This window comes from Prionailurus viverrinus, chromosome C2, assembly GCF_022837055.1.
Source record: "Prionailurus viverrinus isolate Anna chromosome C2, UM_Priviv_1.0, whole genome shotgun sequence".
NCBI classification, from domain to species: Eukaryota; Metazoa; Chordata; class Mammalia; order Carnivora; family Felidae; genus Prionailurus; species Prionailurus viverrinus.
In genome coordinates, this window is record NC_062569.1 from 142,496,964 (window position 1) to 142,641,142 (window position 144,179).

The window sequence follows — 144,179 nt, forward strand, 5'->3', positions numbered from 1 at the left end:
GGTGGATAACATATTTAAGTTGAAGCAGCTGTTTTATCAATCTGTTCCATCAAGGAAGTCTGTCTTTGCCTTTTCTTGCCTACATGTCTAGTCCTTAAGCTTTCTTTCCTTATGTTCTGACAAAACGACTCAATAAACCCAGCCCAGTGCAGGCTGTGAGGCACTGTAATTTGGGGGGTGCAGATATAATGGCGTTTATTGCTCTTGGACAGGCCTTGCCGCAATAGTGATGTCACTAATGGCCATGTTTCAGGTCTTCGATTTATTATGGAAAGGCTAGACGGGAGCTCAAGGGGGGCCTCTTTTGCCTCAATGTGAATGTGCGCTTCTAACAAACTCTACCGACTCATGAAATTATGAAGGACGGAAACACAATCCAATTTATCCAAGGTTGATTTGATGTCAGACGAGGTTAATTTTCAGAGTGTTTATTTCTTCACCCTATTTTCTTAAGCACTTGCTATATAGCGCAACTACCTCCTAGGAACGGAATGTTCTCCGCAGCTGAAGAACCAACCTAGCTAAACAAATACCCAAGTCATCAATTACCATTTTTAAATGTTTCAGAAAGTGTTCTTTGAGGTAATCCTTCCTCAAATCCTGTTTGAAACTGGATTTATATCCTGGGGACATGGGCAAACATCTTGAGGATTTAAATGGATGAAAGAAAAATGGAATGTTGTCACGCATAAAGTTGTTATCTTTAAAGGAATCCCGAAGAAAAATACCTCCTCAAAATGCTGGTACATCCAGTTGGAGGATTTTTTTTTTTAATTTTTTTTTCAACGTTTGTTTATTTATTTTTGGGACGGAGAGAGACAGAGCATGAATGGGGGAGGGGCAGAGAGAGAGGGAGACACAGAATCGGAAACAGGCCCCAGGCTCTGAGCCATCAGCCCAGAGCCTGACACTGGGCTCGAACTCACGGACTGCGAGATCCTGACCTGGCTGAAGTCGGACGCTTAACCGACTGCTCCACCCAGGCGCCCCCAGTTGGAGGACTTTTAAACCAAGTGATTCCTAAGCACGGCAGGAAAAATGGCGAGGATTTGTGAATAGTACGGTTAAATGAGAAAAGGGGCTGTAACAGCCCAGTGAATAGAGAAATGTGCTGTTTGTCCTGATCTCTTCTATTCCATCTTTGCATTTCTCTTTACCCTAAATTTGCCTAACCTCTTTCATCATAAGGACTGTTTAACACTAATTTCGAATCCTGTTAAGCAACTCGACAGTCATTCGGTGTTTTTAAAATCAGGAATGAATATAATCATGAATTAAACGTAAATTCCAGTTTGCATATAACATTAGCAATAATAATCATAATACAAATATTCACATCCTTTCAAATTGGCATTGACAGAGAAAGGAGCTTACCCAACATTGAACTTGAATTCTCAGAGAGTATAACACAGGGGATGTTTTAGACACATGCATCCTTTAGCTGACCTTAAATCTTGGGAGGAAACCTTAAGATTCCCTCTTTGTTTCTTGCTTTCTTAATTTCTCCGTTCCTTATTTTGTCCTTCCTTCCTTCGTTATTATGGAAGGATGGTAAAATTTTGATTCTGAACTGATTATTAGATAATTTTACAAGATTGTTGTTGATTTGTTTGGTAGGGGGGTAACGCACTGTGGTCATGTGGAAGAATGCCATTCTTAGGAGATGCATGTTGAAAGTCTTAGAGATCTAGTGTAATGAGGTTTCCGATATATTTTGAAACAATTTTGACAACGTACGCTCATCTACCCATATAGAGAAGCTTTGTCCAATTTTAACGCATTTCAAATCTAGGTGAGGGGCATAGGGGTGTTCTAAGTTTCTGTTCTTCAGAATATTTACTTTTTCTTTTTTATTATTATAAGAGTTGGGTGAAAAAAACAGATAGTCAATATTTTGTCAGCGTGGCAAGGCTATAGTACCCAGTTACTTAATGAAACACTAATCTAGGGGTTGCTTTGAAGATATTTTGTGAGTGTGATTAATGTCTGTAATTAATTTACTTTGATAAATCTGTTAATATATAACATCTATTACTTCTGGTCTTCTGGTTGAACCTTGACTAATATAGACCCTTTCCTCCAGTAGCTTAGGATATAATTGTGCAGATATGAAAGTCTAAAAATACTAGAATACAGAAGGTAAGTGCTATATTAGAACTTACCGGGGGTTTCTATGACAAGCCACATGAGGGACACTTAGCTCAGACGGGAGAGTAATTTCAGAAAAGGCTGTGTAACTAACTTTCTTGGAGGAAATGCATATTTCCAGATCTGAAAACCACGCCATAAGTGTAAAAAAGTAAAGGTAGCGATTTTCCACTATATTTAAAACTAGTTTCATTAACGTAAGAAAGTCAGTTGTAGGCATGAGATACAAAGATTGGAAACATTATTTGAAGAGGGTTGTATGACTTCACTGAATACCATTTTTCAGTGGAATTTTCTAACAGTCAATTAAAAGGTGTGAGTTATGGGTAGGAAGTTGTCTCAGCATTTTTGGAGGGACTATATACCTTCTGATTTACAAGGTCCTGTGAATAGATTTACTATTCAATTAAAGGTGAATGCAGGGATACTTAAAGTTTGCATTTCCTATGTAGGCGGCAGGATCCCTCAAATAAGGGTTTTGTTTTGTTTTTCCATATTTTTAGTACAAATTAAATTTTCTTAGCATGACAGATTATCTCTTAAATCCAGTGTACTCATTTACTCTTAAATTGTACAGATTGTAGATTTACAAGTGGAGGTTAGATTGCCTAAAATCAAAAGATGAATCATTGGCAAACATTAATTTATATTCCCAGATTTCTCACTTTATTCCAAAATAGCCAACATAGGGGCCCATGGGTGTCTCTGTCGGTTAAGCGACTGGCTATTTGTTTTGGGTCAGGCCATGAGCTCACGGTTCATGAGTTCGAGCGCCATGTTGAGCTCTGAACTGACAGTGTGGAGCCTGCTTGGGATTCTGTCTCTCTCTCCCTCAAGATAAAACATAAAATAAACCTTAAAAACACACATACAAAGAAATGGCTAAAACAAAAACAAAAACAAAAACAGAGTAGCCAAACTAGCAGGACTGGAATGGCAGCATGGAGGTGCTGAGGGTACTGGGCAGTCAAATGAAGGCAAAGAGGCAAAAACTTCTGGCCTTTACTCTAAAGAGTAGCTTTATCAGCTTCTTTCGTGTTCTAAATAAAATTAACGTTGGCGTGATTAAGTTTTGTCGGTCTGAGTCATTTTCTCTTATTGTCATTTCCTTCTGTGTCCATGTAAGTTTCAACACATGGCTTTCTACTTCTTGTTTTCAAACAACTTTTACTGTGAATATAAATTTTTTCCCCCAAAAATGTTTTTTCTTGTGATGAAAACTTGTACGGTCCATTTAATCAAAATTTTAATCACAGCGTGGTTAGTTTGCATCGAGGATACAAACATGAGCTGGGTTGATGAAGGAAGCCTAAACATTAGATGTTTTTTAGCTTAGGAACAAAATGAAAATCGAGAGAACAATTTATTGGCAAAAATTTTGTTTTGTCTAACCTATATGCAAAATAACCCACAACTGCGTTTTTATTCACCCGTTGTTTTCAGTCACTGGAAGCTTTCATGGGAACCTAAAGTTAAAAAAAAATTGCTAACATATATATTTGGAAAGATCAACCAAATAAGCAAGGGGTTAGGAATACCTTCTATAAGCAGAACCATGTCTAAAGGGGAGGCAATGCAGAAAAGTATTAAAAGAGAAGGACAACCAAAGATGGACAGATTTTGCAATCCGAGTTCAATTCCCTAGAGCAAGACACATTGCAAATTGATTTTGGAAATCTGCTCAAGCTTAGAGGCTGGCTAAATCCACCCTACGTTTATAATTTCAGATGCTTACAAAAGGCATTTTCAAGGCAACCCATAGAAACCGTAAGAGAAATACATACAAATATCACCAAATTTGTGGGTAATTGATTTACTAATCTGTGTTTTTGACAATGACAACAAATTTTTTGCAGGGGAGGGGGGCTGAGAAAAAACTTGAAACACCTTTCTCGTAACGATTGTGATGCATGAACTATTTTGGATTGTTTTGGACTGCCACAACAATAACTCATATTTTCGGTTTGAGGAAAACCCTTTTCCTTGTTTCCTGCTTAGTTTTCAAAATGAAAGCTAAACCATGATGCTTTTTTTCAACAGGTTATGAAAATCCAACGCATATTTAGCTTTTGAAAGCACCACAGAGAACAAACGATTCTACGTGCTCTGTGCCGTGTCATCTTCTTCCAAGGTTGGTCGTAGAGGCACATTCAAGGAGCTGCAGACCATCACTTTATCTATAAACACTTGTCCCGTGGGTGTGAGGCAGAAGGAATAATTGTTGAAGTCGGGAATAGCCTGTGTCCCCACCCTTGTGATTAACTCAGACAAGAAAGGATGTGGCAACAGCAGATCCTGGAAAACTCAAGCTTGAGATAGAAGCCGTGTTCTTGTTTTTCTCAACAGATTATGCTAGAACAGTGCCAAATGATCCTGCAGTTTGGTAAGGAAGACCAGGAAGGCAGAGTGGGAAAGAACAGCAAGCAGGAGAAAACTCTTCATTTCTCACTGTTTTTTGCAATTTAGAATATTGTTACAGTGTGAAAAATGATTTTCTGTTAAGGTGCTTGCTTGACTATTCTTGTCTGCTCTTTGCCATTCTTATTTTTTTGAGAACAATATTTAAAGTTTATTACGTATTTGTAAATAAATAAGTTTAAGTAATAATGTAATGAATAATTAAAAATATGAGACAGTAGAAGTTACAAATATCTAAAGAAACTGAAATTCAAAAGCAATTTCTCCAGAACAGTGAGAATGTTGAGACTGAGATTGAGATTGAGCATGAGAATCTAGGAGAGACTTCTTCATGATTAAGTGACATTTATGTAGTGTGCCATAGTAATAAAAAATAAACTTTTGCCATTTTCATTACTAGTATTATTCTTTTGATAGAAAATAACTACTTTTCCGTGCTCCATATTTCTTTCATTGAAATACAGGAACGGAAATGTATACATATATATGTACGTAAACAAATATCTGTTTTCATCTATTATTACTTCTATAAATATATAACTGTTACCACCGAAACGGTGAACTCAAATGTGGAAATAAATCCTTAAAGTCATAACAACTTAAAAATATAACGCTTTATATTTTACAAGATATTTCTCTATACAGTAATTCAAAATCTGACATCAATTGTGTAAGATTTAATAGATGAGAAACTGACGCTTAGAGATGTCAAGTAACTTGACCAAGGTGAATATAGCTAATAAGGCAAATGCATCCTAAACCATGTTGTATTCTTTTGAGTCCATTGCTCTTGGCGTTATATCATGATTCCTTCCGGTCATTCAATCCAGCCTACTAAACTGACAGGTTAACACTGAGCCTTTGCTCAGTATTTCCAGTAACAGAATGATCACTGACTCAAATCTACTACCCATTTTCATTTGGAAGAGCTTCATTATGGGTAATTTCTTTCTTCCATTGACATTCTGGTTTTAGTTCTGTCTTCTGGAGTTGCTCAAAATAAGTCTCAACCATTTTGCCACATGCTACTTGTTCAGTTATTTTGCAATGGTTGATAAAAGTCAAGGTAGGGGCAACGATGTGTTATACTATGAAATTGACCAAGGAAACGGATACACTGAGGGAGAGTGGAGCAAAGTGACCTTTTAGAGCACCTTGGACATGGTTTGAAATTGCAGGTCAAAGAGGACAAAAGAAAGTATGGGGATAGGAATATAGAATTCATACCCAGAGGTGTAATCAGTAATTTCTTCACCTTACAGAACCCTCAATATCAGCCAAGTGAAGTGTTAGGAACTGGGAGGAGGAAGAAAGAAATAAAAATAAATAGCATGTGATCTGAATCCAAAGGGAGTAAGGTGTGGAACATGAGGTTTGGTGAGATTAAATAGTTACCCAGGCAGTAAGGTTTAGACCCAGAATTAAAGAGTATGTCTCAGTTTCAAAGCCCATACCTTTTCCACTGTACAATGAGAAATTAAGCTGAGAGTTGCAAGCAGAGAGAGCCATTCAACAATGTCAAATATCATCAACCAGTAGTTAGACAACATGGATTTTGGGAGCCATATTGGGTAAATTTTTGAAAGGTTATAATTAGAAATATTACGTACAAATTGAAATGATATATACTGGATATTGTGATTTTTCAACACATCTGGAAATGAAAAAAAAAAAAGAATTGGGGTAGCATTGTACAGGAAATGTTATCAAGGAGAGCCACCTATCTGTCTCTGTCTATTTATGTGTTTGCTTATTAAATGTCTTTATGGACTCTGCATCCTTAGGGCAGGGTTCCTCAACATCAGCACTGTTGACTTCTTGGACCTGACACTTGTGTGTTGTAGGGCGTCCCAACCCCTCCACACCAGTTGCCAATAGCACACCTCTCTAGCCATGGCAATCAAAAATGTCTCTATACTTTGGTAAATATCTCCTGTGGAGGGGGGCACAATTGTTTCCCCTGCCCCTAATTGAAAAGCACTGATTTAAAGAAAGAAAGTAATGGCAATGAGAGTGAGGGGAAAAAATAAACCCTCAAAAATTATATATCTTACAAAGAAAGTTGATGTCAGAAAGCAATAAAGAGAAGAATGACAAGAAAAATAAAGGATGGGTGAAGATATGAGCTTGGTGAGGGAATATTCATAACTGAAGGCCTCTACTTTTTTCCCCAGTTAAGTAAAAGTAGAACAGCTATTCAAATGAGAGGGTGGTTTGATGTTAGTAGGCTTTTCAATGTTTGACAAAGAATATGATTAAGGTTTTGCACAAACAACTTGCCAAGAAATATTGAGGGAGCAGCTGAGGTTGAATAATAGCCTGAAATGATGCCAATCAGCAAGCTGATGAAATATTCCCAAGCAGTGTTCAGCCTCAAGGGAATTGATAAATAGGAAACAAATGGTGAAAATGATCGGGGTCTGAGAGCTTAACAGGGCAGGTGTGGCTCTGGATAAGATGGACAGAAATTAGATCCGTGGGTAGAATATATGTAAAATGATTGATGATTAGGTCCAGGTTCAGGTACCAACAAAATCAGTGGGAATGGGAAAACCGGGGAAAAAAAAGAAATGGAATATTAATAGATTGGAGGTTTTGATGAACTCCAAAAATACTCTTTATTGTAATGAGGTAGGTCAAGTGACACTCTAAAAAATGTAGTTATTCAAAGGATTGGGCATATGTAGATCCATGGGACAAAGAGACCCTGCTAATAGAAAAATAAAAATAAGCTTTGTACATTACATATACACTGCCTTCAATGTTGAGGTACCCCTGTGCTAGTCATATGTGTGTATTGTATATTTATACTCTACCTATCTATTTATCATCTATCTGTCATCTATATATTTTTTAAAATTTTTTAACGTTTATTTTTGAGAGAGAGAGAGAGAGCATGAACAGGGGAGGGTCAGAGAGAGAGGGAGACACAGAATCTGAAGCAGGCTCCAGGTTCTGAGTCATCAGCACAGAGTCCGACATGGGGCTCGAACTCACGGACTGTGAGATCATGACCTGAGCCGAAGTCGGACACTTAACTGACTGAGCCATCCAGGAGACCGTCTATCTTTCTATTTAGTTAGCATTTGGGAGGCTTTTTTTTTTAAATCATTGATTTTTTTTTTTAATATCCTGATGGAGATTACATAAGTAATATGTATTAGAACTCCTTAGATGTAATAGCTTGTTTATTTTTGTCTCCCACTATCCTTTTAAACCTAACAGAAGGGGAAAATTATCCTCTACCACTGGATGAAAGCTTGATGAAGAGCCCATGAATTTCCAGACACTTTCGGATAATACAGCATAAAATCCTTTGGTCACTTTAAGTTGTAAAGTTAGTCTCATGTATTCAGTAAATTAAGGTGTCAAATCACATATATTAACTGCCTTTTTTTTAAAAGTAGGATCCATGCCCAACATGAGGCTCGAACTCCCGACCCTGAAATCAAAAGTTGGATGCTCTACTGACTGAGCCAGGCAGGTGCCCCTATTAATTGGTATTTTCACCTTTATTCAAGACAATTTGCCTTCCCATTCCTCTGCCAGCTAGGGCCAGTCCCGGGGTGGGGGGGACGGAGGGCAGTGGGGAGGGCTTCTGGCTATCAGAAAAATGAATCGTGGCTGTCTTCTCTCTCTTCATCAGTCAAATTGAACCCCACTGCTAGATGCTATTTCTAATCTCAGGTTGGTATGAAGGGAAGGAGGAGGAAGAAGGAAGCGAAGAAAGTTCTTCCTTGACTGGTATTATTACATGCAGGCTTCATGCAGCCTATGCCCAGCAAATATTTAAAGCTGTGGTCTGTCTTGCAGGGTCTTTCTGGGTTCCTCGAAGGCAACTTGTTGGTTTCCTTGGAATGTAGTTTCCATGATGTAAGTGATACCTTTCTGTTGCCTGGCTACTATAATTCTCTCTAGCTTTTGCCTTCAGGAGCCACTTACCATTGTCTTCTTCTGGCCATACAAGACTGTCTTCTTGGGTAGATGTCGTTTTGAATGACCCCATACTAATTTTCCTTCTGCATGTATCACACTCCGTCCCTGGGATTCATGAACTCTGACCTGCCCATTCCCCTTGGAAGTATAGTTGCTTTCCAGCTGCTGCTCTCCACTCAGCTGCCAAGAAGGCTTTGTCTTCTGTAGGCATGTTTCATCCTAAAGTGGGGTCTCCCACTGGAGGGAATGCATGTGAAGCTTTCTGAGTGTGCCTATTGGAGCCCCTGTTGCTGGGCTCCAGACAATGCCTCAATCATGGCCCCTCCACCCACTGCCTCTGTAGGAAGGTGTAGTGAGAGCCCCAGCACAGCAATCTTCTCACAGAATCTCCACTCTCTCAACCCTTACACTCTTCTGATCCTTTATTATTTTTAATCAGAGTAAGAGGTTTCAGGGTAAGAGGGCTAAGTACTGTATAATTAGTTTTCAGATATTTTCATTGAAAACTCAGTTATAGCGTAGGAAATCAGAACTGACATGCTTCTCGGCCTTCTTCCATAAATGGTACTTCAGCTGAAACTTCCATTTAACATATTGGTTTATATGTAAAAAAGAAAATGAATAGGGAGGGTTTGTTTACATCTCTCACTTGGTTAGTTTACAGGCAGGGGCATAGGCATTACTAAGAGGTGATGCAATTATAATGCAAAGAGAGAGAACATAAAAATTCAATATAGCAGTGATATCAATTTACTCCTATAATCTAGTGAAAAGTAAGGGACAGAGGTGGCTGGGTGGCCACCTGGGTTACTTTCCAGGGTGGCTCAGTTAAGCATCCATCTTCAGCTCAGGTCATGATCTCACAGGCTGTGAGTTGGAGCCCCGCGTCAGGCTCTGTGCTGACAGCTCAGAGCCTGGAGCCTGCTTCGGATTCTGTGTCTCCCTCTCTCTCTGCCCCTTCCCTGCTCATGCTCTGTCTCTCTCTGTCTCAAAAATAAATAAAAACATTAAAACTTTTTTAAAAAAAGAAAAAAAAGAAAAGTAAAGGACAAAAAGGGGTTGGTACAACATTCAGAATCTGGAAGACTTCAGTAAAGCTATATACTCCGTTGGGTTATATGAAATGCATAGCCTCACTTTGAGAGACAATAAATGTGCAGTAGGATCCATTGGAGAACAATCCTGCACAAGCGTACAAAGGGTTTATTGCATGCAGTGTGTTATTTAATACTTACATCAATATCATGATACTTGGGAGATAAGGAATGTGAAACACAGAGAAATATTCAAACTTTCTGATTTCCAATCACTCCTTTCCCCTATGATGGTCTCTTAAAGGAGGTATTACTAGTTCCTTCCTGGCATCAGCTCAAGTATAACTGACCTCTGAACTGGTACTATTTCAATCTCAAGTTTAATGTAAATTCATAGGAGTAAATGTTTGTAGGACTCGAGAGCTGACTTTTGGAAGGTTTGTCAATTCTAAACTCAAAGGGGTGTGTGTGTGTGTGTGTGTGTGTGTGTGTGTTGATAGAGATAGTGAGTAAGGAGATCCTCATGGCAGGAAAAATACACAGGGATTTGACTATACAATTGGTTTTTAGTTTTATTGCATTCGTGTGCATTTACCTTTCTCCTCTTTTATAAAGCAAGGCATCATCACCATTAATAAATAGTCTTTTCCTTTGTAGTGTTTCTTATTGTAAATAAACGTGGTGTGAAAACACACTTCCTTTAGGTCAAGAAGACTTTCAGAGCTGTACAAGACTAACAGAATTACTGGATATATTTAAATTTTTTTTTAACATTTATTTATTTTTGAGACAGAGAGAGACAGAGCATGAACGGGGGAGGGGCAGAGAGAGAGGGAGACACAGAATCGGAAGCAGGCTCCAGGCTCTGAGCCATCAGCCCAGAGCCCGACGCAGGGCTCGAACTCACGGACCGTGAGATCGTGACCTGAGCTGAAGTCGGACGCTCAACTGACTGAGCCACCCAGGTGCCCCTGGATATATTTAAAGAATATGAACATTCTTTAAATGTTCTCTACCAACATTGATGACATTTCAAACCTGCTGAGTGGAGTGCCATTCACCTCCTGAATTCTTAGGGCACCACCAGCTCTATTGGCTTCGATAGCTCAATCTCCTCATTATAATTGAAATGTGAAGGTACACTTAGTCCAAAACCCCTGAGGCACCGCTCTCTGAAATCTAGGCCTAATTTGTGTCCTTTTCTGCAAACATGTTTTTCTTCTGACTTGTGTCTTAATTAAGATAAGTGATGTTTTTCCTTTTTTTTTCTCCACTGGAGAATGAAAAAAAAAATTTGAGAAAAGCAACTGACCGTGAGAATTGTTTTATGAACATGTGCTAACTTTCCACAGCCTTCAAGAGATGTGGGAAATACGGAGTTTCGCATCTACATAGCTCTATGAATAATATAACAGAAAAAGGCATAGTTTATTCAACCTTCTATGAGACATCGTATTTTTATAGATTGTGTCCTGATGGAGAAACATCACGTAAAAGTTGCTTTAAGTCTGAAACTAACATTTTCACCTAGCTATAGTTAGGAAGGCTTGGATCTTGCTTTTTTATTATTGCATCTTTTTTTGATGATTTCTAAAATCTGTGTGAGTCACAAAATATAAATTAATGGCAAATTATGTGCTTGAATCTTTGGGGCATATTGATGTCAATATATTATAGTGCCATCAGAGCTCACTGTAGACCTCTGAGTTCAAACCAATTTTCTGTCTCTTCGTAACTATGAGGTACTTTTTCTGAACTTAAGAAAAATGGGGTAAATTCAACTGGTTCCAAATGAAGAATTAAACTTGGAAGCTAGTACTGTTGGGCACATTCAGTAACCATTCGTCCTCTACCTTGTTTGGCTAAAATTCCCTTTAATAAGATGACTCTGTAATCAAACAATTGTGTAGTCGAATTCACCAGTTATACATGTGACTATGAAAACACTCATGACCCAGAATGAGTCAATCTAATGTTTTATTTAAAAATTCACATGTGCCCACGAGTGCCCACCGCATTTACTTTTTGCTGTTCTAAAATGTAATAAGCTGATGTATCAGACACCAAAGCTGATGACACAAAATAAACATGATTTCCAGTTATTATCCCCGAAGGCGTGTCTGGATTCAGCAGGATGTGCAAATGTTTGCCTAAAAGGTGAGAGGTAGGTCTTAAAACAATAAAAAGTGGAGGAGGAAAAGCTAAATCCCTGACCCAGCTCTTGGGAAGAGGATGGAAGGTCTGAGCACAAGATGGGAAGGTCCAGGTGTGTTCAGTATTTTCTGTGTGAGAACATGTGTCTCAGCAGATTCTCTTCCTCATTCCCGCAGTATTCTGGATAATAATACTTTTTCTAAGTTTGCACAAGTCGAAATTGAGCAGCTCAGGCGTGTGAACTAAGCTTGTTATGATCACTGACATTTATTTTCCCACCCATCTATTCATTAGTATCGAAGGCGAAAGTTCAGGCTTGACTGCACACAGCCAACGTGCCATCTAGCAAAGGGAAAGGAGAGGAAGGAAGGGGAAGGAAAACCTTCTGAAAATGGAGCTCCACCGTTGGGGGGAGTGGAGGGTCCAACTGAAGCAGAGGAAGTCTAGCTCTGCCCCAGGATGTGATCACAACTGGAAACACAAACTTGCTTGTCCGCCTTAACTTGCCTGCTCCATTTGGTTTCTCACCCGTCCTAAGAGCAGGATGAAGTCGCAGGTGGTGGGGAGGGTCTTTCTCATACGCCATCTTCCTTAATGGAGGACTAGGGCCTAGACTAGTTCCATTGGAAATGATCAGTCTCCCCCCCACCCCCCGCCATGGAACTTCAGGGACAGGCTGGGGACAAGGCTTGCCCTACATAAACTTGTTGTGTAGACTATGTTGCTTTCCCTTACACGTTTCTTGTGTATACATCGGTAACAGTGCCAACACCTTGCTGGGAGCACTCACCCGGTCTCTGCTGTGGCTCTTTCCTCCGGCAGAAGCCCCCTGCCTCAAATTCAATGTCATGTCTTGCCCCCATCCACTCCACCACCAATAACAGTGCTTTCTCTGAGCCGGCGAATCTCTCTTGGATATTTGTAAAACAATCAAGTGCAATTGTGTTAATGAAGGCTTTACATTATTCATAACCTAACCTCAAAATTCAGGACGCTAGTTGTAGAAATATACCTTATACTTGAGAGAGGTATCCTTTCTTCTTTCCCACCAGCCTGCCAAGGGATATTACCTCTCTGGGCTTACTATACCCACCCTCTACCCAGTCCCTAGAAACCCAATGAAAGAACTCCTGATGAATGGGAATGGGAATGTCCAGCCCTTGCCAGTTTATAAGAAAAATGAAGTGATATTTTGATTCATACCCCCAAGTGCAACAACTTGGATCCTCCTTATATTTCTTTCAATTTTAATTTTTTTTAACATTTATTTATTATTGAGACAGCGAGAGACAGAGCATGAGCATGAGAGGGGCAGAGAGAGGGGGAGACAAAGAATCTGAAGCAGGCTCTAGGCCCTGAGCTGTCAGCACACAGCCCGATACGGGGCTCGAACTCACAAACCGCGAGATGCTGAAGCCTGAGCCGAAGTCGGACACTTAACCGACTGAGCCACCCAGGTGCCCCGAACCTCCTCATATTTCTTCAGCAGGAGTTCACTTCCCCACATGGTTCTTTATCTACATATTGGCCTGAACACACTTGTTGTTTGCTGAGGATTCCATATTTCTTCAATTCATACCTGCTTCTACTCGATTGGAGAACAAGGAAGAATGTCTCAGGCAAATCCTCCAGTGGATGAGAAAATGATAGGCATCAAAACTTTGGCTGGAACAAAGTTTGCGATGACCTCTCCCCTTAGGGCCAGGAGAGGAAGGAGGCCGGATTCCCAACTCCTCTCAGGGACTTTAGCCAGCAACTGTCTGATTACAGTACACAGCACGCTTTTGACTCCGCTAGGGAGCTCTCTCTGAGTAGTATCACCACCGGTCCCTATTGCTCAGGGAAGCCCTCGCTTGTGCCTCTTGTGCACGAATACCCTCCAAAGTGTCTCTGTATAGACAAGACATTATAGCTGGGGGTTTAGAATCTCTTTGAAAATCCACACAGAAGAAAGAGACCTACCACCCTGCATTATGTTCTCATTCACGGTCCACATGCCTTTTTCCTCTGCTTCACCTGTTCGCTCCAAACACATCAATGACTCTCTGTATTCCAAACACTGCGTTAACATCTCTGGTTCACTAACAATTCCTCTTGTATCCATTGCATGTAGGCCTTTACAAAAAATTCCCCCCCCCCAAATCATTACTATCGTTTTCAAAACGCCCATGGTTAAGACACACTGGTTCTGAAACATGCAACATTGTTAACCCCAAATGAATTACATGTGTGGGTTCCGGTCTGTGTCCAGAACCAGGGTTCCCCTCAAAAGATTGGGTCCAGAAGACTCTCCGTTCCAGTTGTGTCGGTAACATAGCTTCAGTAAGGCTACTTCTTTTCTTAAAACGAGTTTTGATACATTGGAACCTCCATACATATAAAAATATCTGCGTTTTACTGTTCTCTTCTCTCTCAGGGGGCTCTTTCCCCTTTCTATGTATTCATACGTGTCAATAGATGCATGGGATGGGGTGGATGATTGCTGCTGAGCTTGACTTACAAGCAATAGTTTCAGCGTTCGGTATATGGTGCTATGCTGAGAGGAGTAATGCCACGATGCTCTTTCCCAACACACGGTGGTTTTATTTTTTAATTTTTTTAAAATGTTTACTTCTTTCTGAGACAGAGAGAGACAGAGCATGAGTAGGGGAGGGGCAGAGAGCGAGGGAGACACAGAATTGGAAGCGGGCTCCAGGCTCCGAGCTGTCAGCACAGAGCCCGACGTGGGGCTCGAACTCACGAACCGTGAGATCATGACCTGAGCCGGCGTCGGTCGCTCAACAGACTGAGGCACCCAGGCGCCCCGTTGCATAAAAGTAGAGAAACAGGTGTACTTACGAGAAAGATGAGAACAAAGACTACAGCAGGAAATGGGATGAATCCCTTAAAAGCTTCATTGAAAGAAAAAACAACCCTGTAATTTAAAAAGATGTCAGAAGAGAAGGCAGCCATGCCAGGGTCCAAAGTGTCTATGCCCTTTAGGCTCCGTCCCCTTCTCTTTTATCCCTTATCAGCAACCCCTTAACATTCAGTCCCGGCCTGCTGTAACCTGTCCTCCCTGACTCATTTTGAGCTCTTCCTTCCTCCTTCAGACTTTTCCCTCCATTTTTAGAAAACCACAGTAGGCAGCGAAAGGTCTCAAAACTGCATTCACACTCCTATTAGTGTCTCAAAACCCGGATCATTCTCCTACCAGCTGTAGTCCAATATATTGCCCCCAAGCTACGCTGCTATCCCAATATACCAGATATGGCTCATATATAAATACTGGGCACCCTTTTTAATATTTACAAGGATTTTTTAAAATTTAATTTAATTTTTTAAAATATAATTTATTGTCAAGTTAGCTAACATACAGTGTATACAGCGCTCTTGGCTTCGGGGGTAGATTCCTGTGATTCATGGCTTACGTGCAACACCAGTGCTCATCCCAACAAGCGCCCTCCCTCCTCGCTGCCCATCACCCATTTCTCCTCACCCCCTGGGTCTCCCCGCCATCAACCCTCAGTTTGGTCTCCATATTTACAAGTCTCTTATGGTTTGCCTCCCTCTCTGTTTGAAACTATTATTTTTTTTCCCCTTTCCCTTCCCCCAGGGTCTTCTGTTATGTTTCTCAAATTCCACATGAGTGAAATCCTATTATCTTTCTCTGACTGATGTATGTCACTTAGCGTAATACCCTCCAGTTCCATCCACGGTGTTCTAAATGGCAGGATCTCATTCTTTCTCATTGCCAAGTAGTATTCCACGGTATATATAAACCACATCCTTTATAATTGAAGTTAATCTTTATCTGGTGATACAGTTGACGTGTGACACTTGATGTTTTGTTTGTTTTTTGTTTGTTTGTTTTTAACTGGGAGTGCTTTCTGCTTGGCTAGTGGAAGAAGAAAGAGTAGGTTGCCTTGGTGTGCCAGGGTTCCAAAGTCCCTCCAGAAGAACATCTTATTATCTCTCACAACTTCCCCTAGAAACACTCTCATATTTTCAGTTCCTATATTCTTTGTGTTCTCTTGTGTAAGGATTTTCTTCACCTAAAAGAATATTCAGGATATTCTTTGATAGAAATCCATCACTCCGTTTGTAACCTCTGTACACGCAAAATCATTCAAAAAAGTTCCTTTTGATAAGTTGCAAAAATGAATACAATCTTTCATTCCTCTTCATTTCTATTCTGTGCACAGTTTGACTTTGAAGTTCTTAACCATCAAGAATCGGGGTCTACTTGCCCCGTTTTGGCCTTGTGACTTGCTTGGTCCAATAGAATAAAACATAAAGGGGTTGAGTCTAGCTTCCAAATCTCGGCCTCTTGAGGCCTTACATAATCCCACTCGCTCTCCTGAGACCTTTCTGTCTTCCCCCGTGTAAACAGACCTGGGGTCCATTGAAGGACAGGATTGCAATGAGCCCGTAATCAAACCAGCCTCCTATTTACCCAGTAGTGCTCCAGCCACATCACAGGAGTGAGCCCAACTGAGATTAGAACCACCTCCCTGAGCCCAGTCCCTATTGCTGACCCGTAGAATCATTAACTAAAAAATGGTGCTGTTTCAAGCCACTAAAATTTTTATGGGTTTGTCATGCTGCCCACTGTTAGTTGTTTTAAGCCACTATGTTTTGCGATAGACTGGCACGCAGTATAAACATAGCTCTTACACCTCTCGTAACCCACAAAATAAGTTCCAAATGTTGTAGCATTATAGTCCAGATCTTTTACAGTGATCTCTAGGCCTCAATCCTGCTACTTATCCCCTTGCGATCTATTTTCAATCCATATGCTGCGCATGTTTTGTTAATCAAGTCATGTCTTCTGTGGCTCTTTTGTATATGCTGTGCCCTCCGCCTGTAATGCTCTCACCTCTCTGTTCCCCTTGCGAACGCCTACTTTTTTGACAGACCTCGTTCTCATTATTAGAACTGGGCTTATGGCTTCTCTTACGGCTTCCATAAAGATTTTTCCACCTTCTCCAAAAGAATGACATCTTCAACTCTTTTTCCATTTTGGGTATATCTCTAATCTGTGACCCTTATCACGTGACACCATGTTGTTTACAGCGCTCACACCTAGCATGGTGGTGGACACAGCTGCAGTAGATTCAATCATTATTTACCAAAATTTGCTCCCTACCTCTAATTACGCCCCCACAGGAGGGATACAGTTCCTCACTACAGGCAGTACCAGTGAGTCAATTCTGCCCTAGGTCTTAAAAAGCATCATACTCCTTCACGATTTTGGGAGCTTCCAACAACACCTGTTAGGTTCATTAAAAAGAAAGCCAAACCAAAACAACAACAACAACAACAACAACAACAAAAATGTCCCTCTAGTCTCAAAGCAAAGAAGGCAAAGAGTGGGCGAGCTTGTCAAACTTGCTTGCTAACATGTGGGCAAGAAATGACTACAAGTCTTTTTGTTTCACGGCGTTGTAGTAAGAGCTGAGATAATAGCTGAATTAATATTTGATGTGCAAACAGTGTTAAGAGTTTATGTAGAATTTTAAGATCCTAATAAAAAGGGATTGAAGCAAAACCTAGGGAATTTTGATTGAAAATGTCTGAGTTTCCTTGAAAGACTATTCAACAGTTCATTTGTTATCCATTCTTATAGACTGATAAAAAATGCGTTTACGTTTAATCAGAGGTTTTTGTCTTTGAGCATATCTAGCTTAACTGAAAGTTACTTGTTAATAAATCAATTTATTTTCATGGTTTACATGGATACTAAGTACTCTGAAATGTTAAACTTATACTGCTAGGTACACACAGCCCACGATGATATGAGAAATAAAATACTCTTAAAAAGGAATAGTATTGTTTCTTCCATTACCCCAATTTCTAAAGTAGCATATGCTCAAGTTAAAAACACTTAAGAAATGCGGGACTGTATAAACTAAGGTAAAATCTCATGATCTCGTTCTCTAGGGCGAAGTACTATTCACACGTCGATGTCTAATCTTTCAGGTTTATTCTTTCTGTGCACGTAACCATCTTTCTCTTAATATCATATTAGGGATAGATATGCTGGATGACTTTGCTATCCATTCTAGGAATGGCAAGTATCTCGTTATTGTGGAAATGAAGTTCAAGTATGGAGTGATTGTATTAGATTTCTAACAGAAAAATTGCACATCATGCTTTGTTTTTAATGCTGACTAAGGTCTATGAGGGAAGATGTTTTACATTTTATCCACTGAAACGATCCGCAACGCACAGAGTTCTGTGATGCTGGGTTATGACTTATGAATTAAAACATGTGAGTGTAAACAGTTGACTTGCTTCAGATGCACAAGTGAGATTTCCCGTTAGTCCTTTCATTTTATGAGCTGTGGCGTAACATCCTCACCCCGCTCTAAACATCTGAGCTTCCAAAGCACGTGGAATTGGCACATTACGCGAAAATCCTGCCATCCTCCGGCATTTTTGTTAAACCTCTCTTGATGAAAACATTTTTCTTGGAGAAACAAGACAGGTATTTTTTTTTTCCCTGATGAATTGCAGTAACACGAAACAAAAGTTAAATAGCCTTTTTATGTGTTCCCAAGTTATACTGCTCCAAATCAAATGTAAATTTTTCACGTATGCCTAAGTTCATATGACAGCAGAAATTCAGTACTTTAAAAAAATATATTTTTTGAGCCCTCCAAGGGAAATGAGAGCCTGAACTTGTTTCCGCCCTTTGGTCAATTATCTGGTCTGTGACAGAGGGTTTCTGCTTTGCAGAACCACCACATGTCCTTTGCTCTGCAAGACTAGGTATGACTTACTTTCTGCTTCTAAATTTATTCCGTCAAAGTTTATTATGATCTACATGAACCAGGAAGAAAAGACCGACTCCGCCCATTCAGGCAATTCATTCAGTTCAGCAGGAGGGACTAACAAGGCGAGATAAAGATACAGATATGTGTAAATGTATAAATCATAGGTACTAATATATGGAAGTTAATAGATTTTAAGTACAAGTTGATATTTTACTTACGGAATAAAAGGAAAGAGAACATAAGATGGTATCTGAAAGGTAAGAAAAAATGGATTTTGCTCAGAGAAATGTAATCTTTATTTTGTCATTGCTCTAAATGTGCCAGTTAATTCTCAGGAAGAAAGAACAAAGAAAAGTAATTACAGCTTCATTTATCTATTTATTGAATGACAAAAATCTGGATAAGAAGTCTAGTAAACAGTAACTTGAAAAAGGAATACAATAAAAATGGTTTATTTTTATTTTTTATTTTTGTACGTTTATTTGAGAGAGAGAGAGAGAGCAGGGGAGGGGCAGAGAGAGAGGGAGACAACAGGATCAGAAGCAGGCTCCAGGCTCTGAGCTGTCAGCCCAGAGCCCGATGTGGGGCTCGAACTCACAAACTGCGAGATCATGACCTGAGCCGAAGTCGGACACTCAACTGACTGAGCCACCCCGGCACCCCAATAAAAATGGTTTAAATGTATTAAATGATTACTATGAGCTAGAATGTAGTGTCATTAATCTATTTAATTTCAAAAGTCTATTAGGCAAACTATCTGGTGGGACATAGAGGTCAAGGGTTTTGCATAGAATCACATAACTGGCAAGAGGCAGAGTTGGGATACAAATCCAGGCTGGCTGGCTTCTTAAAACCATCTCTCAAAACTTCACTTTACTATCTACTTACCCATTCTAGAAGGGAACTAGGATCTCATATGAGCATCTAGGATATTTTGGTGGTCCTGATCCAGAAAAAAAAATGCAATTTTTAGAGCTTCAGTTCCATTGAGTGGGTTCACACACCTACTCTATTTTCTTCCTATTCAGAGAAAAAATGCCATACATGAAAGGTGTTAGCTGAAAGATGAACAAACAAGCACAGGAATTTGTAGACAGCCTATAATTTAGAGATTGAATTCTAGGCTTCCCTTGTGTCCAGGAAGATGATTTTGTTTTTAACTTGAAAAACGCCCATCCTCACCATTGCGGCCACAAAGTAAGCTTATAATTATATATTCTTTCAATTTCAGAAGCTGACGAAGGAACTTGCCAGTGGAATATGAAAATGAAAGCTTCTCGTATGTTCAAAAAAGCAAATCTAATTGACGTGAGAGAAGTTAGTATTTTATCTTCAAATTGTACATGGGAGACAAGCACCAAAGCATAGCAGAGAAATTGGGATTAGCAAAAAGAGAATACGAAATTGGAATTTGGGAGATTTAAAAAAAATATTATGGGATCATCCTTCCTAATATATAATAGTTGTGGAGGCGAACTCATCTTTTAAGGTCCCATTCATCTTAAAGCAATATTGTACCTGTCACCTTCTCTCTTGTCTATTGTCTTTTCTCTGCCCCCTTTTTTGGCATCTATCCTTTTATGTACTCCGACACCATCATATGGTACTCTTTGTCTCCTTCACTATATGTTGAGTTCTTCAACAGTAGGCAATCAGTCATGTTTATCATGGTGCTCTTAATACAGTGCCTGACACTGAAGTCACCTGTAAAAAGATGGTTTCATTGTAACTGTGAATGATAGGTTGATCTATCATACGTTTTCCAGTTATGAAACAATAGAATTTTGGCTGAACACTACACTTAAAAGCTTGCATAATTCATCGGTATGAAAATATTCAGTTTCTGTTATTTGAACAAGACATCTCTGCCTTCGGAGATAGAGGGATGATGCATGCCTCTGAGTTGTTCATGACCTACAAGGAAGCAAAAGAGCAGACTGCCAAGCAGCTGTGAAGCCAGGCAGGGTGGAAAGGCTTGAAGACAATCTAAACGATGTACTTTGGGACAATCATTACTTCAGTTCCATTCAGGAAGAACTGGGGTGAGATATTACAGGAAACCAAAGCACTCTTATGAGGCAATTGTGTTAATCCTGAATTAAGAGCTTGAGTACCTAAACAAGTGTAACTAAGGAAACATGAAAGACCAAATCCCATAAGTAGAGAATATCAAAGGATTAAAGAAAAAAATCTAGAAGATCCTGCCCACAGATGATTTTTGAAGAATGGAATCCTCAGACTTGAGTATGTTGGGAAGGTTGTTTTAAGCTCTTGGAGGACACTAAATAAAGATGTGGGTTTCACAACCAAAGGAGATCTTTACCGAACAGGTAAGAGGTCCCTACAAATGACACTGTTGTTATTGACAGATTTTAACAATGACAGGGTGTCTGTTTTCCCTCTGATCCATCCTGAATGTTACTGTACAATTTCTGTTTCTAAAGCTAAAGTAAAGTACAAGGAGACCAGAGGTAATGGTTCCTGGAAAAAGCTAAAAGGACCTGAACTCTAGTATTGGCAGTAGAAATTACAAAGAAAGAAGGATAACTGATAATATTGGGGGGAATACAAAGTACATCTTATAAAGGTCATATAAAAACTTGGCCTACAGGAAGCTATAATAGAGAGCGTAAAGAGAACATATGTAGTACATAAAAAGGTATGATAATCAGAAAACAGAGAGGTAAAAATAGGCAGATCATCAAGGAAAAGCTGTACCAGGCAATGAAAATTAAGCTGAGTCTTGCATGAACCACAAAAAGTAGGTCAAGAGAATATGTAGAAAAATTGTCAAATAGAAAATCAAAGCATGAGCTAGTGGTCTAGAATTAATAGTCAACCACCATGGGTTTTTTAGGTGGCTCAGGATGGCCCATACTCATTGAAACGAAATCTTTATACAGAGTAGTTTAAAGAAAAAAAAGAGTTGGGATAGATAAAATTTTCAGACATTAGTGACATAAAAAACTATCAATAGGGGCGCCTGGGTGGCGCAGTCGGTTGAGCGTCCGACTTCAGCCAGGTCACGATCTCGCGGTCCGTGAGTTCGAGCCCCGCGTCGGGCTCTGGGCTGACGGCTCAGAGCCTGGAGCCTGTTTCAGATTCTGTGTCTCCCTCTCTCTCTGCCCCTCCCCCATTCATGCTCTGTCTCTCTCTGTCCCAAAAATAAATAAATGTTGAAAAAAAAAATTTTAAAAAACTATCAATAAACTTTAATGTGATATAGATGGCATTAAGGTATCTTCGTAGGCTCTGGAATAAATGAGCAAAATAAAAGGACATTCAAAACCATTGTCATAGCAATGTATCCTTTAGAATTAGCGTTGGGTGTAACAGAAGACCAAAGTTCCACTAAAAGGCAATTAACGGCAATTGAATTGATTGAATGGTAAAGCACTGAATGTTTGAAAGTAAAGAATGACCAAAGCAAAGAAGATGGACAAATTTAAGAAAAACAAGGACTCGTGTCTCTTGATAGAGAAATGAGAGGGGTGAAGTGAAGAGGGCCAGGTCGGGGAGGGAAGGTGAAGAAAGCAAACAGCACAAAGTGGGGGAGAATCTAGGTCACTAGCATGCTCAGCTGGTGATGATGACAGGATATTCCATTCGAGTAAAGATCATGGAAGCAAATGGAAATATAACACTGAAGCTTTCGCAAGTGATTGGGCTAGAGAGTTACATCTGAATATCATTAATGTAAGGCAGTCAAGCGAGTGGGTGATTTTCTTAACAAAAACTAGTGAACAAAGACTAAAAGACCAAGAACTGATAATGGGGAAGCCATTGATACTAGAGGCCAGGAAGGAGAACAGCTAACAAAGAAATCTAGGATGATGATAAGGCTGCTGCTAATATAACTGTAATGCAAGTCCATTATTGAGCTATTATTCTGAGTTGTGATTGAGAGTTTTATATTTAATGCTCATAACATCATCCTATAGACAAAGACATAAATTTGATGGAATGCAGTAAAGTGTAAAAGTGGTTGTCTCAGGGATTGAGAGAGGACAGACTTTCATGAAGGTCATGATCAAAGGTCATGGTCAAATCTACTAAGACAAGATATGCATTAAGAAAATTCCTAAAGTCTGGCTAATCTGGGGACAGTAAGCTGGAAAGCCTGCTAAGGAAGAGCCATGACTTCAGGAAAGGCAGCTTGAAAGCCTCTCCGCTGCTCAATTAGGGTGAGAGCCAAAAAAGCCCAAAGAACTCATGTGGAAAATGATGACTTTCTACTGAAATGGACATGGTATTACTATGCCTGTTTAAGAGATTACAGATGATTTATGGATACAATTACACATGTAATTCTATTCATACATGTTCTATGGTGCTTTTCATAGAATCAATAAATTGATTATATGGATTTTTCCATAAAATAAATAATACTAAGAACAATAATCATCTATCATGCATTTAGACTTACAATGACCAAAGGATTATGTTAGCCCTGGTACTTATAACCACTCTTTAAGATAGCTCTTATTATATGATTTTATAGTTAAAAAATTGAGATCTGGACTGTTTAAGTAATTGGCCCAGTTCACCCGGCTCTAAGTGCCAGAAACAGGCTTGCAGAGCAGAACTGCGTGGTCCCCTAGGATTCTTCTTTCTCACTGTTCCACACTGCCTTCTGCAGGAGTTTTTTTAATCTACCTCGCTGCTCCTAACATAGAGATTAAAAATGTATGGTTTATACTAACAAAGGCATTGTGTATAACTCCCTTCTAATTTTTTTTTTTTTGATTAACCTGAAATGTTGAGGAACTAATCGCAAATATTCGGCAGATTGATGCTCTTAATCCCTAAAAGGCTGACCAAGGTAAAAAATTGGCAAAGATAAACATGATTAATACCATTCTCTTTATGATGCCCACGGTCCCAAAGAAAATAAGGAATGTCGCCAATGGGAGTTGTGTTCCAGAATAACAGGGAGGCATCAGTTTAAGATGTGAAGAATCAGGGGCTCACCATGACAGTAAACTTTCTGCTGACAGATAGATTGTTTTTGTGTTTTTATAATACCCACAAAATTTCCATCTGAGGTCATTTTTAATTTATACCACACATTATCTCTCTTCATCCACCTTTGTCTCAAGGTATGCTATGCTGAGGTTTTGTTTTTATTGTCCCACCCACATGTGGTTGGCCTACACAAACATGCACACACCCTGCCTGGGTCATTGCCAACACAAATACCAATGGTATTCACACTATGGGAAGAAGAGTAGCCTGGTTGAAAGTTGACGGGGAGGTTAACGTCCAAAGCCACGCTTATATTGTACACAAAAATGCTAGAAAAATGGCAATGTCGTAGGAACAGAGTATTCAGAAGCTTAGAGGCAAACGTACCTCTTGTAGTTTGTCACCTCTGAAAAATAACTATTGCCCCTAAACATCTGCATAAGAAGCAAAGGTATTTATTATTATTATAATTACCCATCATTTGAGGAAGGTCAAGAATTCTCACAGGCCCTTATGAGCTTCTCCAGTGGTGTATTCTTTTACTTGAAAATACCACCAGTCAATTCTATTCTTTTCATAAAAGAATTTACACACATAGTTACCCCCTGTCCCCCCCAACACACACCTATGCACATATACCAAACACACATGATGCAAAGACAGAAGTTATCTGAGTGAAGAGTAGTCAGAATTAGCAATGCCACAAGGATTTGTTTACAGATTTTACTTAAAAAAATAAACACAGGGCAGTTAAGTATATAACATTTAACCGGGGAGAAACCAGACAGGAAGAAGTGTGAGTTTCACACTGGGGGGACACTTCGGTGAATATACACACTTAAGCCAATGCAAAACCACAGAGAAACCTACACGGAGATCCGTGAAGAATGAGGGCAGAGCTGAGAGGTGGGCAATTAATTCATGTGTGCTGACGGGCGGGAGGGATCTTATAAAGGGTAAACAATCATAGGGCAAAGTGACGTAGTAATTCACAAGCAAGTTTGGAGGTGCTAAGTGAATTAAAATGCCTTCCTTCCATGTTTGCTGGGCTGGCTGTGTTATCAGGCATGTTTTAGTCCAGTGACACCTCTCCACCCTCAAGTTACCCTTACATGACATTTTCGTACATGCACGTTCACTTCTGAATTCCTTGTCCCCAACCACAAGAACTGCATTTTGAGTGTATGTGGATTTTGAGTCATTCCGGTTGAGGATAATTAGAAAAAGATGGACGGACGTAGGAAATGGGGAGGGGAAGGGGAGTCAAAACAACAGGAGAAAAGGTTTTGCCAAAGCAGCCACGGAGAGAGAAAGGGCGCCCTTGTGCTCAGAATCCTTTCCCAGGTAGGCAGCTAAGACATCTGCAAAAGGGAGGGACAGGGCCAGGTCCCACACGGGTATCTTAGAATGAAAGTTAAGACCATGGATCCCTGAAATTAGCCAAGAAAGCGTTGACAAATACCTACTTCCCTGTGACCGACCAAAGGGGTTAAATATGGCAACAGGAAACTGTTTTCCTGCCTTCAGTTTCCAAATGACCTTATGTCCCTTATGGAACCAAAAGCCTAAGTCATAACCAGAAAGACACTAAATACTGACATGAAAGATCAACCTCTAAAGAGAAAGAAGGGCTTCTTAGCATACATTCGTGCACACTCTCTACAACAGATCAGCTTTCACAAGCATCTCATTTTAACTACAGAAGGAAAGAAAGGTGAACTTAAGTCAATGGTAGGATATTAATTATTGCCCATGTAAGAGGCGTAAAATAATGTTTATATGCTTTGCATTTAGTATGTAGTGTGTGGGACACCTGTGTGGCTCAGTCAGTTAAGCGTAGGACTCTTGATTTTGGCTCAGGTCATGATCTCATGGCTGTGAGATCAAGCCCTGCATCGGGCTCGGTGCTGATTGCATGGAACCTGCTTTGGATTCTCTCTCTCGCTGTCTCTGCCCCTCTCTGCTAGCATGCGTTTGCACACTTTCTCTCTATCTCTTTCTCAGAATAAATAAATCAACTTTAAAAAAGAAAAATTGAATTCAATTTTCTTAAACAGCTTTATAAACCAAAGAAATAGTTTTGTGTACAACAGAGAGCTCTCTGTTTTCCAGCTTCAACCTCTCAAGATCTTAAATCCCTTAGCAGCAAAGTGTCCTGCCACAGGGGCCTTTGGGATCCTTGCGAATGGGGAAAACCACATTAAAATAAACAGACAAACAAACCAATCCTTGAATTTAAGGAAATGTGTATTTTCCTGTACTTTGGGGCTTTCAATATTCAATTTCTGATGTTTTTTCCCTCTACGTATTTGTGCTGATTTTTTGTTGTATTTGATGTGTCGATAGTTTGAGAGAAACCTCAACAATGATAGCCACTTCTGTGTGGTTTTATCAAAATGAGTACTGAGGACCAGAGTATTATACTTGTAGGTTAAAAACAAAAACAAACACACATGAATACACCACACACACACACACACACACACACACACGCACGCACATATAGATATGCAAATAAACACAAACATACAACTAAACATAAACATACAGGGGCAAATGGCTGGTTCAGTCAGTGGAGCATGTGACTCTTGATCTCAGGGTTGTGAGTTTGAGCCCCACGTTGGGTGTGGAGATTCCTTAAAAAATAGAATCTTAAGGGGTGTCTGCGTGGCTCAGTTGGTTAAGCGTCAGACATCAGCTCAGGTCATGACCTTGCTGTTCATGGATTCCAGCCCCGTGTCAGGCTCTGTGCTGACAGCTCAGAGCCTGGAACCTGTTTCAGATTCTGTGTCTCCCTCTGTCTCTTCCCCTCCCCCAGTGACGCTTTGTCTTTCTCTCTCTCTCTCTCTTTCTCAAAAATAAACCTTTAAAAAATTAAAAAAATAGAATATGAAAAAAACATAAACATACAAACATGCATGCACATTCAGATACATATAAACACAAGCACACATAAATACGCAAACATGCATACACATAAATATGCAAATACATATACATACACGGAAATACATGTAAGTCTTCTGTCAGACCTTAAAGTCTCATACATTCCTGTGAGAGAATGTCTTCAGTTCTCCAGTAGGATGGACCAGAGTTTGTTCTCACATGACTTAGAGTCAGCCTAGACCTCGTTTCACGTTTTTGGCCCAGGTAATGTGTGCCAAACTCGTGGTACCTCTTTTGACTTTACCTGAAAAAAAAAAAAAGCTCTGCTTCTGGAACTTTCTCTTTTAAACTAGAATTCACGAAAAATGAATGGTCCCATGTCTTCCTGATTATTAGAGCTCAACTGGACAGACTTCTTCATCTTTAGCTCTTACTCCCCTGTCCGCTTTGATTGGCATGCATCTTTTTTATGTAGAAGTCTCTTTCAAAAGACTGAATGTCTTTTCTGTTTGTTAACAGTGGTGGCCTAAATATAGATATATTAATTTTCGCTATGTTATTCTATTAGGTATGAAAATTATATAGTCTTAGCAAATCTCTAAGACATTTAATATAAGGAAAATGGGTTCAAGTTTAGGCTCAGAGCTTCAGTGATTTTTACTGAGCAAAGAAACTAATTTCAGCAGCCATCAGGCCTTAGAGCCCATTGATGTTAGAAAACTCTGTGAAAAGATTATTTTTAAGGAAGACCTGGGGGACTTTGTTCTATACCATATAGGCAGGAATCATCCTATCGGTAAAAATGTGATGGATATTTTTAAGGTATTTTAGAATTGTTTCTGTGGTATGCAGAATTCTAAGATGGTCCCTACGCAAGTACAATATACATATTGTATCTCCTCCATTTCATTGTGACCTATGAGTAGAATGGATATCATCACCATGATTAAGTTATGTTATATGACTAAAACAGAGGGGTTTTGCATATGTAACTAAAGACCCTCTCTCTTGAGGGTCTTAAAGAAAATGAGTGGTAAAACCTCAGGGAAATAAACTTTGCCAACACTTCATGAGTTTGGAAAGATATCCCAGACTTCAGATGAGACCCTAGGCCCAGGTGACACCTTGACCTTAGTCTCATGGGACCCTGAGCAGAGGACCCAGTTAAGCCCTCTGCTCCCAGGAAGGCCAGAAAGGTCCTTCCCAGAAATTATGAAAGAAATCCATGTGTTGTCTAATCTGCGAAGCTTATGGTAGTTTGTTACACAGCAACTGGAAACTAACATAGTTCTGCTACTGAGTTCGCAAATATAGCCAAAGCATAACCTTTTGACAATAAAATAATACACACAAAAATCATTCTAAAATTAACCTTTTGTACTTTTTGTTTTCATAATAGCTCATATGGGTCTAGCTCTTGCCATAGATAACATAGGGACTGCCAAAATATAGACTTTTATGGTGTGATAGATCCATTGTGACAGTTTTCCTACTTTTCCGTTCTCTTGGTATACATGTCCTTGGCAACGTTGTTTCTTCTCCCACAGGTAAAGACTATTGACTGTTCTGGCCTCGTGACTCGCTCGGGCCCACAGCAAAGTCACCTTAGAAGAGGTTGGGAGCACTGGTATGCCCGTTCCGAGCCTAGGCCTCAGGAAGACTTGCGTGTCTCCGACTGGTCACTTGAAACCCTTGCTAAGACGTGAGAAAAAGAAAAAGGCAGGCTCGCCAGAGGATGAAATGTGGACGGAGCTTACTGGCCCCTACTATCCTACATAGCCACTTGGCAGCCAACTCACTACCTGACCACAGATACTTGAGGAACCTCACGTGAAGGCTGCTGAGCTCGGCTAACACCAGTAGAATGGTTTAGCGAACCCATACGTAAGTGTGAAACAATACACTGAGGTTGGTTTCAGCCACTAAGCGTGGGCCAGTTTGCTACTCAACAATATGCCGATGGTAGGTGACCTATGCATGCAATAATGTTTATGGTAAAAGCAACTTAGCATAATCGAGAGAGATTTAATTTTGAATCTTTTCCTTTTCCTTGCCTGTATGCATGCGCAAACGAGGAAACAACACCTAGAGAATGCTTCCTGGTATATTACACTCACTGTGTAATCATATGAGCTCTGGTCTGTCACACTCTGTTATATGTTGAAAATATTAACCTTTATTTTCATTGTTTAATGTTTATTTCTTTTAAGAGAGAGAGACAGAGATAGAGAGCGCTGGTGGGGGGAGGGGCAGAGAGAGAGGGAGACGCAGCATCCGAGGCCGACTCCGGGCTCTGAGCTGTCAGCACGGAGCCCGACGCAGGGCTCGAACTCACGGACCGTGAGATCATGACCTGAGCTGAAGTGGGAGGCCCAACCCACTGAGCCACCCAGGTGCCCACCCCCCAAAGGTGAATCTTAATGTAAGTCTTACACACCTATTATTTTCTAGGTGTTCTAGGTAATTTAGATGCAAAATCTAAAACCTCTGTCCTACTAACTAGCAGTTACAGACAGTAGTGGGGATTCTCAAGGTTTCATAGGTTTACCAACAATCTGGTGCTTGAATGTGCTGCCTTAATGCTGTTCTCCGCCGCCGCTCAAGGGGCTCAGCCAGCACGTGGAGACTTCCAATAAGAAAACTCATTCTGTTTTAAGATCGCTTATTTATCTTTGGATTGTTCTGAGTGTTAAAACTGTTTCTCATTATTTTGGCTCAAACATCGACCTTGTAACTTGGACCCACTGATTCTAATTTTATGTCCTGGGGAGTTTCTGCCCCCGGGGGGGGGGGGATGGTGGGGGGTGGTGATCATACAGAACAGATGGAATTCCTTTGGCATCAGGTTTTTATACCTTGTCATCACGACCCTAGCAAACTAATAATATCGCACCTAACCCTCGTATGCTACTAATTTTGACCGAACTTTCTAAGGCAACAATTATTATTTTGTTACCTAGAGCCATGACTCCTATAGGTACTTGATTACAGGTGTGTCCAAATGATATTTTGAGTAAACACTTGTCACTACATGCCATGCACTCAAGTCCCCCTTTCATCATTGGAAACAAAGTCATTAATGTTTCAAAATCTAACCAGATTGGAGAACCAAACCCAGGAAAGTTCAGAGCCAATTAAGAATATTCATTCTAGGGGCGCCTGGGTGGCGCAGTCGGTTAAGCGTCCGACTTCAGCCAGGTCACGATCTCGCGGTCCGTGAGTTCGAGCCCCTAGTCAGGCTCTGGGCTGATGGCTCGGAGCCTGGAGCCTGTTTCCGATTCTGTGTCTCCCTCTCTCTCTGCCCCTCCCCCGTTCATGCTCTGTCTCTCTCTGTCCCAAAATAAATAAAAAAACGTTGAAAAAAAATTTAAAGAATATTCATTCTAGGGGCTCCTGGGTGGCTCAGTCAGTTAAGCGTCTGACTTCGGCTCAGGTCAGGATCTCACAGTCCGTGAGTTCGAGCCCGGAGTCGGGCTCTGTGCTGACAGCTCAGAGCCTGGGGCCTGCTTCGGATTCTGTGTCACCCTCTCTCTCTGCCCCTCCCCCACTCACACTCGCTCTTAAAAATAAACAAACATTTAAAAATCACACACACACACACACACACACAAAGGAAATTCATTCTAAAGATTCTATTCTTCTGGCAACACTGATTGTATATTCTGTTCCAGTGGGGGTTGGGGGGGGAGAGAGAGAGAGAGAATGAGGGAGGATGGGAGGGTTTTGGTGGTATAGGAAAGATGGTAAAATCTTAAAAGTTGGGAAATCTGGGGCAGAAGATAAAGGAGATTTTTTGTATTGCTTTTACAGTGATCCTACTTAGTTCTCAATTTCCCAAAAGAACATTAGAAAGTGGAAGTAACACGTACGAAGTAGATGTCTACCCACAAGTATAAAATCTATTACTTCTCACTGCAGTGCGGTCTGAATAGATTATTTGAAAGGAAGGAATGTGGAAATGAGGGGAAAGAACATCAGTAAGCACATATCCTTTGTCATTTTGCATCAGGTGGCTTCTTTTCCAAAATGTCACTGGGCTTGCTACTGTAAGAGAAGAGTGTTAAATGTATTTGGTTTCCATCAGCTCGGTTAACTTAGACATTTGCCTTATTTAGTTACTACAGTGTTTTGCTATTTTTCTTCTAAATGGAAAAATCCCCACTTCATGTAGCCATGCTTTCTAGACTTCAGGATGCATTGTGGTTACTTCTGCTAAGCAGATGTTTTCTTGTTTGCATGTAAAGTGAGTCTGTTAGAATTTTATAGTCTAGCATTTCATGTTCTCCAAATAGACTTGTTTCAGTGATTTGACTAAAACTTGTGAATTTGCCAGAAGAAATATTTTCCTGAGTGCCAAAAGTTTCAATCTCTCTGTGACTGACCCTTCCTGTCACTCCTGAAGTTCATGCACGAATGTCAGGGTCCCCGCACGGTTTGCAGTCTTGCTCCCCTTTCTCAGATGGTTCCTAATTAAAGATTTGGTCCAGGGTTGAATGTGTTTATTTCTATCATTTTTTCCATTTCCCCAGGAGACGATTATTCTCTTACAAAAAGCTTATTAGAGAAGACAATGGGAATTCAGAACAATTTTATTTTTTGCTTATCTTCCAAGGACCATGAGATCAAGATCCAGATGTTCTGACTTAGCCAAGGACAGGGTTATTCCCTGCAAAGGAAAACTGAGGTTCTGCCTTTAACAGAGAAAGGGGGGGGGGGTGGAGAAGTGCATGCCTGAGAGATCGAGGTAGATAAACATGCGTAGCCATTTCTAATATCTTTATTGAGAAGGGAAACATGAACAACTATTAGAAGCCTGAGACTCTCTTGACTGTAACCACTGCAGATGCAGCTGAAAAATAAAAGATTACATCACAAATTGAGATAAATGTTAACAGACTAATTTAGAGAGTAGGTTATCATATTTTATGCATTAAGGAGGGCTCAAATCAGAATAGTAGCAGGGAAAGGTTGTGGATACCATTCCCCTTCCAATTAGTCATCCTGACTTCCCTTCTTTTTTTTCATTTCTGTGTTCCTGAGGCTCCTTCTTCCCATTTCTGACTTTTTCCCCTGCCTTTCCACCAGATGAGAAAATAGCATTATTTGTTCGTTCTCTAATTCTTCTTTTTGTTTCTCCACATTTCTAACTCCGTGTTGCTTAAGGTGAGAAAATATTACAGGAAGAAAAGTAAAACTCAGTGTCTGTTTAAAAATTTTGAACAATTGATGTAACTATTTTTAAAACATTTACCATACTCTCTACTTAAGTCTCTTAATGTCCCCTTCTTTGCTCATTCAGCCATCCCTATGCATACGTTCACTTTGAGACTCCAATGCCTTGTCAGGAAGTTAACCCTGCCCAACACATTATCCAAAGCACATTTTAATTTCAATCAAACCCTTTGACAGAAAAATACTTCACTGACTTTCACAACCTAAATACAAAAATGGTTTGGTTTCAATGGCTTGTAGGGAAAACAATTTTCCATATGCTTATGCAACAGTCCATTATTTTTTTAAACACCATCTATGATATGACTTTATGCTTAAATATGGGAAGTTTCCATCTTTAAATGAGACTGAAAAGAACAGAACAACCACTTTTTATCAGTGCAATGGGCAGCTTGCGTGGAGACTTGCCAGGAACCAGTAGAAGGCTGAGTGGTGTATCTCTAATTAATGTGGGTGAATATTATGTTCTCTTGTCCATGTCCAAAGAATGGCCTATTGATATCAACCCTTTTTTCAGCTGAGGGGTCATTACACAGGAAGATGTCAAAGCTATAAACCATGAGGCCAGGAAACTAAAGCTCAGTTGACTTTTCCAGTTGTAGGAAAATCTCCTTCGAAAAATGCTAACCTCTATCCTAGCCCTTGTGTCCACGTTAGACCGAGTAGGCCCGGGGAGATATATGTATGTCTGTACTTATACCTAGATAGATCTATAGATTTATCTCTGTATCTATTTATATAGATATATCTCACAAGGTATTCTATAATACTGGTGGTATTATATTTTATATAAAATATATATAATACTGGTGATATTATATTTGGTATATATTCTATATATAACGCCAGGAATATTATTAACCAGCCCTAGGGTTGGGGTGCTTAAAGGTAGGCTTTCAAAAAGTTTGTGTGTTAGCCTACAATGAAACTTAAACTTCTTCCCTAACAAAGTCATACTGTTTCAGAGTTCAAAAAGACTTTCAATGAGAATCTAATCTACTTGTCATCAACTGTGGCAATAATCTCCTTTATGATGTTTTTAACAGCTGCTCATCCCATCTCTACTTGTTATAGTTTTTGGAGTCAAATAGTTTGGGATTACAGGTTGGCTGTACGTCTCTCCAGCTCTGGGGTCTGGAACATCACCCTGAGTCTGTTTTTCTCATCTAAATGAGGGTAATATTAGCCACTTCATGGGTGTGTGGGGATAGGAGGAGGCAATATATACAACATTCTGATTCTAGAGACCAGCACAATAGTTGTTTAATAAATACACCTTTCTTTGTCCATTCCTTCCTGTTTTGGAAAGTCCATTAACTTCCAAATCAGCCTGTTCCAATGTTGAATTGGTATTATTGTTAGAAAGTTCTTACGTTATTATCTGCCTTTCTCTTTTTCTCATCTGTGCGTCTCAGTTGTGATTTTGAGCTTCCCCGAAAGTAGTCTCTGCCTCCTCCTATTAGTTGGTAGAGGTTATTTAAAGATGGCCAAGTAAACTTATTTTTTTTAAGTTTATTTATTTTGAGAGAGAGAGAGGGAAGGAGAGAGAGAGAAAGAGCACATAGGAGGGGCAGAGAAAGAGAGAGGGAGAGAGAGAATCCCAAGCAGGTTCCAAACTGACAGTGTGAAGCCTGATACATGGCCTGGGCCAAAATCAAGAGTGAGACGCTTAACCGACAGAGCCACCCAAGCACCGCATAGACTTGTTATTTTTTAAGCTATGGTTTCTCAGTTGCTTTTACCACTGTTCAGTTGATACATTTTCTGCACATTTTAACTGCCCAGGCTTACCCTATTAGACAGAATTAAATAGGTAAATGACCTAATCCTCTCCACCACCAATATCCAAGCATCCATTTTTATCATTGTGATCTTCTGGATACTGCATTTCTATTCATTTATGATTTATTAGATATTTTGCCTTACATTGAGTTTATAACACCTAAAAAAATAGCAATTTTCATGGAAGAACGTGCTGGCATTGCATTATACAACTTCCAGCACCCAAGTACTGGACCTACATCTAGCTCTAAACAGGTTGGTTGCCCACATAATTGAAATATCCTCTAGGTTAATAGGATGGCCTATTTAAGCCAAATAATTAAATGCATGGTTAGGCATATTTTATCACTGTATACAGTAAAATAAGTTATGTTTTTCTCAGGTATCTTTCTTTAGTCAGTGAGCAACTGCATTCCCTTTTCTTAGTTTGGTGTGAAAGTGCCACGGTTGACAATTAATCCACTAAAAAAATGATTAGAGATGAAGGCAAGGGGTGATTATGTAAACTTACACACATTTGCATTCAATGCTGCTCACTAGCAACTCATCTGACCCCACTTTTCTATTGATATAAACTCTACCTGGGTCTGGAGAAGGTGTCAGTCATGACCTGTTTTTGTCATGACATTAAACATGACATTAAAAGTAGAGTTCACATTTAAATTCAATATGCATGCTAAATTACCGTAAATTGCATGGCAATAGCTTATTTTAAAATTTAAACATTAAGTCTCTGTAGCAGTGCAACTAAGTATAATGTGAAACATATGCAGGTTTCTTGTGTTTTCATTTTAGCCGTTCTTACAGGGGTGAAGTGATAGCTCATTGTAGCTTTGACTTGCATATCCCTGATGATGAGTGACATTGAACATCTTTTCACGTATCTGGTGGCCACCTCTACGTCTTGGGGGAAATGTCTGTTCATGTCTTCTGCCCATATTTTTTTTTAAGTTTATTTATTTATTTTGAGAAAGTGAGAGAAGGAGAGAGAGAGAATCTCAGGCAGGCTCCACACTGTCAGCCTGGAGCCTGATGTGGGGCTGGGATTCAAAAGCATTGAGATCATGACCTGAGCCAAAATAAAAGAGTCAGATGCTTAACTGAGCCACCCAAGTTCCCCATCTGCCCATACTTTAATCGGATTATTATTTGGTTTTTGGCTGTTGAGTTTTATCCATTCTTTATATATTCTAGAAACCAATGCTTTATCAGATATGTCATTTGCAAATATTTTCTCCCATTCAATAGATTGCCTTTTAGTTTTGCTGACTGTTTTCTTTTCTGTGCAGAAGCTTTTGATTTTGATGTCATCCCAATAGTTTATTTTGGCCTTTATTTCTTTTGCCTCAGGAGACCTCCAGAAAAATGTCGCTATGGCCAATGTCACAGAATTATGGCCTGTGTATAATATTTATAGTATTTTTATATTTTCAGGTCTCACATTGAGGTCTTTAATTCATTTGGAGTTTATTATTTTTTTAAATTTTTTTTAACGTTTTATTTATTTTTGAGACAGGGAGAGACAGAGCATGAACAGGGGAGGGTCAGAGAGAGGGAGACACAGAATCTGAAACAGGCTCTAGGCTCTGAGCTGTCAGCACAGAGCCTGATGCGGGGCTCGAACTCACGGACCGTGAGATCATGACCTGAGCCAAAGTCGGCCGCTTAACCGACTGAGCCACCCAGGCGTCCCTGGAGTTTATTTTTATGTGTAGTGTAAGAAAGTGGTCCAGTTTCATTCTGTTGCATATTGCTGTCCAATTTTCCCAACACCATTTGTTCAAGAGACTGTCTTTTTCCTATTGGATATTTTTTCCTCCTTTGTTGATTAATTGACCATATAATTGTGGGTTATTTCAGGGCTTTTTATTCTGTTCCATTGATCTATGTTTTTATTTTTGTGCCAGTGCCATACTGTTTTGTTTTCTACAGCTTTGTAATATACCTTGAAGTCTGGAATTGTGATACCTCCAGTTTTGTTTTTCTTTTTCAAGATTGCTTTGGCTACTTGGGGTCTTTTGTGGTTTGCAACAACATGGATGAAGCTAGAGAGTCTAATGCTAAGTGAAATAAATCAATCAGAGACAGACAATACCATATGATTTCACTCATATGTGGAATTTAAGAAAAAACTAATGAGCAAAGGAAAGAGACAGAGAGAGAGACTAAACATGAAACAGACTCTTAACTATAGAGAACAAACTGATGGCTATGAGAGGGGAGGTGAGTGGGGGGATGGGTAAGCCAGGTGATGGGCATTGAAGAGCACATTTATCACAATGAAAACAAAATATGGAGGAACAACGTGTGTGTATTTTTAAAAATATAATGTTGATAAAATAGCATTGTTAGAAATCCCAATTTATTTAAAAATGGACTTATGCTAAGTATGCTTAATCTATTCTTTACAATTGGTAAGCTCAAGAATAGTACTTCCTAAATTAAGTGAAGATGTTTGAAATGAAGATTGTTAAGTTTGATAAAGGAAACTTTGCTTTAAATTTATTAACAGAAGGATCCTAAATGAATCATGCCCCAGGAAACTGATAGCAAACAAACAAAAAACAAACAATAAAGGATATATTTGTCATCCTAATCCCAAAATAGTTAACATCATTTCTAAAATTTATAAATAACAGAAACTATTGTCAACAATGCTTTATTGCTTTTTTTTTTTTTTTTTTTTTTTTTTTTTTTTTTTTTTTTGCCTCTTCAACTTGACTCTTTGATGTTCCTCACTAGGAATTTTAGTGTCATTCCATTCACTGTTCCAATTTTTTTTTTTTTTCCTGAGAGAGGAAGGATATTTATAAAGTGAGTGTTCATCCGATTTCATTTGCCCTTATGGATGCAGAATTCTGATTTTCCTCCAGCGCTGACCATTCCTGCACGTCCCCCAGCCACAGGTTTTGGATGCAGTCACTCCACAGTGCATCCACTTGACATAATGTGACCCTAACTCTGACATCAGAACTTTGCACCTCCTTGGTAACAGTGGTTGTTGGGAAGGACAAGGTACCCAACACAATGCAATGACACTCACGTGCTAGGCTTTAGAAAACTGTTGGGGAAAGAAAATTATCCATTCTGCTATGGGATCCTAAAAAGATAGGGTGCATTTCTGGATCATGTAGCTTGTCCCTAGGAATAAAAAGCCTACAGGAACACAGAGAAAACAGAAAAAGGTGTCCATTATAGAGCCAACATATAGATTGAAATCGAACCTTGAAAGCCTTCATGTTCTCTTTATCCAGTTATCCTGATAAATTCTGCCTTTTGTTTTTGTTTTCTTTGTTTTTTTAAGGTGATTTGCATTGACTTCTCTATTATTTGTAATAGAAGCAGGCCTAACATACCGTGTTCATTCAATGGGAAAAATCTGGAATCATTTGTCCCAGTGCTACTAGAAAGCATGGCGGTATTGTTTCAAGTCTAATTCATGCCAAAAGGTTCTGGTGCTCTTAGATATGACCCTGGTTCCTCCAGAACAACAGTTCTCTCCACTATGTATTTGTAGTGGAATACATAGGAATAGGTCTGTATTCAAATCCTTTCCCCAACCCTCAACTGGTATTTTCCAAGAACATCTATCCCTCTTTAAAACTGAAACACTGTCATAAATTCTTGAACAGAAATAATGACACACTGTTGCACTAGGGACTTGATAAACTCTATCTCTGGAACTAGAACCTTTCCTATAGAGAAAGAATTTATATTTAGCCTGTAAGCTTTTAACTGATCGATTAAGCTGATGACCTTAATTGTATCTGCCTAATGTCAATGTATTTACTAAAAATGCATGGGAAACCTAATTTATGTCACAACTTCTTAGAATTCACCATGCCTGGGGGTGCCTGGGAGGCTCAGTCAGTCAAGTGTCTAACTTCAGCTCAGGTCATGAGCTCACGGTTCATGAGTTTGAGCCCCATGTCGGGCTCTGGGCTTACAGGTCAGAGCCTGGAGTCTGCTTCAAATTCTGTGTCTCCCTCTCTCTCTGCCCCCCCCCCCCCCCCTCCAATGCTCTCTCTCTCTCTCTCTCAAAACTAAAATAAACGTTTAAAAAAAAATTCACCGTGCCTGGAATACCTTCTTCTGTGTTGTCTGCCTTTAGAGATTTAATCTCCTCTACAAATTCTGTCCATCTCATCTCTTTATAAATCATGATATACGGGGTGCCTGGGGGGCGCAGTCGGTTAAGCGTCCGACTTCAGCCAGGTCACGATCTCGCGGTCCGTGAGTTCGAGCCCCGCATCAGGCTCTGGGCTGATGGCTCAGAGCCTGGAGCCTGTTTCCGATTCTGTGTCTCCCTCTCTCTCTGCCCCTCCCCCGTTCATGCTCTGTCTCTCTCTGTCCCAAAAATAAATAAACGTTGAAAAAAAAATTAAAAAAAAAATAAATCATGATATAAATTGTTGGATTTCAGAATCAAATGGTAAAAAATATTGTAAAACTCATACACCTTGCATAACAAAGGATCAAAAATAAAACAACAAAATAAAGAGAAGCACAAATCATCCCACTATTGATCTATTTACCCTGTCAGTTCATTGAATCGATTCAGTGTAATTGTATCGCACATATTGCTTTGTCACCTGCTTTTTAATACATACTATATCATGAAGATTTCCATGTCTATACAAGTAATTTCTCAGTATCATTCCAACACTTGCATTGCACTCACTTGAAGAATGTACGTTTTTATTTATTTAACCCGTTTCTTATTTAGCATATCTGGTAAAACTAATAAATCTGATACTAATTGCAAGTTACTATTTGTAGCAAACACGACTGGTGCTCCCCACTGATTCCCTGATTCCTCTTATGTCTGCCCAAAGGCTCTTTCCTACGTTTTGCTTCTAATGGTTGATGCTCACAACCGTCCTCAGAAGATAGTTCTTGGTCTGTGGAGCCCTCGATCCACAGGAACAGTGACTTAGAGGTGCCTGGGAATTTACTTCCCTCTCAGATGATCCTTAGGTCATCAAGGGCTAGTCGCTGAGAAGGCAAAAGTCCACTTTCTTGCATCGGACAAACCTGAGGCATATTTCATGCCCCAGAGCACCTCTGCATGATCAGGTGGAGACGGGGGATTTACCTGAAGATACACACTTGCTGGGGCTTCTTCCATCCCCCTGTACTGTTTCCTCTGTTCCCTTCAAGTCTCCCTTGGGATCGCTTTCGAAGTAAATTTCTGGCACATGAATCCTCCTCTTACACACTACCTGTAACAAACCTGATCCAAGATACCAGTATGGATTTTGGGGGAGAATATTTCTTTAGGGAGGTATATGATGATTCTAAACACATCAAAATGATTGTAGGGGAAGTTAAAATATATTGACTTTTTATTATGATGAAGATATAATAAGTTGAGTATCCTGCCAGAAAGTATATCTATTTCGCTTCTCAAAAGGAAAGCACATAAAGCCTGTGAATTTTAGAGTAAAATAAGTTTTAATCAAAATGTTAAGATTGCATTATATCCTGGTAAGATTATTCTGTTTAATATATTATTCATAGGTTGTTGTGACTATTTGATAAATTCTATCTAGCTTTTTGGCTGGTTAGTCCAATTTGTTTCTGGAAAGAATGCAAGGAGTGAGTACATTCCCATGCATGCATGCTTGCGTTCATTCCTCTTTTTGATTATAAGAGAATAGAACATTGAATATGCAATATGCTAGGGTCTGGGCATGAAAGATTATTAAAAAGTGGGACCTGATTTCACAGTCTTTAGAATCTCTTGAAGTCGTGGATATGTAAATAGAAAATGATGGCCATTGTGAAAATACTATCACAATGATATTAGAAAACATTACTTTCTATTGTTTATGGAGATATACACACATATGAATAGAGCAAGGGAGAAAAATATAAAGAACCTCAGTAACTTATCATTTTTAATAATATGAAGAAGAGAGACCAAAGTATTGATATTTTGCTTTCTCTAAACAGTGGATACCCAGGGAATATTTGCGTTGTCTTTGTTCTTTGCAGGTTTTTTTTTTTTTCTTAATATGCTAAGGGATCATCAGTGGTAAAGCAATTTTTCTGGGGTGGAAATGTATTGGTGGTCACATTAGTTGTCAAGAAAGTTTAAAGCAGGGTACATATGTGGACCTTCTGAGGGGACAAATAGCATGAGCAGGGGCACAGATTTTGGGTTTGTTAGTGGCATGGTGGGTATTTGATGTAACTGGAATCAGATGGTTAAAAATAAACTGTTATAATAAAAACAGAGCAAGGTCGTACACAAGAGGTGCAAAAATGTAATGTCTACTCTAACGGAACATTCGTATGTATTGGCCGTGTGACCCAGAGTTGCCTAGATGAGCACTGTGTTATCCAATGAGGATCCACGCTGCAAAGCGTGGAATAGCATGTGTGGCCATCGCATGGCTCATATTTGCATCTATCTATCTCCTGCATCCCAGGAGATGAGGGTGCATGGATGTTTTCTTAAACTTGGGATCTTGTGGGGTGCCCGGGTGGCTCAGTCAGTTGAGCGATCGATTACGGCCCAGGTCATGATCTCACGGTTTGTGAGTTCGAGCCCCACATCGGGCTCTGTGCTGACAGCTCAGAGCCTGGAGCCTGCTTCGGATTCTGTGTCTCCCTCTCTCTCTGACCCTCCCCCGCTCATGTTCTGTCTCTCTCTGTCTCAACAATAAATAAACATTAAAAAAAAATTAAAAAAACAAACAAACAAAGAAAACCTGGGATATTGTGATCTCAAAATGTAGATACCCCTTTTCATGTATTTTGAAATTTTATCACCTAACTACCAAAGTAAATTCCCAACTGGAATTTGAGGAAAGAACTTACTTACCCTTCTCTTCATCCCCAACCTATGTTAGTGGTAAGTGGGTAGAGTTCCCATTACCTCAGTATTTCTGGATAAAATTGGTCATAGTTGAAATTTTCTTTGCCTTAGGCAGGATTTTTTATTAGATTTGTCCTTGAATTATCAATGTACCTGCTTTTAAAAATGCATTATGCCTTATTCAATCTCTACAATCAAATTGTATAATTAAATATTTGTTGTTATGGTTAATATCAAAGAATGGTAATGATACTTTATATTTTCCCATTGAAATTCATTTAAAACAACTTCCAAAGAAAAAGTACTTTATTTTATTTTTTTAATGTTTATTTATTTTTGAGAAAGAGAGAGAGAGAGAGCATGAGTGAGGGAGGGGCAGAGTGAGGGAGACACATAGAATCCGAAGCATCCTCCAGACTCTGAGCTGTCAGCACAGAGCCCGACGTGGGGCTCAAACCCACGAACCGTGAGAACATGACCTGAGCCAAAGTTGGACGCTTAACCGACTGAGCCACCCAGGCATCCCAAGAAAAATACTTTAAAGATTATGTCCTTACTCTGATAAGTCTGTCCATCTGTTCATTTTATTTTATTTTTTTAGTAATAGATTTCAAAACTGGGTCAGGAATCCCATTACTTGTTTTACCAAAGAGAAAATGGATATCTAAATTGGTTAAGTGACTTGCCCAGGGTCAGCAAACATGCTGTAGGTCAGTATTGTTTAAGCTCTTCTAACACAACCCATCCCTCACAAATCATTTATCATACTTTGATCCAAAACATCTTTGGCACTTCTTCAAAGAACAGGCTTTGGAAAATAGTAAAAGTTTGGGATAATGACGTACTCAAAATTTTCTTTTCCAGAAATTTGAATATATGAAAGAAATGCGTTCTGGGGCGCCTGGGTGGCGCAGTCGGTTGAGCATCCGACTTCAGCCAGGTCACGATCTCGCGCCGTCTGTGAGTTCGAGCCCCGCGTCGGGCTCTGGGCTGATGGCTCAGAGCCTGGAGCCTGTTTCCGATTCTGTGTCTCCCTCTCTCTCTGCCCCTCCCACGTTCATGCTCCGTCTCTCTCTGTCCCCAAAAATAAATAAAAACGTTGAAAAAAAAATTAAAAAAAAAAGAAATGCGTTCTAATATTAGAATTTTAATTTTTATTTCAAGAGCTGTAGCTTGGTTGCGTGTTTCTTGGGTGCTAATCTATGGTAATTGTGACAGCTCACATGCCTAAACATGGAACATACTCAGAATTCTCTCAGGGCAGTGGAGAACGGGGTATTTAAGACAGGTGGTAGCATATTTATGCTGTGAAAGACAAAACACACAAAAAAATGAGCAACAGTAACAAGATGAAAGTCAAGTAACAGGAAGGAAAAGCTGTTAAGAAAGGCTTGAACAATGTTGTGGGGGGGGGGCACCTTTCTTTTCTTTTCAATTTAATATTTTTGAAATACAACTGAAAACGTAACTGAAAAGTGCAAAAAAGGTTTATTTCAGGAATTATGTGATAACTTTCAAATCTTTTAGAAATGAAGCAATTGACTGACTCTTGGGCCAGGTATGATAAGGGGGTAAAAAAAAGGAGACAGCTCCTGCCTTTAAGGAGATTAATAACTTTGTGGAGCAGTACAATCGTAAAGCTCACATTTCAGAGCAACTGGAGATTTTGTAATGTGCCCCATTCTTTTCTGTCTCAGGGTAAGAATATTTTGACATAATACTGAAATTCTGACCATATCACGGTCTATACCTCTGGTGTCAAAAAAAAAATTAACTGGCTTTGGAAAGAACTTGGAGTGATTTATAAACAAACCATGTGTAATGACAGGATAAACTATGTAGATGAAGAATTAGATGGGGTGAAAAAAATACAGGGTAAGTTTAGTACACAAGATTGCAGGTCATGAGGACTTGTGCCGTCACACCTTTAAATAAATAAAGTGTAGTATATTCATTTTCCGGTGGCAGTTTCATGATAAAAAACAACTTTTAGGGAAGGTTATTGTAAAGAATATGGATATTAACTTATGAAGTATGAGGTCATCTCTTGCAGATGTAAGTAACCTGGGAACATAATAATCCGTCATTACTATGTTGGAGCTTCTTCTAAAAGGAAATATCTTTTACTTCTCTGAAAAGGGGTGGCTTTTAGGTTCCCCTCACAAATGAGAGTCAGAAGAAAAAAACCTCAAAGAAAAGGCTATAGGTTTGCAACAACTTTATCAAACAAAGACAATCTAACTTGGAAGGTTATTAGGTTGATTTTCCATTTAGCAAAATTTTCTTTACTGATTAAAACAATTCATTTACCATTTTGAAGTGTTAGGTCAGTGCTGTATGAATGGCTCACTCACACCCATGTTTTCACTGCTTGGAGTTGCCCGTGTTTTAATGATTGAATGTTCTTCTCTTGGTCAGAACAGCAGTGGGTCACTGGGTTAACACTTCTCTAAATTTAACAGAACATTCTTAGGTGCTGGCCTTGTAACTCAGAGTCCCCTTGGAAGATGCCTGTTGCACAAGTGGGGTATTTACTACAAAGAATAAAGTGTCCACTTTAGGATCTCAAAGCAATCAAGACCATCAGAGTTGCCAAGGGTCGAACGTTGTTATGGATTCCCAGGTAAACATTCACATCCTTAAAGTCCATTTCTTTTATATCTCCTATTTTTACTTGGAAGTTGAATAATTTTTCCTTGGATTTTAAATAATGCGTGGCATGCCAATTTGAGAACCAATTTGCAAGTTCTTGAGAACAAGATTACCCAAGAAAACACCAACCGTGTTCCTTAGTGGTTTATGACATAACCCATGGAATCATACTCTGGGGGAGGAAGGGGAAAAGGTGAAAACTCGTTTGCTTTGTGGTGGGGACCCACTGTTGGGTCTGGCTGTCCGGCCTTACTATATCTATTCTCTTATACGCTGAGAAAGTTTAGAAATTCAGGAAAACCATTTTTACCTCAGCAGACCCTCTGCCCCTCCTCAAGGAGGAGGACCTTTGCGTTGGAGCAAGATGAGAAGGAGGGAAATAATTTGCTTCGCCCTCCAATTGGAATTGAAGCACAGCCTTTTGAGGGATACGTGATCTCTTTCTCAGCAGTAGCTTGTTAAAGATGTTGAGGCCAATTGACAGGGTCAGCTTTCAGCTTGTCTGGAAATACCAAGCGAGTGTTTTCTGAGTGTCTATGGACACAATGAATCAGTTTTACCTCAAAATGCATTCTGGCATGCATGGGCTGAGTGTATCCATAGGCATACTCGGAGAGTCTGTCTGTCTCCAAGTGGGCATTGTGTTTACATCTTTGGACTATGTCAGAGACACTAAGAGTTAGAAGAGTCCGATGACACCCTTTCCTTCATAGGAGAATAACGTGCTAACACTCTGGGTAACTTTCTGTGGTAATTTTAACTTTGGAATGACTTAGCTTTTTTATATTTATGTATCTTAACTTCTGTCGGGGGTACGGTGCCCTATTCTCATGTTTTGTTTATTGCTTAAACTTTCATTCCTCTCCCAATAATTTAGCCTCTCAAATATTTATCGACGGTTTTCATGGTCTCCTTTCGTGTTTGCATAGCCAAGTCATACATGTAAAATCCCTTTAATCTCTCCTTATAAAATCTGTCCTCCATGGCCTTAATTATTCTTAGTAGTGCTTTTTATGCTTCTCTCGCCTGGTTTGGCAGAGTAATGGCAAGAAAGCTGGATCTGGACCCTCAGTAGCAAAGCGTGTGCTATGCACTTACCCTTGCCAATCGCAGGCCTCCTCCCAGCTAGAAAACGGTCCAGAGCCTGCTCTGTCTTCCCTGCTTTCCACCAGCCTACAAATTCCAGCCGTGGTCAGCTGATGAGCTCTGAGCTACAGGGACAGCTTGGCACATGTTTTGAGTCTGATTCACGTCTCATGTAATGTTGGGACAGTGAACTAACTCCCCCAACTAACAGCCCCACAATACCCCCGGCTAGTATGTCTCCGCCTCACTCGCTCATCTCCACACCGATGTGGCGGCTGGAAACATTTAGTTATCAGAGCCTCTAAATGAAACAATTCAAAGATGTTTTACTTTCCATTGCACATTTCCAGAACTTTGATGTCCCTGATGGAATTCTCCTTGCGTGTGATCTGTTCCTAGATTTACCTAGATTAGAGGAAGATCTCTAATCAGGGCAAGAGAGGTCAAAATGCACGTAGATAATTTCACATCAGGATACTCTGATGCTTTCAGGTGGAATGATGCCGTGTGTCGGGATTTTCAAAGTCACTGTCGAGTTATTTATTTGCATTTTTTTGTTTCTGCTTAGAAAAAAAAAAACTCTTAAAAAGTAAGGGCCGAGAAATTTTATGAATTTCTTCTTTTACTGAAATTCCACCCTTCTAGCCAAAGGATTATTATAACGTGGATGCCACGAGTGAAGAGGAAACGGGAAGCACACAGAACCTTGTGATATCTGACATTTTTTTCATTTTAAGATTTAGGTTTAGAATTTAAGTGTGTCTGTTTGGGGAGAGGGGGGCAAAGGTCAATTACCTACTACAATTCTGCATCATTATCAAGGTGCAATCTCCAGACTAAACCAAGGTGTTGGGCTATCTCGATTCCTTATCTGAGGCCATGGGAAAGAATCCACTTCTAAGTTAATTTAGATTGTGGGCTGAATTTCGGTCTGAGGTTCACCTTTCCTTGTATTCTGTCAGCTGGGGACTGGCCATGTCTCCAAGAGTCCCCTTTCCAGTTCCCGTTTGTGACCCCCTATATCTCAAAACCAGCAAAGACATGTTGAAGTTAAATCCTTTTTCCATTTGGAAGCTCTCTGACTTCCCTTGCTGTCTTCCTCTTTCACCACGTCTCTCTGACACCAGCCAGAGAAAATTCTTTTTTGTTTTTTTTTTTAAGTTTACCTATTTATTTTGAGAGAGAGAGAGAAAGTGAGAGCAGGAGAGGGGCAGAGAGAGACAGGGAGAGAAAGAATCCCGAGCAGGTTCCACACTGCCAGTGCAGAGCCTGATGTGGGGCTCAAACCCACCATCCCAAGGTCATGACCTGAGTCATAATCAAGAACCAGATGCTTAACCCGTTGAGGCACCCAGGCGCCCCTAAAATTCTCTGTTCTTAAGGGCGTGTATGATAAGATTGGGCCTATTAAAATAATCCAGGACAATTTCTGTATTTTAACACCTGTATCCTTAAATTACATCCACAAAACCACTTTATACCATGTACCATAAGCTACTCACAGGTTTTAGAGATTCAGGCATGAATTTGGTGGGGGGAGGGGAGCAATTATTCAACCTAACGCATTACCCGAATCTCTCTTTCTCTATTATCTATCTATCTATCTATCTATCTATCTATCTATCTTTCATCTGTCTGTCTTCTGAGACATGGTGTTGAGAAGCAGAAGGTAAGACATTAGTTCCAAAAAAAAAAAAAAAAAACAAAACAACTGACTTCAAATTTCTTTCCTCTACCAGTTGTTCACTAACGTGACTGGTAATTGGATCGTGAGGATTCTCTTCATCGTTTTCCGGTCTTGCGCATCGCTTGTTGGTGTATTTCCCTAAACAGGTCATTGTGAAATTGATGAGCTAGTCACACACTTGCATTTAGCGCTATGCCTGGTGTGCGGGAGAGGATGGGACATTTGGAATTTCATTTTGTTAGATAGGAACCATCGCACATCCTGTCTCTTATCAAAACCTGCTTCGTGGCAGTTCCCCCAGGTCACCGAAGCCAAGCCAGGGCCTGTCCTGGTGGGAGTGGGGTGAGGGGGTGGAGATAAGAATGCAGGGGAGGCTCAGCAGGGGAAGGAAGCTGGACACTGCCCTCTGGAAGCCCAGCATGTGGGAAACAGCTGGGCGCATTAATTTAAACCTTGTCATCCCTGGCACCGAAAAAGCACACCCAGTTTACACAGAAAGGATTCCCAAATGGAACTTTCACTGAGCTGCGGTGGAAAACATCAGGAAAGTGCTTTGAATTAAAGCATGGCATTGATTATTGACCAGATTACTTCCCCTGCTAAAAGCCGTTCCATTCTCATGTGCTTCCTAAGATATGCTGGGAAGACTGAGGTGCCCCTGGAGAAAAGCAAAAATAGAAAACAAACAAAACACAATAACCAAGAAAAAAAGGGGGGGGGGGGGGAAGGAACTCCATTAATACAGGGGGAATTACTGGTTCTCTTCTAACATTGCTTATAGGTGAAAGAGAAACCTATTTGAGTCATTATAACTCACTCCTATGAATCTAATATGATGTGTGGAAATTGTCTGAAAGCCAGCTGCACACCTTGTTAGACTAGGACTCTCAACGTTTACCCGATTGAATATATCCCAGCCTCTGCCGAGAATGTGGTGTTTACGTTGCCATAAAGGAACTATGTGGACACAGCTTTGGTGAAGCATCTGGTGGACGGCGGGCTCCATATGGTTCTTGAGTTTATCTCCTCTTTCTTCCAACAGCATCAAGAGAGGCTCATTGAATTAGGAAAATTTATCTTTAAAAAGCTTGGCAACAGGAAATGGAGAGATTTTAAGATCCGTAGTGGATCCTAACACGGTTTTTTTTTTCTCACTTAAATATTATGCCAGATTATAGGATATTAAAATATATGACAACAATGCACCAGAAAGTAAATATACTACCTTTATTTCATAGGTCATTGGAAAACTGTGTGTGTTTAGCATGGCCATGTGACATTACATTCAGGTTACCGTTAAAAACATTTTAAAACAAATGTTGGCAAAGATCACTTATTCATTCTAATGAAATGACGCCTGTTGAAACGTGGTAGACTGCACATAAATGTTTATAACCATTTCTTTTTTTTTATGAGTTTTTTTTTCAATATATGAAGTTTATTGTCAAATTGGTTTCCATACAACACCCAGTGCTCATCCCAAAAGGTGCCCTCCTCGATACTCATCACCCACCCTCCCCTCCCTCCCACCCTGTTTATAACCATTTCTATCTATACCTTTATAAAAATGTTAGGACTTTTTGTTTCCACACGTTTCTCATGTAGAAGGTGTATGTCTAATTATTTTTCATTTTGTTTGCTTCTTATAAATATACTGAAGATTAATTTTATCTTAATAAACTATCTGGGACATAGTATATAGTTTTTGCGATGTAATATATTCATTTCTAAATCATTTTTTTTTGGTGATAGTGTTTTAGTAGTGATTTTATCTTTAACCCATGCGTTATCAGAAGACTGTGTTGTTTTCAAAACAAATCGAGTAACTATCTGTTTAACTATCCATCTGTCCACCCATCCATGTATCTATTCATCCATCCATCAATCCTCCATGAGTCCTATTTATCTCGATCATTTTGACTCCCATACTTTGCTGTCACCTTTTAGTTTGACTATATTATACTCAGACAATATCAAATTCAACTATTGATATCAAAGAGGACTGTCGCAATTCTGTCACCATCCTGAATTCATGAGATAGAACTTCTAAAACTTTCACTTCTTAAACTTTACGTTTGTTTGAGATATTTCTAAACTGTGCTGTCCAACTCTTTGTTTTTTTTAATTATTTTTTAATCTTTATTTATTTTTGAGAGCGAAAGACAGCATGGGAGCAGAGGAGGGGCGGAGAGAGAGGGAGACACAGAATCCAAAAGAGGTTCCAGGCTCTGAGCCGTCAGCACAGAGCCTGACGTGGGGCTCGAACTCACAAACCACGAGATCAAGACCTGAGCTGAAGTCGGACACTCAACCGACTGAGCCACCCAGGCGCCCCAACTCTTTGTTTCTTATACTCATTATTTCTTCTATCTGGTTTCTACATATCATAATAGTTTCATGTAAAGCTTTTGGCCTAACTTCTATTTTCTTAGATATATAATGTTTCTCTGCCTCTTACTTTTGCATTTACATTTGCGTTTTAAAACTATGGCTGTCTTCAAATGTCAGTTGCTTTAATATTCTTCTATTCTCTTTCTTAGAGATTTTCTAAGTGCATTTTTTTTAAAGCTTTTTATTTGTTTCTTTTGAGAGAGAAAGTGTGAACAAGGGAGGGGGCAGAGAGAGAGAGGAGAGAGGGAGATTCCTAAGCAGGCTCTGCACTGCCAGCACAGAGCCCAACTCGGGGCTTGAAATCATGTGAGATCATGACCTGAGCCGAAATCAAGAGTTGGATGCTTAACCAACTGAGCCGCCCAGGCCCCCCTTAAGTGGAGTTTTTAAAGCCCAATTTGAGATTTCTTAGAACGGTAGACTCCAACACATTCACATTAAGGCTGAAAATGTTTCCTGAATTATTCTTTTCATATTTTGATGTCCCAGGATATTTTTATGTCTCTTTTGTCCTTTGTCACTGATGTTGAGACTTTTATTTTATTTGTATTATTTCATTTTAGAGTGAGAGAGAGAGCACACATGCGAGCAGGGGAGAGGGGCAAAAGGGCAGAGGTGCAGAATGAGAGAGAGAGAGAGAGAGAGAGAGAGAGAGGAAGAGAATCTCAAGCAGGCTCCATGCTCAGCCCAGCACGGGTCTGGTCAAGACCCTGGGATGGTGACTTGAGTGGAAATCAAGAGTTGGATGCTCAATCAACCAGGTGCCCCAATAAAACTTTTAAGTTCCACCCCTTCCAGCAGTCACTTGGGATGCATATTCACCAATTTTTACATTCTTAAGTCATATTTATTATTTCTCCACCAGTATTATAAGATAAACCATAATTTTCTATCCCTTTGTCTTTCGTCAATCTCAATAATCATTCTCAATAATTGCTAAACTAACTCAGGATTTTATTTGTAGGTGATGATTAAGCTATAACTATTCCTTCCTCCCATTCTCGTGTTTAAGTACTAAGAATGTTCTTACTTGTTTTGTAATTTATAATCACTTTATTATTCATATATATTTACTTATACATACATACAACCAATGACTGCTGCTTCTACACCGCATATTTCTTGATTTTAAAATCTTTAAGGTGCTCTAATGTTCTTTGGTTACCTCTGCAAATAATATGCTCAGCAATTACTTGTTTCTGTTGTATTTATCTGTGAACAATTTGGGGATTGCAGCCGTGGTCTGTTGAAACACTGCAGATGTTCCGACACTGAATGTTAGCTTGTACTTTGGTGGAACAAGAACATTTGTAAAATCTAATTTTCCTTATGAAATAAGCTGTTAAGTAAACTGCCCCAAAACCTGAAAATACCTTCTTAATCCCCGGAGATCAAAAACGTTACTAGGCTACCTAAAAATGCTCGTCTTTTTCCTTCCTTGTTTCTGGCCCCATGAGTTCTTTGGTTCTAAAATCCCAGGTCTGTCTTCATTCCATTCAGGAAATTCTTCATAAGTTGTATATTTGATTATTAATTTTTATTCCTTTGTTTATTTTGCTTTCCCTGAATCTCCAACTATTTCCACATGAAGGCTGTTAGAAATTTCCTGTTCTTATCGTTTACTTATGATATTCGTTTCTTTATCTTTGTATTATGACTTTGTGTTGTGAGGTATACCTGAAATTTAATCTTCCAAATCACTCGCTGGGTTTTCCAAAATGTCCATTCTTTCATTTTATTTCCTCTTTTCATTTATTTATTTGTAACTCAGGGAACTAGCCATAATTGCCTTTGGTCATTACGTATGAAGTTAATATTAATCCCAAACAAAATAAGTATATGTATGTATACATGTACATATACATATTTTTAGAGCTTATTATATTATAATTTATTATATATTATGTTGCAGGTTATTATATTATACAGTATTATATGTATACTTATTACACATAAGGATGTTGTATATAATATAGTCACATTTAAATTTCTTATCACAGAGCCATCTTTATTTATTCTTTTTCCACTCACTATTTTGTACGTCATAATACCTTCATAAGGAAACTGCAGATAATATGTGTGTACACCATAGAATTGAGTTATATGTACCAAATCCCACAAATAAAGGCAGATTCTATTTGCCCTTAAATGTATTATTATTATTTTTTAACGTTTTTTATTTATTTTTGAGACAGAGAGAGACAGAGCACGAACGGGGGAGGGGCAGAGAGAGAGGGAGACACAGAATCGGAAACAGGCTCCAGGCTCTGAGCCATCAGCCCAGAGCCCGACGCGGGGCTCGAACCCACAGACTGCGAGATCGTGACCTGAGCCGAAGTCGGACCCTCAACCGACTGAGCCACCTAGGCGCCCCTTAAATGTATTATTTTAAGAATCATTAGGGAGTTCTGTACAGGATGTTTATACCTTCTACCAATTTGTGTTTCTTTCCATTTATTCATTCGACGAATATCCATTGAGAGCCTACGGTTTGTCAGTGTTGTGGTATCCGTGTTATAATTTTCTTTAAAATATTTCAATATGTGGTGTCTATGTCCCACCATTTAGAATGGCATTAAGTCTACCTCAGAAGGAGTCTTTCACAGAAGACAGTCATCGGAGAATCAAGGTCAGAACGCAGGAACAGAACAGAGGAAGGACCAATATCGCACCTGCTTGCTGATATATGCCTGTGATGTGGCCCAAGCTGCTCACCGCAACCTATAACCTGGTATTGGCATTATGGTGGTAGAGGAAAAAAGCCCCTGTCTCTGATTGCTGGAGTTCCAGATTATTTGCCCAAAGACGGTGAATGGACAACTTGGCTTAGGTTAATTTTGCCATGGTCAGAAAATACAGGTGATAAAACACATTTATTAGTACAATAATAAGATATCTTAATAAAACCTATTAATTTGAGCTGACATTTATGATCTTTAAATCAATTCCTTACTCATCGTCATTCTTCCGAAGAAGGTTTCAATGAACAGACTGTAAACTGAAGAAACCCTTAGAATTAGAAATGGGACCAATATTGGTTAATATGAGGATTTGGATTCGAATACAAACCACGTTCTCAAAGGTAAGGTCAGGTGCGCTCTCCAAGCCTTAGGTTGAATCGCATCATGTGGCCTACCTCCAAAAGGAGATCTTTGATCCTCTCCCAGAACCCTTGGGAGAGGGGGGGAGAAATCCTATTTTTTAAACTTGTTACACATGACCTTTCATTTCCCCTTACTTTCCACATCCATCATTTTTCCAGGCAGATATAACAAATTACTTGCCAAAAATAGTCACCAGTGCTAACCTCATGGCTGTGTATTTAGGGTCCAGATAGGAGTTGAGATTTCCTTTGTCATCAGGATTCTAGCCCCAAAGCACTTTTTTTTAAGGCCTGCCAGTTAGTCGAATTGGAGACTGTTCTCTGGGGAAGCAAGTATGTGGACAAAGTAAACAGTGTCCCTTTCTCAGTGAAAACTGGCCAGGAACACAAAGCAAGGACGGATACACCAGAGCAGACTGACTCAAAGCAGCTTTCCACCAGTAAATCAGCTAGCAGTCACATTACCTGATTTTACTGTTCTTTCCTCTTAAAGAGGAAAAAAAAAATCCATTTAGTTTCGTGCGTGTATCACAAACTTCCTCCATATTCATTCACGTTGCATTGTTTGTGCTAAACAGAGCCTCTTTGCTCTCACGTGGAAGGATTTCAAGGAACTTAATGATTTACAAAAATGTATTGTGCTGACATTACAGTGGCCAAAATTTTACCCAGTTCTCACAGATTCAAGGCCAAGAAAATCTCACTGGTGTGATTAGAAATGAAAGGAAATTCTTAGGATCACTGAACAGTCTTAAGAACTATAGGCTTGCTGAATTGCCATTGCCCCCGCTAGTCATATTTCTATAATTAGGTCAGTATGCACTTCTAAAAAAATGGAGGCAAGTCAAATGAAATAAAATACAGCCTTAAAGAGAATTGGCTTGTATGCAACACCAACTCACATGATTTTAACGCTTGTACTCTAAAATAAATCAGTGCTGGACAAGTTATAGGAAATAATGTCAAGTAACCACTCTAAAGAAGGAAATTTAGAAATACAGTTGTGTGTGCCCCCCTTTGCGGGGTCGCTTGGAGGCCCATCCCGGGGGTCTTGCAGCGAGGTGAAGAACTTGGATTCCCAAGAATCAGATCCACAGAATAGAGAGTGCAGTTTCCATTTGTATCCATTACGACTTTTTTTTTTTTTTTGCAAGCAACAGACACTCCCTATAGCTTGCTTCACCACAAAAGGGAACATGGCATGAAAGACTGGGGTGCCACCCAGGGACCTGGGTGCAGCTGGGGCTCAGGAAGAGACCAGAATCAGCAACCATGGCAGCAGGGAATCCGCAAACTACTCTTTCCATCTCTACCTCTCCTTCATTCTTTTCCTCTGGGGAGCAGCTTTGGTTTCTCTGTCCACGTCTTTGAGAACCAGGCTGCCAACTTTGATTACCTGTACACTTCTGTTCCCACGATCGTTGCCTTTCCTCCTTCTAAATATAAGAGACTTTCCTGTTCCAATCTCTGGCCAACTTCCCCCTCCCCTTGTTCTCTTGTCTCCTTCCCTTTACCTACTCAAGAACTTTACTCTTGCAATGATCTCGTCCCTTCCCCAGCAATGTCAAGTTCTTTCTTACATCAAACGATTTCTTTCTAGCACCGTACAGACAGTTCTCACTTTCACCCATATTAAAAATAAAAACAATCAGGGTGCCTGGGTGGCTCAGTTGGTTAAGTATCTGACTCTTGACTTTGGTTCAGGTCATGATCTCACAGTTCCTGAGTTTGAGACACGTCTTGGGCTCTGCGCAGACAGCTTGGAGCCTGCTTGGGATTCATTCTCTCTCTCTCTCTCTCTCTCTCCCCTCCCCCCATCTCTTTCTCAAAATAAAAAACTTAAAAATAAGAGGTGCCTGGGTGGCTCAGTCGGTTGAGCGTCCAACTTCAGCTCAGGTCACGATCTCGCGGTCCACGAGTTCAAGCCCCGCGTCGGGCTCTGGGCTGACGGCTCAGAGCCTGGAGCCTGCTTCAGATTCTGTGTCTCCCTCTCTTTCTGCCCCTCCCCCGTTCATGCTCTGTCTCTCTCTGTCTCAAAAATAAATAAACGTTAAAAAAAACTTAAAAATAAATAAAAATAAGAAACCAAGAAAAGAAACAAGAACCCTCCTGCCCCTCCCCCCCAAAAAAAAACATACAAGGAACAAAATGGACATTCTCTTGGTCCCTTGATTTCTCTCCAGCTACAACCCCATTTTTCTGCCCATCATTATAGCAAAAATCTCCAAAAGAAATCAGCAATATTTAACTGCCCCCTCTTCCATTTTCTGTGAGGTTCCCGTAAGATTTCATTTCTACTCTGCCGCTGGAAACGTTATTGTCAAAAACTTTAATTCTGTCAAACCCAAAGCTCCTATTCCTCGTTGCGTTCCACTTCTCAAGAGTATTTGTCATCACGCATCACTTCTTGAAAACTTCTTGCCTTTGGCTTTCAAAAAATCTCAGCCTGCTGCTTTTCCATCTACCTCACTTGCTTTTCTTTCCCAAGTTCCTTTGCAAGATTCTTCTCCCTTTTCCGAGCCTTGAAAGATGGAAAGCCATAGAGCACAGAACCAGGCTATTTGTATTTTCTCTTTAAAAGTTCTTCCCCGGGTGCCTGGGTGGCTCAGTCGGTTAGACATCAGACTCTTGATTTTGGCTCAGGTCACAATGAGATCAAGCCCTGCTTCGGGCTCTGCACTGACAGTGAGGAGTCTGCTTAGGATTCTGTCTCTCCTTCTGTCTCTCTTCCTCTCTCTCTCCCTCCCTCTCTGTCCTTCCCCTGTTCATTCTGTCTCTCAAAAATGAATAAATAAACTTAAACAATAAAAGATAAATAAAAGCCCTCCCTAGCTAATTCTATAGTTTCATGGCTTTAAGATTACCAAGTTTCCATCGTCAGTCTAACAACTCCCGAAGTCATATATTCATCTGTATATTTTAGAGGTGCACTTATATGTCTGTCTCATATTTTAAACTTAACATGCTTAAAAGACAACACTTTCTTTCCCTTCCCAAACCTGCTGACTCTCATTCTTTCCCATCTCAGTGAAAACCTACACTATTTACTAGTGTAAGCCACAAAATTATATTCCATCTGTCCCTAACTCCACACATCTGAACCATCAGCATATTCCATTTGAACCGCCTTCGAAATATCTCAGACTTGGGCAAGTCTCACCACTTTCTCTGTTCTCGCCACAGTCAGAGTGAACAGCACGCTAGACCTGGATCCCGCGACGTGTTCCAAAATGCCTTGCACAATTTGATTCCTTCCCCTCTGCCAGCGCAGCAGGTGGAATATTGTTGTGAAAATGTATTTCATATCACATACCTCTAAAGTTCAGAACATTGCAGTGACACCCGATCACGTTTTGCAGAAATCCCACACTCCTTAGCATGGTTTCCAGAACCAGCACGACGGTGCATTTCCCCACTTCTGTGAATCACTTTCTCCCTATCCTCCCTTGATCCAGGACCTCAGCCTTACCAGGTTTCCTGTTTATTTGTTTAACTCTAATGCGCTAACACCTCTGCCTTAGGACCTGTGCAACTGCTCTTCCCTCCACCTGGGACTTTCTTTCCCTGGAAGTCTGCATGATTACGTTCTTTATATTCCCTTTGTCTCAATTTAAATATCATCTACTATGGCAGCTTGTCTGGTCCAGTTTCCCACAGTGCCCTTCTTCCCCCAGGCACCTGCTATCCTGTTTCCTTCTTTTATCGCCTCCGTATTTCTCATCACATTCCATACTGACCTGGTTTGTTTGTTTAACTCCTAATTTCCTGTACCTTTCATAGCTCTGTAAATGCCGAGGTCGGGGATTTTTGTCTGTTGCAAGGGCTTCCCAATTTGATTTACGTAGATGTTCAGAAATACTGGTTTGAAAGATGAATGGGTAAAAGCAGGAAAAAAAAAAAAAAAAGAAAAGTGGAAAGGAGCAAAGGAAAGAAATGTGTTTGAGTATTTTCCATGATGATATACATTCTTTTTTTTACAAAAGAGTATTTGAAATGTGACCTAGCCGAACTCATTTGGAATTTCTAATGTAAATAATTTCATCATCATGCTGGATAGTTGAAAAGTCAAGGTAGAAAATGGCATCTTTGGTTGATGCTAATAAAGTTCTGGAAGCAATTTCTTTATTATAAATTGAAATTACTTTAAAAATAATGTCATATGGAGAAATGGTTTTGGAATAAATACTCATGCAGATATAAAATGGAATATAATAAAAGTAATTTGACTCACGCTACTCATGTTCTCAAATTCATGTTCTTAAATTCTTAAATTTGTAGTGCAAAACTACCAGATGCAGAAAGCTCATTAGCTACAGTATAAAATTGTTTATTGTCTGTCCCAGTACCTCTTCTGTTTTACCTTGAGAACACATACTTTTCAGGGAGAATTAATTCCCCCTTTGCCTTCCACTTGCCTTCTCTCAACTCATAAGTGCTTTTTATAGCTTACTTTTACCTCAAAAACTCAATTTATATCAGTCACTTCTTCCTATAACTTCTACCAGCTGTCACCTGCACCCTCCCTTCCAGCCGGGCTACCTCAGGTTTTCCTTTCCATTGGCTCTCACAGGGTGTTAGAAGAACACTCTCAGCCTGGAGACACCTTCTCCTCTCCTCTTTGCTTTCCCAGCCCTCCTTCTCCGGGGTAGAGATTCTGATGCTGTGTTCAGACCCCGGGACACGTGGTTGGGGTCTAAGCAAGCACCTACCTCTGGAGAGAGCCATCTCCTTTTACCTCACTTCCAAGCTCCATACTACATTCTTGGGAGATTGCAAATGGTAGCATTATGACTCTAAACAGGGAAGGAAAGAGGCACTACTGTGCTCTTGGGCCTAAGTCATATGCTGCAATCTGATTTCTAGAACAGTTTTACATGGCACATTCTTCATGACGCAATTAACATTGTCTCATTTGCTACTATTCTTGCATATGCACCTTCTTAAGTATTCAGGGAGAGAGAGAGATGGGAAACATGATTGTCAGGGTATATTTAGAGTATTTCCTAGGTCTTCTAAGTTAATGCCATTCACTGCATTGTATCAATATGCCTTTGAGTATCACAATTTTTCTTATGTTATTCATAAAAATTTATAATTACAGTATAATTCTAAGGTCTAGCACTGAACCAAGTGCTTAGTGGGTATTCAATAGAAGTTGGTTGAATTAAAGTTTGGTTGAATAAATAAATGACAATATTCTGTGAATGTAGATGCCTTTAAATAGTGACAGGATTTCTAGCCCTTTTTCGGGAGGTGCTGGTGGTATTTGATGATTTTCTTTTTAGTTAGAATCTTCTCAGAATAATTTTTTTTAGACTTTGGGGCAAGAGTATCTTTATTCTAGTCTATCTTCCAAAGGCAACCACGACTTCAAGTAAAGTAACATAGGTCCTATATTTGCCACATTTTAGAATTTCAAACATGAGAAATATTATTTTTAAACAAACGGCTTCAGTGTAAAGCTGAATAAATTTGAAGTACCTGAAATGACCTATAATTCTAATAATGAGCTATGGAACTTACATGTTATTTAATCTTTGTCCATAATCCTCAGTCCAATGCTTAAACTGTGCAGGTGAAATTTTTTTGCAAGTTACATGTCTCTTGGTTGGTTGAGAAATGTTTCTGCTTTTACTAAACTTTAAAACTGAACACAGGATTGTGTTGATGGATTTAGGCTAGGTAAATCTCAGCTCTCTGCTATGTAATTTTGTCATGTGTATAATGGACTAGTGATATCATCTGCTTAATACAGTCATTTGAATAATTCTATTGTATTGTTGATTACAGTTCTAAAGCATAGTTCCTGAACCATCGTAAACATCTCATGTGTGCCGTTGCACAATTATCAAATTGGTAAATGTAGTCACTTGGTAATTAAAAAAAGAAAAAAAAAACAGAAGTAGTAGATCTTTTCAGCTGAAATGGAATACAAATGTAGATCTCAAAATGTTTTATAATAATGATACAGATTCAATAAATCAACTGCCACTGAAATGCCTAGAGAAAAACACGTAGGTCTCACTAGAATCTGAACTCTGGCTCTATCTCCTGAAAGGCAGACAACACAGACCCACGACAGCTCTGAGTCTTTCTCTGTCATTTTCCAGGTGACCATTAGAAATCCACCTTGACGTTTAAAAGAAGAGTTCAACAAAGAAATGTATAATTCACTTAAAATGAATGTGCCTTACAGATAAGACTTAAAATCCTATCTCTGCATCAGATACATCATTTAATAGCTATATAAATGCACCTGGGTTCCCTTTACAGAATACGTCGTATGAAATGAGACTAATGGAGTGATGGTAATTATGGCCCATCCTGTACCACTTCCTCTCAAAGCAGTGGCCTCTGATGAGCTAAGGTCAATAGATGAAATCAAATTGATCACATAAGTATCTTAAGAAAGCTTTTTATATTTCTCTTTACCTAGTCTAAGTCTGACTGTAGTAGCTCTAAATGACATTTCCATAGAGCATATCCACGACTGGAGAGCCTCTGACCCTCTTATGTAAGGTGGCCCTCAGAAGTTACACCTCCTCTCTCATGCTTTGCTGCTATATAACCTTCCTAATACCCACATTGTTTCCAGTTATTTCTCTTCCATGTCTCTTAAAGACATCCTAGACTTAACTTGTCCATAGTCCTATTATCGCCTTTTCTCCAATTTTCTTGGTTGATTTTGGCTGTCCATTGCTCTCCACGAGCACAATTAATAATACTTAGAAGTCTTTTCTTGTTTTAAATCAATCAGGAACCTAATATTGACTGGTTTTTTTTACACCCTAAAAAGCAACTATAACTTTACCTCCAAAATTAGGTACAGAGTCTCGATACAAATGATGTCATTGTTTGGCCTTGTTTTACCAAATTCCTATACACAATTAAGTAATAGTTTCTAATATTTAAAATACATTACAACTTCAACCCCGCTAATCTCAAGAAACAGGCTAATTTTTTCCTTGGCCTCAAAAAGTCTAAGGACTCTAAAGATGTTTATTGATTCCAAATAATCAGTACTAGCTACTGTTGTGTCAGGGACAAGAGGTTTAAATGTGTGCTAAGCCCATTCGAGCCTTGTTCTTATTTAATTTTCATTCTGTGATTGATGCACAGAGTTCCTGCTAAAACTTAGAAATCTAGCAGTTCTGTGCTATATCTCATGCCTCTATCGTGGTGTCCTGGATGTACATCCCTCCTGGATGTATTATTTTCTGTTTGTTTGCTTCCTTGCTTAAACTACATGGTGATGCTCTTGCCATGTATAATCCAACACAGCTCAAGATCAAGCCGACATTCCAAGCAACAGCATGGGCTAAGTAGGAAAAAAGGAAATGGTGGATATGGTACTAAAATTACACACATCAATTCTGCTTATATTCAACTGCCTGTAACTTAGCTGTAAGGGAACTCAGGAAATTTTGGCCTTTACTGTGTGTCATCCAAGGCCAAGTTAAGAGTAGAGTGTATCATCATCAGAGAAATGAGAACATCGATTGGGGGTGACTTTGCCTGCCATCTTCCACCTTTTTTTTTGGCTACCCCATAAGCTCATTATACCCTTCCTTTCAATTACAAAACATGTACTTCATCCTCCCTGGGAGGCCACTCACAAGTTCTATGTAACCACTCAACCAGAGTGAATTCTAGCACTTCACAGAGATGTCAAGTGGAATCAGGATTAGATTGGTTGTTCATGGCCAGTAGCCTGAAACCTAAAATACAAGTTATTTCCAAGTCCCCTCTTTTGACACAAAACCAATAACAAAGAGGAAGTCAGACCTGGATCACCAAAATGAACTTCTTGTTGAGAAAAGGGTAGAGTCCAAACATGGGTGTTTACACTGAGCCACAGTAACCATCCAGTGCAGCTGGGCACAAATCGAGGCCATTTCTGACCTGGCCGCAGACTTGGGCAAGCCGAGGTTATGTTCTGTTATGGATTGAATTGTTTTCCCCCCAGACTATACATATTGAAGTTATAACTCCCAGTTATATGATTCTTTTGAAATAGAATCATTGCAGATGAGGTCATGCTGGGGTAGAGTGGGCCCAGAGTCCAACAGACTGGTGTCCTTGATAAGGAACACCAGAGGAAAAGAAAGAGACGCAGACACATACAAAAGGAGCATGTCCTATGGAGACAGAGGATTGGAGTGATGCGCTTGTGAGCAAAGGAATGGCCAAGATTGCTACCAAGCCACCAGAAGCTAAAAGAGAAGTGAGGAAAAATTCTTTTACGGGTTTCAGAGGGAACACGGCCTTGCCAACACCTTGATTTCAGACTTCGAGACTTCAGAACTGTAGGCAATAAATTTGTTATTTTAAGTTCACCCAGTTTGTCAGACTTTGTGACAGCAGCCCTAGAAAACTAGTACTGGTTATAGAGAGTTTTCTTTGTATTCTTCAATCTCCATGGCTACATATGAAGTGAACGTTGGAAAGTATGCCCCTTGGCCTGATTTTTATAGCACACTTCCTGATACATCAAAGGCAGGGGTTCAAGAGCCACTTGGGAACCTGCATTACCACAGATTGTGGTCACTACAGTAATGGCTTAAATGAAAGGCAAGGGGCATGCAGATGCTGTAGGCCGTTGGCCTTGCTATGCCAGAGAAAACGGTCCTATAAAATTGGTGAACAGTTGATTTAAAAAATCGATGGCACTGTGGTTCCCCGTCCTTGGGAGGCAGTGCAGATGTCCACCAACCAGTAACGTTAGGAGCACTGATAAGTAAATATTGAAAATATCGCTGTGTTTTAGATGCCTTTGGCCATTTTCCACAAAGTCCCACGGACAGATGAACACAAGCTCGAGTACACTATAGACAGAAGTAACAGGAAATACGGTTCGGATACGGAAGATATTCTCTACCTACAACCTGAGGCAAAAATGAACTAAGAGACCAGTGACCTGCAGCCTAGCAAAACTGAAAATCCAACAACTTCTGTATCACAAACTAAAGCAGGTATAATAGAAGTAACAGCTTCAGCGAAAGACAACTCTGGCCCCTAGCTTTCTCAGTGTGCCTCAGCTTTACTTGTTTCAGTGGGCCTACTTCCTTTCCTCTTTCTTGAGATCCCTCTTCTAAAAATGCATGGGATTCCCTGCCATCTGGCTTTACATTCATAATTTGTGCTTGCATTTTTTTCTCATCTCTCCTCGGCCAGCAATTTTCTCTTATCATTCAATTAGCAGACAAACATGCTACAATGTTTTCGATCTTCTTTAAATAGTAAATTTAAATGAAAAAGCTACCTCGTGTCCCATTTGTCTCCCCTACCACCCCACTTCTGTCCCCGTCCTTGATAGTGTAACTTCTCAACAAAAACAACAAAATGCACATTTCCTGTCTTCCCTTTCTCTCCTCTTCTCTTTTGACCTTGTTCCATGTAGGTTTTGGCATCTAGCTTTCTTTAACTATTATGTTCATGGTCATGAGTGAGATCAAAGCTACCAAATTCCATGGTCAATTCTTAATCCTTCTCTTGCTTTTCCAATCAGTAAATTTGGACAGAGTTAAGCACGTTTTGGAAGAAATCACCAAGTTCTCATTCTTTAAGAGTCTTCACATTGATAAATTCCACATGTATTTTTCCACCTGCCTTCTCTCCCATAATCTGTAGATGATTAGGGCCCATGCCCTCGATATAATTCTGTTTGGGTATGTAATAATCATTTTAATCTTTGTCTCAAATAAAATTCTTCATTCTTGGCACACCACCAAAGAGAAAGCTCAGAAGAAAAACAAACAAAATCTTGTTTTTTTCCCAGGGTTTCTGTATTAATCTGGATTCTTTAGAGAAAGATAACAATAAGATAGATAGATGATTGATAGATAGATTAGATAGATAGATAGATAGATAGATAGATAGACAGGTGATAGATAGATGGATAGATCTTATAGGAATTATCTCATATGATTATGCTGGCTAGAGGTTCTAAGGCTTATAGGTGGCAAGCTACAGACCCAAGTCAGCCAATAGTGTAGTTCTAGTCTGAGTTGGAAGGCCTGAGAACCAAGGGATCTGGTGGTGTAAATTGATGATGTAAAGTATTTTTTTTTCAATATATGAAGTTTATTGTCAAATTGGTTTCCATACAACACCCAGTGTTCATCCCAAAAGATGATGTAAAGTCTTAAGATGGTGAGTTAAGACCCAAGATGAGCCAATTTTTCAGTTAGAGTTCCAAAGGCAGAAGAAGACTGACATACCAGCCCAACAGGCAGGAGAAGTTCTCTCTCTTTCTCTTTTCTTAAAAAAAATAAATTAAGTTTATTTATTTATTTTGAGAGAGACAGAGACAGCACGAGTGGAGGAGTGGCAGAGAGAGAGAGAGGAAAGACAGAGAATCCCAAGCAGGCTCCACACCAGCAGCATGGAATCTGAAGCAGGGCTCAAACCCATGAAACCATGAGATTATGACCTGAGCCAAAACCAAAAGTCAGACGCTCTACTGACTGAGCCACCCAGCTACCCCAGAAGTTCTCTCTTATTGAGCCAGTTTGTTCTACTCAGGTCTTTAAGCTGATTGGTTGAGATTTACCCAGATTAGAGGAAAAAAATATTTTTTATGTAGTCTACTAATTCAAATGTTAATGTCATTCAGAAACACCCTCACATACACTCTCAGAATAATTGTTGGTTAAAATGTCTGGGTAACCTATGCCCAGTCAGATTGATGCATAAAGTTAACCATCACAGTTCTATACCACAGCAAAGGGCACTACTGACTTCCAGTTAGTCATGTCAAAACACTTGAAGTTAACCTTGACTTTCTTCTCTTTTTGTACTCCTTGCCTGCACTCCATCAAAAATCCTGTGATCTCAGTCTTCAGAAGAGGTTCAGAATCCAACCACTGCTATCTGTCTCCACTGTTATTATCCCAGTCTGAACTAAGATCCTTTGTCACCTAAGACGCTGATATAGACCTCCAATTGGGATTCTTGTTTCAGCTTCAATTCTTGTCCTTCTAGAACTTATTCTCCACAAAGTAGTGAGTTCTCCTAAAATACAAACCAGGTCATCCCACCTTTAGGGATAGAACCCCTCATTGGCCTCCCATAATATTAGGAAGAAAATCCAAAACACTCATATTCATTTACAAAGTTCTCCAAAGCCTATAACCCCTGGCTCACCCTCTGTTCTCATTTCTACCTACCATGCCCCTGCTCACTATACTCTAGTGGGATTACTGCATGCTTAAGATTCCCTGACACATTCTTATAGCAGCCCCCGCTTTATTCGTTCAGCTTTCTATTCAGATGTCCCTTCCTCATAGAGACCTTTCTGACCATCAACCTAACTTATAGCCCCATCACTCCTTATACCTCTCCTGATTTGTATTTCTTCAGAAATGTTCTTCAGAACATTTAACAATGATTGACTTTTTATCACATAATTAGTAGCTGTGGGCCATTGTTGACTCTATTATTACAATATAAGGACAAAAAATGAATCTGTCACTGTTATCTGTGGTACAGTGGTGTGTTTGCGTGTGTGTGTGTGTGTGTGTGTGTGTGTGTGTGTGTATGTACTAGGTGCTTAGTATACATTTCCCCATGATATGATGTGATGCATTACAAGAGTGGGGAATGGTTGGGATGGGTATAACCAGAGGCAACTATGCACTTTCCCCTAGAAGCAAAAGAAATGGGAAACAAAGCTATTATCACTAAATTTATCAGTGTGTGTGTGTGTGATGACACTGTGGGTTTACTGGTTTTCCCTTCTACCTGGTCTAGGTCAGAACTACTCCACTCATGTTCAGAAGCTTCAATCGCTATATATTACAAAGTAGAGGAAACTCCCTCTGTTCAGTCCCAGATGACTCCTTGAGACTTAGACAACTTCGAAAATTCCTAAACAGAAACATTTAAAGTCTGCCTAAAAAGTATAGGAAACTAATCTATCTGCACCAAGTCCGGTCCTTTAAAACGTCTCGTCACCCATTCTTGGGAACTTAAAAAGATATTTGTCTTGTGGCAAATGGCATTATAATGACCATTTAAGTGATTTTTCCAAAACAGAAAGCTGCGGCACCATAACAGTGTCTCCACCATTGCAAACAATTAGTCAGTGACAGTTCTGTCACAAAAACAATAAGTAGAAACACTGTTTCCACCCCTACCGTTGTAACGCTCCAAGCCTTCTCAGCAATCAATGCCTTCTGTACCTTAATAAATGACCTTTCCCCCAATCTCATTCCATATAATCCCAATTATAGCAACAGCACGGAGGTAATCATCTGAGTCCACTTTCGATCTTTGTGTGACTGCAAACACTTTTAGCAACAGTTATATGCCTCCTTTGTCTCCCACTGTATGCCCGGCACCTGGCACTATGCATACGCACAGGAGGTGCTCACAAATTATAAAAGACTTCTTACCTGTCTCCTACTTCCCAGCTGCAGAAGCCTGAGAGTAAAACCTGAGGGCTAATAACCGTGAGGGTAACATCTAGAACTTTGACGGCAATGCCTTCATTAGTTTAAGCACTGTAACATGCTATTGAGTAGGGATGTGCCAGAGATAAGCAATAGAGAACACATGCATTGAAATTGACCCTAGGAGGCTACCTATCGTGTGCCTTGGGGTAGTGCCTGCCTGCTAATTTCTAAGGCTGACCTTTGTTACTCTAATCCCAAGGGAGATGGCGTTTCAAATTTGAGCAAAAGCTCAAGGATAAACCTTCATAATCCTTTGCCATTGGGAATAATTACACGGATAAGCATGACCCTCCTTTTTTACTACAAACTCTTTTAACAATTGAAAAAAAAAAGAATCACGATTTTCATATAATTTTGATCCTAATAGCTCATTAATGTTGGCAAATTTGACAGTGAGTAAATCTACCTTTGTATCTCCAGGCTCCTGTCACCCTAGGAATTGTCTGTGTCCCCACCCTTCACCCCAGGAGGGAAGGTCAGGGAATAGCAAGGGGTAATAGCTGATTTAGAGGAAACCCTTAGCCACTTCCTATGCTACTATTCAATGAGCAAGGAAAAGCCAGCTTTAACGTCATCATTTGTCCCTTGACCCAGTGACTGTCCATTAAGGGGCGGAAGGGCAAAGCCTATCAGTAGCTTAGCAACCGCTGCATTTTCCTTCCCACTTGAGGTGAGCAGTTTTTCAGAAAGAATTCCGGCCCAATTGACGTCCATCTGGCTGAGTAGTTTCCTTCCTCTACTGAAATAGGAAGATCCTACAATTATCTGCTTACCCCTGGTCTAGATGTCAGGGTTTAGACTCATTAAAAGAAATCTTATCCAGTTGGATGAATTGCAAGAAAAGAACACAATTCCCAAATTAGAGAGCCTATAAAATATTATTTCATTGTTCACTATCTTTTTTTTCCCCATTTCATGGTTCTTACAGCCTGCTTCCCCTTTTTCTACAGGCTGCCTTTGCCTCCAATTTCTAAGAGAGAGGCAGACGGATGAAAAAGAAGCAATAAAAGTACATGACCTGAAATCTCCTCACGTTTTTTGTCCTTCAGAAAAGTGCAAGATATCCTGAGTTGTCTTTATAATACCATGGATGAAGAAAATTTCAAGGCAGCATTTGTAGGTAAATGAACTGTCCCAAATGGACTAGGCATTATCCTAAAAGAAGATGACTGGGCATTATTCTAGAAAATGCTTGAAATAGCATAGGTTTCAAAGCAGTTTCAGAACACGTCAAAGCAAATATATTGAACTAATTTTCACTTTTCAGAAAAAATAACATTTTTGAGAAATACTGAAGTAATGTGATCTTAGAAAATGCTGTATTATACCTGAACTTTTCTTTTTTTCCTCATTGGCAGTAAAATGCTGTTCTCTGAAACAGAGGGAAAATAAGCTTTTTGTTAGGTAACAGACTTCAAAGCAACAGAACTTATTATAAGATTGTGCTGTGATTTTAAGTATATTCTGTTTAGGCAAAAAAAAAATTATGTCTAGTGACTGACAAAAAAAAAAAAAAGGTTTTGTTTTGAGTAGTGATTTGTGTGCATGCAAATGGAGGTAAGTTTCATTAAATCTCCATGCTGTAATGTTGCCAAACTTGTGTGAGATGTCTAACCCGTCAGATCCTGATTCCAGAAAGTAGGTAGTCCCATCTTTACCTACAAATAAGATTTAGAATATATAAACGGTGCTTAACTGTTTGTGAATTGTGGTGAATTGTTCAAATGTAGACCCTCCCATGTAAACTAGTTGAAAAACACTCTATCAAAAACAAAAGTCTTTCATGAGATGTTTTGCCTTTCATTCCTAGAGAAATGGTACCTTAGTCAATGAAAATGTTTCTCCCACAGAAAACATATCAGTGTTTAGCACGTGGTCAGATTGTTTAACCTCATTTCCTGCTTCCCTGTTTTATGCCCAAATCCCAAAGGACAGGGGTGGAAGATGAGGAAAGGTAAGATAGGAGATGAGATAAAAGTTGATCATAATTTTAGGCAAATGGGGTTCCATCCATTGACAAGTTCAAATTGTTTCATGAGTGAAAGAAAAGAGGAGCTTTTGTCCACCAGCTTATATCCCTCTTTGGTCAAGAACAGCTCCAAGATGGTGTGCCTGGGTGGCTCAGTTGTTACGCATCCAACTTCGACTCAGGTCATGATCTCACCGTTCGTGAGTTCGAACCCCATGTCCTGCTCTGTGCTGACAGCTCAGAGCCTGGAGCCTGCTTTGGATTCTTTATCTCCGTCTCTCTTCCGCGCACCCCCCCCCCCCCCATTCTGTCTCTCTCAAAAATAAATAAACACTAAAAAGCCTTAAAAAAAGTAGCTCCAAGAGATGATAACTCTCCCAAATATCTAGGTTTGCTTAAGCACCTGTGCGGGGAAGATTCTCCTCACCCTGTCAGAGAAGTCTGGGAAAGAAACAAAGAGACTCTTAGCATTGCAAATCAAGAGGCCTCTATAGTAAAACACAAGTGTCCTACAAGATCCATCCATTTTCAACTCTGACCCACCTAATAAGCTACGTTGAGTCAAATCCATCCCGGAGGCTTCCAGGAAGAGACCAGTCACAATCTGTTCTAAAGCCTTAACATTGAAGAGTTGGCTGTGTAAATTCTTCTTAGTCCTTAGTTGCTTTGCATTTGCTCAGCTCTGATTGTCACATTCAGCGCTGGGAATAAAAGCACCAAGAAATACCCTGGTGAATGCTTTGGGTTCAAAAGGTAATCTTTCTTCCCTCCTGTGTTGCAACAACTGTATCTCTTTTTGGTATTTGGACTGCATTACCCCCCAGTGGTGTATCAACTCTTCTCTTTGTCTGCTCCTTCCTGGTGCGATGTGGCCGGGTTGTACCCTGTGGGTCAGTGGATCCCCTCTGTGTGGGATGTGGTTTCCTCAACAGGGCATTCAGATCTTTTTTTATGGGTCAGTATAATTAGGCTACAGTCCCCAGTTATTCAATCAAACACTAATCAAGGTGTTTCTGGGAAGGTTTTTTGTAGATATGATTCAAGTCCATAATTAGTTGGCTTTTTTTTTTTTTAAGTTTTTATTTATTTTGAGAGAGAGAAAGAGCATGCAAGCGGGGGAGGGGCATAAAGAGAGGGAGAAAGAGAATCCCAAGCAAGCTCTGTGCTGTCAGGGCCGAGAAGGATGTGGGGCTCCATTTCAGGAACCATGGGCTCATGACCTAAGCCGAGACCTGAACATCAAGAATCAGATGCTTAATGGACTGAGCCACCCAGGCACCCCCATAATTAGTTGGCTTTCAATAAGACAGATTGGTTTAGATAATTTAGGGAGGCCTGACTCAATCACTTGAAAGGCCCTAAGAGCAGAGCTGAGGTTTTCTTGAGACAGAAAACATTCTGCCTGTGGATAGTAGTTTACAGACTTGCGCCCGGGAGTTTCAGCCTGCTTTTCCTGGTGATCAGCCTTACAAATTTCTAACTGTTAGACTTGCCTCGCCAGCCCCCACAATTAGATCAGCCAATTCGTTGCAAAAACTCTCTTTCTCTCTCTCACAGAAACATGTTTTGTTTTTCCTACGGCTTTTGGTTCCCTTGTTTTTCCTACGGCTTTTGGTTCCCTTAAATGTTGCCTGAGCCGAGCTGTGTCTCTTCCTGTCTCTGAATTGCCTATTGCCTGCTACATTGTCTTAAAGAATCAGCCGGGGCAACTCTGTAATTTGTCGACATTGGTATTTGCAGCTCTTTCCCATGCTCTATAAATATCGTCAGCGTTTATTATTCCCGTCTAGCCCACACATTTTGACCTATATTATAGCCAATTTTTCACAATTCCTGCTGAGATACCAGCTGGACATGTGACGGACCGAATGTTAACCAAAGGAACTTCAAGTGTATGCAACACTAAAAAATGTTAGTGTAGTCTAAAAAACTTCCACTAAAAAATTCACTAAACAAGATTTCTAAGGAATAAAACGAAAATGATAGGATGATAGGTGGTAGGTTTGGCATTTTTATTTCATTTCATTTCATTCAATAAGGAATTAATTAAATATCCCTTTGGAACCAAAACCACTTTAGTGAGTAATGGCACTTCAAACTAAAATTGGGCATTTTAAAATTGAGACATCCCATGGGTTAAATATTTCCTACTGAAATATGATCAGCTACTGGGAAAGCCTATTTCTCTCCTAAGACCCGTCATTAAATGATAGGTCTCAAGCTAATGGTGTTGATGTAAACGAAGAATATTTGTATAAATCCAATAGGCCTTTAGCGTCACTGAACGACAGAAGATGGAGTCCTTCAAATGTTACTAATTGATTTAACATGGTCAAGCTCTTTAGAAGTTGAAATCAATACGAAGGAATATCTTTTCGTAAATCCTAATGTTTTTTTTTATCTATTTATATAGACAAAATATTACATATTATAAGTAAATAAATTCATAATTTTTAAATATATACATTTATACATTGTCAAAAACCAAACTCTGTGCTTTGGAGTCAAAATATCAAGCGAAGCCAGGAGTTTGGGATAAGAAGGAACAATAGCTTTACTGCTTTGCCGGGCAAAGGACGCACCCGCAGGTTATGACCTTCAAAATACTGCAAGGCTTCCTGGAGGAAGGGGCTGGGGCGTTTTATAGGGAAATGCAGGATCTAGCTGGTTTCCACAGGAATTATGTATGTGCTGCCAGGCTCATTAGTCCTTTTCAGGGTGGTACCGGTTCCTGAAACAAAAGGCAAAGAAGGGTGGAGGAGAGGTTTGCAGAAGAGAAGAAAACGTTTCTTTTAAAATCCAGTTTTGCTGACGCATTAGTGCAGCCATTTTGATTTTTGTTCAACTTCATGCCGTCCTATATAATCACCCATGAAACTGAATCATATCTCAAAGAACTGAGATAATAGCTGTATTTGTAACAAACAGTTCTTCATCTATTAATGGCTTAATCAAGCAGAAGTTGATGTTTTGTTTTGTTTTGTTTTTTATTTTTTTTAAAATGTTTATTTATTTCTGAGACAGAGAGACAGAGCTTGAGCAGGGGAGGGGCAGAGAGAGAGGAGACACAGAATCCGAAACAGGTTCCAGGCTCTGAGCTGTCAGCACAGAGCTCGACGAGGGGCTGGAACCCACGAACTATGAGATCATGACCTGAGCCAAAGTTGGAAGCTTAACCGACTGAGCCACCCAGGCCCCGGGGAAGTTGATGTTTCACTCGTGCCACGTTTACTGGGAGGGTTAGAGGTCACTCAGGCTACATAATACATAAGGTCCTGCGAGATGGAGTCTCCACCATCTTGAACACGTGGCGTCACTGTAACTTCTATCGTGTATCTCATCATCTTATAACTATACCATCTTCAGTATACAGCCTTGCTCTAACCTCAGTGGAGTAAGAAAGAAAACAGAGAATCATGTATAAATTTTCATCGCAATGTGGTACACGTCACTCTTACTCACATTTCACTGGCCAGCAACAGTCCCATAACTCCGTTCAAGGGGACTATAAAATGACAGTGGGCAATTGGAGTGTTCGTTGACAACCACGTTCTCTGTTACCGTCGACTCTTCTTTTTTAAGAGTCTATTAAAAAAAAAAAAAAAAGACTGGGGCGCCTGGGTGGCTGAGTCGGTCGGGCGGCTGACTACAGCTCAGGTTATGATCTCACGGTCTGTGAGTTCGAGCCCCGCATCGGGCTCTGTGCTGGCAGAGCCTGGAGCCCGCTTCGGATTCTGTGTCTCCCTCTCTCTCTGCCCCTTCCCTGCTTGCTCTCTGTCTCTCTCTCTCTCTCTCAATAAATAAATAAATAAATAAATAAACATTTAAAAAAGGATTTGTAAAAAAATTTAAAACAATAAAATAAAAAATTAAGAAAAGACTTTTTTTTTTAACAGTAATTTTATGTTAACAGCAAAATTGAGAAGAAGCTGTAGAGGTGTCCCATGTACTCCCTGCCACCACACATGCACAAACTCCCCCGCCATCAGCCTCTCCCTCCAGAATGGTACATTTGTCAAACTCGAGCATCCTACACTGACACATCACAACCTTTCAAAGCCCACAGTTTACATTAGGGTTTGCTCTCGGTGTTGTAAATTTTATGGGTTTTGCAAATACATAAGGACATGGATCCATTACTATATATCAAAATAAAACCTATTTACCATCCTAAAACTCCTCTGCACTCTGCTTATTCATCCCCCTAGCTGATAATTTTACTGTCTCCACAGTTTTGCCTCTTGCAGGAAGTCCTATAGTTGTCATCTTATAGGATGCAGCCTTCTCAGAGTGGCTTATTTCAACTAGTAATATGCATTTAAGTTTCTTCCATGTCTTTTCATGGCTTCATAGTTCGTGTGTGTGTGTGTATGTGTGTGTGCGTGTGTGTCTGAATAATTCATTTTCTGGATATATACGGTTTATCCATTCACCTGCTGAAGGACATGTTGGTTGTTGCTGAGTTTGGGAAATTTTGAATAAAGTTTCTATAAACATCCATACGTGCAGGCTCGTATGGACATATGTGTTCAACTTCTTTGGGTAAACATCAAGCAGGTGCAATTGGATCATGTGGTGAGAATATTTTTAGTTTTACACAAAACTGCCAGTCTCCGGAGTGGCTATTCCATTTTGCATTCCCACCTGCCATGAACAAAAGTTCCTTTTGCTCTACATTCTCTCCAGCGTTTGGTGTCATGTCAGTGATCAGGATTTTGGCTCTTCTAACGGACGTATAGTAGGACCTTACTGTTGCTTTAATTTACAATTCCCCGATGACATACGATGTGGAGCCTCTTTTCATATGCTTACTTGCTTACATATCTTCTTTGGTGAGATGTCTATTAAAGTCTTTGTCCCATTTTTAAATCTAGAGCCTACTCTTACAGTTTTTAGTGTTCTTTTGTTCTGTATTCCCACATGCAGAGCTTAAGTAACTATTCCCAAGGAAGTACCCCCTAGGTCTTATCAGTCATTCTCTCCTGCTTGAAAGTACAGATTCCCCGTTGATACACAGTAGATTAATAAGTGAATGGAAACTCATGGTCAAACAATCCAGATAATTACAGTATTTTAGTGTCTCTACGGATAAAAAACATAACAGCAGTAAGAATTTAAGATGTATTATGAGTAACTGAAGATATTTATAGATTTACAGCAAATTAGCAGTCAAATAAACTTCAAGTCTAAAAATTATGTCAATTAAAAGATTTTCAGGATTGGGGTGCCTGGGTGGCGCAGTCGGTTAAGTGTCTGACTTCAGCCAGGTCACGATCTCGCGGTCCGTGAGTTCGAGCCCCGCGTCAGGCTCTGGGCTGATGGCTTGGAGCCTGGAGCCTGTTTCCGATTCTGTGTCTCCCTCTCTCTGCCCCTCCCCTGTTCATGCTCTGTCTCTCTCTGTCCCAAAATAAATAAAAAACGTTGAAAAAAAAATAAAAAAAATTTTTCAGGATAATTCTTTAGAAAGTTATGATTAATGCATATGTAACTTCAGTAATACCAGGAGTTAAGAATAAAATATTAACAGAGTAAGTAAGAGTGAGTTGGTATAAATAAAAAGTCTTTCCAAGTTCCCTAACACTGAAGATATGATGATTAGAATACGAGATAACACTTCAATTAATTTAAGTTATTTTTCTTTCTTCCTCCATATTCTGACATTCATGAAATGTAAAGTTGCTAGTATAATAGGTTACTTTATGGTACTTTAAGTTTTTTGTTGCTGTTTGTTTTGGTATCTCAACAATCGAAATGGAATAAATGACTAAATTAACTATTGTTTCCATAGACTCGCACGCCATGAGCTGTTCAACAGTCATTTTTGCCTTTGGGATTTCTTTAAAATTGAAGGTGAGAAAGAATAGCAGGATAACCATTGAGTAATATTCTAAGTTAGCAAAATAAATAGCACTGATTCATCTTTTGACTCTAATAAGCCCTATCTGAAAACAGTGCCATAGAATGGAAAATGTACATGAAAACTGCTTTAATTCATTTTTTCTTTCTTTCTTTACTTTTTCTTTTTTCTTTTCTTTCTTTTTTTTTTTTTTTTTAGAATGAGAGGGGTTAATGAATCCATCAATAAACACAAATCATCAATTCACTCAAAATACTGAATATAATGCCAATGCAAGGTGCATTAATATTTTCAAGGTATTCAATATCAGTGTGTGAGAACAAAATGTAAGGAAAATATTATCTTATGCATTTTCAGTTAAAAGTAGACACTTGTGTTAAAAACAAAACTCAACTGAGCAAATATGAAGATCTAATTGGCTTTGTTAAACAATTTATGCATCAGGCAGTATCTCATCTTAAAAGCAGAGGAGAGCTCCAGAGGTTAAAAAATAGAAGGTTTTGTAGGTTATATAGGAAGGAGGGTGGAGTAAGAGAGTTAGGAGCAAAAGAAAGAATTGCTTAAGGCGTGATCATCTTCCCTTACTGGGAAGGGCAGGGGGTCTCATTATGAAGATTACCTCATCTTCCTTTGGGGAATGGAGAAGGCCCTTGGGACAGATTACCTCACTAATGCTGATAAGAAACTTCCTGACTGACTGGTTAAGACTACCTTTCTGGGGCAAGTTGAAACCGCCATTAAATTAGGTATTAAGCCTGGGTTTGGTGACTTCCCTTCAATGATGCCATTTTGGCTTGGGCCTGTGGTTTCTTTCTAACACTTGTTAACTATTGTCACACACACACACACACACACACACAAATATGACAGATGCAAACAAATGTACTATATGGAGGTACTTTAGATATATCAATTAGAATTAGAGACTGAATTCATTAAAGACTGAATTTGAATATACTTTCTCCATCTGGAAGTTATGTTGAAATTCCCTAGTATGCTTCTCAACTCTATATTATGTTTCATAAAAAGTAAATTTATTGAATATATTCTGTGTTCATACTGTAGGCATCACTGATCAGTTTGATTCTTTGTTAGGGAAGTTTAGAAAAAGCCATATGCATACCAGTTAACTTCTGCTTGTTTAACTTCTGTCCAGTTAGCTTCTGTCAGTTCATGGGACTGCCCTTTGTACTGACACATGGCAAATGAATGCCAGTGGTTCCAAAGGTGTGTGAATAAAATTAATACTCCAAGGCTGAATTAAGCTTCAGGGAAAACCCTGTAAGGAGTAAATTCTACCACCTGGTTTTGCCCCCTATAGGCATGAAAAATGGAAATGTAGATATTTGGTAAGACTTGTTTAGTTCCTTCATGCCCTCATACAATTTCTTTGCATAGGGGCATGTATTTCTTAACTTTGGAAATCAAAGGAGAGCTTTTTTTTTTTTTTTTTTTAGAGGGAGAGAGAGAGAGATTGAGAATGAGAACATGAATGGGGGTGGAGGTGGGGGGAGGGGCAGAGAGAGAGTGGGACAGAGGATCAGAAGTTAGCACTGAGCTCACAATAGCAAGCCCTATGTGGGGCTTGAACTCAGGAAAAACAAGATCGTGACTTGAGGCGAAGTCAGATGCTCAACCAACAGAGCCACCCAGGTGCCCATCAAAGGGGAGTTTATGACCGTGACTAAGCACATCTGAGAAAGATTGACCCCCTATTCTATTAAAAAAACAAGCAAATAACGAAACCAACTCAAGATAGGTAGATCAACACATATATAAAGGCTAAAGAATTTTTTCATGTAGCTATTGTTTCTTACTGTAATGCCATAGGGTTTGGTAAAGGGAACAGTTTACACGTTTGGTCAAGATTCTCTTCTGTGGATTTCGGTTTGTTCTTGTCCCAGGAAATCTGGTCTGTGGGTCTGTGGTCTGTGCCAGGTTGAGCACATTTCTTCCTTCCTTCCTTCCTTCCTTCCTTCCTTCCTTCCTTCTTTCCTTCCTTCCCTCCTTCCTTCCTTCCTTCCTCTTTCTTTCTTTCTTTCTTTCTTTCTTTCTTTCTTTCTTTCTTCTTTCTCAGAGTCTCATCACTAAGATACAATCGCTGCATGTGTTTGTTCAGAGCTTGGACCAGAAGTATTCGTCCATCATTAACCTGATAGCCACCAGCTTCAGCCAGATTTGCTCTGTCTCAGGACTGCAGGCACTTTTTGGGTTTTCCCTCTACACTGAATGGTGCTTTATGCTAACTTTTAGTTTTGCCTTCCTTTTTTTCGGAGGACATCTTATCAGTAAGGTCACTGCTGCCTACCCCCTGTAAAGCAAATCCCCTTCTATTATTAAGTGGGTCCTTTCTAAGGTTCCTTCCTGTCACATCACAATGAATATTTGTTTCATTTGTGTGATGTGCCTCTGTGTTTCTGTCTATTTTATCCATCAGAATTTAGGTACCACAAGGGCAGGGATTTTTTCTGTCATACTATTACCCCAACACCTAACGCTATCTGACACACAATGTGGGCTCAAGAAATCATCTACTGATTAATTGATTATATCATTGTTGATGTTGTAATTTTATGCAGAAGTGCTCAGTGAGCTGGCCAACTGAGTGAGTTGGCCTTGTTTGTAAGCCATTCTTGATTTTCTGTGGGACTTTAGTAAATCACAATGAATTTTTCAAGGGAGCAGGGGTTTTCTACCATCATATCACTATTGGCCTTTTGTAAAGGCAATTGTAACCTGCCAGGGAACAACACCAAAATGCAATTCTCTGAAGGAGTCAAGGTGTACTGCAAACCACTCCCAGCACTCACAGAGGCCAGGCCAGGAAAGGGAATCTGGGAAGGGCAGTAATAATGCCAACCATCATCCATTTGGTTGAATTAATAATAGAATTCAAGAAGCAACATCCTTTAACAAATACTCATTAATTGCATATCTTCAGGGTACTTCTGAGACTGAGAACTTATGAAATGTTTAATGAAAGCAGACTGACAGCAATAGAATAAAGAGAAATTAGGTTCTGACCTTTAGTCATAAAAGTAGGTTGGGTTGGTGAAATTATTATCAAGGAAAATGGAACCAATTTGGAGAGAGAAATGATGCCTGTTTATTAGTCAATAGATATAACTCAGAATGATTGAAAGTGTACTCAGGAGTGCTCAGATATTCTTAAGAAGTGATTTGTGTGTTAAAAATTCATGATATGAAACTTGGAACACTCAAATTTGGCTAACGGCAAGGGATGCACTTCTTTGATGAAGTAATTCAGATCTGGATATTTTCACCATGGAAAAAAAAAAGTGAGCCCTCCAATTTTTCACCATGAGGGAGCCAGTGCTTTGGACATGATGTTCTCTTCTCTTGAAGGAACATATTTTAAATAGTGGAAAATAAACTGCCCCTCCAGATTTGTTTTTCAAATGTTTCAATACTTTATTTCAATTCTGTATGACATATCTATGGTTAAAAGAATATTGACTGGGGTAAATGATGCAACTTTGTTGGTTGAGGGCTGGCAAGGTGAAAGGTTTGTTTTTCATCTCTTTGGAAACAAAAGATGAGCTGTTGAAATTAAAAATGTTATAATGTGTGCTGAATATAAGGAAAATAATTTTCCCTTGGCACACGCATTTCGCTTTGGGGAGACAAATTTTTACCAAGCATGTCTACTGTTTTAATTAAAATCATCTGGCCACCCTCAGTTATAGCTGCCCCAAGAAGAAAAAAAGATGAAACCATCATTCTTGCAAATACCTTCTATGATTTCAGAAGACTAGGATCCTACATCTTCAAAAGTAGGAAGGAAAAGGAAATGTCAAGTAACATAGTTCTACGAATCTCCTATAATAGTACTTTTCAGGGGGTTGAACTTTCTTCTACAGCAGCAGGCTTTTACACCTTTTTTGCCAAAGGCCCCCTTACCCTCTTGATAATTTTAAAACACAAAAATAGTCAAATAATACATGCCATTATCAGCTATAAGTGATTTCATCACCACATGCCATATAACCTCTGGAAAACACTATCCACTTGTAAAAGGATAAGAGTGATGAAAAGACAAATCGTCTTAATATTAATTTCATTATTATTATTATTTTGTATCTTAGCGTTATTAAAAACCCTCAGTTTTGTCCTCCTAGATCTACTGAAAGAGCCACAGGGGTTCCAGGACCATACTCTGAGAACAGTAGATTGACAAAGAAAGTCTAAAGGATTGACGGAAGATAGAAATTAAGAGTTGCAGATAACATTACTCTCTTCTTTATTTCAACTTAGCATAATTAAACTGTCATTTTTATAGAACAGAGGAAGAAGCATTACTTGGCAAATAATATAATACAGTATTATATATATATCAGTATATGTGTTCATCTTCTCCCAATATTAGTACATATTTTCTCAGTAGATTACTTTTTATCCTTTGTTGTTAATAGCAAAAGGAAATATTTAATTGAATGAAAGCCCACTTACTTAAAGATAATTATCCCAACTGTTGGGAGATTAGTTCATAATTCTTAATCAGAAATATCAATTCTAAGCAATCTCATTTAAACCCACACTATTTGAAGCTCTAAATTGAGACATACACTCTATTTTCAAAGGCTTTCAGATCTTTTTGAGAAAATAGGCAAATAACATAAATAACTATGACACAAGCTTGTACTATGAAGACAACCTTCTGGAAGGAATAAGCTTTTAAATGTGAACTACGTTAATATAAAATAAGATGGTTGCAATTCAGTAGTTCTTACAATTAATTTGCATTCTAATTAATGTTCTTGATGACTCAGACTTTCTACAACCAAATAGACTCATTCTTTTACAAGAGAGATTGGAAATAGACAAGAAATTTCCTATTGAAGTGTGTTGTCTATGAATGTGTAGATTGTTCAGATAATTATAAGAAAAGGTGGAGACATTTTGAGGTGTCCTTTACTGAGGTACAAGAGACTGATTTAATTTACAGCCAGAACTGAAAGTCTGCATTGAGCTGTTACTCATTCTTCATCAGCATATTACTCAGAAATTCGGGTGACACAAAATAAAGTTCAAAGCATATTTCTCTAAGCCACACCAACAAATAATGCAACAAATAATTTCTAAAGAAATGTATCATGAGAAGGAACTCTCTGGCATTTCTTTTTTTTTTTAATTTTCTTTTCTTTTTTTAGCATTTATTTATCTTTGAGACAGAGAGAGACAGAGCATGAACAGGGGAGGGTCAGAGAGAGAGAGAGAGACACAGAATCTGAAGCAGGCTCCACGCTCCAAGCTGTCAGCACAGAGCCGGACCCGAGGTTTGAACCCATGGACTGACCGTGAGATCATGACCTGAGCCCAAGTCCGAAACTCAACGGACTGAGCCACCCAGGCACCCTGGAAGTCTCTGGCATTTCTAACGGAAGTGTGAAACTATGGTATTCCTGAAAGGTTTATGCACAGACTATTACAGATTGAATTTCAGTCACAAACAGGTCAGAAGATGAGAACATGGAAGTTAGACAAGTACCTACTATTAAGATTTGTTTTTGTTTTTCTTAATAAAATTAACATACATTTAGGAACATACCTTAAGTAGTTTATATTCTTTAATATCTTTCCCGAGCAGATCAATTCAAGTTTAAAATGGGTAAATTCAAGATAAAATGGAACACACTTGAATCTTTAATAAAACACGGCATGGTATATTCTAAAAAGAAATTGAACACATGCTATTTTCTTATACATACTGAATGAACATCAGTTAAGATCTCGACTGTAATCACATTGTACTCTGAATTTACAAATGCCTTCATTATACATTTGCATTGAGACTCATAACTGTACTGACGTGTAACTACTATTTTAATTTTAATATTATGAGTTTTAATTTTGAGGAGATTCAGTTTCACCAAAATTGAGTGCTTTACCATAAGCTACACAGCAGCGTGACCCAGAGCTTCTGACTTCGTTCTCAGTGTAATTTTTTCCATAAGACTGTAGCTTTGTGGAAACAGGGTGACCAATATGTGGGTGACCAATATGGCAGCCCTTCTGACTCTCTCATCCCCTTGGTAAATAAAGGAGTAAATTATTTAATTTCATCAGCAGCCTTATCAAAACCAAAGCAGTCAAAGAAGAAAAGAAAAATAATCTCACCATCTCTCCCCTGGAAATCTCTTGTTTACTTGTTAACTTACTAATAACTAAAATCCTTTTTTTTTCTTTTTTTCTTTTCTTTTCTTTTCTTTTCTCTTCTTTTTTTTTTTTTTTTCTTTTTTCGTTTTTCTTTTTCTTTTTTTTTTTTTGGCAGCCAAGAGTTTTACTCCATAACTACACATCAGAAGTGTCCATTGAAAATGTCATAGAGACACATGTTCCACAGTTAGGATGCATTCACATTACAATGAAATAAACCAACAAAAGATAAATCAACCAGAATAAATTCCTGATAATAGGACAATAGCACCACTACCATTTGAGCCAGGAGACCACACCCTTCCAGTATGCCAAGAGTTCCTGGCTGAATTAAGAGTATCTCATCCCAGGTGAGAACCTGCTTGGGCTAGCCTGAGATTTTTATCATCCAAGAAAATTTCATTCTGGAAGTAAGACGGGCTAAATAACTCAGAGATACCCATAATAAATTATCTTAGAGTGCAGATAACCTTTCAAGGCATCACTTAGTCCTCCGAGAGACTGCTGTTAATTAGTTTAAACCATATGAAATTTCCATTATTTTTATTTTTATTTTTTTAATGTTTATTTACTTTTGAGAGAGAGAGAGAGAGAGAGAGAGAGAGAGACTGAGCACGAGTTGAAGAGGGGTAGAGAGAGAGAGGGAGACACAGAATCCGAAGCAGGCTCTAGGCTCTGAGCTGTCAGCACAGAGCCCGACATGGGGCTTGAACTCACAAACGGTGAGATCATGACCCGAGCCAAAGTCGGATGCTTAACCGACTGAGCCACCCAGGCGCTCCAACCCATTATTTTTAGGTTAACACCCATTTGACAATTTCATATGATTCAACTTAATGCCTTCCTTGTATGAGAAACAATAACATTTCAATTGAGAATACAAGTTTTGGGATCCAAAGACTTTGTCATTTAAAAGGAAGCACTTGCCCATGTTAAGTAGGGCAAGTTAATGAACGCTAAACTGGACATGATTGTGATAGAGATAGACCTCAAAAAATTGTCTTCAGGATTGACTGAAACTATGAATATTTTTATTTTTAGCACAGTACTAGACAGCAGAGTATTATTCAGTAAATAATAGATACTGTAGGATTAATATTGTTTCTAAGTTCCTACATTTTAACTTGCACCCTCTCTAGCTTTCTCATCCAGAAAGACTTGGTAGGTACAGCTGATAAACTAGGACTGCACCTCCATATTTAAAAATTTTTTTTTTCAACGTTTACTTATTTTTGGGACAGAGAGAGACAGAGCGTGAACGGGGGAGGGGCAGAGAGAGAGGGAGACACAGAATCGGAAACAGGCTCCAGGCTCCGAGCCATCAGCCCAGAGCCTGACGCGGGGCTCGAACTCACGGACCGCGAGATCGTGACCTGGCTGAAGTCGGACGCCTAACCGACTGCGCCACCCAGGCGCCCCTGCACCGCCATATTTTAGCTTATTCTTGATGGTAGCCATATAGCGCCTTCCATACGTGGCATTAGGAGGGTAACTACCTGAATGAGCCTGTTCAGTGCTAACACCAGAATCTGGCCATTTTTCTGTACCTGTTAATGCCAACAAATATCTGTCCAATATGTGACTTAGGGAATAGAACACCTTTAGCACATGGATATACACACTATTTTCTGAATCACTCATAAATAATTTGACTTTTAATTCAAATTATCAAATTACAATAAAGTCAGATGTCAGATACAGCACGTGTGACTTCTAAAAAACCTCACTCTACTATTTTCTCTTGGCTCTGGGCAATCAAGATTTTGTATTTGTTCCTGCACTAGCCTCAGACATTCTTCTGAAACTATTCCTTCAAATTTATAAGGATGCTATTGCTTTTTTCGGCCACTGGCCTCTTCACATTTTTGCTTTGACTGCTAGGCCACACAGACTGTAAATTCCTTGAGGACGGACTCTGTACTCTACTTTTGCATATGATCAGCACATAGCCTTGCATACTATAAGCCCCCTAATAATGTAGGTTGAATAGAATTGATTTTACTCTCCAAATTATGAGCAGATAATTACAAAAGTGAGCTTGCAAAATATGTGCTTGGTACTTGGAACACAGGGAGAGTTTCCATTTGTTCATTTTAATAGTGAATCACACATTGGGATGTTTTTAAGGCTTGCAGATCAACGATAACTATTGACCTACACTATAGCTTAAAATAATACTACCAGGAAAAAAAAAATCTACCTGCCAGTCTCAGTGCCCTCCCAATTATCTTGAGTATCGGATGCCACAACTTTTTGTATCTAATTCATGATCCTCTTGCTAGGTGGGGATACCAACGGTTACCTGGGTTGCTGAAAACAAATGCTGCAATTGCCAAGGAGCCTTGGTTGACCAGGGGGAGAGTTTTTCAAGGGGAAAATCCCTGAGGTTCTGATGTCAATGTTTTTATTTATAGGAAACAGTCTGGTGGCCCAATCTGGGCTGTACAAAATGGGAGCCAACAGCCACATATGTCTATTTACATTAAAGCTCCAAGTGAGTAAAGTTAGATAAGATGAAAAATTCAATTCCTCGGTCACACAAAACATATTTCTAGTCCTGATAGCCATGTGAGGCTAGGGCCTAGCAAATTGGACAGCATAGTAATCGAGCGCTTTCTCATCTCATAAAGTTCTCTTGGGCATCATTAATCCACACAATTAATGGCAGGAGACCACTTGGTGTGCAGGGAGTAATTTATAACTCACATTATCAGGGAGAGTTAGTACATGATCTCAGAAATGCCTTGGCAATTCTCAGCTGTTGGATGCATTAACTCACCTCTCCCACCTGCTTTTCTCTATTTGATACATACATTTTGTGTTACATTAACAAGCAAACATAGACCTCTATGTCCAAAGATGAACGATCATTATCCTTTTCATGTATTTTTTTTCTTTGCCTTCTCGAACACTCTTATGATCAGATTATAGAATTTCCATGACATACGAAAGCATTTTATGTGTTTAGCCATCAATCAACCCCAAAATACATAAAAGAGAATTACAAGACAAAATCCAGAACTTTAGGTGACGTTTTTACTCGAAAGGCTGTCCAATCTTGGGAATATTGCATAACTTATTACTATCTTGGCCTTCTAAGATGCGAGTATAAATTTTGACTTTTAAGCACATTGTTTTTCTGCTGTTATCAGCAGGGCTGCTGGGAGGAAAAATAACTCAACACCTTTAGATTCTGAAATGTGAAAAATACAAAGTTCGCCTCCAAAGAGGAAGATGCAATAATGATTTTACTTTTTTAAGAAAATTATTTCCCAAAATTCAAGTCCTCTTTATTGACACATTGGAAAATCAAGACAATAAAAAGCCCCCCCCACCCCCCCCACCCCCACCCTCCCACCGTCTTACTTGGCTCATATTTTCATCTATATATAGAATCTCTCATGGAAGAGGAAATTGTGTCCTATGAGTGACCTCAGGGTTTTGGTAAATTGCTTTCCTTCTCTGTGAACTCTAAAGCATGCATATAAATAGGAATGTGCATGAGCTTGCAAAGATATTGCTGGCACTCTGCATTTTTCCTATAAAGTTATATATGCCTGAGGCTAACGTCTAGCTATATTTCATCCTAAGGTTAGTAAAATTTCATAAAATATTTAGACTATCATAATAGGACTTTTAAATAGTTAATTTTTCAGGGGCTCTTTGACCATTTCAACATTTTTACCTGAAACTGGAACAACAATCTGGCATTTGGTCTGGAAAATGAATCCTGTCCTCTGTACAAACTTCTCCTTTGAATGGCTTCCCCAGTCTTACTCTTAATTGATACGAGTGCTTCTCTCTGATCTAACCTTGGGAAACATCCATTCTCAGAGTCTAAACTCTCAACGTTTATGCTTTATTCATCAGTTATCTTAGAAAACAATATTAGGGGGCGCCTGGGTGGCGCAGTCGGTTAAGCGTCCCACTTCAGCCAGGTCACGATCTCGCGGTCCGTGAGTTCGAGTCCTGCGTCGGGCTCTGGGCTGATGGCTCAGAGCCTGGAGCCTGTTTCCGATTCTGTGTCTCCCTCTCTCTCTGCCCCTCCCCCGTTCATGCTCTGTCTCTCTCTGTCCCAAAAATAAATGAACGTTGAAAAAAAAAAAAAAGAAAGAAAACAATATTAGTACAGCAATACCCAACTCAACTGACAATGTAGTCATCAGAAAAACATTAAAACGACAATAACAATAACAGCAACTAAGTCAAAGACTAAGTATCTAGTGTTTACATATATCCTGAAATATTCAACGAAAGTGACATATAATCTTGACTGTATATTACTTATTCTCAAAGTTCACTTAAGTATAGAATTTCTTCCATCACACCAACTAAACAAGAATGTTAGTACTTACTGTTACTAAAATGCTAACTACTTAAAATGTTAGTACTTATTGTTAACAAAATTTCCTCGAGCTTTTCTTACCTAGATATTTGGAGGGGAAAATAAACAATTTCTTTGACTACAAAATATTCTCCAGGCTTTTAGTAGCATTAGAGCAAATACATATTAAGATACTTAATTTCTAAGAGATGCTACAAATTCCTTCGTTTCATACGGATCCCACAGAAATCTCTACCTTACAAAACGGGTAAATAGACCCCCAACATCTAAATGAATTGAGTCATTGCAGAAGCTCCATCACACACATCCTTCTTTCCTTTCTCCCTTTCTCCCTTCCTTCTTCCCTCCCTCTCTTCCTTTTTTCCTTTCTTCCATCCTCCCATGATTCTATGACCAGAATTTAGGACCTATTTTATTTTATGACATTAAAGAATTGACTCTACAACTACAGCTACATCCATTTATTGGCTTTAAATCACTTTTCTGGAAATAGAGATAGAATTTCTTTTCAATGTGATTTTTCATATATATATACATACACACACACACATATATATATACATATATATATATATATTTCTTTTGCCTCTTTTTTCTGTTTCTCTCTCTCTCTCTCTCGTTTTGTTTTGTTTTTTGACTAAAGGTCACTCCCACTCCAGATAATTAATTTAGGAAATCAACACCAATCTGACATCGTATCATGTGCCACCAGAGGCCATGAGTTCCTCATGCTTGAATATTATATTTGAACAAATATTAATTTGGACTAACTCTGAACCTTAGAAGCTTCAGTCCTCATATCACATAGGATTTCAAGTAAATGGTTTTTATATATTTTTTAAATCCTAATTGTCCATTGTTTTATAACACCAGCGAGAGCGTCATACTCTCCCCCAATACCTAGATGGAAATTTACATAATAACTCTTAGTGTAGAACAGCATTTATTTCGTAGGGTTATTTTCAGAGATACATGAAATAATCTATATAAAGCATTTAGCACATTGTCTGATATGTAGTGTAAATATTAGCTAATACTATAATTTTTATTAATTACTCATATTATTTTTTTTTAATTTTTTTTTCAACATTTATTTATTTTTGGGACAGAGAGAGACAGAGCATGAACGGGGGAGGGGCAGAGAGAGAGGGAGACACAGAATCGGAAACAGGCTCCAGGCTCTGAGCCATCAGCCCACAGCCTGACGCGGGGCTCGAACTCACGGACCGCGAGATCGTGACCTGGCTGAAGTCGGACGCTTAACCGACTGCGCCACCCAGGCGCCCCTCATATTATTTTATATAAGCTAAACTCTAAGGGGTAGAGCTCTGTGATACTTTCTAATTTATTCACGTGCCTGAATACATGTGATCATAATTTCTGGCTATAGTGTGTTTATTTCTAGCTGAGGTTGAATGAGAGATTGACAGAAGCACAGTAATCTCATGGTATTGAGAAAATCATCCTAATTTTAATGTTAGATAATGAGTGAATCAGCTAGTTAATGGCATGATCAAACAGACCTGGAAATACCAGTCACTCCCAACACAGCATACAAATTGATCTGTTTATGGCTGGAAATAATGCACACATTGTTCTTGAAACCACTCTATCACCACAAAATATTGCTATAGACTAGACAGTTTAATCCTTCTGGACTTGTGTGCTTTGGCTTATAGTGTGGGGAAAATAGTATATAATTTAATAAGTAGAAATGTTAAATCAAAGGAAGAAACTAAGAAACACTTCACATGGTGTTATCTGATGAATATTAAGTACTGACATGGTCTTTATTATTTTTAAAATAAAGATAGGTTTAATTTGTACACTGTACTTACAGATTTTAAAATATGTAGACCATTGATACTTCTTTTAGGAACCTACTAGTTGAGATTATATTATAACTTTGTGTTCATGTGAATAATACTAAATATTATGTGAATGTGACTTAAAAATAAAAACCATCACACAGGAAGCAATTAGGAAGCATGGGGCCCCTGCGTAGCTCAGTCCATTAAGCATCTGATTTCAGCTCATGTCATGATCTCACGGTCCGTGAGTTCGAGCCCCCCATCCGGCTTTGTGCTGACAGCTCGGAGCCTGGAGCCAGCTTCGGATTCTGTGTCTCCCTCTCTCTGCCCTTCCCCCGCTCACACTCTGTCTCTGTGTCTCTCAAAAATAAACATTAAAAATATTTTTTTAAATTAGGAAGTGTGTCTCAGAGCTCTGTCCTCTTAGAGATTAGCTTACACAAAACAACATAAGAGTAATTCATAAAAAGTACAGTAACAGCAAGAATGGGATCTTGCCATTTACAATAACCTGGATGGACCCAGAGGGTATTATGCTAAGGAAATAAATCAGACGAAGATAAAAACCACATAGTTTCTCATATATGTGAAACAAAAACCAAAAAACAAAAACAGACACACACAAAAAACAAGGGAATAAGCAAACAAGCAAAGTGCAGAAACAGAGCTACAAATACAGAATCCAAACTGATGGGTGTCAAAGGAGAAAGGGAGTGGGGAGATGGACAAAATAGGTAAAAGGGAGTGAGAAACACAGGATTCCAGTTATGGAATAACTAAATCATGGGGATAAAGGTACAGCATAGGAAATAGAGTCAATAGCATTGTAATTGAACATTGTATGGTGATAGATAGTACCTACACTTGTAGTGAGCGTAACATAACATACAGACTGTCGAATCCCTATGCTGTAAACCTGAGACTAATGTAACATTGTATCAACTATACTTCAATACAAATATAGTAGTAGCCAGTCTTTATTAAGCACTTACCATGTGTCAAGCAACGTTCCAAGTGCTTTGCACAAACCGTGTTTTGTATCTCTGAAAAATACCCTGTACGGTAAATTTACCTGTCAATTACATTAACAGTAACATGTAAATGACTATCTAGTTACTGGGAAGATAATTCTCTTCACTGATAGTCATACAACTAGAGAAAATTAAGATGTAAACAAAATAGAATCCATAATCCAAAATAGAAGCCATAATCATGGCTTCTGGGTATGCCTCACCCCATTTCTGGACACTTTCTGAACACTGTGGCAAAACTCTATTTTAAGGTTTATTTATTTATTTTTAGAGAGAGAGAGAGAGAGAGAGAGAGACCACGTGGGAGAGGGTCAGAGAGAGTGGGAGAGAGAGAGAGAGAATCCCAAACAGGCCTTGAGCTTGCAGCATGGAGTTTGGCTGGGGGCTCAGTCTCTTGAACCATGAGATCATGACCTGAGCCAAAATCAAGTGTCTGATGCTTAACTACCTGAGCCACCCAAGTGCCCTCCACTTGGAGATTTCTGATGATGTTACAAACTAATTTATGAAGTTACTGATTATTTGTTGAAAGAATTATTTTAAAGTGATGTGTTTCTCCAATCAGAAAATCTTTTCTGTCCCATATATCAATCACATAAACAAGTGACCTGGATTCTACTTCCTCAAATTCTCTTGAATTGATTCCCTACTTTATTTCCCAACTGTGACAAGGTCAGCTTTCATGATATCTGACTGATAATCTAGAAACACTTGATAATCAGTCCGTCTGCAACTTCCTTTTCAACCTAATTCATCCAGAACACTCCTTGCTACAAGAATCATATTACTTAAATGCACGTTTGATGATTTATCATTCCGCTTGTTACGAGCTGCCATGAGTGATGAGTGCCTCGCCAATTGCCCTCAGTCCGGCCTTCCTGGTAGAGTCTAATTCATCTCTGAGGTGTTAAAATGTATACCTTAATCACTAACCCATGCATCCTGCTCCCTACTCTTTAGGCACATTGCGGACTTTGTAGTTTTGCTGAATTTTTACGTGATCACACATGCTAGCATTTTCCTCTCCCTCGTCTTCATTTACTGCACCTCTTCCAAGTCTCATCTCAAACACCATTTCATCCATAAAGCCCTTCTGATCCTCCCGCTCAACATAGTCTCTTGAAACAGACGCTAAATCCCAGTACTCTGTCGAAACATGTCTTAGGGCCCTTCTATTACACAAATGTGTATTATGGTCACGGTTATATATTCTTCCTACCTCATCATGAGTCCATTGAATATAGATACCGTGTCCTGTTTTTCACAGTAACTACTCAATATTTAGCCACGTTCTTTGAAAATCATTTTACCTCCATAAATATTTGTTCAGCTGATAATTTCATAAGTCCTTAAAGGAAGCATATGTGTTAAGTTTTTGAAAAGTTTTTTTTTAAGAAGATACACTTAACTTTTTTCTCTATGATAAATACATACTAAGATAGTTTTAAACATTTTTGGGGGGATAGCATTGAGGAATTAACAGAAAATCCCCATAAGGACAAGCTGATTTTATGGCATAATTGGTTCTGAGACACCTTGTTTTTTATGTTGCATTAACATGTTGAAATATTCAAACCCTCATTTACCCTATTCGCTCCTACAAAGATCCACAACAGAAATAAAATTCTCATTTAAAAAAAAAACTTAAAACTAATGGCTTGGTTGGTACTGCCTTGCTTGAAGTGACAGCCGAGTTTTTCTTGATGTTTATTCATGCAAAATGATGTTTGCCAGCCACAAAACCACACCCTTAAACACATAATAGATACAGCTAACACGGGGGACTGGCTGAAGAAACTTGGGACCTACACACAGAAAATTACTGTGTTAGAGTGAGGTCAGCTGACCAGAGATCTGGTCTGCAATAGATAGCTATTGCTTATTCACTCATTGTCTCCTCACCTGGCCTTCCATCCAAGGATCTGTTTGTCTTTCCAGGGATGAGAACACAACAGAGAAATTGTAGTTTTATTTAAAGTTACAAGAAAACTCTAGTCTTTAGTTTCACCAGTGTTTAACAAAGAGCGGTTGAAAATGTATTCAGATGAAGGTTAAATACCAGGAAGATAGTCACCTCCATTAGCTTCTGTCTGATGCAAGAGACAGAGTTTCAGAGATCATCCCCATGGTGAAAATGTGATTGACTGCCCATTTTTTCTCTCTTTTTTTAATGCCAGAGAGGCATAGTCTTTGTTTGCCCTTGAGTCAGTCTAGATTGGCAAACTCAACACATACTTTGTAATCCGCATCACGTTGTACCATGGCACCATTGATATTATGCAAGTAACCATTGAGCAGTGACTCCCAAGCTGCGGGGAGGAGAAAACCTATCAAACTGTCCTCCATCACAAGCACAGATGAGATCTGACAATGCTTGGAGACATTGGTAATAGTTATAACCGGAGCAATGTTAATGCATCTAGAAGGTAAAGACCAGAGATGCTGATAAACATCTTACAACTTACGATGCACAGAAGAGTCCTCTGCCACAAAAAACAAAACAAAACAAAACATTGAGACCCAAAATGTCAATAATGCCACAGAGAATAACGGTAAAGAGCGAGGATTCTGGAGTCACACTGCTTATGTGCCCGCTCCATCTACACTTTGGACGATTCATTATTTTTTTATGTAAGTTTACTTATTTTGAAAGAGAATGCAAGCAGAGGAGGGGCACAGAGAGAGGGAGAGACAGTCCCCAGCAGGATCCACGATGCCAGCACCAGAGCCGGTCTTGGGGCTTGAACCCGCAAACCTTGAGATCGTGACCTGAGCCAAAACCAAGAGTAGGATGCTTAACCAACTGAGCCACCCAGGCACCCTGGACAATTTATTTAACTTTCCCAAGCTTTACTTTCAACATCTATCTAGAGGTTTGTTTTGATAATTAAATTGCATATTTAATTTAGTACTTAAAACATGTAAATATAGTTCCTGAGACATAGTAGATGCTTAACAATGCCACTTTAAAATTATGAGGTTCTAATATTATTTTAATATTTATGGTGGGATTCCAGTAAATGCTCTGGCCTGATATGGCATTTCCTAAAATGCAGCCGTGGTAAATTTGCTTGAACGTTGCAACTCATGTCTGTCAGAAAAAGAGGATCCTTCTTGATCTATTCTATGTGACAGATTTTGGTTCTATCTCCTTCTATTGGTATTGACTTTTGATGAGCTTTGTGACTAACAGAATGGTGAAATCAAGCATCACCAATAATGACAAAGCAATAGAAGACCTCTATTGTAGTCCTCAAAAGAGGGAACTGTAATTTGCTTTAGAAGTCCTCAAAAGAGGGAACTGTAATTTGCTTTAGATTCTTCATTCTCAAAATCAGATTTTCCTTACTAATCTTAAACTCAGAGACTACTCGTTTCTGAATTATCTCAATATGTATACATTCATGGACTCACTTTACATACTAATTTTGTCCAATCTGACTTCTATACTGTCCGGTTCTCGATTTCAATGTGAGAATTTGAAGAAAGTTAGATGTGGCATCTTTTTTCAAAGAAAATTTGTGAAAAATAACTTCTGATTTTCGAGATACATTAAAAGATGTAAAATTTAAAAAGACAGAGGTGGTACAGCTTCATGTAACAATGTCCCTGAGCCTTCCAAAGCCGTCCCTAATGAAATATATATATTCTCTAATAATGCACAACTCTCTGACTTCCTTTTCTTCTACTACACTGGTATAAAATGCCATTTAGCCAGTGAGTGGCCTTGGGAGCAAGAGATCACAACTATTGCCAAAGTCCTTCTTTATCTCCCAGGACAGAATCTAGGACACTTCTAAAGTTGTCTCCCTTCAAATTTCACCCGGGCATCATTGAGCTATCTACATTGTGTTTTTCTAGGTGAAGTCACTCATCTAGGCTAACTTGAGAAACTACTCCCCAGTTGTAGGTTATTTCTGTTTTTGCTGTTACATACGAGGTGATAGTTCTTAACCCAAAGTCAATTACATTCTTCAACCAAGACATCACTAGTAACACTCCCCTTTTCTGCCTGTCAATAGATATTTAATCTTGACACAAACACCAATGAAGTCCCCTATTACTTGAAATCATATGGTTAAATATTTAGTGTTTTTAAACTGTTCTTGGAACAGCTGATATTCACAATGTATACAGAACACTCAATTGGTATTGGGAGTGGGGGTTAAAAAATAAGATGGAATTTTGGGGCGGCTGGGTGGCTCAGTCGGTTGAGCATCCGACTTTGGCTCAGGTCATGATCTCACGGCTGATGAGTTCGAGCCCCATGTCGGGCCTTGTGCTGACAGCTCAGAGCCTGGAGCCTGCTTCAGATTCTGTGTCTCCCTCTCTCTCTGCTCCTCCCCTGCTCACGCTCTGTCTCTCTCTCTCTTGTTAAAACATTAAACAAAAATAAGATGGAATTTTATTCCCTCCTTTTGAACTCCAAAGATTTGAATTGAAGTGCTAGGATTTGTAATGTAAACCAATTTAAACTGAATATCAAGCTTATGTGATTGGCCCCTTATGGTAGGGAGGTGATTTCAAACCTGGGAGCTGCTGTCACAAGAATCATAATAATCTAGAAACTAATACAAGAATTCAAAATATGAAATCATATTTTCATAGATGCATTAATTAATCCATGGTCAGGGATTTCGAGGATGGTTAAGGTTGCCAATGTCAAGGAACATGGATTAATCAGAAAAGGACTCACAGGGGAAGTCAGCCTTAGCAGAGCTATTTAGACCTATGGCAAGTGACATGTTTGAGGTGACAGAGTGTGCGGGAGAGCTCCTGCCCATGGTTGGATTAGTGTTCCTGCCACCTGCTTGGGTTAGTGGAACATGCAAAGCACAAAATTAGGATCCGAGCCTCGAGGAATATTGGTGCAAATGGAGAAACAAGTAATTTTGTAGTATTTGAAGTCCAACATATGACTGGAGGTAGGACAGAAACTAAAAGAAGCTATTAGTTGAAAGATGAAAAAATAAACTTTCGGAAAAGTAATGATCAGGATTACTGATTATGAAGTATTTATGCTATGCCTGATACAATTAAGATGTTCGGAGGGATACATATAGGTCATATGGTTGAAAACGTTCATGCTGCCATTAACAATATCTATTCTAACTTACATGTCAAGATCAAAGAAGAAAGTAGCCTAGACTATTTTGGAGTCTCTTCATTAATGAGAAAAATATTAAGTCTCAGTTCTGTTATTTCCTTTTTTTTTTTAAAGTGTATTTACTTATTTTGAGGGATACCGTACAAGCAAGGGAGGGGCAGAGAGTGAGAAGGAGAGATTGAGAATCCCAAGCAGGTTCCACACTGTCAGTGCGGAGCGGGATGTGGGGCTCCAACTCACGAACCAGAAGATCATGACCTGAGCTGAAATCAAGAGTGAGACGCTTAACTGACTGAGCCACCCAGGCAACCCTGGTCTATGTTCTTTCTATGGCAATTTTATACAGGGGGCTGAACCACTGGAAATACATGTAGGTGAGATGTAGGAAGAACAAAAACACACTCAAAGAAAATTCTCAAAGGATGTTTTGGAGAAGGGTGGTGGTAGTTTGAAGCATTAACCTGATGTACTTTTCTAGCATTTGCTGACTCAGTTCTATCCTCCTTAAATTCCATTGACTTTTCTGTATCTGTGAGTCTGATCTTGGCAAATAATTCACAGGAACAAAACTCAAACAAACCTCACAGATTCTCTGGTTGAGCGAAGACTATGGCCAATAACCTATTTTCATAATTCTGAAGCAGAATTTAATTTATTCTGCTTAATTCATTCAATAGAAGGTCCACTACATGCCGAGTGCTGTTCTGCATACTCGGGATACATGGATGCAGAAGTAAACAAAACTGAAAAACAGAACAAAACAAAGTGACCTTGACTTTACAAAGTTTCCATGCTCGTGAAGGGAGGTCGCAATAAATTAAAAGCCTAAAAAGGTAAATTTTATAATAACCTAGAAAAGAAGTACTATGATAAAATAGAAATGGCCAAGGACCTTGGGTGCAAAGTCAGGGAGAATTGCACATTAAAGAATACTCAAATAAAATGAGAGAGAATTGCAATTTCAGATAGTGTGGTCTGGGTAGGTCTTACAGAGGTGACTTCCGAGCAAAACTTAACTCGTTGACTGTCAAACGTATTTTATCTGCTGGGAACATATAGTGAACAAAACAGTCTGAGTCTCTACTGCTTATATTCTAGTGGGGGGAGATAGGCAATGATAATAAAGAATAACGCATGATATCGGGTAATGGAGATATCAAGGGTAGAGAATAATCAGAATGGGGTGCTCTTTTGGATAATGTGGATTGTGAAGCTTTTTTATAAGGTGATATTTAAGCAACAGACCCTAATTCATATAATTCCTCAGGGTGGGACTTGTGGAAAGTAGATCTCTGGCAAATCATATGTTCTAACACTTCATTAGGGAGAGCAATCCCAGGGAAGCATGTCGAAGGAGAAGGAGAAGGAGCCAGGGAAGGAGGGCAAGTGAATAGAAAGATTCGTTCTTGATCCATCTACCATTTATAATCAAACCCTTCAGGGTGCTCACCCTCCCAGGACTATCTTCCAAGAGGCTTATGACTGTGGCACTTGTGGGCTCTCCACTGGGAAGACAAGGGGGGGAAGACATTTACCTACCAGTTCAGTGTCTCGTTTGTGAAAGTCACACCCTGTGGTGTGTTAATTTCCCCACATTGCTGGGCTGCTCCTGTGTAAGTTCTAAGCTGGTGCCATAGTTTCTCATGATTTACCTGTACTGGAGAAGCCAGGGTAGATGGTGAGAAGGGGACACAGGAAGCCAGGTGTGAAACAACTCACTGTGGACTGTGCCCCTCCCTGTAAGAGGAAAACCTTCAGGCTTTTTGGCCTCAATGGTGCTGAGGTGCCATGTGGCAAAAGTCCGTAGACACGGGTGAGGTTGGAACGGTTGGAGTCAGTGCACAGAGGGCAGCACCGATCTTATTCTATGGGCACAAATTGTAAATCATTTCATCATTTCTTTTTTTTTTTAATTTTTTTAATTTTTTTTTTTTTTTTTTGTGAGAGAGACAGAGACAGGATGCGAGTGGGTTAGGGGCAGAGAGAGAGGGAGACACAGAATCTGAAGCAGGCCCCAGGCTCTGAGCTGTCAGCACAGGGCCCGATGCGGGGCTCTAACACTCGAGCTGTGAGATCATGACCTGAGCCAAAGTCGGACGCTCAACCGAGTGAGCCACACAGGTGCCCCATTAGTCCTTTCCATACATCGTGATTTCCAACATTGTTCCATTTGTCACAGTATTAGTCAATCTTAACCGAATTCCAAATTGATGGCCTCTAAAATTTATGACAGATGATCATCGGGAAAAAAAACCAATAAGGAGTGGACGAGGAAAAGTGTCTAAACAAGAACACCTAGAAAAGAACTGTGATTGTCTTTTATTTGAATATTCTTTAAAAGCCAAGAAGACTTTTACCTAAATAAATCTTCTCGTACACCATTTTGGCTCCAACAAATCAAGAAAAATTGAATTTAAAGTTTTGACCTAATTGAGTGGCACACCTTTACATCGCCATTAAAAATATCTTTTTCGGCCTGTATGTTGAGATAAAAGAAGGACATAGTGTACAAGAAGCCTAAATATCTTTATTGTATATTGCAAACAACTTGAACTGCATCTGTTTGGGTGTTTCGGTTCTAAGCACCAGTTATCTGAAGCAAGATAGCCAGGGCAGGCTTTAATTCAACACGTCAGTATGAAATTTCACAGCCCTCGTACAGAGGACAGAAGAACCATTGGATATGCTCTGTTTTCTTCTCAGTCTCTCTTCTTATTGCTCATTTGAGTGAAGTCATTCCAAAGCACGAAGCCAAACATCTCTAATTTCACTCTTTTCTTGAGGGCAATTTTAATAACATAATGTATGCATGCGTACGTGTGCGTGCGTATTTCAAATAAAGAACTTTTCACAATTCTGTATAGGGCCACGGTTTTCTTGCAATATGAAGCTCGCTTGTAAAGCCATCAATTGTCTTTTTTTGGGATCGGAAAACTATACTTAAGAATGCTTTTTTCATCACAGAGAAGTGGATCAGACAAAATAATTGCAAATAAGACTGGATTTTTTTTTTTGATGGAATGTCTATGAAAGTATATGTTAAACTTGTCTCTATGACTCGATCCTGAAGTGGTTTCTCCTCTTGTTTGCACTGAGCACTTTCTGTACAGTGAAGAGAGATCAACACCTCTGCAAAAACAACAAAAAAGAATGGTGACAATATTTTGGCCTCCATTTTTATTATCGATCAAATATGATTATGATTTCTTTCCTCAATTCTGTCTCCCAAGCAGGATGGAATGATGCATCTTTCTGTTCAAGGCCATTTTCCATCCCTGAGCAGTAATTAGACTCTCTTTTCCATCCAGATAAGCATGAGATAAAATATCACCTAAAAGGTTGTGATTTTTCATCTCACAGAATGATGCTTTCTCAGGGCAGACATGCAGGTGATAAGGGCAAATTTTCAGGTAAATTTTAAAGAAGAAACTTTCCTGAAGGTCTGTATATACTTCTATTTTGAAAACTACTAGCTAAAATCAAAGATGCTGGTCTTTTATCCAGCCACTTTAATGAAATCAATAACGTTTGGACAATAAAATTAGGAAAAGAGAGTAAAATTTGGGGGGGGGGTACAAAATTAGTTCATTTCTCCTCATCCTTGTATTGACAGTCTTTGTTATATCCACTCAGTAAGCTATTGGTAAGGTAAAAAAAAAAAAAAAAAACAACATTGGTGCCATAAAAATATTTGAAGATTTATTCAGTTCTAACCATTGAATTCTGTGTGATTTTAATGTTGGTCGTCTGCAGTTTCTTAAAAGTTTTAGGCTGGAGTTGTGGAGATTGTCAGCATCTTCTCCTGAAAATACTGGCATCAGTTCCACTTGTCAAATCCCCACAATATTCATTACATCTGGTAGCTTCTGTTTCAAAATATCTCCTGCTGCTGTCTTTTTTCCTTTTTATAGCACTCTCTTCATATAACAGATGACCATTAGTCTTCATACTTTTTCTCCTATAGCCTCCTAACTGATAATATACCCACAATATGACCAAAGTAGATTTGTCCAAATGAGATTTGTGGATTTCAATGGCTCACTATCGCGTATAATAGGGGTCAGAATGCCTTTATGGCTTTTTCATTCATCTTAATCTTCCCCGCGTCCACATACCGTCAGGCAATGCATGCATTTTCATTTCCCGAACACCCATGCTCTTCTTCTCTTTTCCTTAGCTCTTTTTCTTTCTTCTATTGAAAATACTCTTGCTCTGACTTTTCTGCCTCCCAGCCTGCTTGCCCTTCCTATCACAGGCTTCTGTGACTCTCTTCCACGCACCCCAAAGAATCAGTCATGTCCTTCTACGTGCTTCTATAGAATTTTCTCTTTCTTTCTGGTGTGTAGGTTAGTAAACTACTTGAAGCTGTCAGCAGCTCATTCATTCACTCAACTCATGATTAACAGGGACCCACTTTGTTCTAGACGTCATGCTGAGCATATAGCAGTGAACACGACAAGACACAATCTGTGCATTTTTTTTTTTAATTTTTTTTTTCCAACGTTTTTTATTTATTTTTGGGACAGAGAGAGACAGAGCATGAACGGGGGAGGGGCAGAGAGAGAGAGGGAGACACAGAATCGGAAACAGGCTCCAGGCTCCGAGCCATCAGCCCAGAGCCCGACGCGGGGCTCGAACTCACGGACCGCGAGATTGTGACCTGGCTGAAGTCGGACGCTTAACCGACTGCGCCACCCAGGCGCCCCAATCTGTGCATTTTTGAGGAGTGGTGAATCTCCAACCTCAGAAGGCATATTAATCACCGGAGGCACTTGACCAAAATGCAGATCCCTGAGGTACGCCGTCTGATATTCTGACCCGAAAGCTTGGGCTATGGTCTAGGAATGTGCCTTTTTGTTACCCACTCTAGGAGACCCTATGTGGTTCACTTACACAATGTGAGAGATATGGCAACAGACTTTTGGCTCTCTTAGGCATGACAAATATCCTGGCTTATTTTGTTTCATTTTATTATTTTATTTTTACTCCTATATTCCCAGCAAGCAAGTTAATAACTGCGTTATTGTATGTGCTCAATAAATACTTGTGACGAAATGAAACTTCTGTGGAACTGACAATCTAGTGGGGGAATGTAGAAGATGACACAGCCTGCTCAACAGTTAGGGAGAAAGTATCCACTGGAAGGGATAAAGTAAAGTCTAGCACACAACAGTCACAATCAATGTGTGCTGAGTGAACAAATAAACTTTGTACATCATTGGACTATATGCTAAATATTTAACACCATAGCTGGCAGATAGGGGATGCTAAGTGTATTAACTAAGTATTTACTAAGTGAATAAACATAGTTTCCTCAAGTCACTATAGGTGATATTAAACTGTAGATAACTATCTTTTCATAAATCATAAATTTTAAGTTGGGTTGCGATTCTTATTTTCTAAATAAAAACCACTTAAGTACAGATAAACACATATCTCTTCAGTTTCTCGAGGCTTGCTACAGTCCAAAACCCATGTGTCCCGTTGCATATTGGAATGCCTTCAAGACCCCAGTCATTTCCACAAAGCAATTTTTACAATCAAAAGTATACTCGCTAATACTTCAATTCCGGGCAACTTACTTGTGTCAGTTTTGTAAAGTAGGCAATTTTCATCATTATTAGTTTCTCATAAAATTCCATTTTAATCGCTATGTATTTTAATCATAAAAGCATTTTTAATCCTTTTTATGCAATAAATAATTGAAGACAGGATCTAATCTAGACGATGAGATACTTGTTCCTTGTTCATGCTGTAGGGAACTTTCCAATAACTGCCTTCCATCAAATGTTGTTATTTTAAAGTGTGTAATCCTACACAATCAATTACCAAATTATAAATTTAAAGTCCATTTCCTAGAGCTTCTGGATATTTTACTAGGCAGAGGGGAATCTTGACAGTGACTTTCCTGAGTCCGTTCCTATTTGCTGCCCAGCAATGCAAAGCACTTACTTCCTCTAGTGGCTGATTCTGTTGCCTACAAAAGAGGGTTTATTTTTCTCCTGGGTCATTTGATGTTAACTAAAGATAAAAGCAGTAGATGATAAGTTGCTTTTAACTGGAAAGATTCTCTTCTTATGAAAGGAATTTTTTTGACTCTAGTAGAGAAGACTATAAAACTATATAAAAGAGAAGCTAGTAATGTTATTTTTGAAAGTACTCAAGAGGTGAGAGCCTATCCTGCGTGTGTAAAATCCATGAGGCAAAGACTTTGTAAGGCCTACCCAATCCTTAATGCATAGTTGCTATTTGTAATTTAATCGCTGACTTAGTGACTTCTATGGAGATGGGTTTCAAATATTTATTAAAACTGTGTCTGCTGAGCGGGCACGTATCTTACCAGACTTAATGACAACAACTAACACAATGTAGTATCACGACACATATAGCTCAAAATAAGTCAATTGAGAATTCAGAAAAATGCAGCTGTGTATATCAGAGTTAATGAGTTATCCAAGTAGCATTTCAAAAATAAGGAAAGCATGGATTGTTCAATAAATGGGGTAATGAAAATTAGCTGGATCCTCGGGTTGGGAGGAAAGGACATGGAAATTGTATCCTTGTTTCATAAGTTTTACAAGAAAAAAAATACAATCGGATTAAACATCTAAACATAAAAACTGAAACCATATGCAAACTAGCAGGCTTTGCTTAATAATGATGCTACACAAGCTGAGAAAGGATTGTAGTTTAACAGACTGAAATGTTTACACATTTCTGCTATCAAAGCATATTAAATCAAATAAGGAGGCAAAATCAAGTACGATTGGGAAGGGTTTTGCAATATGTACAAATAAAACGGAAGTACCTTTAATGTGTACAAATGCCTTTAAAAATTATTAAGATGTAAATCATCAGCAAAATGGGTGGAGAACATGAACCAGTAGGTTACACAGTAAAGAAGAGAAAAAATCAATATACTTTTATAAATCATCAGTATTGGTAATAATCCCAGGATTTCACATTGTGTGTTATTTTTCAACAACGAGATCACTAAGGATTAAAATGGGAAGAACTTTCTATTGTTTTGAAGAATAAGGAGAAATGATAGAGTCCCTGGGGGGCTCAGTTGGTGAGCATCCGACTTTGGCTCAGGCCATGATCTCACCATGATCTCACAGTTTGTGAGTGAGTTCAAGCCCTGCACGGGGCTCTGTGCTGACAGTGTGGATCCTGCTTGGGATTCTCTCTCCCTCTCTCTCTGCCCCTCTGCCACTTGCTCATGCTCTCTCTCTCTCTCAAAATAAATAAACTTAAAAATAAAGAATAAGGATAAATGTGTATTCAAGTACAATGTTAATGAGGGAATAAATTGTTTCAATTTTTTAGGAGACAGCCATTCAGAAATACTTATGAAACATTTGCCTATCAATATCCATTTCTCTAGCAATTCAACTTGCAATCTAGATTGGCAGATTTTTAATGATTACAATCAATTATAATAAGTTCTATAATTGGGATTACAGACACTATATTATTGGTACCCCAAAGAGAAAGTGTTTGATTTTATTTTTGGAGACTCAAGCAAGGAAAATGATTTATTTGGAAGTGGATAAAAAGCTTGGTATGGGTGCTTTTTGGTATTTACCTGAATAAATTGAAAACTTATGCCCATACAAAAACCTATACACAGATGTTTATAGCAGTTTTATTCACAATTGCAAAACTTGGAAGCAAACAAGATGTTGTTCCGTAGGTGAATGGTTAAACTGTGGTGAATCCAGATAATGGAATATTATCTAGAAGTCAAAAATGTTATCAAGCCATAAAAAAACATGAAGGAAATATAACTGCATACTAAATGAAAGAAATCCACCTAAGAAGGCTACTTACTCTATGATTCCAATAACATGACATTCTGGAAAAGGCAAAACTATGGAGGCAAAAACAATTGGTGGTTGCCTGGGGTTTGGGAGAGGGTGGGGTGTGTAGGCAGAGCACAGAGGGTTTTTAAGGCAGTGGAACTCTTCTGTATGACACCGTGATGGTGGATATGTGTCGTTAGACGTTGTTCAAACCCATAAAGTGTACAACCAAATGTAAGTATTAATGTAAACTTGGACTTTGAATGATTATGATAGGTCAGTGTAAATTGACCAATTATGACAAATGTACCTCTGTGGTGGCAGATGATGATAATGGGGTAGGCTATGTATGTATGGGAGCAAGGTGTTTATGGGCAATCTCTGTACCTTCCTCACAAGTTTGCTGTAAACCTAAAAAAAAACTGCTTTAAAAATCAATTCTATTTTCAAAAACATAATGTGGTATTTAGGGCTATGCGAGTTTGCTTTTTACAGGGTCAGAGTGCTGGAGGTCTGGGGAAAAGATGGAGAGAAGGAGAATAGTTTGGCCCTGGGACAGACACAAGGAAGTGTTAAAAGGAAGAGGGAGATTATATGGTGGGGATAGATAAATGGAGGGAATTGACAAAATCAGGAAGATGTATTCATTTCAACAGCCTTTATTTAGTTATTTATTTATTTAATGTTTATTTTTGAGAGAGAGAGAAACAGAGACAGAGAGACAGAGTGTGAGCAGAGGAGGGGCAGAGAGAGAAGGAGACACAGAATATGAAACAGGCTCCAGGCTCTGAGCTGTCAGCACAAAGTCCGATGTGGGGTTTGAACCCACGAACCGTGAGATCATGACCTGAGCCGAAGTCAGACGCTTAACCAACTGAGCCACCCAGGCACCCTTCAATAGTCTTTAGAAGTAGACCAGCCACTCTTTCCTGATAGAATTCAAATCCAACATAGAAGGAAGTTCTAGAGTGGTTATTACATGGAATCTGGCATGTTTCTGCCCCTTGGTCTATAGAAAATGATGTATGTGGTTTGTATTTGTTGGTGGCATAGGGAAAATAAACCTGATATCCATGATTCTTTATATTGGGAGAAACAGGTGGGAAGCAAGGAGATGAGGCACCCTAGGCAAAGTATCATTTGGTTGACACTTTTTGGGTCCATTCGGAAGATTTTTTCCAAGCCCTGATGGTAGAATGATCATATCACTTTCCTTAATGTGGACTAAGGGTCGGCAGCTACTGGCACTGGTTGGTTGAGTAGAATTACTCAAAAACACTACATTGGTTGAACAGAATGACTCAAATAATACGATAACCTCAACAAAATGAGCACAATGCTATCATAAGATACCACACCCCCCCCCCACACACACACGTGCACGCACACACATGCATCTATATACATGTATATGTATATAGGTATACATATATACATATATATTAGAATATAAGATAAACCTTATATTATTTGAAAGAATTATTTTGTTTTATGAACAAAATAACTAGTTGCACAACACATTTCAATCAGCACACACTATAGTCAAAATAGCATGCTTCAAAATGCTTCAAAATAGCATGTTTGTGGGATAAATGTGGGTGATCTCCTAAATCAATGATGTGCAGGAAATGTATGCATTATTATTTGATTTTCAAAACTAAAAATTATTATAGTCCATATATTCATACTAGGAAAGCAATAATACAAAAGGAATCAAGGAAGTATATTTGATAACGTGTAAGGTCATAGAATGAAAAATAGCAATGATGAGACACCAGTATATTCAAATTAGGTAGCCTATATTTTATTCCTTCGCAATAAAAAGATTGTTATTCTGTGATACACATTCTGACCGTAAGGAAAATACCTTGAAAAGAAAGACAAATTATTGCTTTTTAAAAATATTATATAGTATATTTCTAAAAATAGAGATTCCAGAGAAACATTTAATTTTTGAAAGAATAAATGGAATAATTAGGAAGGAGGAGACTAATGAGAACAATAAGAAAAAAATAGAGGAACAAATATAGAAGGAAAATGCTCCATTTATAAGTTAAAATAATTTGATTTTACTTCTTTATTTGGATTTATGTCCCTAGATTTTCAATACTTGGATATTTACTTTGCAGGAGAGAAAAGGGGAGAAATGTGCCACAGCTTTTTACTTTTTTCATTACTTATTTGAAACACTCTCATTATCTGCTTTGACTTTCAGTGCTCTGTGTATGTATATACATATACCATTTATCATATGCATATGTATATATGCATAATCACATGTCTTCACAAATTATTCTTTCTTAAATGTAACCTTAGTTTCAAAAGATATGGAATTTAAAGATAGACATTTTTATTAGTCAATAATACTTGGAAAATGGTAAAATCTTAATTTTCAATATGAGTTTGACAAGTGTAATTTTCTCTCAACATTCAAAGGAGCCATAAATAATTCTCAACTCATTTTGATTATTCTTCATTTATTCACAGAACGTTTTTTTCCCCAAGAGATGAAAACAGTTGATAGGTTTTTATCCTGTAATTTGCTGTTGGAAGCTTGAAATTGTTGGTGGTCATATAATTCTTGTAGACTACAAAGTAGTTACTCTTTCCTCTCCCAACACACATTTATTAGAACTTGACATTATAAACTTTGCAGAAAGTTTATTTTACATTCCAGCTGAGTACCTTTCAGTTCCTAGATTTTAGGTGGATATCATAGAGTGAAGTGAAAATAGCATAATACAGCTATGCCAGGAGTTATTTTATACTGAATAATTAAATCAAATGCTCCCTCAAAAAATTAAGAGCCAAGCAGCATAAAAGTGATAATCCTGCAATTCATCAATTTTGCCGTAAATAATAATTATTAAATTTCTTCTTAATGACTGTGGCTTTAATGGAAAACTAAAACTAAACAATTCCTTATCTGTTATTATAGTATAATTGACAATATTTCCCACGCTGTGCCTTTTATTCTCATGACTTATTCATTCCATAACTGCAAGCCTGTATCTCCCGCTTCTCTTCATTCATTTAGCCCATTCTCCTCTCTTCTGGCAACCATCAGTTTGTTCTCTGTATTTATAGGTCTGATTCTGCTTTTTGTTTGTTTATTCATTTCTTTGTTGTTTTTTAGATTCCACATGTGAGTGAAACCAAATGGCATTTGTTTTTCTCTGTCTGACTCATTTCTCTTAGTGTAATACCCTCAGGTCCATCCATGTTGTCACCAATGGCAATCTCATCCTTTTTCATGGATGTATATGTAATATTCCACTGTGTGTATATATCAAGTCTCCTTTATCCATTCATCTATTGATGGAACTTAGGTTGCTTCCATAACTTAGGTACTGTAAACCATACTGCTGTAAACATAAGGGTGCATTTATCTTTTTGATTAGTGTTCCTTTTGGAGGGGGGCATAAATACCCAGTAGTGCAATTATTGGATCATATGGTATTTCTATTTTTAATTTGTTGGGGAACCTCCATACTGTTTTCCATTTTACATTCCAGTACCAATTTACATTCCCCCCCAACATTGCATGAGTGTCCCTTTTACTCCAGTCACATAAAATTTTTTTTAAAGAAATAAAAAAGATAACTATGAGGTAATGAATATGTTAATTATTCTGATTTTGGTAATCACTTTACAAAATATACAAATATCAAATCATCACATTGCATACTTTAAATATATACATGTAATGTTGTTAATTATACCTCAATAAAGGTATAAATAAAGGTTTACCTCAATAAAGGTATAAATAAAGGAAAAAATAAGTTAAAATAAATTAATAAAAATAAAGGTTTAATTTACTTCCCTTTAAGAAAGTTCACTATTTTTAATTTTGCCATACATAATAATTAATTTTCTTCTCAATTGCTATGCCTCTAAAGAAAAACAAACAATTATCTATTGGATATTATGCATAATATTATTTTCAATCAGTTGTTTAGCTTTGTAGATATATTTTCCAACAGACAACATGGAGAATATAACCATTTACTGCTATTACATGTAAGTGCTCAAATCTATTATTTATTCCTTACATTTCTGTGTTTAAATTGCTAAATCCATTCATATTTTCTTGCAAGACCCACAGTTGGTTTTGGCACATTTTCTTCAACCATACTTTTTTCCCTAATGTCTGCAAAACCCATCTGAAAAACTAGAAACCCACAGACTTGTGGGGACTTTTTGGTTTATGAAATTAAGAATGTCCACAGAGAAAAATTTTAAGTCAACTTTCTGAGTCAAAAGTTCAACCCTCTGTCAATTTTCTGAATTTTTATTCCTCTGCAAGCCAACTACCCATTACCTATATTTCTCATTCCAATTATCTAAATGTGTTAGAATAATTGATACAGTAAACCTTAATGCATCATAAATGTGAAAATAAGGAAATTATTCCTGTAAAAGCGTTTTAGTTCTTCATAGAAAAACTCCAGGCAACCAATACCTCCATCGGATTTTTCCAACAATACTTGAAAATTGAATTTTTCATCTTTCTACTCACGCAATTGCTTTTTCCTATATTATTAATTATTTTCTATCCCCAAAAGAGCATCTGAGTTTCACTTTGTATTTTTCTTGCTGTCTAAACCAAACCATCAGCTAGGTCCTATCAGATTTACATTCCAACATTCAAATAATCTCATTTCTCTTTCTGTCCCATCTAATCTTAGATGCCCCTGACAAATGACTTGTCATTATTGTAAAAATAGGTTCCTAACTCTTCTCTGCCTATCTCCATATCTTGCCCTTGTAAGCCATCCTCCCTTACTGGGATCATTCTTCTCCAGACCACGTTTCTTTCCAACACTCGGACACCTCAATGACAGTCAGAAGCTGGACTTACAAGCGACTGTATAGCTGGGCCTAGCCCATGTGGTTATAATTAAGCAGGATATTTTAAGGAAGACCTAGGCACCAAAATCACCACGTAAACTACATTCAGACAAATTGGTTCGCTTATCCTGGCATCAGTCTTCAAATATTCACTGCCATGTTTCTATTGGAGTCACAATTGTTAACCTCAGATTTCTCTTAGATTTACACGTGAAGCTTTTGAAAACACGCGTCCCTGTGTCAAGCCCTAGAGATTATGAATCTGTAATTCTCGGGGGCGCCTAGATTCAAAGATTTATCAGTAAACACCATGTGGGGTGCCTGGGTGGCTCAGTCGGTTGAGCCACGGACTTTGGCTCAGGTCATGATCTCACGGTTTGTGAGCTCGAGCCCCGCGTCGGGCTCTGACAGCTCAGAGCCTGGACCTTCTTCTGATTCCCTCTCTCTCTGCCCCTCCCCACTCGTGCTCTGTCTCTCTCTGTCTCAGAGGTGAATAAACATTAAAAAAAAAAAAAAAACCAACACCATGAATGTCCATGTTTCCTTTTATGTGGAATATTCTTCCTATTATCACCAAAGGTTCAAATTCTACTCCTTGAGCCGTAACTCAAATGCTAAATGGCCTAATTTCTTCGATTATAAATCTCCTCACCCCAATTAAGAAAGGACACTCGGTCTTCTGGAATTCTACATTACTTGATATAGTATGGACATCTCTCACAGACCAGAACCCTTTCCCCTTTATATGCCATGTGCCTTCGTTCGTTTCCTCCCCATTTTTTGAAGACAAACTTGCCTCTGTTTTATTTATTTATTTATTTATTTATTTATTTATTTATTTGGTCTAAAGATCCTTATAGAAGACTTGAAACGATTAGGTTACGAGGTGAATGTATATCCCAAGAGGTGCAATGTGTTGCTTGCAAATATTTTCCCGGCTGAGGTAAAAAATGTGGCTTAGACGGAATCAATCAATTTTAATATATTGATTAGATAAAAAGTAATGTACCGTCTGATGCTCCACAATGCTTATGCCCAGTTCAGTGCCAGCATGATATACACTGGAAAATTAGTTATCCTTGCATGTTGAGAGTGCTACCTCGTTTTGGTGAGGCAGCATATTTTCTGTAAATGGTTTTGCCCCTCACCCTCTGTACTCCCACCCATTTCCTAGAAAACACTAGACAATGATTATCTTTGCCACTGACTAATCTGGAAGCCGACCAGGGATGGTGACTAAGAAAATGAGATTATGTTCAAATGGAATTAAGTGATTCTACCTCAGACTACTGTCCCTCTATACCACCAATTTAATGAAAACCTGATAAACCTTATAGACCAGGCAGCAGGTTTATTTTATGTATTGTGTCCTTCTTGACATTAATATTTTCTTCTTTGTAGTTGAACCATTGAAGTACCTGTGAACTCTCGGGCTTCAAGCCTCAAGGTGAGCACCAAAAATTAGAGTCCTCATTGACAGTAAGGCAGTGCTATGGAAGATTTCTTCTTTCCGAATGCTCTGGAAATGTACGTCAATTATTACTTCTCAGTTATGATCTCTCTCTCTCTGAACAGAGCGGTTCCTTCTACCTTACTCTGACCGCTTCTCGTGTCTCTGCCCCTCGTCTTTGAGTCACAGAAGGTTCAGGAGACGCTTTATCTCCATTTTGACTGTGAAGAAATGGCCCATTTCCCATGCAACCCTGAACTTGGAAAAGCTCCGATTTTGTATTATTTACTTATTTGTGTCCACCAACATACAGTTTACTAAGAGGTAAATTGATGGTGTGGGCAAAAAGTTTAAACAAACGTCAGAGAGGAAGTCAGGGCGAAGGCAAAGGGAAAGTTCCATGCCCGAAGAGGTCAACAATGTATAGGTAAAACTGCACACTTACTCCCCATGGTGTGGGCAGAATTGTGTGGTTTAATGTAAGGGAACAGTTATTGCTGTTCTGGTGGTTCTGGGTTCTGCAGAATGTTCCTAATTCAGCAGAGGAAATTTACAGAATGTTAAAATAACCTTGTCCAAGCCCTCTAAGCATACCCATATTGCTTATTTGTGTATTTTTTAAATAGAACGAGTGAAACGTTCAAACGGCCTTTAAAAACAAATCTCTTTTTTTAATTTTTAATAATTAACATCTCATTTCCAGAGAGATCAGTTACATTAAAAAAAATCAGGATTATATCCTGAATCCTTTTTGTTTTGGTAATACCCCATTTAAATGCAACCTTTGACATTTTACTTGAAGACTGAATAAATACTTTCTACTGAGGCAAAAATTGTTTTGCGGAAGAGATGACAACAACACAGTCTTAATTTACTTGGAACAGGCTTGAAACACTGTAAATAATATGAAACAAAACAAAACCAGAAATAATTGGGCCCATTGTCTTCATAATTATCTTTTAGAGTCACTTTATGTAACCAAGGCATTTCTCTAGAGAACAAACACAGTTGAACACTCAAATCATGCACACTCGGGACATCCGCGCAGATCTTCTCACACTTCTTAGCATAAATATGTTATGAAAAAGTAAGTCTAATTCAACACGACTTTGTTTCTTTTATGTGCCTAGGATTGTTATGGGCTGAATGCTTGTGCCCCCCCCAGATTTTGTATCTTGAAAATCCAAACCCTCAGTGTGCTGATAGTAGGAAGTGGGAGCTTTGGGAGGTAACCAGGTCAGGAGGATTGAACCCACACGAATGGGATTAGCATCTTTTCTTTCACTTTTTTGTTTTTTAATGTTTATTTACTTTTGAAGGAGAGAGAGAGACCGAGCATGAGCAGGGAAGGGGCAGAGAGAGAGGGAGACACAGAATCCGAAAGCAGGCTCCAGGCTCTGAGCCGTCAACACCCAGCCCCACGCAGGGCTCGAACCCATGAACTGTGAGATGGTGACCCGAGCTGAAGTCGGAAGCTTAGCCGACTGAGCCACCCAGGCGCCCCAGCATCCTTATCGGGAGAGACAAGAGAGCTTGCTGCTGTCTCTCACTGCTCCCCTCCGTGTAAAGATACAACTAGAACATAGCCGTCTGTAAACCAGGAAGCGGGTCTTCATCAAGACCAACCAGCCCTGAGGCCCAGGGGTGGATCAGTCGGTTGAGTGTCCAACTTCAGCTCAGGTCAGGATCTCATGGTTTGTGAGTTTGAGCCCTGCATCGGGTGGTCTGCTATGAGCACGGAGGCTGCCCGGGGTCCTCTGCCCCCCTCTTTCTCCGCTGCTCCCCCACCGGTTCTTTCTCTCTGTCTCTCAAAATAAATACATGAACTTAAAAACAAAAAAAACAAAAACAAAAGCAAACAAACAAACAAAAACACCAACCAGCACACCAATATTGAACTTCCAGCCTCTGGAACTGTGAGAAATAACTTGTTCAAGCCACCCAGCCTATGGTATTCGCTTTTAGCAGCCCCAATCGACTGAGACAAGCGTATTCATTGTAGTTGCCGATTTTCCTATCCAGTTCTTCCACTCTGTATTATTTATCCACAACAGCTCTTTTTTCTGTTACAGTAGTAAGTAATTTAATGTAGGTATTAAAGAAATGCATCCCAGGTATTAACATATCTCTAACCTCTCACTCAATTTTATACTTTTCCAATCTGCCAGATGGTACAGATTCCTGTGCAACCTCGTTCAGCACAGAAGAGGGGAGAGGAGGAGGGGCAAGGGAGAGAAGAGATCTCACTGCGCAGGCATACTTGAAATTCGGCTTTCTTACTCTGAATGCAGTAGATAGCTAAATGCCGCGTCGTTCTGTCAGAGAAAATCTCAACTAGGCATTTCTTTTCTTTTCTTTCTTTCTTTTTTTTTTTAAGTTTATTTATTTATTTTGAAAGAAGGAGAGAGAGTGCAAGCGGGGAAGTGGCAGAGAGAGAGAAAGGGAGACTGACGATCCAAAGAGGGCTCTGAACTCGCAAACCAAACCATGAGATCGACCTGACCCAAAGTCGGATGCTTGACCCACTGAGGCACCCAGGCTCCCCTCTACTAGGCATTTCTAACGGCAATTGTCCAGCGTAGCTGATGCTACCTCCTGGTCACTGATGACTCTCTACCTTGGTTTATACATTGACCACTTAACTCCCAATGTATTCCATGCACAGGTAACCTTCCCCTAAAGGGAACTGTTACTGTATGGAGTTTATTTTATAACAGCTTAGGGCCAAATGCCTCCCAATGGATCCACACTGACCTATAGCACCCAAAGATCTTGCTGGAAGTGTTATTCACTCCTATAGAAGTGCACTATACAGAGAGCAGTAAATCAGATACTAACAATCCCTAACTTCTTTAAATCCATGAGGTTAGGATTTACAGCATTCTGCTCCAGTTATCTATTCTTCTACAATAAACTATTCCAAACTTCAGGGTATAAAACAACAATCTTCTTATGCTCCATTCTGTGGGTAAGACATTTGAAAAGGCCACAGTGAGGGTGGCATTTCTCTGCTCCATAATATTTGAGGCTCCCAAAGCAATGAGTTGAATGGCTGGGGTCACTGGAGTCACCAAGAGGGCTTTAAAAATCCCAATGCCCAGGCCATACCTACCCCAACCCAATAAATCAAAAGGAGGGGAGCTTGGCACCTAGTAGTTTTTGAAGTTACCGGATTATCCCAATGAACAGCCAAGATTGACAGCCAGTGCCATGGAACCAGTCCGTTCTTACCACTGTCTTTGGTAATAATTCTCCTGGTTATATTGTTATGTCTTCTTAGATTCAGAATCTGCCATCTCACTAAGTTTCAAAAAACACGAATCTTTGGAGTGTTGATTATAACATTTTAAATATATTGAATATTATGAAGGAGAACTATCATTTTTATACTATTAAGATGTTCTATCCAAGGATATCTTATTTTTCTTAGATTATTTTCATATATTTTAATGTTATTTTATTATATTTTGGGTCTTTATTTACTTAAATAGATTTACATTTATTCCTATATATTTCATTTTAACAGTTTTCGATCTTATAAGTGCCATTTTCCCCATTTATGTTTTTAATTGCTTGTTTGGGATACGTATTTAGACTATAGATTTGTAAACATTTCCGTAACTGAAAACCATTGTGAATTTTGTTATAGCTGATAAATATCAGAATTTGGCTTTTTCTAGTAAAAACATTATATCATCTGTAAATAATAAAAATATTTTTACTTTGTTTCCAGGATTTATACTTCCATTTATATTCTTACCTTATTTCATTGGTTCAACATATAGAAAATATTAAATAGAGGCACCGGGGTGGTTCAGTCAATTAAGTTCCTGACTCCCGATTTCCATTTAGGTCATGATCTCACAGTTCATGAGTTCAAATCTAGCACTGGGTTCTCTGCTGACAGAGTGAAACATGCTTGGGCTTCTCGCTCTCCCTCTCTCTCTCTGCCCCTCCCCCACTTGCATGCATGTGCACATGTACTCTCACTCTCTCAAAATAAATAAAACTTGAAAAAAGAAAATATTAGATAGTCATATCAAAAACTGTAAAAAAAAACGGATCATTTAAGGTGATGGATTTTTGTCCTGCTGTTTTAGAAAATATCTAAAAGAATGTGGTTAATGATAAGTTTAATACTTGTACCTTTCTGAACAAACTGTCATTACTCGCTGACCATTAGCCTGATGAAGAGATTGAAGACAGGGAGACATGAGATTCCCAAAGATATCGCTACCAGAGGACAGAAGGCATGAAAGCTTGGAAAATACTCAATGATAAAACAAATGATACTGAGAATAAGCCTTCTAGAAACCTATTCTGAAGCAATTAAGATATAATACAGACAAGGATGGGATAGAACAATATCTAGAATGTTTTGAATCTGTGCATGCAAGTTGCTTTCTGACTGCCCTTACAAAAACAGTTTCCTCAAAGCAGTAATTTTTGAACTTGAGCCCATGCCAGAAGCACATGGGGGTCTTCCTCAGATTCCTGAGTCCCATCCTTAGAGTTTCTGCTTCAGTAGGTCTGAGCATGCCTCCTGTATGGATCTTCCCAGAGCCTTTGGGGGAGAATGGTGATTTTTCCATGATTCGGCAAGTGACTGAGGGGAGCTCGGCTGTCACACTGGGAATGTGTTGTTCTCTTCTAGGTTCTGACTCCTTGTCCCTGCACACAAAACCCAGTCTTACATACCTTCCCACATCTGTTTCCGCTTCCTGTGTCTGTTACCTTAGAATTAAACAATATTTAATGACAAGGTAGTTTTCCATGAAGACATAGAGAACCTATAGTTAAGGACACAAATGGTGAAGAAGATGGGATTAATTTAAAGAGAACATGGTTGGCAAAGAACCACTACCAAAAGGTGTGTGTGTGTGTGTGTGTGTGTGTGTGCATTAACTTCATTGTTATTAAAACTTCTTACTTTTCCATTCACAAGATGTACCTAGATTGAATGTCTAATTTAAACTAAAAGTTTTCACTGGAGGGGGGAAGTTTGCTTATCTATGAATCTAAATTGGCAATTCAAACTGAGCAATGAACTGTGATTTAGAAAGAGCGGAAAGTACACTGATGTTGTTTTCATTGGAAGACGACTATCAGGTTCCAAATTTTAATATATGTTCCCCAGTCTGTTACTGTTTCCACATCTTTTTTCCTTAATCAGCTATATAATATCACCTGGTTTCCATTCAACTAAAGACCACTTTTTAAATATGTCACAGCTGTGTTAGAACTACCAATGAAAAATTACACTTACTCTTTGACTTTTAACTCTGATATGTGCTGTGACTTAAGCAGAGTTTACAAATATTTTGGAAGACAGCCTTCATGCTTTACTTCCTAAGCAGATATGTATGGTATTTTATTTCTTGCTGTTTATCAACAGCATTCTATCATATGTCCCCCAGTGGCATACTTAGGAGCTAAGTGATCGGTAGATGGGAGTTACACTAGCAGCGTGGAAAAAAGAAAAGCCAAACACCTTGAACTTGTTTCCTATGAATTTCAACAGCAAAAGGCACATTCACTTGGCAAGCCGTCCAGTCTCTGTTGTTGAAATGCTCCTTTCTTTACCTTCTCCCACAGGAGGGCACTCCTAGATTCCTGCTACAAGCTTATGTCTTGCAATTCATTCGAGCAGTGATATTAATAACAGATTAAAAAAATACTCAAGCTAAATGTTCATAAATGTTAGCCCAGAATCCGTTCTTCTTTAATCCTTCCAATGAGCGACTTTCAAGCTTTGCTTTTTAAAAAGAAGGGACATTTATCTGTGACTACCATAATTAGTAGAGGATGGACATATGTAGTATGTGTATTGTATGAATATATATATATGTATACACATATGTATATGTATGTGATTGAATTAGTTCTTTTTATGTTCTTTCCAAAAAAAAAAAGACAGAAGACAGAGAGACTAGGTGGAATTTTATGTGAAACAAATATGTGCAATTATCTAAACCACAGTTGCACATGTTCAATAATATTACACATGCTTAAATGTTTGATATTTTAAAAAGCAAACATTGGGAAGCAAATAAATAAATAATTTTAAAATGGCTTTTAAAGTGCTTCAAGTATATTTCATTTGCTGTTTGGATGCAAGCCATTTAAGATTTTCTTTTTCTCTCCTGATGTTATTTTTGGCAAAGAACCCTGTGTTGAATTATTTCCTTTATTTATGTACAGAGAAGAAACAGCATACGTGTGGGTGAGAGATTGATTTCTTGGTGCTGTAGCTTGTTTTATGGTTGCTTTGGTTTCATTTATCTTGCTTTAAATATGTTACCTGTGACAATAAATGAATAAAACTGCTATTTCCTTCCTTCTCTAAAAGCAACCGTCCACTCTTGCTCATAAAAAATAAATAAGAAAACACTCAACTTGCATTTCTGAAGCTCTGAATGTTTCATCAATATAAATCGAAGAGTAGCTTTGTAAATATGTCTTCTGCTGTTGGTTTCAATAAGAATCTACTGAAAACTTTTTGATTTTCTTTCCTTTTGGCATATTGACATAAATTTCATTTGCCAACTTAAACTTCAGGACTACTTAGCTACTTAGCGAGCCATGTTTTTATATTTTTGCTGTGTGTGTGTATATCCATGAACAATCAATATCACTGAATTTTTTCTCATTTACAGGTTTTAATTTTATAAAATTAATGATGCAGTTCACATTTTCAATCAACTTTGCTTTGTATCCTTCTACTTATTAGGAATACATACATCCATAAATATGGTGTGTTCATTTTAACTACTGTAGCTTGCATGATGGGTTTTATTTTGAAGATGTGTCTTGAAGGTGAGTATATGCAGAAATGCCGCTGTACTATACCTCCCCAATCCAAATTCTAGGCAGTTTCAGCTTTGCTAAACATTCCTGAATGGCTGTCCCATCTAACTCTACAAATGCACACTCCCACTCACCATTTCCAACTTCCTCTTTCCCCTACCTCCTCTCAATCTGTGATATTAACAGATGGCAGCAATTTCAAAAATATAAATCGGATCAATATACCATAATGACTTGGGAAAATGCCCAGGATATACTTTATTTTGGAAGGAAAAAAAGTAAAGAGCACATATCAATTCAGAATGTGTAATATGACCTAATTTGGGTCGAAATACATAATAAACATGCGAAATAACAAACTGCAAGATCTAAGCTGATGCCTATCAAAGGGCTAGGATCATGCAGAATGGTTACCTCAGGAGCATGAACTTGAAATGCAAGAAGGGAATGACTAAACATTTACTTGTGATACTTTGTATTCCTGGACTTATTATGATCTGTAAACAATGGCTGGTAATTACAAAGTGAAGTTATTGGATTTTGTCAGTTAAAAAAAATAAAGAAAAGGAACACAAAGAACACTAATATCCTTGTACATAAAATATTCCCAGGGGAAGCCCTGTTAATTTCAAGAATAATCAGGCTTCTCAGAGAATAGTGGGGGGTCACCAGGGTCACCCTGCGAAGCTGTGCTAGTTGTGCACAGCACAGTTCTAGGGACATCACTCATACAGATCATTTGGATGATACCTCTCAGAGCTGTGTCACTTGTCACCAGACTAGCGGTGAGTGACAGAAAAAAAAAAAAAATTCTGGAATCTCTTTGAAAGGATTCTATTTGCTATAGATCCAAATGGAAAAACAGTCTCAGCTGGAGTCTTTGAGCCACGAGATCTTTGTTCAGAACACACGAAAACTAGAGATGTTAGTGCTGAAAAAGATTAAGTCACCATATGGCATTGGGATAGTCCCCTGGGCCCCTCAGATTCCTATCTTGGCCACGTGTTCTCAGGTGACTCAGTTCCAAGGCGCTAGATTTCCACTGTCTTCTAACATGTTATGGGGTTGAGATTTTACACCAGGTTCTGTAGAGAATAAAATGCAACCATCAGAGCGTCAGCAGATGCAGAAGTCGATGCTTTGACAGACAGACTGCATTAGCCCTCATCTAGGGGCTGCTATGTAGATGGTTGTTGGTCAGGCTGTTGTGTCTGGAGAGGCATCTGTGCGTAGATTTGCTGTGGGGTTGTCATATATTTTCTCACAGGCTTTAATTTCTAAAAATTAACTAGATTTTGATTGAAATAATTCACTTTAGTTTTGGGATGTAGTATTGAGTGTTAATAAAAGCCCACCTGATAAAGTGGTCTTCTTAATTTCAAAGCATAAGACATAATCTTGAAGTGTTAACCCATGCGTAGAATGTGCTTTTTAACCTGAAAATGTATTGGTTCTTTGTGAAAAGACCAAACTTCCTGTTTGTCTTTAAAAGTGTTTGCGGAGTATTGGCGCGGATTGTCTTATCAGTATTGGCATCTAAGAATTCTCTATTCACTGTAGACTTTTAAATCATTAAAACTGAAAAATATATTTGCTTTTAAAATTTATGTGCATGTTGTATTAATCTTCAGCATCATAGTCTTGCTAGGTTTTAAAACTTGAGAGAGTTCACAAATACATTCTAAAAAATAGAATGCCATGTATTTTGATTTTAATTTGAATATTTATATTGGCCTTAATTTTGGCAGAAACGATCAGTGAGTAGTTAACTGTAAGTACTGTAGTGTTTATATAGTTGATCATAATATATATGGATTTTATATAGGGAGAATAAAGAAAACATATACGCATCTGCTTCTATTACATAATTGCATGTGCATAGTTCAAAATGTTATTCGCCAACTTCATATTGGCCACAGGCAGGTGGAACTTTCTTCATATAAAATTTTTCACAACACATAGTATATCACTTTTTTTCTGTTCTTAACCAGGAAAGCTATTACCAAAAAGATGGAAAAGAAAACTTTTTTTTAAAGTGAATTTCTTGAAGTGTCGGTTTAGAAATCCAGAAGCAATGACCATTTCCAGCAATATATTAGTTTTTATATCTATTATCATGGTTTTTATGAGAATAGGTGCATAATATCAGTGTGTACATGTAAATTTAATATATATATGTTTATGATCAATTTCACTATCCATGCAATTTTTTCTAAGTTTGAAAGTTGTTCCAAATGCAATTTAAATAAATATATTTACAAAGCTACATATATATTTACTACATATGTATTTGCCAGTGATTTGCAGTTTTTTTCATCCGTTTTAATGTGATTTTGGAATTTTAAACATTTTACAACTCTTAGTTGCTTACAATGCATAAAATACTGACCTTCTGACCTATACAGTAATACATAGTCACCCGATCTATGAGAGAAAATTTCTGAAAAGTTTGCTGAGAAGAAAACTTGACCTGGACTTGACTGGTTCTCTGAAGAGGGTAGAATGCAGAAGGGAAGGAAGAATGGCATTTGATAGTGAGAAAAAAGAAGGTGGGTTGATAGTGATACAGAACCTAATCTTATCAAAAAGAAGGGAGTGGGTCTTAAATTTGACATCAAGGGGATTTGATATGACGTGGAAAGGAAGTGAAAACCACTGATGTGACATTGGAATGATAAAACGTGGGAAAAGGAAACGCTTTCCTTAGAGTCCTGCAAATGATTTTTTAAATGGGTCATTAAATTGGGGTTAGCTTTTCCCAAAAAAAGTTTCTATTACTTCCCCACCCTGTCTGATCTGGTCATTACTATCCCTTGGTGATTTTCCTCATCACTAACTTTCAAAACATTCACACATGTCTGCATTTGACATCCTTAGAATCCTCCCAATAAATGCAGGTTCCCATGAAAAGTAACTCCGAAGGAATTAAGAGTCAAAGCATAGCCAATTCTTCATAAAACCAGTTGCCTGGGTTTTGTTAGACCCACCCAGATTGTTCTTAGGTCCTGGGAAGAAGGAGTGTTGCTTATTTTCATGGATAGAGTACATTGTAGTTAGCCTGTTATCACATGATTCTCCTTGATTAAAAATGGTTACATTTATTTGGAAAAATGTGAGATGAAATTTCCTTTCAACTAAGTCAATTTATCTTCTGATAACACCAAGATAAATGGTTCTCTGCTAAAGTCTCAAAAGTGGTATGCTAAAGGGTCATTTTCTGCTTTGCAGCTATAATTAATTTAAGCCAGAAAAACTACTATAGTGCTTATATTATAAATGCTGTTTCTCTGTGTTATCTCCATTTTTGCAAGAAAAAGGATTAAATCCATTTTAGTTGATCTGATAGCTTTCTCTTTTCTAAGTCTCTGAAGCTTCTGATGAATTACTGATTAAATTATACTTCATAAATTAAATCATCTCAATCCAAATTTTGTTCCCCTGCACAATTTATCCAATTTGGTATTAAGTTGAATTTTGCTATTTTTTTCCTATTTTATTTAAGCTAACCGATTTAGCTGGGAATGTCATTTAAGGACATTATCTTTCTGTTTATATTAATTAATCCAGTGTGTTACATAATTCTATGTGGCTGTCCATAATATATTTCTGAACACTTTTCTTAACAGTGTTGGAAATATTTAGTTCCACAATGCTTCTCCTCTGGAAAATGTTTTCTCCTGGGAGATTTTAATCACTTTCAGAAATATTCCAGAGATTCAAAATGTGGAAAGCCCAAAGCAAATTATCCTCTGATCTGAAATAGTCTGGAATATAATTTGTATGCAGAAAGGGTGTCAATGACTATACTTTAAAATTAAATTAGACATTTTAATCCATTTGTATTAATACTTTATGCAAGTGCTCGTCAGCTATACCTGTTTTTCCAGCACCATTATCTGGCGCTTATTGTCTTTTCTCTATACTGTTGAGCCAGAGAATCTCAACTATTATGATTCAAAATTCCGCGGGGCTTGCAAAATTCGCATTTCCACCACCCTCTCAGAAATTCTAAATCAACAGCTCCAGGGTAAGGGTTGGAAATCCATCATTTGAATGAACATTGTGAATGACTTTCACATAAGTTGTCTGCAGATTACACATGAAGATACAGTAACAAAGGACCATATGTTTTAGAGCATTTCTTAGGTAAAACTAAACATGAATATATTTTCCATCTAATCTCCTCACTCAAATGTAAGGTCCATGGGGTGTGTGGTAAAGGAGACTTTTTATTGTGTTCACCGCTCTATCCTCAAAACTTCAGACCTGGTCTATTTTAGATGCTTAACAAATTATTGCTCAGAACAAAATAAAACAAACAAACAAAAAAAACCCCAATGTGAATGATAAATAAAATGTGACTGTTTCTATTTCCCTCCTGTTGGCAACTGCTAGTGGTACGGGGAATTCTACGGAGCACACTGACTTATTGGGAGAGAATCTCTCGAAAGAGTTGCTTGGTTTATTAACGTGCTTCAAACCATTGGATCACTGTCTAAACAGCACTACCATGAGTATCCGAGACCCCTGCGATAGACTTCCAAATACTTTTTTGTGGTTCAAGAGATCATGGATGGTATTCCCTGGGGAACAGAGTCCTAGATGTGATTTTCTCCAGCATGAACTTCATTCATAGAATCTGTGGAGGAGGTAGAACACTCAGGAAGAGAGAGTAAAAAGCTGAATCGAGAAAGCCTTGTCAACAGCCATTTTAGAAGGGTTACAAGCTCTTCTTGTTTGTGTGCAGAGAACCCACCCCGAGAGGTAGAAAGAAGCAGCGGGAGAGCATGTGGGTTGAGGCTCTAAGCCCTCAAGGGCAAGCTTCATTGTCAATTAGACTTATTTACAAATCGCAAATTCAAAGACAAAAGACTGGGGTGCCTGGGTGGCTCGGTCGGTTGAGCATCCGACTTCGGCTCAGGTCATGATCTCAAGGTTTGTGAGTTTGGGCCCCGCATTGGGCTCTGTGCTGACAGCTCAGAGCTTAGAGCCTGCTTAGGAATCTGTCTCCCTCTCCCTTTGCCCGTCCCCTGCTTGTGCTCTGTCTCTCTGTCTCTCTCTCTCCCCCTCTCTCAAAAATAAACATTAAAAGTATTAAAGAAAATAAACGTTAAAGAAAATAGGCATAAAATAATAAACATGACAAAAATTAAAGGATAAAATTTTTAAGAATTTCTCTGATATGTGGCAACTGCAGAGCATTAAACCCCAAGAATGAAGCTCTTGTTAGCACAGGGATCTCTGTGCTCACACACCCCTGAGGGTTAACGTTTCTTACATCCCATTGTGTGTGTGCCTAAGGGTGTCTTTTCAACTTTCAAAAAGCGTTTCTACAGTAGCTTGCGTGCAGCAGCGACATAAACCATTCTGGGGCCAACCTACAGGCGATAAACCGACAGCTGTTCATGTGAGGTCCACACCGCACATACTCCGCAGTGAACAGCTACTATGGCCTTTCTGGGTTTCCTTGCAAGGAGGTAAATGATCTGTCGATACCCACTGAGCTGCCCCGGTGTTGACCAGGCTATCACAGAGCCGCTTGCCACTGGGCAAGAGAATAACCCATATTCTCTGCAGACTGACCTCCCTCTTTTCATGACCCCCACCACCCTCCCGTAAGATGGTCCGTCAGCCCTGCTCGCAGGGGGCAGGTACCAAGGGATTGTCGCATTCCTCTCCTCTACCGTTTCCAGCTCCATGAGACTGTATGGATTTTCACTGTGCTTCTATTTTGCCCTTTCTTCTCATATGCTTGTTTCACAAGTAATTCAAAACAACAACAACAACAACAAAAAAAACACGAACAATTGAATGGTATGTGTTCTCTTGTTATTCTTGTCATAACAACCCTAGGTCTCCTGGAGGCAGTGTAGTTTCCTCTGAAGGACAGGGGAAAAGACATCTATAAAGAGGTTGGAAAAATAGGCAAAGATTAATATATTGGGAGGTAATCATATCAAACATATATGGCACATGAAGTATATTCCCCCCCAAAGATTTGGGGATATGAGGCACAAGGAAGCATTTTGGACCAAAGTATAGTTCCTTCGTTGGGACACAGTTAAAGTCTCAGGATGGTGAACAAGAGGCAAGTCATAAAATTCGAGGCATTTACTTAGAAAAAGCAACGAAAAAGGACTCAAATGTATGAGGAGATGCTCAAGCGAACTCCTAATGGGATAAACTCAAATTAAATTCTACCTTCATATACCATTTGTCACATGTCAGAGGCAAAAATTCAAAAATTTGAAATGATACATTGATGGGAGATTTATATAAATAAATATATTTTGATTTATTTATAAAAACTATATATATATAAACTGTATATATATATATATAAAATGGTTGCTTTGTATAAATTGTATTTGTATCTTGGCCCACATAAACTAAGTCTTTTAAAATAATATACAGGTTTGGGGCACCTGGGTGGCTCAGTTGGTTAAGCGTCCCACTTCGGCTCAGGTCATGATCTCACAGTTCGTGGGTTCAAACCCTGTGTTAGGCTCTGTGCTAACAGCTCAGAGACTGGAGTCTGCTTCAGATTCCGTGTCTCCCTCTCTGCCCCTCCTCCACTCACACTCTGCCTCTCTCTTTCTCTCTCAAAAATAAAGATTAAAAAAAAATTCTTAAATAGTATACGGTTCTCCCTCAACAATTATTTTATTTCCTTTGCTCCAAATGCTGTTGTAACTCACACTCATTGTCTCATTGTCACTGGATCCTCTGGGTCACCTGTTGCCATGGGGCAACAGATGAGCCCGAAAACCCGTCAGCTCCTTCCAAATCTCCAAATCCTGGGCCAGAACAAGCATGTGACATAGAAACAATGGTTATACATATGCTGCTTAAGCAGCTCCCACAATTACATAAAGACAAATTTTTATTTAAAAAATTTCATAAGCTGTATCATTCCCAGAAATTCTGTTTTCCAACACAACAATCCTGATTGATGCAGGCCCAGAAGAATCTATAAAATTCACCTAATTCACTATCCAATTCAAGTCACATCTTACCCAAACAATCTTGTGGAAATGAACTACAAAACAGAGTTTTAAACACCTTGGAAAAGATATATGTACGCATGTGTGTATTTCTGTCAACTTATATTTTTTTTGGCTGAAATTATTGCATATTAATGATAATACAGATTTCCACCAACAATTATGACATTTTCCCATGATTTTGCAGCTTTGAATTTGACCACCTTCCATCCTTTGAAAAATTTTCCCCAACATGTGTTTAAAGTCTTCCAGTATTATCAAATTCATTTTATGAAGCTAGATTTATCCTGTTACTAAAACCAAAGACAGAAAACCAAAACACAATTTGTAGATTGATAACTTTCATGAATAAACATGCAACAATCCTTTCTAAGACATTAGAAAATTGATTTTAGCAATATATAAAAATAATTATATGGCATGGCCAAGTGGAATTTATTGAAGGCATGCAAGACAGGTTCACTATTCAAAAGTCAATCAATGGAACAGAATAAAGAACCCAGAAAGAGACCTACCCAAATATGCCTAACTGGTTTTTTATAAATGTGCGCAAGCAATTCGATGAAGGAAGGAATGGTTCTGAAGCAATTGGATACCAGCAGCTCTGGAAACACATTGAAAGTGTCTTGAAAAAATTGAACATGAAACTGCCATTCAACCTAGCATTTGCACTCCTGGGTATGTCTTCTAGAGAAATTAAAGCTCACGTACTCACACACGGATGTTCATAGCAGTTATACTTACAACAAACAGAAACCAGAAGGGTAAACTGGGGTACATCCACTCGGTGGACGACAACTCAGGAAAAAAAAAATGAGAATGGATTACTAATACACACAGCAGCCTGTATGCATCTCCAGAGATTTATGCTGTGTGGAAAATAAATCACAAAAAGTTACATGCCATATGATTCCATTGACATAACACCCTTGAAGCGACAAAATTCTAGAAATCAAGATCTGATTCATGATTGCCGGAGGGAAGGAAGGTGTGATCGAAGTGAGTGTGAATACAAAAAGTGACAACAAAAGGACATCTTGTAAAGTTGAAAACGTTCTGTATTTTGAATATACCTGGGTCAGTATTCTAGTAGCAATATTGTATTACGGCTTCGCAAAATGTTATCCATGGGGAAAAGGGTATATAGAGTAGCTCGTAGTAGCTCTTTGTATGACTTCTTTCAACTGAATACGAATCTACAAGCATCTCAAATGTTTGATAACAAATCATGCTATGTTACATGGAAAACCGTGACATGACGGTTGGTAATACACTGTAGCTTATATCAAAGAAACAAAGAAGTGGAACTTACAGAGATTTGACAATTACCATTAGTGTGCACCACGTGTCTAGAGAAGCCTGCCATACTGTGCATATACTTGCCATTTTAAGGAAAAAGAATGTATTTCTTTCATCACTTTTCATACAGTTAGACCATTGTTATTTTAGACCTCTATTAAGTTGTATTTCTTTGGATTGTCTTTGGATTTAACATGAGCGCTTTCTTTTTTTTTCCAATGTTTATTAATTAATTAATCAATTTATTTATTTATTTGAGAGACAGAGCATGAGTAGGGAAGGGGCAGAGTGAGAGGGAGACGCAGAATTCCAAGCAGGCTCTAGGCTTTGAGCAGTCAGCACAGAGCCCGACGCGGAGCTCCAAACCCCCCAACCGTGAGATCGTGACCTGGGCCGAAGTCGGACGCCCAGCGGACCAAGCCACCCAGGCACCCCAAACATGAGCGTTTTCTTACGATTACTGATATACAACCAAACAACAACTGATTCTATGAGAAAATTTTATAATCCTGCAATTCTAAAACGGTTATTTTTCTGTTTCAAGTCTGACTACACATCAGAAAGAAAAGTTTAAAATAACATGGGGGCTCAATCCCGCAAACCTGGGATCATGACCTAAGACCAAATCAAGAGTAGGTCGCTCAACAGAGTAAACCACCCAGGTGCCCTAACAAACTTATTACCAAGAGTGGCTAGTTTCTGTTTTGTATACTCAGGACCATTCTGCCCATCTTATTGTCACTCCCACATCAGGCCTTACCTAGTAAAATTCATTATAACAAAAAGTGAAACAAACAACGAAACAAGGCAAGTATTTCACCATAAGAGCGTGCATGAAATGACCACCCTCATTCGATTTCTCGTTGTTGTAATGGAATCCCCATGCATGACACAGATCGATGGTCGTTTTTATAGGATTTGAATCAGGACTAGGAATACCTTGGGGATGTGCTGCTTTTTGTACAAGAACTGCAATTGACAAATATCATGAAATGCTAGATGTTTTTTAGTGACAGGATTTATGAATTTACAACAGATTTTATTGATTGAAAAACTTTGAAGAGTGCAAATGAATTTTCCAAACAATGTGCGTGCCTCCAAACTGCTACCTTAAGGCACCTCGATGTATCTAAATGAAGACATGACATCAGAAAATTTTTTAGTTAAGGAAATTGGAGTTTCTGAAATAGATATTTTTTTTGACATATCTTCCAGCCCGTTACTTTGGTTCAAGATGTGTCCATTATTTTTGCAAGTGTGTGTTAACTCATTTGAAACAATAAAAGTACATGTTGTCTTAGTCTAGAAAATTGAACCTATTATTACACCCTCAAGGGACTGAAATGTATGATTATATTTTCAAAATTAATTTCAAAAAACACTAGCGTTTTCGTGTAGAGACACTTCTGAATGCAGAAATAAGCTGCAAAACAGAGCTCACTTGAAATATCTTGAATACCCTGAATATCTTGAGCTACCCATTCTATTAAATACAGAGATGATGGTCAAAGTAAAGAATATCGGCCTCATCTCATTAAGTGATAAGAGTGATAAGACCTCAAAGGAAGTCAACATATTCTCTAGCATAAATTACAGGTTTTGGTGTCAGAACCCCCTCCTAAACTTATCACCACTGTAACTTGGCAGAAATTACTTAACATCTCCAAGCTCTGAGTTCTTTAGCTATAAATTTATAGAAGTGACCTCACTGAGTTACTAGAAAATAAAATAAGTGAATTCATTTAAAACACTTCTTACTGCCTAGCACTGACTAGTCGCTGAAAACAATGTGTAAGATTAAGAGGAATATGGCTGGCCTCTCTATCTGAAAAATCTGTTTGCCCTTGCCATCAGTTGGCATAGAAGTCGGTCATCTGATTTTTGATTCATTATTAGGACCACCTTTTGTCGCTGGTTAAGAAACAGGATCTCTGTAAGAAACCCACTTTAGGTTTAGAAACAGGGAAAGAGGCAAAGAAGGATACCTTAAGGGAAAGGTATAAAAATATACACCGAGATTCAACATCAAAACCCTAAGGGCATATTTTCCATCGCTTGAAGGGATGCTACATGGAGTTAATAACAAGGATATAACACATGTGCTAGAGTCAATCTCATTCATTACCCATAATTTTGTCAATTTACCACCACCTGCTAGACCCTTTACTATGGAGTTGGTTAAGGGAGATCACTTTGAAAGTACAGAAAATTGGGTTCTTTTTATAACTGCTCTCCATGAATAAAACACCTTTAAATTCTGGAATCCCTTCCTTCCTGCCAATTAGTGCCAGCGCTAGTTAGAACCGCCTCCACACAGAATCATTAGCCAGCTATGCATAGCACTTCGCCCTTGGCCATCAAAAAGATCAAGCCTCTGAACAAATGAGTACGGGACTTACCTTGAGAGCCAGTTATTGAAACTTGGATGTAAACCAAACCCCAAATATGCCAGCTATGGATTCTGCTTTATTTACCAAGAATGGATCATCTTGATCCAATCATTTTCCAAAGGGATTCTGGGGTGAAACTCAGAGGCAGGAAAATATTTTCCTCCTAAAATAAAATTAAAAAAATAGATTTGACACCGAGGGAGAAATGTAAGTTTAATCCCTTCCCAAGTAATAAGGCACAAGTTCGGAGAACAGAGTTTGCTATCCGTTCTGTGCTGTTTAATGCTGGAGAATGACACGGTGACATATTGCAGCTCCCACCTTCCCAAAATAAGTGCAGAGAGTTACTGTGAAAGGAAGACTTGAACCACTGTCATCAGGCCATCTGTGGATTCATTAACCATCCGTTCTCATTCTTTCTTGCCATTTGTATGAACTCCATGCATTTTGAGATGTGAAAATATAAATAAGTTAGAAGTAACATGCCTGATAGCCATTACCAAGAGAAAAAGGAGTAGACATACTTCTGAAGCATTTTATTTTATTTTAATTTTGAGAGAGAGAGAGCATGAATGGGGAGGGGGCAGAGGGAGAGGGAGAGGGGATCTTAAACAGGCTCCACGCTCAGCACAGAGCCCCATGTGGGGCTCAACCCCACAACCACCCCTGGGATCATGACCTGAGCTGAAATCAAGAATCAGGAGCTGCACCAACCAAGCCAACCAGGTGCCTCCCTTTTTTTTTTTTTTTATTTTTTTATTTTGAGAGAGAAAGCTGAAGCATTTTCATTTATGTATTTATTTTTATTAACATTTATTATTTATTTTTGAGAGAGAGAGAGAGAGAAAGAGAGACAGCATGCGTGTGCATGAGTGGGGGAGGGGCAGAGAGAGTCGGAGGCACAGAATCCGAAGCAGGCTCCGGGCTCTGAGCTGCCAGCACAGAGCCCAACGCGGGGCTCGAACTCACGAACCATCATCATGACCTGAGCCCAAGTTGAACGTTTAACCAACTGAGCCACCCAGGTACTACGGAAGCATTTTTAACTTCTTTCCATTTGACATAGCATACCCAAATCTTGGAAGATCTGACCCTGTGGACTGAGCAGCTAGTTGTGTGCATGAATGGGGACTACGAAGACCAAAGTTGGAGACAGGCTAGAAACAAAAACCGTTGTGAGGAATGACAGTCTTTTGCCAGGAGAGAAAGTGGGAAGGAAGAAGATGAGCCTGGAAGTAGAAAAGTAAGACCAGTCAATAAAAAAAAGGGGTACTCGAGAGTCACTTTGAGAGTTAGGATTTGCCAAGAAATTTAATGGCAGCTGAAATTGGGAGCACAGCTAAACTCTTTTCACTAAAGTGGTTCAAGAACATGAATGCCAAAATAATTCACTCAATACTTGTAAAGACACAAATTAGGGACTAAGGATATACTGGTAAAACTGCTTAGGGTTATATATGTTTGACGTTTTAATATTATCTGTCAACAAAATCAATAAATGAAAATAGATCTTAAAATAATTCAATGATTCGTTTCACATAAAAGTGACTTATTATTAAGTTTATCTGTGTGTTATTTTATCATATAAATATGTTGATATGGAAAACCAATACTACAAATACATTTAAAAATGCTTTATCATGGTATTGCTGTTGAGTAGATCAAGGAACAAATGATCTCCCAAAGTCTATGGAAAGGAAATTCCTGATTTCCAGCTTGAAAGATATTTTTCACTGACAAAGAGATGTTTTTCACCACCATTTGCTCACTAAGGGTGATAATATGGTTTGATATGTTCTGTTGTCTGTTCAAGGACCATTTCTGAAACCTCTCAACTGGTATCTGAAAATCTACCTGCTCAGGATAAGACAGACACAGATTTAAGGTAGGCTGCTATGTTATTTTGGTTCTTACTTATTTTCTTGGGTAAATTTTTACTCACTCCTCTCAACAGTGTTTGTTTCCCCAAAGACTTTTACTACTTCTTGATAGCCTTCATTCTGCCCTGTCTTCCCAGGGGATACCAAGTGTTGTTAGCTGTATGTTGGGTCCCGATTGAATAAAAGAAAAACAAAACTCGCTTCAGACACAAAGATTAACAGGAAGCTGCAGACCTTGAGAAGAAGCCTTATTAACTACCCCTCAGGCGATCTAAATGTACGTTAAATATTACTATCAGTTGTTAGTTACTAATCTTGGGACATTTTTGAGGATTTAAAATATAAAGTCTTAACATGTCCAAATTAGAACTGCATGACGAACCATAACTGGCAATCTCTTTCAATAAGGACTGTTATTTTTGTTTTTTAATTTGAAAGAGGGAGACGTGAACTACTAAATATAAATGAAAGTATCTTAAAGATATTATCGTTATACGGTTTGGTGTAAGGATTATTTTAGGAATTTGTTCCTTGAAAAATACTAGATAAATGCAAGCGACATATAAACAAAGAAAAATTATATCTAACAGTTCTAATAGTATCTAATAGTTCTAATAGTTCTGTTGTTAAGGCTCTCTTAAGGATCTTTGTACATCTTCTTTCAAAGATTTTCAACCAATTCTGGTATTGACAAGTATTTGGCCCATTTGTTTTTCTGATCGTTTTTCTTGGTCGTTGACGGTGGTCGTGCTACGTTTAGCAGCCTTCACCTGGAGTCTGAGATAAAATATAAACCGTTATAATTGATAACGAACGAAACAGCGGATTGGTGGAAAAAGTGTTATGGTACCTAAAACATTTTTCCCTGACCCGGCTTTTAGAGTTGGGTGTAAATTAATAATATGGTACAGTGTATTAATTTAAAATATAAAAATTGAAGGAGACACGGTGGTTAGATTGGCATGTGTGGGACAGGTAAGGGTTCACTGATGTGTTGAGGGTTCCCTGATCGAAATCTTCTGAAGCCAACGGAGACTGGCAAACGTGAGATTCTTCCAGAACACCCGACTTAACACCAAGCATTTCGATAGGACCTCGTTGTTCTGCCTAACACCGCCACGAAGCCCCATCGCAAAATGCATTAAATGTGGTTTATTGGATTCCGTTGAAAAAAAAAAATCATAGCTTTCTAAATCTTTCAGAAAAGGATTCTTGATGACGAAACAATGTAATTACAAAAACAATTTTACACAGTCACTGCCGGTAGACATAAATTTAATTTTTTCAAGGTTCAGATTAACTAAGAAAGTTGCTTTGTTTGTGTAACTACTGAATATATATAAAAAGTTCATTTTTTTGCAAGACAGATGTTAACTATAGAAGATATTAAACCCTGCTTTACTTTAAGTGGTGGCAGTACCTGCTCTCATGCATTTTTCGTCTTAGAAACAGGGCACGAAAGTCTACAAAGAAGGATTCCATTACATTATAACATAAGAAAGTGGTAGTCCATACATCCATACGTCCACACTCTTCCAGATTTGCTATTCTGGCATCCAAGAGGTAAAATGAAGTAGAAAAAAAGCTAAGGAACAGCCATGAGAGGAATTCCACAGAGAGCTACTTCTGTCTGTCAATAGTCATTTCACACACGCAAACACGCGCGCACACACACACATATACACACACACACAGCCCAAACCTAATCCCAGCCAGTGAAAGAAGAAATAAATGCTGCAGTGTAGATACTATTGATCTTAATCCTTAAATGCCTGAGCTGCTTCTGTCACTAACTGGTACTATGACGTTGGTCATACTCGGCTTCTCTGAGCCCTGGATGCCTCAGATGGGAAGTAAGAAGCTCCTGGAAAATAACTTCACTGTAGTCACTACTCCAGTAACTCTACTTAGGATTTGAAGGGCATAGTTTTTTTCACAACTATATCAAAGCTTTAAGAACAACAGTGTGCTGTAAAATACTCAGAAACAAAAATTAAGTAAGTGTCTTCTCAGTGACGGAAGGAGTAATGTTTACTTGATAGAACAGGTGCAATGAACTTGTCATTCTTCTCATTTCACCTTGCTTTACGATTCAGTGTTAGAATGCTTAGTCAGAGGCCGAGATGGTATTAGCAGCTGCCCAGTAGATGTATCAGGCGTAGTGGCAAATGGAAATCAAATAGCAGAGTCTACGGGACGATAGGTGAACACTTGGGTGCAAGTCAGTGTTAGAGTGACGGAAATACTTGAATTGGTATTTCTGCGAAAGACAGTGACTTATTTCCGAGGCCCTGTGTCACGCTGAAATCCTCCATTTCCAAAAGATATCTGCTTTAGAAATGTATCAGTGCATCCCACAAACCCATAGAGAGTGTACGAGGTTACCTTTATGGAATAGGAGATAGATCATTTTAATTTCAAGATGAGCGTATTCAAACCTTTCATTTAAAGAAGACTGTTTAGTACTCACGTCTCTTAGTCTACTCAGACTGCTGGAACAAAACACCATCGACTGGGGGCTTAGACAACAGATTGACTTTCTCACAGTTCTGGGGGCTAGCAAGTCCAAGATCAAGGTGCCAGTTGATTTGGTTTCTGATGACAGCGTCTTCCTGGCTTGTAGATGGCTGCCTTCTCATTGTGTCCTGACGTGTTGTGGGAGGAAGAGACAGAGTGAGCTCTCTGAGGTCTCTTTTTATGAGGACTCTAATCATACAGGATCAGGATCCTCACCTTATGACTTAATTAATATTAATTACTTTTTTTTTACTTCAAATATAGTCATACTGTGGGTAAGGGCTTCAATTTGTGAATTCTGGGGAGACACAATTCAGCCTATGGCACCTTACTCTCTCTCTTATTTCAGGACATGAACTTCATGTTTATTTCTGGTTTATTTCTGGTAGGTAAGCACATCGTGGTCATTATCGCTACCATTTGGACCCTCAAGTTGTTCAAGCTCACGTGAAACTCTGATGTGTATCTCAGAACCATCTGTGTAGGTCGAAGACAGGGAAACGTTCATCTATCGACTCCCCTCCCCCCTTGACAGGAGCCTTGCTGCAGTATGTTAACTCTCCTACACGTCCATGTTAAACATGGGTTTATGTGGACTGGGTTGCCGTGGGCCTTGCACAAAACAGTGCCAGAAAGGCCCAGGGCAGAAAGTGACAGATACACAATGAGATGCTATCAGGTTGTGCCTGTGCAAACTAGTCAGAGCCTGTGTAAAACAGCAGTGGCCGGATTAGCAGTGAAGGGGGGAGCGTCTCTGCATTTCTGATTAAAAAAAAAAATGTGTGATCCAGGCTGTCGCAGACTAGAAACGTCCACAGATCCTTTTACCTTCCTCCCGTTGAGAGAAAGGGGTCCCCTCTTGAATCTGAGCAGCCCCTTTAAAGAAAAAAAAAGAAAATGAGTGGGGAAACTGTTCCAGGCCATAAGAGACTGTCAGCGGCTGGTTGGAAGCTGTTGGAATAGAAGCTCTTAGAAATTAGCTGTCATGGCATTGAAGATGCGTTGCTGAAACATAATGGAAGTTCACCGCTACACAATCGTGTTCAAAATGCAAGCGCCGAAGACCAGTAAGTAGGAAGGCCATGGAAAAATACAAACTGTGACTCTCCACACATTATTTATAATATGTTGGCGAGATTTTATTCTTCTGAATTTTCCTAGGATTTGAACTAGTCTTTGTAATTTCCTGATCTTAATCAGTAATTAAAAATCTCCTCTGTGAATTACAGATTGTTCAGGAAAACTGTTTGATTTGCCCACATTTCTCTAGACATGACTAAATTAGGGGGCATTCCCATTACAAACCAGTTTTGTCCAAACTACCCATAATATGACCATTGTTTTGCTGGTAGCTTTAACAATAAGATGCATTATACAAATATTTTTATATTTTTATTATGCAACCCATTATAATTGCTTTGAGCTACAGTTAAATAATGTGGGTAGGGAACTAAGATATGGTCTACAAAATGACCTAAAGCATTAGAATTGTTGTCAATTAATGCTGCTCTCCAAACTGAGCAATAAAATATTTGTGAGATTTGTACCTTTTTCCTGAATAAGCTTCTGATGAATGGAGGTTTTTATACAGACGCATTCCTCTGTTTTGTTAAATGTTTGTTTTATTATCACGAAGTGCCACCATATTTTTATTTTATATTTCTGGATGGTACACAAAGGGAATTATATTACTTACAAATAATGTTGCTCTCAGTGATTTACTCTAAACTCTTTTTTTAATGCTTATTTATTTTTGAGAGACAGAGAGAGAGAGACAGAGCATGAGTGGGGGAGGGCAGAGAGAGAGAGGGAGACACAGAATCTGAAGCAGGCTCCAGGCTCTGAGCACAGCACTGACCCCAAGGCAGGGCTTGAACTCGTGAACCAAGAGATCATGACCTGAGCAAAAGCTCAATCAACTGAGCCACCCAGGCAACCCTACTGTCAGTGATTTACTCTAAAGAATAACAAATGCCATAGATAGAGGAACAAGTACCACCTTTATACCGAAGGGCTCCATAAAATTATTTATGTTTTAGGAGTTATAGGCAAGGGGATATAGCATCCTCGTAAAGCAAAAAAAAGCAAGAGTCACATTTTAGGATGTGCATCACTCTTACATTATTTACATTATTTATAATTATTTGCATTGTATTTCCCAGACGCTTTTACCGCTGATTTCATAATTAAAGCCTCTTCACTATCATTCACTCTGACCATCTTTTTTTTTTTTTAATTTACTAAGATTTTTCTACTTACGAGCAAGTTTTATTTCCTATATATTTCTACTTGCTAATCATTGTTTGACTTCCTAAGACACTCGGGCACTCTAGAATCCATTTCAAAAAACAAAAACATCACACAAAAAACTACACGCTTGCGCACGTGTGCACACACAAATGCTCACAGTCTCTGCAAACACTGACCGAATGACAAGAGTGCTATTTTTGTTCCTGATTCTGGAGGCGTAGATGAGCCAAAGAACATGCACCTTCCCTGCCTGCCCTCCGCTCCTCAATACATGTCAGGGCCTTAGAAACGACGATTTCACAGAGCATTTCCACCCTCTGCAGCAAACCTCTTGTTAGTTGACCAATGTCTGTTTTTAGAGAGGGTATACTGTTGCTTCTGGTGGATGAAATCTATAACCGTGAAAAAAAAATATATATATATAAAAAATACTTGCCATGATGTAATTGTTGAATTATTCACATTGTGATGACGAATAATATTTTTCCATACTATTGTAGTAAAACTAGAAATCTTATTTTTCCAGGAATATTTTGCATCCTTACTACTGAGGAAAAGAAAAGGGATGGTAACAACTATTAAGGAGAGAAACTCTGTAGGTGGGGATCTAGGCATAATTAAGAATTAGAATCATAGCGAATACCCTGCCAGCCTTCCAGCAAGGGTTTCACGCTCTACATGTTGGAGAAAAATATCTTTGCTCATTATAATACCTGGTACATCGTGTTATAATTAAGATTGTGTCACTCTTTCCATTATAAATCACTATTTTAAAGACTCGTAAAACAGCTGTAAAAATGAGCTCCAGGCTCTGCTTGGCATGTAAAATATCAGCACAAGAGAATTTATGTTTTTTATTTTTATTTTATTTTTTTACAAAACCGTCTTTCAGTCTTTTCAAAAAGAAGCGAAATCTCAAGTAGATTTTTTTTTTCAGGTGCCTTTTTGCACTTCATAAATCAAAACCAGCCTTGCTTGTTAAAAGTCAAGTCTTGCAAGTGTTTGGTGAATTAGGAGAGGGAATCATTTGGAGTGCTTCAAATAGCTCCTTTAAGAGTGCCTTGAATATTTGAAACATTACATGTAATCACTAAATATCTTAAGAGTTTTATAAGCCACCTACTAGGAAACCTTTTGCTCCTTGCCTTTCCAGATGGTATTAAAGACTTTAATGATGCCAAAGAATAGTGTAAGTCACTTTGTGATTATAGGTGTGATTCACTACTTCAAAAATTCAAGTTCCATGAGACAGCTCCCTATGGTCAGCCATGCCAGCCTGCTTGTGGACTCTCTTCCACCTGTACCCACCAGGCACGCACAGTCTCAATGGGGCTGATTTACAACTGGATAAATGCACCCTGTGAACTTCAACCAATTGAGTATTTGGAGTGAGGACCTTACAATATTCGAACTACTTTGCCACTGATGCACACAGGCCAAATGTAAATTAAGAGCCCATTTGGCTTAGCAAGTCTCAACCGCAGAGGCAAATGAGAAGTGAACGTGTGAAAACCACACTTTAAGCAGAGCCAATGGCTGAGGTAGTCTGAGTCCAGACTTCATTCTCCATGATCCTGGAATGCATTTCATTTTAAGGGAATGTCTAATTGACTTTCAAGACAAGAAAACGGGTTTTATTGTGGGCTCTTGTCGGTGTGGATATCTTTCTTTGAAATCTGAAGAGATAATGTGCAAGGTTGGCTGAATTTAGGTCATTGTGCTCATTAATAGAATTCCTCCTGCTAGGGGATTCATATTTCCTGAACCAAGGAAATACTCTCTTCTATGTGTTTTTTCTCAAGTACAAGGTGCTATATACACTAAGTGCTGTTATTTATACTAATCACATTTGATCTCCACAGCAACTCTGTATGTAGGATTAATTTGTTCTCCAATTTAGTGGTGAGGAAATTGAAGAGCAAAGAAGTTAAATAACTTTTCCATGTTGTTTGCCCAGCGAATACTTAAACTCAGAGAGTTTGGCCACAAATAAATAGCTGCCATACCATGGTAACTCCATCTTTGTGGACAGCCCCCCAAAACACCTTTAGCCAGGTGAACTGATGGAGATGTATTTAATCTAACTGTTTATTTTTGCTGCACAAATGCCAGAGAGGTCAAAAGAAAGTAAAAAATGTTTCAACTTTCACAAAAATAGCTCATGCACAGATGTGTAAATGTTTTATATATATGTATATGTATAAATATATATGTGTATGTATATATGGTATATATATATATATGTTATGTATATATGGTATATATATGGTATATAATATATATAAAAATATATATGGTATATTATGTATAGATAGAGATAGAGATAGAGATAGAGATAGAGATATAATTTAATTTCAGCCCTAAAGGGCTAATCCATTTCACAAATGATATTTTCTGTAAGTGTTGCATAGAAACGGTGTGCACATTTTACATCATGGCCAGAAATTGACACCCTTCCTATCTAAAAGAGGTGGGAATCTATATCCTCTCCTCTTGAATCTGGCTTGCAAAACTCCCATCTATAAAGTATGGCTGAAGTGACGTTCTGTGGCCTCCAAGGCTGGGTCAAGGCCATTCAGCTCTGTCTTATTTATCGGCATACTTGCTATTCAACCCTGGGACTATTATGTAAAAAAACCTAAGTACCTTGAGGCTGAGAGGAAGCCCAAATGGAGAGTCCCAGTTGAGGCCAACATTCAAAGAGTTCCAGCCCAGACAGCAGGCATGCGAGTGAAAACACTTCTAGATCATTCTGCCTCCTGCTTTTTGAGCCATACCCAGGCATTTGAGTCTTCCATGTTGAGGCCCCAATAATGGAGCAAATGAAGCCACATCAGTTATTTATGTTTAATATCACTTTAATATCATATGTTTAATATGGGTAACAATACTAGACAACTAGAACAATTTTTCAACCCTTCATAAACCAAAGAATTCCTAAGTATTTTAAAAATTAAGTTTCATTTTTGATCAGATATTAAAATATTGATTACATTTAGGCATCAAGCTGCTTCAAAACTATGCAACCCTTGGAGTGTGGAATTCCAATTACGAGGAATTAAAATATATAAGGTTTGTGTTTAAAATCACACAGAACTCAGTTTACCAGATACTTGCATACATAATTTCCTTGAAAAAAATCAAATATTTCGTTTTATTCACTGTTTTTCATCCCATCTCCTAGCACAATGCTAGGTACATCTTAGAAAGATGTCAGTGCTGGAACAAATAATAACAGTACTGATTATAGACATGCAGCACTTAAAATCAAAATATCTTTTCTTTAAGCCACATATGTTGATCGTAGTTGCTAAAACCATACAATCCAGAAGTTGTGGAAAATAATATAACAGTTTCCTCAATAATTTCAGGAGCATATTAAATTTAGCTTGTTACATTAGGCTTTCGGAATAATGTAAGCTTTGAGATACATGCAATAGAATGACCTTTTAGGTGAGATTGACTTATACTTAGATATGCTGGTATGCTAACAATTAAAAGTTTTGATTTAGGTCCACAGCCAATTGACAGAAATTGAAATGTTTCTTACTTATATCTTAGATCTATGGACCCACTTTAATCTAGTAACAGTATAAATACTATGCCTAATGTCACACAAGTGTAATTTTCTATACAGAGGAAATTTGGATGCTAAAACACAAAAATTGTATTTTAATAATATGAAAATTAAAGTAACAGCTTGAAATTTTTTTCTTTTTAGCCTTTTACACTTCTGACCATCTAGATCAGAAATGTATCTCTATTTAGTTATATTGATAAAATAAAGAATGCTTACCTAGGAAGAAATACACAGAACAATTTTAGTTAGTGATCATTCATTGTTGAAATAATATATGTATGGATTTTTTTCATTTAATATTTCTGAACTAAAATGCAATTTCTCACATGAAATCTGTCTTGGGGCAATAAATGCAGAGAGGGGGAACATTTGCTCAATTTAAAATATAACAACTACTTTCAAATATACTTGAACCAGGAAATGAAATACTTTAATGCAACTAAACTATTAAAAACGTATTTGCTGCTGTTCAAAATCAAGACTTTTTATAATCCTAGCAATATAATATCATCAAAATTAATCCTTACCTGCACAGACTTTCAGCCGAAATTGCTATTTAATAATAAAGATCAATTATTTCTCTCTCAATTGTTGACAAGTTCATTCATTTATTCATTCACAACATTTATTAAGTACTTTGAAAGTGCCTCATACGTTTTAAAGTGCTATCATTAAAAGCATGGAATATGGTCTTTAACTTTGGGAAAATAACCATCTTATTAAAGTCCGCTCATCCCTGGCCATTATTTTTCTTATTAATAACAGTTTCCCTGGAGATTTCTAGTAGCTTCTGCCTTGTTCACTAAAGCTTTCCAAATCTTCAACCTAAAGCTCTTTCGTTATTAGTTCTGTGTACATATGCCTAACTCGAGATGCTCTCAGCAAGATTTCCAAGATAAAGTTAAAATTTAATAGACACTAAATATCGCCTACCAATTCATTCCCGCCCTATGAAGACCTATATTGGTTGATCTTACTGTCCATTAACCCAGAGGTTTTAACATAGTAGGTTAATTTATCTGCGTTCATTTGTTTGTGCACATCTCTGAGGTTTTATTTGGAAGATAACAATAGTCCCCCAAGACTTTAGAGATGACAGATAGAAATTGGTATGACCTTGTTACAAAGTTATAGAGAAAGAAGATTTAAGACCATATTCTGACCTATGCAAAGACTACCACACAAACTATTTCAAAATATTTCTTCTGTGAGCTCTATGACGTTCTAGGTCTTTGTCTTTCTGTAGGCTTTAACCGCATTCTTACACTAAAGGTTTACTTGAGGCAATATTTTATTAACCTTATTCTCTGCATCAGGCATCCAGAAATGCTCCTAAATCAATGGTGTGGTCCACAAGAACTCAGAGATATAACTATAATGCTGCAGCTGTATGCCTCACTGGAGTATATGATACTGTGTTCATATGACTAGAACATGCCTTACTATTTTAGCCAAAACACATAGCTTGAATTTTTTTTTAATTATCAGCAAGAACATCTGTTTAAATTTTCTACCTGCTAATCAGTAAAACATGAAGTGTTAATGTAGATATGACAGCTGAAACTTTATGTATGTTGAGTTTTTGACATAACACTTACTGACGATTCTTAGATTGGGAATTCCCAATTAGATAACCGATTCTTCCAGCATTAAAGTTCAAATTAATGAGTGCAGATAGAAATCACTATGTCTATGCCAAAGCATTTTGAAAGAAAGACATCATGACCAATTAGTGTTTGAGTTGTAATCACCCATTAACTAGCTTACCGATTTTGTTAGGTAGTCATGGATATAATTCCTGGTTCCACTACTTACCAGCTATTAACTTTGGATGACTCATTTGGAATCCCAAAACCTCATATTCTTTATGCCCATTGACTCCATTAATTTTTATTAGCTACTTTATATGTGACAGTCAACGTACTTGGTGCTTGGGATACAGACCTTAGCAAAGATAAGAGTTCCTACCTCCATGGAGCTACAGTTCATTGAGATGAATAGATCTCGATCAACAACTTCAAAAAAATGAAATTACAACTGTGATAAGTGATGTGAGGGTAAGAATTAATGGCACAAAATGAAGAGTCCTGACTTAATCTAATGGGCCAGATAGAGGTTTCTTGGGTGAGTGACCTTTGAACCAAAATTTAAAGATTTAACACAAATGAACTGTGGAAGAATATGGAGTAGAGGACAGTATCCTGGAAATTTACAGATGAAGGCAAATTGTGTGCTAATTTAAAGTTAGAGATTTGGGCAGGAATCTGGAGATGTATGCAGTGTCTTATTAGAAATGTCAACTTTTGGAGCGCCTGGGTGGCTCAGTCGGTTGAGTGTCCGACTTTGCCTCGGGTCATGATCTCACTGTCTGTGAGTTCGAGCCCTGAGTCAGGTTCTGTGCTGACAGCTCAGAGCCTGCTTCGGATTCTGTGTCTCCCTCTGTCTCTGCCCCTCTCCTGCTCATGGTCTGTCTCTCTCTCTCTCTGTCAAAAATAAATAAACATTTAAATAATTTTTAAAAAGAAATGTCAACTTTTGAGATGCTTGGGTGGCTCAGTTGGTTAAGCATCTGAGTCTTGATTTCGGCTCAGACCATGATCTCAGGGTCATGGGTTGGAGTCCTGTGTCAGGCTCTGTGCTGGGCATGGGGCCTGCTTAAGATTCTCTCTCTCCCTCGCCCTTTACCTCTCCTCCACTTACACACAGTCTCTCTCTCTCTCTCTCTCTCTCTCTCTCTCTCTCTGTAAAAAAAAGGGGTGGGGATGTCTGGTGGCTCAGTTGGTTAAGTGTCCAACTCTTGGTTTCCCCTTGAGTCATGATCTCACAGTTCATGAGTTCAAGCCCCACATTTGACTCTGCACTAATGGTATGGAGCCTGCTTGGGATTCTCTTTCTTTACTCTCTCTGCCTCTCCCCCACTTGCTCATGCATGCTCTCTCTTTCTCTCTCAAAATAAATAAATAAACTTTAAGATAATGTCATTTTTTATCCTGAAAGTCATGAAGAGACATAAAAGAAGTTTGCTAGAATTGTCCCATGATCAGATTTCCCCTTTAAAAACATCACTCACACTGAATGAGAAAATGTGGCCAAATTGCAAGAATAGACGACAGGTATCCATTTAAGAGGAAGTAGTCAAGGCAAAAGAGGGACATATATGAAATCCTCAGGGGAGAAATTTTCTACCCAAGTGAGTCCTTTACAAATTTCTAGTACCATTCATATAACTGGAAATGAAATAGTAGTTGGTCGTTTGTAAGAAATCATCGGAATGTTTAAAAAAAGGTAAACAATATCCTGCCTGTTGTTTAGATATATTTGACTAATGTGCACACATAGATTATGCCAAAAAACTTGTAAGTTGGTGAAAACAAATTGCAGTTCAATTAAAAGCACTGGCTCAGTGATGACAGAGAAATGACCATTAAGTATAAGATTGCTCAGTTACACACTTAGAACGAGCCTGATGCTCAGTTGGTCCACATCCCATTTTATTAAATTCTATATGCTCAGTCCACCATGCTTTTCAATAAGAGAAATTTTGGCTTTTGATTATTTGTTTACTGGATAATTCCTAGTATTCATTCTGAAAATCTACCTTGTTTTAAATTAATAAAAGTATATATCCATTGACTTTAATCTATTTAACTATCTAATTTCCATCTGTTACCAAAATGCAGATACAAGAAAATGAGTAAAACAACTTCACGCTGCGTGTTCCTAGTTTATAAGCCCTTAGAAAACATTCTCTTTACTTATTGTCTTTATCATTGGACAAAAACACATGAGTCGGTTGTGTCCATTTCAATATACTCTAAGTCTATGATGTGTAGACAATGATACATGGGAATACAAGAAGCTCTGTTATCAGATTCTAACCACAGATGAACTTGAATCTCAGAAACGATAAAATCAAACTTGAGAAGCACAGCACACTCAGTCTGTATCTGGCATGACAAAGTGTTTTTAATTGGGAAGAGATAACATATGGCTTTTTGGATCTTGGAGGGTGATGTCACAGGTATTCTCTCTGCCAGCATCTCCCATGTTATATACTCACAAGTCAAGTCATTGTACTAGAAGAGTAAAGAAAATAAATACATTGTGTTAACCAAAGCAAATGAAACATAAGTCTAGAGTTGAAATACTCCTCCAGAAAAGAAGCTGAAATTGGAAAAAAACAAAAAACAAAAAGCAACTAGATTTAGAGGATCTAGTTCTAAGACACTGAGAACACATCAAGCACATAATAGAACAGAGATAGAAGAAGAAAAGCAACAAGTTATCATAGTCAGTGAACTTTATATACAGCTGAATATAGAACCATCTTTAATGTTTTGCCTTCCTTTATGGAAAGACAGATTGCACTCCTGGCAATGCCAGTTATCCCTAAAAGAAGAAATAAACTACAGTTAGTTCTTTGCCCTCACATTAAACAGTAAGAACGCATGGATTTAAACCTACAGATAATGGAAATTTTCCTTTGTTTTAGCAAGAGGATAAAACTTTGAGGAAACCAAGCTAACAATTGGAGACTGCTGATGTCCCAACCCTCTGAAACCTCTCGGTGATGGTTATCTTGGTTTTATTTTTTTCCACTCTATTTTAAGGGTTTCCTCATACTTTAAAATTTTGATATCACTTTAAAATGCCAGGGGTAGGGATGGGAGATAGCAGAGGTGGAAGAAAGAGCTGCTGATCAAAGGCAAAAAAAAAAAACAACAAAAAAAGCAGAAATTCCAGTGATAAGATGAGTAAGTTCTGGAGATCAAATGTACAGCATGATGACCAAGATTATTTTTTATACCAGAAAATTGCTTATAGATTAGATTTTATGTGTTTTCACTACAAAAGGTGATAATTATGTGAAGTGATGCATTGTTTAACTAACCTTATTGTGGTAATAATTTCGCAGTATTACCTATATCAAATCATCATGCTGTACATCTTAAATTACATGATGTTATATGTCAATTATATCGCAATAGATGTGGGGGAGGGGAAGAATGTACTATCAACTCTTACCTCAATTTCCAGCCTGCTGACTTGCCCTACAGATTTTGGACTTGGGACTTGACAAATCCCATAATCACATGAGCCAACATCTTTAAAGTAAATAATCTCTCTCTCTCTCTATCTCCACTGCGGTCATTATTTTAATATTGGGTTATTTTGGCTTTTGAGGACTGATCTAATAATTTTTCCCATTCAGATTTAAGGATGAGGTGGTGTAAAAGCTAACCTGCGTTCTGAGTTAGTGGCAGAAGCTTGTGAACTGTCAAATTTCATTTTTTGGGCATGGGAGTGCATGACATTGGGGGCACGACAAATGCCATATGATGGCTGGCTTTGTTCTAGGGCTGTGACACCTGCAGAAGTCCTTATGCGTTCTAGTGAATTCATCCACTTTCTTTGGAGAAAAGACCTCCATTTTTTTTTTCTGTTAATAGTATCACTATATTCCAAGCACTTCATTGTGGAATCCTAGGATCTTTTGTGAACCTTCCTGTTCTTTCATTTTCCACACATAGTTCTTGTTTATGTTCCTTAAAATCTCTCTCACCACTGTTGGTGAATTGAACATCCCAATGTTTCTCCCTTATCTTAAGCCTGCATTACTTGATGTATGAGCATCCTTAATGGATCCAACATCTTTTATGTTCTCTCCAATTCTTTTTCCAACCTATATCCCACTAACAAATTCACCTTAAAACACTGCTTTCCTAAATCACTGACTTGTTCCAAAACTTTCACTAGCTTTTCATTAACCAGGGATTACATTGTGCCCTCACCAGGACTTTCTAACCCTTTCTTGATCTGACCTCCAATAATCCATGAACCTTAACATCCCCGAGTAAAGTTGCTGCCCTACAGCAAACTGATCTACTCGCTGGTGCCTACACATATTTTCAGGTTCATGTCCTCTGCCCATCTGGTCATTCAGGTTAACTGGCCAGAATGTACCTGTTTCTCTTTTCTGTCACACAAAATCCAAAAATCTTTCAGAACCTCTTCTGTAAAAACACATCCAGACACTGCAGCCTACAGTGATCTCTCTCCTCTGAAAACTCAAAGTGTAGACTGAATCCCTGCTCCACCATGATGTCCCCCAGTGGTTTCCTCACGCTGACTTATAATGTCGTCAAGATCCTGCCTTGCATTTGTTTTTATAAACTAGATGCAAATACCTGAGTACTTGATTCCTTCAATATAATTCATAAAGCCTTAAAAAGAAAAAAAGAAAAATGTTACAATATGGTATGGCATTATTCAGTGTATTTGATTTGAAGATGAAGGCTTACAGAAGCCCTACTTATGTTTAACTGAATGGATCGTAGTTCTATTAAAGATGTGGCAACAGTATACTTGCTGCCCTGGCCATAAAGATGTGACTAAAAAGACACAATCTAGGGGCGCCTGGATGGCTCAATAGGTTTAGGCACCTGACTTCGGCTCAGGTCGTGATCTCACTCTTTGGGAGTTTGAGCCCTGAATCGGGCTCTGTTCTGACAACTCAGAGTCCACTTCAGATCTCCTTTCTTCCCCTCTCTTTGCCATCACCTGGCTCAAACTCTCTCTGCCCCTCTCTCTCTCTCTGTCCCTCCCTCTCTCTCTCTCTCTCAAACAAATATTTAAAAAAGAAACAAAATTGGGGCGCCTGGGTGGCGCAGTCGGTTAAGCGTCCGACTTCAGCCAGGTCACGAACTCGTGGTCCGTGAGTTCGAGCCCCGCGTCGGGCTCTGGGCTGATGGCTCAGAGCCTGGAGCCTGTTTCTGATTCTGTGTCTCCCTCTCTCTCTGCCCCTCCCCCGTTCATGCTCTGTCTCTCTCTGTCCCAAAAATAAATAAACGTTGAAAAAAAAAATAAAAAATAAAATAAAAAAAAATAAAAAAGAAACAAAATAAAAAGACACAATTCATCTTGTTGGCAAGAGGACAGGCTATGAGTGAGGATACAACAGAAAAAAATAAACCCCCCAGTTCCCACCTTTTTAGTTGGCAGAGCATTTGTCTGGTTACATACATTTTAAATACCAGCTACTCACTTTCCCAGTCTCTTGGTCTCTCTCTCTCTCTCTCTCTCCTGGTTCTTTAGATAAGTCACAGGCTATGAATCAAATGGCAACTTCATTCTACTAATTTTTTCAGATTCAAATTTGTGGAATTATTGTTATCTTTTCCTCTCACGTCTCATATCGAATCCGCTAGTGCATTCTGTTGACCGTCTTGTCACAAGAGGCCCAGAATCTGACTGGAGCATCCCGTTTCCATCCTATCAACCTATTATCTGCAACCACAACACCTGACTGGAGCCATTCCAAACAGGACCCTCACTGATTTATCCACTGCTACACATGACCACGAAGCTCACATCCCCAGCCCCCAGGCTAACACTCCACAGAGAAGCCTGAGTGAATCTTTGAAAATGTTGGCCAAGGTACATCAGCCTTGTTTCCCAAACCCAACATTGACTTCACATCTCACTCAGAATAAAATTTAGATCATTTTACTGCAGCCTGAGAGCTACCTATGACCTCTATGTGCTGTCGCTCTGACACTCTCCATTCTCTTCCCCTTCACAGACTCTCCTCCCTCTCGGTGCATCCTCGCAAAGTTCCAGAGTGTTTGCACTTGCTATTTGTTCTACCAAGAACATTTTTATTTCAAATATCTCTACATTTCACCCCCTTACTTTATTCATAACCAAACCCAAATGTCATTTTATCAAAGACACCTCCTTCAGCCACCTTATCGATGTTTCTCCATTTCTCTTTTACATGCTTTTCCTTTTAGTAACTTATCACAACCTGACATATATGTATATTTTGTCATTGTTTAGTGCCTGTCTTTTCTAACTAGAACGCAAACCTCAAAACCAGAGAGTGTTGTTCATGCTGGATCCCCACCACTTATAAAAGTGCTTAATACACAGTAAATCTAAAGAACACAGAGACTAAAGAGTTGGACTAATCGATACTAACCAAGAGAACGTCTTGAGCGATCTGAGAAGGAGGGATTCCATGATAAAAAGTAAGAAACATGCAAGAGTCCCTTTCCTTCCCACTATTGGATGCAGGTTTTGAAGACACGATGCTTGGAAACTCTGGAGCCTCCTAGAAGCCACCGCAGAGGCATCCCTGATACCCTAAGAACGGGAGTACAGAAAGCTCCAAATAAACCTGGACGTTTGTTGACATTGTTGTGCAGCTAACCGACCCTAATTTCTTGATTAGTTAGCACATACGTGTCCATACAGCTCTCATTTTAGTAGAATGTTACCTGCAGCCCACTTCATCCTGGGTATGACTAAGGCACATTAGACGCTAGTGTCTCCTAGGACAAGATGAGAAACAGCCTTGATGGAGCCAAAACGAGGAAGAGTGCGCATCCATGTGTGAAGGTCAAGAACGGGAGAGGTTGCTAACATTTGTGAGTGAGGGAAAGGATAGCATGAATAAACGCACAGCTCAGTCTGGTGAAACTAAATCAAACAGCCCCTGAGCTCGAAGCTGGCTTTGTCTCTCAGTTTTATTATTGCCTAAATGGCTTAACCCATTTCAGCCGGAGATTTCTAAAAAGTGGAAACAATAGGAGCACCTGCCTTAGAATGTTGCTGAAAGATGGAATGTGGTGAGGACTGTAAGGCACTTGCTGCCCTGCTTCTTCTTGTGATTACTGTAGTTTAGGACTTTCAACGCCAAGTTGGTGGGGGGACGGGCGTTCGCTTAATGTGCTGAGCAAATAGAAGTCATTGTTTTTGTCTTTGACCAAACAAGCCTCATAAAAATGCAGTGTAGAACCAGAGCAATGAGACTTCTTCCCTCCCTTCTCTTCAAGGGAGGCTAAGTAGCCATAAAATGAACACACATTGTTCAATAATATTACTTGAAGGCATGAGGTGGTCTTTGTTTTGAGCACAGACAATTCTCCAAAGGAAGAGGTTTGGGAGGGAGGGATGAGAGGGCTCTTCCTTTGCCAGCCAAAGAAAATAATTCCTCGCCCAGGATCTGATGCCAGAAGAATCAGGAGTATAAAAGATAAGGGAAATGATCGTAGTAGTTAGTTACACTTCATCGTGTTCATAAACTCGGTTTGCATCTCTCAGTGCACCACATCTATAACCACATTTGTGGTAAAACTAAATTATCCGTAAAATTTTGAATATGGAAATAAATATATAATCTGTTTCAAATGTCCCAGAACACTTTATTGCTATTTGTCTTCTGCAATCTGGGATCACTTGGAGCTCATCCGGTGTCTACACTGGGGATAGCTCATGTATCTACTATGCTCCGCTCTTCCTAAAATCATTTGCCACCTAAATACTTTCAGGTTTCCTCAAAACTGCACCGAGGGATTTTCTGGATCAAACTGTCCTAAAGCCGTTGAGTTTGTGACTTTTCTGAACTTGGAAAAGTTAAGGTTAACAGGGGAACATTATTTAGCTGCCCCTCCCATGTAAAAACATCCAGCTCTAAGAAACTCATCTGCCTTTTGGAAACTGTTTACATAAAAATACAATTTCACAATGCTTTGTTGTCTTGAGTTTGATATAACTGAGTCTTAGGTCATCTAGGAAGTAAGAAGTCAGGAATTTCAACAGATATTGATGCGTATTGTCCTTTAAAAATTTATGGTAATACATGAGTTTAATGATAAAATGAGATTATAGAATCCAAATTTTTCTTTGCCTTCCATATCGTAAAAGTTTGATTCTACTGGACATATATTTATTGCCCTTTTCTATAGTCTGAAGAATTTCAGAACTTGATCAACATCATTATGTTTTTGTTGTTGTTGCTGTTCTAATTAAATATGGACAGTTCTCCTGGGGAAGGGTAATTTCTGAATAATTCAAGGGAAATACTAATATATTTTATAAACGCAGAAAACAATCACAGAGACTTTTTATTATACCTAGTACATTCTTGCCATTCCTTCCAGTTTGCAAAATAGCTAAGGGATGGGGCCAGTATTCTGTGGCTACTTTGTATGTTGTTAGCAGATCACCATTTAATCACTAACCTTAGGGAGCTAACTGAGACTAAATTAGTGTTAAATTCCATATGGTGTCTATATTCCTTTGGGATGATATAAGCCTATTCACTGAGGAAGTTAACAGTCATAACAAAGCAGGCCAAGATTACTTATGATAAAAATTTGGAGTGCATTTGTGGGATCTTTTTTACTAAATGAAGAGAAAAGGAAAAAAAATAATTCACTTAACAAAGATTATGGAAAATGTCTTCACTGAAAAAAAATTTAATTCTAAGTAATAATTACAGAAATTCCTCTTTGCTTATTATAACTCTGCCTTCCGGTTTCATTTCTTTTTTTTTTAATTTTTTTTTTCAACGTTTATTTATTTTTTTGGGGACAGAGAGAGACAGAGCATGAACGGGGGAGGGGCAGAGAGAGGGAGACACAGAATCGGAAACAGGCTCCAGGCTCTGAGCCATCAGCCCAGAGCCTGACGCCGGGCTCGAACTCCCGGACCGCGAGATCCTGACCTGGCTGAAGTCGGACGCTTAACCGACTGCGCCACCCAGGCGCCCCTCTGGTTTCATTTCTTTGCCTCAATCAATCTCAGCTTCTGCTCAGGTGCATTTAGAGCAGAGATCCTCAGAGAGAAGGTGCACATCCTTTGCAGAGCCTACAAGATCCCTTAAAGAAATATTCCCCCTGCCCCCATTGTGTCCAGAATCATCCAACTTCTTATTTCCGAACTTCTCATGCATCTCAGTGTTAAGAATTATTGGCTTATGGGACTCCTGGGTGGCTCAGTTGTTTGAGCATCCGACTTCAGCTCAGGTCATGATCTCACAGTTCATGAGTTTGAGCCCCGCTCAGGCTTTGCCCTAACAGTGCAGAGCCTGCTTTGGATTCTGTCTCCCCCTCTCTGTGCCCCTCCCCCACTAGTTCTCTTTCTCTCTGTCTCTCTCTCTGTCTCTCTGTCTCTCTCTCTAAAAAATAAATAAACATTAAAGAATTAAAAAAGAAGAATTATTGGCCTAGTACCTCTCTAGCACCGATGGAAGGCCTGTTTGTTTTGTCCCTCAAACTTTTCAAGGTATAAACGTATTGAGAACCAGAGTTTTTAAGGTCATTACCTACCATCCTATCTTATCATTTTTCTGCCAGATTGTTTTGGACAAAATATTTTTTTTGGACACAATATTACAACTCATGCCCTGACTTCCTTTCATCTATAATTGACAGCCTTTCTTTGATGTATAGCCCAGCTCAGTTCTAACAGCAAATTCATACGATTTTTAAGAAATTCATAGATTTCCCTTCACCTTCAATCTTTTTGAGTTCAATACCCCTTAAAATTTTCTCCTTTTTAAATGTATTTTCTGTCACTTTCCTCTAGAGCTTTTTGTACTGTCACTTAAAGCCATTGGGCAGTTATTAGTTCAGTGGAATAGAGTGTAACCAATATAACAGCAAAGAGAATCGAAACAATCAGAAAACACGGCACACAGCAAAAGAATTACTGCTTTGTGAAGTGTGGGCATATGTGTGTGTGTGTGTGTGTGTGTGTGTGTGTGTGTGTAGTGTTCATTGTGGAATGTTTCTATCTGTACCTGGTCAAAGTATGTAACATGGATTTCTTACAATGGATTCTGTCCTAAAATACATGAAAGCACCCACTCTAGGAAAAATCTGAAAATCTGAAAAAAAAGAAAACTGACATGGAAGGGAGAGGGCATCAACGTTCTCACCACAGTATTTCTCTAATATCTACCTGATCTGTTTGTGTGGTTTTGATACTGTGCTAAGTTTTTTCACTTCAAGGATGTTTAATTTCTTATTATTTATTATTTTGTTATCCAGTATCTCCTTCCAGTGAAACCTAGACTATTGTAGACACGCTTTCAATCATGCTGCGATTCATCCTTTTCTGTCTTCTAGGACTACAAAATATGTGTGCTCTGTGTGTGTTGTAAGCAGAGAAAGGGCATGTAGTACACTATTTGGGAACACGCAAACCACACCAGTCAACCTAGCTTCAAAAACTGTCCTTTCCACTTAGCAGGTGTATGAACCACGGACAGTTACTTAACTTCTCTGTAGCCTTACTTTTCTCATCTGTAAAATGGGGTCAGTGACAGTAACATTGTGACAATAACATTAAATGAATGAATAGATGTGGAACATTTAACACAGGGCCTAGTACACAATAATCATTTAGTGGATTTTAACTATTACCAGAATTTATTGTAGTGACCTTTTTTTTCGTTGAGAGAGCCATCTAAGCTACTTTTGTAGTAATAAAGGACCGAGTTGTGATGACCTACTTAGTTTGCCCATGTTAAACATATGCCAAGAAAACATCTGGAGATTAGCTTGAATCTCAATAAAAGAAACTGTGGAAGATAGAAGACAGTAGAAATCCAGTATTATGTGCAAACATGAAATCATCCAACAAGATGATTCAGATGATCCAATAAGAAACATTCAGTGTAAGCATTAAAAATAAAAACAAAACAAAACAAACAGATACATACACACACATGCCCACAAAACCAATATTAA